General features: G+C 35.3%; 6 protein-coding genes, 5 long non-coding RNA genes and 1 pseudogene across 19 annotated transcripts; 5 read left to right on the top strand and 7 right to left on the bottom strand.

Moving 5' to 3' along the window:
* The first annotated feature begins 53436 nt into the window (after positions 1-53436).
* LOC113700733 (SAGA-associated factor 29 homolog A-like) lies at positions 53437-57024 on the top strand (annotated as a pseudogene).
* Positions 57025-58133: 1109 nt separating this feature from the next.
* On the bottom strand, positions 58134-60620 carry LOC140011017 (uncharacterized). Its single transcript, XR_011818239.1, has 2 exons — positions 60464-60620; positions 58134-58903 (listed from the first exon to the last, which is right to left on the bottom strand). It is a non-coding gene; the product is annotated as an uncharacterized lncRNA (long non-coding RNA).
* Positions 60621-62080: 1460 nt separating this feature from the next.
* On the top strand, positions 62081-63941 carry LOC140010930 (uncharacterized). Its single transcript, XR_011818124.1, has 2 exons — positions 62081-62359; positions 62494-63941. It is a non-coding gene; the product is annotated as an uncharacterized lncRNA (long non-coding RNA).
* A 791-nt stretch (positions 63942-64732) lies between these two features.
* LOC140011306 (RPW8-like protein 3) lies at positions 64733-65995 on the bottom strand. Its single transcript, XM_072060096.1, has 2 exons — positions 65531-65995; positions 64733-64927 (listed from the first exon to the last, which is right to left on the bottom strand). The coding sequence occupies exons 1-2, from the start codon at positions 65993-65995 to the stop codon at positions 64733-64735; spliced, it is 660 nt and encodes a 219-aa protein (XP_071916197.1).
* Positions 65996-71135: 5140 nt separating this feature from the next.
* LOC113701008 (uncharacterized) lies at positions 71136-76043 on the top strand. The gene is made up of 5 exons (XR_003450789.2): positions 71136-72414; positions 72578-72874; positions 73063-73105; positions 74059-74123; positions 74973-76043. It is a non-coding gene; the product is annotated as an uncharacterized lncRNA (long non-coding RNA).
* A 2269-nt stretch (positions 76044-78312) lies between these two features.
* Positions 78313-80089, bottom strand: LOC113700463 (auxin-induced protein PCNT115). The gene is made up of 5 exons (XM_027220929.2): positions 79874-80089; positions 79546-79752; positions 79223-79395; positions 79051-79153; positions 78313-78919 (listed from the first exon to the last, which is right to left on the bottom strand). The coding sequence occupies exons 1-5, from the start codon at positions 80087-80089 to the stop codon at positions 78587-78589; spliced, it is 1032 nt and encodes a 343-aa protein (XP_027076730.1). The 3' UTR covers positions 78313-78586.
* Positions 78826-80418, top strand: LOC140011445 (uncharacterized). Its single transcript, XR_011818601.1, has 4 exons — positions 78826-78939; positions 79075-79173; positions 79269-79328; positions 79532-80418. It is a non-coding gene; the product is annotated as an uncharacterized lncRNA (long non-coding RNA).
* A 703-nt stretch (positions 80419-81121) lies between these two features.
* LOC140010864 (uncharacterized) lies at positions 81122-82712 on the bottom strand. Its single transcript, XR_011818011.1, has 2 exons — positions 82588-82712; positions 81122-81281 (listed from the first exon to the last, which is right to left on the bottom strand). It is a non-coding gene; the product is annotated as an uncharacterized lncRNA (long non-coding RNA).
* Positions 82713-88163: 5451 nt separating this feature from the next.
* LOC113701808 (uncharacterized) lies at positions 88164-95210 on the top strand. Of its 6 annotated transcripts, none has more exons than XM_027222625.2 (8): positions 88164-88428; positions 88928-89690; positions 90862-92534; positions 93120-93308; positions 93449-93626; positions 93701-94315; positions 94481-94558; positions 94913-95210. In XM_027222625.2, exons 2-7 carry the CDS (start codon positions 88964-88966, stop codon positions 94519-94521), a joined length of 3423 nt encoding a protein of 1140 aa, XP_027078426.1. In that variant the 5' UTR covers positions 88164-88428; positions 88928-88963; the 3' UTR covers positions 94522-94558; positions 94913-95210. The 6 variants fall into 6 exon arrangements, with proteins under 6 accessions (XP_027078426.1, XP_027078422.1, XP_027078424.1 ...); XM_027222621.2 differs by having other exon boundaries at positions 94400-94558; XM_027222623.2 differs by having other exon boundaries at positions 93701-94371.
* Positions 95211-95593: 383 nt separating this feature from the next.
* LOC140011305 (uncharacterized) lies at positions 95594-96346 on the bottom strand. Its single transcript, XM_072060095.1, has one exon. The coding sequence runs from the start codon at positions 96344-96346 to the stop codon at positions 95594-95596; it is 753 nt and encodes a 250-aa protein (XP_071916196.1).
* A 4092-nt stretch (positions 96347-100438) lies between these two features.
* On the bottom strand, positions 100439-106925 carry LOC113701037 (uncharacterized). 4 transcript variants are annotated; one of them, XM_072059613.1, is made up of 9 exons: positions 106781-106925; positions 105840-105950; positions 105155-105646; positions 104948-105049; positions 104515-104726; positions 104314-104374; positions 101186-101265; positions 100913-101020; positions 100439-100802 (listed from the first exon to the last, which is right to left on the bottom strand). In XM_072059613.1, exons 3-5 carry the CDS (start codon positions 105614-105616, stop codon positions 104595-104597), a joined length of 696 nt encoding a protein of 231 aa, XP_071915714.1. In that variant the 5' UTR covers positions 105617-105646; positions 105840-105950; positions 106781-106925; the 3' UTR covers positions 100439-100802; positions 100913-101020; positions 101186-101265; positions 104314-104374; positions 104515-104594. The 4 variants fall into 4 exon arrangements, with proteins under 4 accessions (XP_071915714.1, XP_027077288.1, XP_071915713.1 ...); XM_027221487.2 differs by having other exon boundaries at positions 104515-104535; positions 104645-104726; positions 105840-106922; XM_072059612.1 differs by having other exon boundaries at positions 105840-105978; positions 106781-106915.
* Positions 106926-109856: 2931 nt separating this feature from the next.
* On the bottom strand, positions 109857-113642 carry LOC113700732 (putative late blight resistance protein homolog R1A-3). The gene has a single exon (XM_027221188.1). The coding sequence runs from the start codon at positions 113640-113642 to the stop codon at positions 109857-109859; it is 3786 nt and encodes a 1261-aa protein (XP_027076989.1).
* Positions 113643-122917: the final 9275 nt, after the last annotated feature.

Raw genomic sequence — 122917 nt, 5'->3', positions numbered from 1 at the left:
AATAACTTGCTCGGGCAACTTCTGTAAAAGAAAATAAACTTTTTTAATATAGTTAGTTCTTTCATGGAATACAAGAATAGGAATAACATCGCCTGATGCTTGGTCATTGCAAAATGAAATTGTTTTGGTTGCGTATTTTCGAATCCTATAACACAAATATGAACCAAATCAAGTAATATGTAGCATGAGCTATAATACGTCCTTAGATTCTAGACTTTTTACAGCAACCTTTGGCTCCTTGCTTTTTCAAGGCACCAATTCCCCGTACAAAATTCGAATCCATAAATGACTCCATTTGAACGAATACTTGCCCAATTTGTATTTATTTTCTTTTAATTCAAAAACCTATATAATTCTTGTACATCTTTGGAGCATATTTACGATATTTTAAATCAAGGTATACTTGCATCCCAAACATTAGTTGAGTGCAATCAAGGAATAAACTAATAATACTGGAAAGCAAATATCTGGTCAAATGAAACTGAAATTATTGCACTTTCTATCTAGTCTTTCATATAGCCCTAGTTCTTCTAACAACTCGCCCTCTTCTACCACATACTTTGTCAACTAACTTGAATGCTAATCTCCCTAATTTAATCAATTTAGGGAAAGTACATTACTCCCTCCATTCCATTGTTAACGTCATGTTTTCACTTTATTAATATCTCAAAATATGAATCAACATTTTTTGTCATTTGAAAAACGCAACTTTGTAAGATCCCAATGCACATTTTAATAAGGGAATAATTTGAATTCAAATGACATATATAAATTCACCAATGCACCAATGCCACTTCATCTAAACATAATGATTACTATATTTTCATAAAAAAATTGGGTTCCCAACAAACTACTCTAATATTTGAACGGAAGGAGTATTATTTATCAATGTTATCTTATCTGTTGAAAATCAATTTGAGTTGAATAATTTAGTCATCGGAGTTGTAGGCGGGCTTTGGCTAAACATTTTTAACTTTTGAAGCTGGTTGGAGAAATTATATTTTCAATCATTAGGTTAGCTAGAATGTTTGGTGCCCTATTTTTGCAAGTTCGAGTAGGTTTGAATCATATTAGAGGATTATAATTAGGACAAAAATCGCTGATGACCACCGAATAGAACATATTTTATTGTCCAGTTGAACCATTTATGTTTCATTGAGCAACGAAAAAGTTGCTCAAAGCTGCTGTTGAAGTCTATTCTGGCGGACGTATCTACATGCATGCTTGCATCTTTCAAGCCTCTGAGTTTAACGTATGTGCGTAAAAAGAAGCAAGCATTTTGCACACTTACCTTGATGCTATCATTGCTAGTAGCACTTGCAATTTTGCTTCTGGAAGCTAATATAAGTTAGGTCCCACTTTCATAGTTTGGGAGAGTTATACACTGAATTTTGGTCTCATGGTTTAGTGAATTCGTTGCGCCATAAATTATTGGGACCCTAAAATCATCATACTCCCTCAGCCTGATGGTCTTGATTCTTTTTTTTTTTTTTACACAATTTAATAAAAATTAGTTAATTTTGTTGGAAGAGTAAATCTAGCTTACTATTTTCCTAAAATATCCTTATATTGACATTAGGAGTATAACTAATCACTATACCTTTACATTAAGGGAAATGTTATTTGCACTCTCACTACTCGATTTTCATCTTGATGAGACCATATTATCCCTGTCCTAATTTCTTTTCATATCCTATCTTGTGTTCACATGCAAGAAAGTTGGGCACAATTGTCATACATGTCCAAAAGGTAAATATAATTAACTTTTGCTTCTCGTTTTCTAAATCTATATATCTATTTTTTAATTTACTTTTCATATTCTTATTTCAATTTCAATTTTATAAATTTTTGATAACTACAATTGAGGTTCTATTGCATCATTTGGATACTAGATGCTGTTATGTTTTTATTGAAATATACTACTCCTTCCGTCCCATATATTTAGTCATGTTTGAGGATACATATTTTTTATGCATAATATATTCCACCAAAAAGTTTTTCCTTTTGTTTCACTTTTGCCCTTAATTATGTGCTAGTCAAAGTAAAAGGTAGAAAAAATCCCATCACATTTGTCTCTATGAATCATTAATGAAGGGCATAAGGAAAATTTCAAGTATAAAGTAGTTAGAAATATCAAACATGACAAATATTTTAAGACAGTCAAAAAAGAAAAGTATGACACTTTCAATGGGACGAAAAAGTAAAAAGCTTCACTCCCTCTATTGTGACAGCCCCACCTTCCCCTAAGGCGAACCAAAGGGTTCGGCGGACCACCTGCCTAACTCTTGCCAGGACTCACTCACTCACTCACTCACTCATAGCTCAAGCAAAATAACGTACATCCATAGAAAATGAATAACACATCCACTTCAACTTAATATATACATTGATGCTCAAATCCAAATACAAAGTTTCTACACACCAAAAAAAAAAATTTCAAAGTGTTTACATTTCGAGTACAATCAATCCTAGTAGGGTACTAGCATGAGTACAAATGCAAAATTCAAAACAACTAGACTACGCTAATCTGTACATGTCTCATGCCTCGCTCGTACCCCCTGTAAGGAAAACAAATGGCGTGGAATGAGTTAAAATCCCAGTGAGATTCCAAATAACAAATTGATCATTTTTAAAAGTACGAATATCAACGTAGCGAATTAATGAGCATCAAAAGTTCAGAAAAGTGAATAATAATACTTCAAGTAGCAAATCTCAAAGTGAGCGAGTGTAAAAGTTTTTCAGAAGAAACAATAATCCAGTAAGCAATAATCATTCCAAAGTATAAGGATACGGAGGGCTCTCAGGAGCCAAATTCCCATTGCATCACCAGGAGCTTGATCACGTAATAGTTGACACTCCGTCAAGTTTCAAGTAAAGAAACCAATCCAGTAGAGCACCACTTACACTACTCTCCGTCCACCACTCAAACCCCCTATTGGGCCCAAAATCCTCAATAAACACCGGTGGTAATACTCGAGTATATCGATTAGTCGAGGAGATATCACTCCACTCGACAAAACAAAAGACCCAGGGTTCGTTACCCAATCGACCAAGCCCTTGCCGGCTCGACTCGAGTAACTCGCCACAGGATTTCTGGAATTCCAGGAAGTGCGCACCATATACACAAATATATCAAATCCATTGCAACAATAAACAAGTGTATCTCATATTAGGGCAAGTGCGATAAAGTACACTCTTGCCCGAACAAACAAATGATATATCATTAAATCACATTGGTCAAGTATTGAAAACAAGTATCTAGTTCAATCAAGTATTTGGAAGCACTCACCAAAAGTAGTGCCTCTAGTGATCGTGTCTGGGCTGTACTCCGGGTTTGGAATCCAAATCTGCGATAAAACTTTGTTTAAGGACTTTAAAAATCGACTAAGGTTCGAAACTTAGACGTTTCGTTCAATAAGAATCAAGAAATGGAAATTCACTTGGAGAATATTCGTGAAACACTCGCTCGCTTTTCAAACTATATGACTTTGTAACATTTATACTTGGAAATGCCATTTGAGTCAAAAGTAGAAGGAAAACGTATTCCTAGCAGTAATGATTGTATTTCTCAAGGGTACAAGTTCGACCAAATCCTCACTGATATACCTCGATAAAAGAAGACGCAAATATCCTAGATAGTTCAAGTGGTAATCGCTTTTAACCCTTACTCAAGTTGCAAGTATGTCTACCTAACCCTTGAGCGTAAATTTGGGCAGCACGCCCTTTGTATTTTCCTATTTTCCAGTCATTTATGGCTTCATTCTTTTCCTCAATCAAATCCAAAGTTACACACAAAATAATCCCATTTCATTAGCCGTTCAATAGACTCAAGGTCATACAAGTACAAAATCAAGTTAGGAACATGTGCGGAAATGAAGTTTGAGTCAAGAAACAAAAGACGGATTTGACGTTGTTTTATGTAACGGACACAAATGATGCTACGCTTATTGGATTGGGGTGAAATTTATACCATTTCGAAGCTAAGGTAGAGAGCTACAACTTTGATGAAGATCACCTAGTCCAGTTCGTAATGTATCTAGGTTAAAATTTCGAATTACTAAACCAGAAGCACACAAATAGGTCAGTTAACTGCGCTATGTTTAAACAACAATAACTCAGGCTAACGAAGTCCAAACAAGGTGATTCTAGAGGCGTTGGAAAGCTAAGACATAGCACTACAACTTCTATGTTTTGGCTAAATGCTAATTCAATACACATCAGGGTGAACAGACACGGTTAGGGTTGTGAAATATCAAAATTGTCCATTGGACTAAACCTATGAGAGTCAGGGGTATTTTTATCTTTTCACAGGCTACGTTGCTTCGATTGAACTGAAATTTTGCAGGAAACTATAAAACATCATTCTCTACAACTTTTATGTTTTGTGCTAAGCCTAATTCGGCTCTAACATAATGAACTGGAACCGGGCGGAACTGAAGCTATAATTTCCAGAAATCTGGAATTTCGTTATATTCAAGCTATAATTCACATTTTTACCTTAAAACTATCACAAGAAATATACCACTACTTTCTCCTTTACAAGATTATATACCATATATATACATCATATAACACCTAACCCACAAGAAATATAAGTGAATCAATCAAAACCCTAACTCAAAATCATCACTCCAATTATCAAAACCATTTGAAACAAGTATCACAAGCACAATTCTAACATTAATACCCAACTTAATCATGATTAATGGAGAAAGAAAGGTTGATCAGCCATTATACCTCAAGACAAGAGCTTGCAAGCAAGATCCTCCACTTTTCCTTGAAATTTTTGGTTCCTTAAGCTTCCCAAGCTCCCAAACTAGTGATTAATCGGTTTAAATTTCTTGTTTTTTTCACTTAAGTGGATTAAACTCAAGATGGATTGTGGTTTCTTTCTCTTGGCTTTTCTTCCTCTCTCTCTCGGCTGGTGTACTGAAAATGAGGGGTAAATTGAGTAGTTTTTAGTGATAAAGATGGTGGAAATTAATTAGTCAACAAACCAATAGATGGCCGCCACTTGTTGCTTTAAGATTAACCTTCAAATTTTGTCCTTTTTCCTTGTTTTTTGGTCAAATATTTCGGCCAAGCTTAGCTGAAAAATGGGGTGATATTTTGCACTCATATCAATGGTATTGTATGGTAGGAAAGTGATGGTCAAGTGGTGTGTTCAAACGGTAGTGATCGATACCCGTCGGTTTGAGCCGATTTTTCTTAAATCGCGTATACTAGGGTTTTTAACTTCTAATTACTAACTTATTATTATCACTTCTAATCATATAATATTTTCTCATCCAAAAGTCACTCTTACCTACCAAATTTGATCCTCACTCCGTAACGAATAGTCATACTACGAAAAAATGTGAAAACCCTAATTCGCTCTAACTTGAAAATGGACAACGAAAACCCTTAATTCAATGTCCTTTTACACTTATTGTGGGGTGATTAGGTAGTAGGGCTATTATAAAATAATAATTTCCAAATAAAAAAGGAATTTTTAAGAAAAATATAAGGAATTTGCAAGTCTTCACATCTATGGTACCTATATGAGCTATTTTTAGTAAACTTTTTGAAGTATTAGTGTTATATATATGAGACATTGTAGTTATACTCAGTTTTGATTATCTTTGATGCTTGGGATTTATTTATTTATTTATTTATTTTGGGCTTGATGTTTGGAATTTGCTCATATTAAATTGTTAGATGATCATGAATTTTTGTAGAAAAATACATAATACATATTAGTGACAATTTTAAATTAGTCATTTTAATGTGTAATGGAATGATTAATTCGTTTTAGAATATAAGGGAAAATCTAGTAAAGTTAACTGATAGGTAAGGAGATGAAATTAGGGAGGGGGTAATATGGTCTCATCAAAATAAAAATAGAATAGTGGGAGTGCAAATAACATATGGGGAGTGTAAATAACATTACCCTACATTAATTATAATAACAATAAAAGTTGCACGATTTAAAGTATCAATCCAAACAATTAATGAATAAGGTAGATTATACTCACCAACAACAAAGTACATTAAATAAAGGTATTTTAGAGAAATTACATGTTAATCATATTCTTCAATTGGAAAGTAAATTATAATATGGAATGAATGAAAAAAGAAAACAAGATTATCAAAATAGAAAAGTCTAGGATAGGGAAATTCCCTACCAAGGAAAAAGATGGCCAAAGCTTGACACTTAATGCGGTGTTGGACACGCGTACTTCGGTGAATTTGAAGCAAGTTGAGTGGAGTGTTGTCAGCAAGCAACTAGGTGAACTTGTAATTACATTGCTTGCTTTTCTAAATTTTAATTTTTTAACCTCAAACTTTAAACACATATATCTTTCACATTATTACATAATATAGTTTAAGTTGTACTGAAAACTAAAATAATCTCTTCCTACGTATGAATTTTTCAAGGTTTGAATTTTGCTTTTGTTCCAATATGACTAAAATAAATAGTTTAAGGCAAAATTTTACACCTTATAAAAATTTAATCTTATTTTATTTTTTGTTGTTATTATAAATTTCATAAGTAGAATAACATAAGGGTAGTATTGGAATAAAAGTTTTTATCTTTCTTGCATTTCCTCCGAAAGGGCTAAAATGTTATAAAAATGTCAATCTAGGGGAGGTAAATGAGATTTTAAAAATCTCAGAGGAGTTGAGTGATATTATAAGAAACCTTATGGATGGTTTCTAAAATTTTCCCTTGTACATAATTATGAAGTTGCCCTCATCAACTAAAATTATTTGAATTTACAAGCATGAGAAAAAGATGTATATCTATGCAATTGCAATCATATTTTAAGAATGGATTGATATATCTTGTAGAGTTAGAATTTCAAATTTAAACTTTTCCATTATTGTATGTTTTTTCCTCATTATTCAATTTTCATACTTTAGTTAAAAATGTGAGGACTCGAATTTTAATTTTTCTTACTTTTATTTTATTTTACTAGCTTATTTAATTATTTATTTACCCGTTTACTCCAAATAATTTATTTCATCCATTTTAAATCTATTTGTATAGAACAATGTCTCATTTATATTTTTAAAACGTTCTGTTAGCAAATTTAATTTTTCTGCGGCTCGTTTAGCGAGAAATAGTGAATGCACGTTTTTCGAGGTAAATTCGATCCGAGAGTACATTAATCTTGGAGAACTAAGGATGATTAATAGTAAATTAAGAAAAGTTAATTGAGAGATTAGAGATGAGTGAGTTAAGTTAAACTCAATTAGGAGTACTAATTGCTCACTAATCGGTTGTTGACTTTTGTGCACCAAGACACCTTTATGTAAATCCTTTTTGTCATTCCATCAACTCATCACCTACCACCCAAAACTCTTTCTTCTTCCTCTTGCCTTGGCCGAACCTCCCCTCCCTCATTTCCCCTCAAAAATTTTAGCTTTGTCTTCTATTCTTGCTCCAAGAAAGCTCCCCAAATTTGCTTTTCCTCTTGGTTCTTCGTACAAGCTTGGAAGGTGACTTAATCAAAGAATAAACTTGGTGATTTAAGAGCTCAAATCCTAATGTTTAGTCTTCTTATTGGCAGCAAGGTAACCATCCATAGAACCCTCAACTTTTTCTCTCAAATATTAGTAGTAAGTTAGTAGTTAGTTAGTTATAGCAAGATAGTTGTTGGGTTGTTGATGGGTTCGCAAGAACCTTGACATTAGGTAGTGGACTTGAGGTGGCTTAATAGGTAGAGGACTTGAGGATTTTGTATGTTTAATTGATTGTTCGTTACTTGCTTTGATGAGATATCGTTTAGTTCTAGTTGTAAAGTTGAAAAAGAAAGCTAGAAAATGAAAGTGCATGCTGTCCGAATTTTGTCCTGTTGAAACCTTCATGTTAGTTTCGAATTTTTGATGTTATTTTGGTGCAATAATATTTGATATATAATGGTGGTTAGGTGTGTTGAATATCTTCAAAAAAGCCTTCCAATTGGTTGTGTTAAAGTAGGGTTAAAGTGAGGATGAATTTTGAAAATTTTCTGAGCAGGAAACCCCAACCAGTGTTCACATTTTAGGTCATAACTTTTTGTCTGGGAGTTGAAATAGAGTGCCATTTGTGGCATCCGAAACTAGACTCCTAGAGCTTTCTGTCGGTATAAAATGCACCTCCTAACTCGTTTCCTATGAGCCGTAATGAACCGACAAAAATGACTGAATTTCCTTACTGCTTGCATCCGAGAAACAGTCCTAGCTACAGTCTGCAACTCAATTTCACCTATCTTGCAAAACGAATTTTATGACAGTTCCTTTAGCATTTCAAATCTAGTTTTCAATGCCACAAATCACACTAAATTTAGAGTTGTGTAGCTTTAGATATGATCAGATTTTGAAACTCCGTCAAGTATGTCAAAACTTGAATTTCGTAAAACAGGTCCTGAAAATCAGTTTTCTTAGAACTGTTGTATCTTGGTGGAAAAAGGTCCAAATTGAGTTCCATTTATTGCATTTGAAACTAAGTTTGGAGTTTTAATTGTGGTATAAATTTCAAGAGCTGATTCCATATCTACAAATTTTACCGAATTTTCAAAATTTACTGAATTTGCAAGCCTGTTTTGCTCTGTCCTGTTTGGAACAGTGACATTGAGCTAAAATTTGAATGACTTTGAATTGGAGTCTGAGAAAAGTGTCTTCTAGAGAGTTTTAGTGCATTGAGTCTAGTTTCTAACGGTATAAAGTTTTTAATTTTTAGACTTACAAAACTTGAGATACGATTTTTTCAAATAGTGTCGCACCAAACTGGAAATTTTTTGTTTTCAAACAAATACTCCTTTTAAGAACTCTCCACCTTCCTTTGTGATTGTTGGACTGTTTTAAGTTTAACTGCATGATTGGACACAAGGTTCCTTTAGAACTTTAAACTTTCATTTTAAATCTTGGTTTCCGAAGATTAAACCTCTCTTGATGCATTTTCTTGGTCATATAACGCCCTTGATTTATAGCACCTCTCTTCATACTTGAATTATAGACTTCAACCCCTATTCTTATGGTCTCGATTTTCATGAGTTTAAACTCTAAAAAGGGAGTGTTTTGACTAGAGTAATTCTTGGTGAATTTCACTAGTTTTATACTTGAATCTTGGAACCTTAGCCTTGATATTAACTATGAAAATGAGTGGAGTTTTGGATGAGCTTGACTCCATTAGTTTGAAAAATATGAATGCTCTTTATATTCTAAAGTTTGGATATGAGAGTTGAAGTTTTGGGAGACGAACCATCTACCCTTTTTCTCGATTTTCGTGTCGAAAGTGAAAATGATACTTTCTTTTGGAATTGATGTTACTTACTGTAAGCACAAATTTTGTTGCCTAAAATAAAAGACAAGAAAACTTGCACAAATATCAAATTTATTAAATCAAATAATAAGCGGGTTACAATCTCTGAAAATTCTTGAATCAAAGAAATTAATCCCCTGATTCTTTTCTTCGAATAGCATCAATTGAAGGGCCGAAAAGACTTGTTCTCCAATCGAAAGGGTGTTTCCTACAATTTCGGCGTAGAAAACGATTGATTTGATGATGGCGTCAAACACTTGGAACTTCGAGTCTTCAACACCGATAGCAGGAGGATTTGTTTGACTTGATTTGGACTTGGATTTGAGGAAGAAAGCTCTTGAGGGAATTTGACAGAGTTTCTCCGAATGTTAGGGATTTTTCTATCTCTTTGCCTTGAGAGAAGACCTCTATTTATAGCCAAAATATGTAGGCTAGGTCTTCAAGAAAACCCTCCAGATATCTTCCTGCATTTTGGGTAACTTATAACTCAAGAAACCCATTTAATTTGGGCTTAACTAGTGGGCCAACCCAAATGGTCCATGGTGAATTAATAAAGCAATCAATTCACTCTAACTTAAATGGACACTATGAATTTAATTTGATTTAATATCCCATATAATATTGGCCCAATTTGCCAGTCCAAAACATAATGGACTTGTATAATTTAATTTAATTTAATCAAGATCGATTTAATTTAAATAAATCTTGACTAAATAAATTAAATAAATTTTCTTTGTCTACAAATGCCCCCACTTCAAGACTCAATTGGGACTTGCTTGTCAAGGATGTAATTGAGACTTAAAGTACTTGATTTTTTTTTTTTCAAGAGAAGCCAATTCCTTTGCCGATTTGGTGGGCAAGCAACAAGAGCCTGGGTTAATACATGTGATCGAAGATCATAAAAAGTCTACACCATTCACGGATTACATGTGGTCTACGGCAAAGTGTGATGCATAGGATTATTCCCCATGTCATTACAATGTAATTGTTGCAATTAGTCTCGGAACTCAATGGCTTGGCAATTGCCAAAGCCAATTGTATTGCTCGAATTGCTGCTCTGTTGGTCTTTGGAATTCCATTGGAGACTAGTCCAAGTGACTGCCATTAACTTAAAGTTGCAATACATTAAAGACACCAGACATTAAAGCTCAAACGTATCGATATTATTCCGACAAGAATGGTCTCATGTCCCTTGAAGACTTTGCTCCATAGATATTCTTCACCTGGAAGTTCCAATAGGCGCCATTAATTGAATTTCACTTTCAGCAACTTCAATGTAGCCTTATTTGCATTAGGAATCCTTCTATGACCATTGCACCGCCTAAACATTTAATAATCAAAGCATGGCTACCAATTTGTTCTGTGGAAACTTCCCATTCAATACTTATCATGAAACTTCCACTTTAGACAGCCGAACATGTTAACTTTCACCACCTTGCATGAGGTTTCAAACCAGGAAGCAAAATCGATGGCTGCCGAATCCTATTCACAAGCAAATTGGAATTGATTTCTTAAACTTGACTTAAAAAAGTACCATTGCCGAAACTTGTAGCTTCCAAATTGGAATTGATTTCTCAAACTTAATTTAAAGAAGTACTACTGCCGAAACTTGTAGCTTCCAAATTGGAATTGATTTCTTAAGCTTGATTTAAAGAAGCACAATTGCCGAAACTTGTAGCTTCCAATTGATTCATGTATAGAATCATACTGCCGTGGCTTCAATGCTTTAAAGAGACAGCAGCCCATTTTCCCTTTTGACTTGCAATTGATTCCAAGAGAATTAGAAACATACCACCTTCGATTATTTCCAAATTGAGCATTGCCGAATTCATTGAGCACTTGCAATGAATTGGTAATTGGGCAAGTGCCTGCCGAATTGAGTACTGCCGAATTCATTTGGAATTGAGCAAAATTCGTTGAGCATTGCAAAATTCATTGAGCACTTGCAATGAATTGGTAATTGCCAAAACCAATTCTACCAAGTTGAGCACCTCGGAAATGGAGAGAAAACAAAGACAAAAAACAGAAGTAATGCTCCTCTTCTTAAGATTACTCAAATGTTTAAAGTAACCGGCAATGCTTTGAAATAAGGAATGGAAATGTCCAATTGGGTATCACTGCAACAAGTTGACTATTGCCAAAATAAACAACTGGACACTTCTAACTCTTGGAACCGAATTTGTCATGTCACAATGTCCGATCCTTGCAACTCCCAAATGAACTGTGACTTCCTTTTTTTTTTATTATTGCATGGCTTGAGTTCTATAAAAGAAACCAATGGGATCCCTTACGGCTTCAAGTACAGCTAAACAATAAGATCCCTTACAGTTTGAGTTCTTCAATTGCTCCTTGCGGCTTCGAACATAGCTAAACAAATCGCAGCATCGTGGGGAGAGAACAAACCAGAAAAATTCTTGACACCACCGAGGTAATCATTGAGCCTCCTTTTAGTCTTGATTTCCAGCTTTTTTTTTTCTTTTTTTTTTTATTAACACTCGCACAATGTTTGCCAAATGGGCTATATATATATTTTTTTTTACCACATAGTATCAAGGGATCCAAGATTTTCTTTTTAACTCGATAGACATATTGCATGTCACTGCTGCAAATTTGATTCTTGTGCACCTTTTATTGCTGAAAAATTGCATGTGTTCTTCAAGTAGCTCAATTACTTGCCAAATAACTCCAACAAAACTTAGCGAGCACAGATTAATTATTGAACCTAGGGCCAAGACCACTTTAAACTTCGGTTGTTACTTTGCAAAGTATACTCGTTTTCTTTCCATTGTTGCACACCATAGCCCTCTCGATCCACGCAAACTCCACAATGTTTTTCATTTAAATTGCAATTGAAGTTATTTCCATGTAATTTCCCACTGATGCTAATTGGTTAGGGCAACACACATGCCACATGCCGTGTCTTTCTCTTGAATGTCCCTTCTTAGGAAGCAAGGCAAAATTTTGCTCTTGATGGATTTTTTTTTGTTTTTTTTTTTCAAGTTGCAGCTGACATTGACACTTCTTACTGGAGCAAATTGACGTCCCAATTGTGTCCACAATTTTAGGACCGTAGCTCTTGGACTTCAAAACGCTAAGGTAATTCACATACTTTATGGCATTTATTTCTTGTCAATGCCATTTTTTCCTTTTTTTTTTTTCCACGAAGGGAGGATCCCTCGTTACAACATACACGGTGGACACTCAATTTGAAGAAGGTGCAACCGCCAATTCCCACGAGAGCCATATTATGGCTTGAAGAGTACATGAAGAAGGTGCAACCAAGAAATTTGAAGATAGCGCAACCGCAAACTCCCACGAGAGCCATGTTATGGCTTGAGGAGTACATGAAGAAGGTGAAACCAAGAAATTTGAAGATGGCGCAACCGCAAACTCCCACGAGAGCCATATTATGGCTTGAGGAGTACATGAAGAAGGTGCAACCAAGAAATTTGAAGAAGGTGCAACCGCAAACTCCCACGAGAGCCATATTATGGCTTGAGGAGTACCAAGGAGATGGCGCAACCAAAATTTGAAGATGGCGCAACCGCAAACTCCCACGAGAGCCATATTATGGCTTGAGGAGTACCAAGGAGATGCAATTACCCACTTCAATAAAACTCACCCAAAATTCAAGAAGTCTTTTACTACTTTCAATTCTGCTATTTTAACCAAACTTCCTTTTTCCTTCCTTTTGCTGCAGGTTAGTCTTGATGCAATGGTGGTGTTCAAGGAAGTCGCTTCTTCAAACGAAAAGTATCTCCTTATCACTGACAGCGATGGTGACTCTGGTGACAAAGGAACGAAATTATTGGTGCATCCCCCTATACAAGGAAGTTACTCGGGTAAGTGGCCTTCTCACCAGTACCCAGAGTTGAAGGATTGGTCATTCGAACTTCCTCAAGATGATGGCACGAAGGTTCACTCCTTGAAATCCCTTATTCACGATAAGGAGCCAAGGACAACTCCTTTTCAAACCCTTGGCAGGCGGATCATAGATGGAGATTCACACTGGGGTCCTTCCTTGAGACTCAGTGGTGCATTCAGTTACATCGAGAATTACTGGGAGTGGTTGGAGGATATCCTCGGCAGGAGCAAACAAGTGCTCCGTGAAAATTGCTTGTTTGATGCCTTATATGCTTCGTTTTTCACATATGATAGGAACCTCCATGTACTTAGAGCATTCTGCGAGGCGTGGTGTCCAGATACTAATACCTTGCATACATCTGTTGGAGAACTGTCTCTCTCACTTTGGGACTTGCACAAGTTAGGGGGACTTTCAATCATCGGGGGTATCTATGAAGAGGTAATCCCATGCGCGGAGGAGCTAACTGGGGTTAATGAAAAGAAATTAAGGCATATTCCACAAAGTTGTGAGTATCTGTTCGCAGCCTTACATCATCTCCAACGTGGGGAATCAAACAAAGCTGGAGTTTTTGCTGACCAATGGATTAATTTCTGGTTTAAAGGCAAAACCAGGTACTCAAAGCCAAAGCAGAGAAGGATAAAGAGGGCATCTCGTGCTCAAGCAACCCAAAATCCGGAAATTTTCAAGTCAAAATTGGACAACCGCGCAAATTTTCAAGTCAAGATAATGGTGTATTTAATACCATTGGAGTTAAACTTCACTTGCGGGAAGAGAGTTATCTTGCAGCATTTATATCTTGCTGGCTCTGTGTCTTTGTTTTACCAGATGAGGACTCCCATTATATTAGACCATCTACTTTCAAAATGGCTAGTATGATGGCTGTCGGTCGTAAGACTTGCCTTGCTGTTCCTGTCCTGCTAAACATATACCGTGGGCTTAATAAAATTTCAAACTCAGCTACTCCAGGGTGTGCACGTGCGGCTTTTCCGGTGCACTACGTATATGCTTGGTTAGCGAGTTATTTCTCTACCCATTATTCGACTCCAAATACCATGCCTGAACCCACCATGACCAACTATTCTGGAGAGGGTGGCGCACGATACTTTGATGAAAATAATGCTCGTGACCTCATTCATCAGGGAGATAAAGTAACTTGGGGAATCACTTCTCTTGTGAAGAATCGCAATGAACTCTTTATTGACGATGGCAAACTAGCAAATCTCGAACTAAGTTATTTTGTAAGCACCTGCTCAAATTACTTAGTTTTGCATGCTGAAGGGGATTTCCTTGTTGAGCCATATAGTCCATATAAATTCGCGCGGCAATTCGGGTTTTATCAAGTTCCTCCACAGGAACTCGGAGCAGATGTGCGTTCCACAAATTATGACTTGAGTCGAATACTCTGGCGCACTGCCATTCGTAGTAAAACAGAGTCAAAGATACTTTTTCCTAACTATCCCTTGAATGCTAGCAAGCACACATCTTCAGGCTTTCAAACATGGTGGTCCACCGTACATGATGATTACCTCCTCAAAGGGCGTGATACTTTGATTAAGAGTGTCCAATCAAGTGGGGAGCAGAGGAGGTCAAAAGAGAAGGAACTTGCAAACCTGAACAATCTCTCCAAAGTTGATAACAGTCTTGAGATGAAGCAAAAGACTGTGAGAAACGAGAAGGAAATTTTGAAGAGTTCAAACAACAAGGTTGCTACCCTTGAGGACCTTACCCCTAATGAACAATTTTCGAAGGGTACTTCATTTCGTCTTCCCTCAAAAATTGTGAAAGCCATTGATCATGATTCTTGCAATTCACATGAGAAGAAGAGGAGCGAGCCTTTTGATGAGGAGGATGAGCAATCCACTAGCACGGACCAGCATTGGAAGCACAAGAAGTCCAAGGTAATGACTTTCCCTTTGGATGATATTGGTTTAGATCCTAAGGAACTCTTTAAAGACATTCCGGATATATCTGTGCCTGGTATAAGCAGCGCCAATATTGTAAGGACCCCCCTTGCCTTCTTTAATTTAGCATTTGAAATCTACTTGTCAATTTCATATTCATGATTTGTCTCATAACGTTTTCCCTACAGTTGGATGATCAAGACTTGATCTTCATTGATGATGGAGAACCAAGTCAAGTATCAGTTGAAGGACCTACTGCATTTGAACTTTTGGCCAAACAAGTGGTCAGTTCTACCCAACAAATTGGTGTTAGTGAGAATTCCAAAAAGGCAGTAGAGGATGAAAATGTGATTCAGCAAATCACGCCACAGAAGGTGGAACATATGACTCCATCGGCCAAAAAGAAACTCAAAATTTTCGATCCACCATCGTGCCCAAGGGCACCTCAAGTGTCTGAATTTTGCCCCCAAAGTGTGATCTCAACATGCCGTCGAAACTATATCCAAATGTTGTTGAATAACTTGAAGGTGATGATATCTCAAACAGCCTTGGAGCGCATGCCTGCTCTTGAAATGAAAGCAAGCGAAATCATGGAGGAAATGCAAAGCTTCAATGCCACGGATATCTCAAATTTGCAAGGCCTTTTAAAGGCTTTCTTTACAAATGCAGCTCGTTACGTCGCAGTGAAATCTTCCCTCTCAAATAAAATTCCAGTTGAATCATATAATGAGTTGCTTTCTACTGCCACCCAACATCTTAGAGATGCTCAGAGTAAGGAAAAACAACAAGCGAAAAAGATCTCAACGCACATGCTGAAACTTAAGGAGATTGATAGCGAGGAAGTCGAGTTGAGGAAGCGGCTTGAGTTCTTGGATACTCACAGGAAGGAGACACTTTCACGGCTACGAGAAGAGCAAGATGAGCTTACCCGAGTGCAAGGCGTGATGGTCGACTTACAAAATGAAGTTCGAAAGATTGAGAGTTCCCCGCCCCTACTTGCTGAGGAGAGTCAAACTTTTGACAAGATGCAAGCATTACTTGAAAGCAACCGAAAGGAGCTGTCGTCATTTGAATTCTAGGAATAGTTGCAATCTTTTACTTTGTTTCAAATTTCATCTTTTGTTACCTGCTCAAAGCGTGTAGCTATGAGCACAAACATTTCATAATGAAGCTTGATCTCGTTTTTCACATCCTTGCAGACGTCCCTATTTTTCCTTATTCTTTCAATAGCCACAATTTTAAGCTATTAACTGCAATACAAACAATTTTATCTTTGCATAATTTTGATCACACTTGAAAAGGTAATTATCCAAATAATTTAGTAATCTGAATAATACACTTTCAAGTATATGTCACAAAATAATTCGAACTGTCTTAAAGACAACCGCTCTTTTTTTTTTCGTTGCAACCAAAGAATAATCTGGACAAAGGATTTAGTTTTATAAGGTTGTAACTGAACTTAGAAGTTGCCCTCTAAGCTGCCTACGTATCCCAACAGGGAATCAAGTCACACGTAATTCCTACCATTCACAGTTTAAACTCTTGCGGGTCAGGAGTATCCTTTTGTTTACCAGCTTAGATTTGGTGGAGTGTTTCAGCAGTTTAACTACGTGCTACACTATTGGTGGTTGTTGTCCACAGTTTTAGCTCATGCGGGTTTGGAGCAACATGCAGTTTAGACTCATGTGTCATGGAGTATTTTTTTTTTCTATGGCATGTATAACTTCATGAATTTTCCATTTATAGAACCAACTTTTACGCCATCTTTGTCCACCAGTTTGTACGCGCCATTCGTGTAGACTTCTCGAACAACGTATGGCCCATCCCATTTAGAGACGAATTTGTCTTTAATGCGATGAGTCATAACTATCGGCTTTCGAACGGCAAGTACCATGTCCCCGACTTGAAAGGAGCGACGCCGAACTTTCTTATTAAAAGCTCTAGAGAGACGGGCTTGATAGCATTCCAGATTTTTTTGGGTCTCCAATCTTTTTTCATCTAAAGCTTCTAATTCTTTAAGGCACAGGCGAACATTTTCTTCCTCCGTGAGCCCTTCTTGGATAGCAATTCTCAAAGAAGGAATTTGTTGCTCAAGGGGCAGGACAGCTTCTACACCATAGACTAAGGCATATGGTGTGGCTTGCGTTGGAGTTCGATATGTGGTGCGATAAGCCCAAAGAGTTTCGCCTATCCTTTCGTGCCAATCCTTCTTTGATTTAGCCATCACTTTCTTCAACAAGTTACATAAATTTTTGTTGAATGCCTCTGCAAGGCCATTGGCGGGGGCATTATACATGGAGGACTTGCGTTGCTTGAGATGAAATTTTTCACACATCTTATCCATCAAACTATTTGAGAAGGCTTTTCCATTATCAGTGATAATGTACCGGGGAACTCCATAACGGTAAATAATATTCACACGAATGAAGTTCACCACATCTTCCTTTCTAACTTGCTTGAGCGGTATGGCTTCAGCCCATTTGGAAAAGTAGTCGGTCGCAGCCAATATATATAAATGTTGACCGGACGACTTTGGTAATGGCCCCACCACATCAAGACCCCAAGCATCAAAAGGCCAAGAAGCAACGGTCGGGTGTAACGGCTCAGGTGGTTGATGAATGTAATTTGCATGAAACTGGCAAGCTTGACATTTTTGAGCATATTCTATACAATCTTTGACCATAGTAGGCCAATAGTAGTCCATCCTTTTAATCCAAAAATGTAACTTGGGACCGGATTGATGAGCTCCACATATTCCAGAATGTGCCTCGTGCATCGCTCGATATGCCTCGTCTTCGCTCAGACAGCGCAACAGTACACCTTCAAATGATTTTCGGTATAGCATATCTTTATATAAGATAAAACGAGGGGCACGGCGACGGATGTCAGTTCTCCTACGCTGCTCCTCAGGTAGTTTTTGATACTTGAGATAATCAACGAGGGGTTGTCTCCAATCTTCTTTGTCAATTTCATAGGTTGAGACCATATGCGCGTCGCCTCCTTCAATATCATCATCATCAATTAGTGATGGAACTACCCACTTTTGGCATACACGGACTTGTATCTCATGATTCGGCATGGTAAGTGAAGAGGCTAGCGCAGCTAATGCATCGACTTGCTTATTTTCCCTTCTAGGAACATGCTTAAAACTTGCACCTCCAAACAGCTTCATTAGTCGCGTTGCATATTTGTGATACGAAATTAATTCAGACTTTTTGACTTCATAACTTCCCAAGAGTTGGTTAACCACTAATTGAGAGCCACCATAGATTTGAATGTCCAACTGTTCCATGTCAACAGCCATTTCAAATTCGAGTTTGAGAGCTTGGTACTCAGCGACATTGTTTGAACAATGATGACTTAGAGTAAAAGAGTATAGCAATATCCCTCCATCAGGAGTCACGAATACAATCCCTGCTCCAGCTCCATGACGATGAACCGCACCATCAAAATACATCTTCCATGGTGGACGAATCTCGATAAGGAGTACATCCTCATCCGGTAGGTCATCACTTAGTTCCCATTCAGCAGGTATCGGGTGATCAGCCAGAAAATCTGCCAGAACTTGTCCCTTCACAGTTTTTTGAGGCACATAAATAATTTCAAACTGTTGTAGTTGAAGATACCATCTAGCTAGACGGTCGGACAGCACTGGTCTGCTCATCACATATTTTATGGGATTCGCCCTGGAAATGAGCCTCACACTATGCGCTTGAAAGTAGTGCTTTAACTTCTGTATTGCAAAAATAAGGGTTAAGCACAACTGTTCAATTGGCGAGTAATTTAGTTCGTTGGGGGTCATCATTCTGCTTAAATAATAAAGGGCAACCTCCTTTCCTTCATTATTTTCTTGAGCAAGCAATACCCCCACCGATCGTTCTTGGGCAGCAATATAAAGGAGTAATGGCTTTCCATGAATAGGTGCAGCCAACACAGGTGCTTTCATAAGATAAGATTTAATGCTATTGAATGCATTACTACATGCCTCATCCCATTGAAATGGCACATCTTTCTTCATCAAGCGACTAAATGGCTGACACCTTCCTGCTAAATTTGAGATAAATCTCCGCAGATAAGCTAATCGCCCTTGAAGACTTTTCAATTCATAAATGTCACGAGATTCAGGCATCCTCAATATAGCATCAATTTTGGCCTGATCAATTTCAATACCTCGATGGCGAACTACAAAACCAAGAAATTTCCCCGAAGTGACTCCAAATGCACACTTGAGAGGGTTCATTTTGAGTTGATACCTTTTCAACCGATCAAATACTTGTCTCAAGTCCTCCAAGTGATTACTTCTTTTCTTCGATTTAACAACTAAATCATCCATATAGCACTCGATATTTTTATGAAGCATGTCGTCAAAGATACTTTGCATTGCTCTTTGATATGTGGCTCCAGCATTTTTGAGACCAACGGGCATTACTTTATAACAATAAATACCTTTAGGAGTACGAAATGCCGTGAGCTCCTCATCCTCAGGTGCCAATCGTTGATTATATCCAGAAGAGCTATCCATAAACGACAGAATTTCATGCCCAGTAGTTACGTCAATCATGAGTTCAGTGATCGGTAAAGGAAAGTCATCTTTAGGACAAGTATTGTTAAGATCCCTGAAATCGACACAGATGCGGATTTATCCATTCTTCTTTCGCACGGGCACGATACTCGAAATCCATGTGGGATATTTAACTTCACGAATAAACCCGGGTTCAATAAGTTTATTGACTTCAATTTCAATCAACGGAATCAAATCGGGTCTAAATCGTCGTTGTGCTTGTTTCACTGGTTGAACTCCCTTTTTAACAGCCAAATGGTGGACGGCTACTTTTGGGTCTAAATCCGGCATTTCTTTATAAGTCCATGCAAAAACATCTTGATACTCCCGCAAGAGTTCAACATATGCCTTCTCTTCGTCAGGACTCAATGAAGCACTTACATATATTGGACGTGGGTCCTCTGAAGTACCAAGATTGATCTCCTTTAGATCATCCACAGTGGCCTTAACACCTTCCTCCAATTCAGGTGGAGCGTCTTCAGCATCTTCTTCTTCTTCAGGCGAGTCACCGTCAATTATGGTTATATAATTGCATGAAGCAACACTCTCTTCATCATCCACTTTTGGTCTTGTGTACACCACGGTATGCTCCCTGACCCTCAATTCAGTCCCACACTTTATTACAAGGTCTGTGCATCTTCTCATTCTCGAAGGAATAATACTACCAAATTTATGAGGACAATTGGAAGGTTCTTCAAGATTTTGCAATGACTTTGCCATTTTTTCTTTACTCTTATGAGAGTTTTGAGGCTTTTGTCTTCTTTGTGGTCCTAATCTCTTAAAAACAGATACCCGTGGAGTTTCATTCTCCTTTTCATGAAAAGCTTGAAATTTACCAACTATTTGGGAAGACTCATCCTCCACAGCAATATATTGGCTACTAACTCTATTGATCTTGATGCGGATTGGTGTAGGAGAGGAGTAGCCAAGGCCAAATTTGGGATTTTCAATGGCGTATCCCTTTTCCTTCAACATCTTTTGGGTAGAATTCAACCCATGAATCATGTCACTAGTAGATTGACGAGATAGAACATTTAACACCGCAGATTCTTTGAGATCGTATCCAGTCTTAGCGAGAAGCTTATAAGCGATAGGATCAAAACCTTCAACGGTTCTTGACTTTGGTATGGTGTCTTGTTTAACTTCAGATTCTTTGCTTAAAAGGTTAGACCTTTTAAGTTGAGAAGATGACGCCTTTTTTGTATCAAGATGAGCTACCGGAAGAGTCAAATCTTTTAGAGTTTCATGCTGAATTGCAGGTGACTGTCCCTGTTCCATTCTTGATTTGGGAGGGCAACGAAAGACAACTGATTCATTGTTTGGCAATGAAACATCAGTTTCTTCATGAACTTTCTCTTTTGATTTCGAAATCATCACTTTCTCCCCTTTTGCATTTGGAGATTCGGGGTTCTGAATTTTATCCCCAGATAGAGGTTGTTCAGATTTATCTTTCGCAATGTGTTTCTTGACGTAAAATTTGGCATCAGCGATATACGCTTCCGCCTCAGTGAAAGGATTGTCATCGACTTTCACACTTTTTGTCACTCCATTTCGGCAGTATTTGAAACATTGATGAAGGGTTGAAGGTACAACTCCATTTTCATGAATCCAGGGCCTTCCCAATAGTATATTGTATGTTGTTTTAGCATCTATCACATACAACAGTGCTCTGGACGTCATGTCATCAATGACTATCTCCAATTTTAGTGATCCAAGAGCTCTTTGCCCTCCTTGATTGAAGCCTTGAATCATCAGTCGGCTATTGGAAAGTTCATCAACCGGGATACCAAGCTCCTTCAGAGTTTTTAAAGGGAGAATATTGACTGCGGAACCTCCATCTATCAACATTCTATTCACTTTTTGCTCCTTTGCATAACCAGTCACAAACAAAGGACGGTTATGCGGTGTTGACCCAAGCAACAAGTCTTCACTAGTAAAAGTGATACTTGTGACGTTCACCTCTTCATTGCTGGTAGGCACATGACCTTCTTCATTGCCGGTGGACGCACGGTCTATCTCACAGAGAGATTCGCGAGTATTATTTTTTTGTTCCTCGATATGATCTACTCGCGTTGTGTGACTTGCGACCACATCAACATAAAAGAATTCTTTTGGCAAAAACTCTTTTAAAGTGATAGGAGTTCGCGACTTTTGCTTGAAAATTCGACCTTCTTGAAGATTACGACAGTCATTAGTTTTCTTTACGTCCTTCTCTTTTTCCTTCCAGATCACCATACTTCTTGTTAAGATCTTACTCGCCTTACTAGATGGACAAGATTTTCGCCTCCTTCTTCGCGTGACTAGAGTCCACCCTTCATCATCCACATCAGACTGTCGCGCCTTTTCATCTTCATATACATGTTCCTGAAGAGTTGAAGGGGCACCTTCTTGTTTGATTTCTATAGGGTCAAGTAATCCAAATTGAATTATTGGCAATACAGGTACCATGACCTTTTTATCCTCCATGGACTGCAGGGAACCAATGGACGTTTGATTTACACTCGCCTTGTCTTCTTCAAGGAGAATTTTTCCTTGTCTCGCCAACTCCATTACTTTGTCTTTGAAGACAAAGCATTTTTGAATGGGATGCCCAACCAATCGGTGATACTTACAGTAGTTTGGATCGTCAGTGTTCCTGACCTCATCAGGTCGCTTCATCTCAGGAATCGTGATCAAGTTTATATTTAACAGATCGTCAAACATACCAGGGACATCAGAATCAAGGAAAGGGTACTCTTTGTCTTGCATCTCCTTGAGAGTCGGCTTCCTCTTTCCTTGCTCTTGATGTGCATTGCTCTTCCTGTCTTCTCTCCTGGCCGTTTTGGAAACGACCTTAAAAGGTGTTATACTTGTAGCCATAGCCTCCTTCTTTTCATTTTTGAATGGTGGCTTACCCCCTTTCCTCGCTTCTTGTTTCTCTTTAGCCTTGTGAGGGTCAGGGACTGGCGGTTCTTGTCCATCAAGATTAATTTCCAATTTGTGGGCTTTTATGGACAATTCGTCAAATATTTCTGGTTGTACACCTTGTAAGATATATCTAAGTCCCCAGTGCATACCTTGAATACACATCTCGATCGCGGAAGATTCAGAAATTCGATCTTTGCAATTTAAGCTTAGATTCCTCCAACGGTCGATAAAATCAATGACAGGTTCATTCTTCCATTGACGTGTATTAGAGAGTTCAGTCATACTGACAGTTCTCTTTGTGCTATAGAAGCGACTAAGAAATTCATGCTCTAACTGCTCCCAACTGTCAATAGTTCCAAACTCTAGATCTGTATACCAATCAAAGGTATTTCCCTTCAACGAGCGAACAAACTGCTTAACGAGCAAGTCACCATCAGTGCCCGTATTGTTGCAAGTTTCCACGAAGTGTGCAATATGTTGCTTAGGGTTGCCCTTACCATCAAATTGTTGAAATTTTGGAGGTTGATATCCTACAGGCATCTTCAAACCTTCCACTCTAGCGGTGTAAGGTTTGGTATAACCGCTATATAACTTGGCACTTCCACCAATCTTGTCCTTGATTGTGCCTTCGATAAATTCCTTCAGATTATCAACATGAATGGTGCCATCAGGGGAAATTGAAAATTTCTTCGCGGCTTGTGACTTCGCATCCTCTTTCTCCTTCTCCCTTGATGATGAGTCTCCTTCATCTTGCACTTTGAATTTCTGTTTGGACATATTAAGGCTATTTTCGCCTATATTTTCCAGCATATCCATTAATTTGACTATCTTGGCATCTTGACTTTGCGCATGCACTACTAGCCCTTCGACAATTTTGGCTAGATTCGAGATTTGGTCTTCCACAGTTGTGGTATTGGTCATCATGACGGGCATCACCATAGAGGCAGCAGAATCACTTGGGTTATTAATGGATTCATCATGGGTTCCTTCCTTGTTGGGAAGCATCTTGAGATTTGTTTCTTCAGTCAAAACGTTCGCCTTAGCCCTTTCTGCTAACTTCTTGGCCTTACTCCTTGTCAGAGGTGCAGTATACTGCGTCCCTTGAGTGGTTGAGACATCAGCAACTAAGCCTTCAAGAGAAAAGTTCACCTTCTTGAACTCCATCGAATTTTGAAACTGGTAAGTTGTTGGAAGAAAAGAGATGAGAGGCAGAGATGGTCCCACTGGACGTGCCAGAAATTTGTGAGCACAAATTTTGTTGCCTAAAATAAAAGACAAGAAAACTTGCACAAATATCAAATTTATTAAATCAAATAATAAGCGGGTTACAATCTCTGAAAATTCTTGAATCAAAGAAATTAATCCTCTGATTCTTTTCTTCGAATAGCTTCAATTGAAGGGCCAAAAAGACTTGTTCTCCAATCGAAAGGGTGTTTCCTACAATTTCGGCGTAGAAAACGATTGATTTGATGATGGCGTCAAACACTCGGAACTTCGAGTCTTCAACACCGATAGCAGGAGGATTTGTTTGACTTGATTTGGATTTGGATTTGAGGAAGAAAGCTCTTGAGGGAATTTGACAGAGTTTCTCCGAATGTTAGGGATTTTTCTATATCTCTTTGCCTTGAGAGAAGACCTCTATTTATAGCCAAAATATGTATGCTAGGTCTTCAAGAAAACCCTCCAGATATCTTCCTGCATTTTGGATAACTTATAACTCAAGAAACCCATTTAATTTGGGCTTAACTAGTGGGCCAACCCAAATGGTCCATGGTGAATTAATAAAGCAATCAATTCACTCTAACTTAAATGGACACTATGAATTTAATTTGATTTAATAGCCCATATAATATTGGCCCAATTTGCCAGTCCAAAACATAATGGACTTGTATAATTTAATTTAATTTAATCAAGATCGATTTAATTTAAATAAATCTTGACTAAATAAATTAATAAATTTTCTTTGTCTACACTTACCACGACTTGAATCAAAAACGACTTTCGACTTCTCTTTGAGCATTATTCCAACATATTAACGAGAAAAGTTCTTTTAACTCGACTTGACTTGTGACCTTGAGAGTGGGTAGTAAGAAAATATTTTTCTTTATAATCTTGGTTGAGCACCTAGATAATCATGATTGTGCATGTCTCTGGTAGTCGCGAGGACGCCGAATAGCTCATCTTACTCTCGCTTTGCTCTTGTTTTGCCTTGACTTTTGGTGAGTGTCAAGTGCATGTTCGATGTTAATATGTTTAAATTGACATTTGTATAAGTGATATATGATACATGAATTTGCCGAGGCGAGAGTGTACTTTATCGCTCTCGTCCTCTCTCTCTTAATTACATGATACTTGTTAAATGAATATATGTGACTTGCATTTATACATGAACATGTTTTAAGTCGTGAGCACTGGGCGATTAGAAATATCACGCCTTATATAGGTGGAAGGTACCGTTCACCCCGATTTAGTGCTATGATCGATTCAAAGTTGATTGGAGCGTTGCCTCGTCGACCAAATACACGTGTGGGGATACCTCAACCCATCGGCTAACTTTATAAATCGAGCCGGTAAAGGCTTGGTCGAGAAGCTTGTTGAACCTTGGAAAATAATAGTTTGATCTTTTGAGATCTCGCTTACCATACTCGAATAGTATCGCCACCTCTTATATGTTTGGTTTCAAATCCGAGTGTGTGTAAGTTAGATAGAGGAAATAAGTGGAGCACTACGGTCGTGTTACTATTTGAGTTGACGAAGGGTCAACCCTAGATAGCTCAAATTGATCGAGACGTGAAAATATCTCCTGAGAGATCCTGTATCCTCCTTGTGTGTTAAATTCCTACTTGTGCACTTGAATGAAATGTCATGTTTAAAGTTGCTATTAAACACGCTATTTGATTTATTGGTGTTACGTGTTTGCTTGTCTGTTTTCTTGGCCTCACTGAGCATTCGTTCATCCCATTAAATTTATTTTTCTTAACAAGCTATGGAGGTGGATTGGAGAAGCTAGACTAGTGATTCGGTGGAAACTAGTATTTTTGGTAGTAGCCCTTAAAGTGCAATTTTGTTACTGTTGGTTGGTGGATTGTAATTATAATTGTTAACTTTAGAAGTTGTGACTTGTATTTTCGAAATACTTTTATTTAAGTCATTGGATGTTTTTGGCTCTATATTAAACTTGGACGAGTGCATGAGTCCTGACGAGAGTTTGGCAGGCTTTCCGCTGATACCCTAAGCTTTTCCCTAGGGAGAGGTGGAGGCGTCACAAAAAAAGTAATAGTTATTCTCAAATTTTGTGAAAGAATGAGTAAATACATGACAAATAGGTTTAACATTGTAAATCACTATCAAAATGAGTAAAAAGTTAGTCTTCTATGACGAAACACAATTGCTTGGTTTCTTCTCGGGTGGCATATGAGTTTCAGAAATGCTATAGATGTTTGCCATGGAGATTGTGTACCCAATACCCTTATTACAAAAAATTAACTTTTTGTGCAACGAAAGAGATTTGGAAACACCTCAAGAAATTGGATAAACAACATAAGTAAGGGACCGAACCCCATAAGATCCCTCTTGAAAAGTCAAAAGTCAAACTTACCTAGATAGAGAGTCATTTCAACCTACATTTAGTTTTCTGTTAAAGGTAAATGTAGACATTTAGAAAGATTTGGTATAATTTAGTATATGGTATCTTGGAATAAGAAGATTGATATATTTTTCCTAGAAAATGAATGTCAAACAACTTTAGAAAAGCATTTATATAGAGTAGACTAGGAACTAATCTCCTAAGATTCCTATAAGATAGAAGAAAGTTCAAATTACACAGTTGGACAATCTCACTTGCTTTGATTCTATCTTGGTTCATGGCTTACGAGTTTAAATAATATGATGTATATTATTGAAACACATTTACCCATATACAGGTAAATGTGATATTGTCAGGATCAAGCACTTACCATTGCACCAAAAGCTATAGCTGTTAGCGAAGGCGCAATTTTATTTCATTAACCACAATGGCAGCGCAAAGTACCGTACCACGCTCGGCCAGCATGAGGGATTGCACCCCTGGATTCCACGGTTGGGCGGTTAGTCCCTTCGAGTCGGGATCTGAAAGATGTTGCTGATTAGGCCAACAATCCCTCCCCTAACAACAGTTAGGGAGATTTGAACCCGCGACCTCATTCTGATACCAATTGTAAGGCCCGAAAACAATCTAAGAAGGAAAAAATTAGATTGATTATAAAGCTAATCAAATTATGGGCACTTTTTGTTCAATATGAAATTTATCCTCTTTTATAAATGATCACACAATGAACCAATCAATGAATAAACAAAATCACTTGAGAGAAATAGAAGATATAAGCAATTTAAAGATCACAAGATAACAATAAGTAAATAAGAAGAAAGTGATTGCAAATCAATTGACTACCAAGCTCCTCTTAAACTTGTAGATTAATTCAAACAAGTTTTTTTAAATTGATGAAATACAATTAATCTTATGTATAAAGGAATGCTCACTTTCTCCTTACCCCAAACTCCACTCAATCAAATTAGGAAGTTTTACTATCCCTCAGGACAACCTTTACAGAGCTACACTATTGACGTAGTCACTCACAAATGAAAAGTTTACAATGAATTTCACACCACCAAGACTACAAATCTTCTTTAGAGAGTATTTTTTCACTAAAACTACTCTATATCTTTTGTATTTTCAATGTGCAAAAATTGTTTGAAGTTTTTGATCATACTCTATTTATATGAGATCAAGAAAGTGATTCATTAATGCTTCCAAAGGATAGAAAATAGCTAAAAAGTTAACTAGTCGTTAGGAGTATTGGACATCCGGTACTACCATTGCTTGCATCCGATAGCAGATAGAGAATTTGAAGGATTCTATCAGACGTCCGGTACTTGCGTCCGATAGCAGATAAAGAGTTTGAATGATTTTATTGGACGTCCAGTACTTCCGATGCTTGCATCCGATAGCAGACAGAGATTTTGAAAAATTATCTCAATTCTATCGAACGTTCGGTACTTCCAATGCTTGCGTCCGATAGCAGACAAAGAGTTTCTATCGGACGTCCGGTATTGTCTTTATGAATGTCCGACAGTTTCGTCTTTCTTTTTCTTCTTTCAAATGCTCTTGTTCTTTAAATTAAATTGCTTCAAGGCTGAAAGGATTTTTTAGAAAAGATATTAGTACTATCCATTTGTTTTGTAAATATCAAAAGACAGGAATCAAGATCAACATTACGTGAGTTGGAAGGAAAGAATGATTATCATCTTGCAATCGATTGATATTGAATTGTGGTTTATTATTAGTAAAGGTACATATGATGCCTCTATAGTAGATGAAAACACTCATAAATCTATACCAAAAATAAGAAATAAATTGACTGTAGAGAATAGAAAGCATCTCACCTTAAATGCAAAAGTTATGAATGTGTTATATAGTACTTTAGACTCAAATGAATATATTAGAGTCAAGGGTTGTAAGTCAACTAAAGAAATTTGGGACAAACTGAGAGAAATTCATAAAGGTAGTGAGAATATTAGAGAACAAAAGAAATCTATCTTAGTTACTAAATATGAATCGTTTAAGATGGAATCTCAAGAAAATATTGATAAAAAGTATTGTAGATTTAATGATTTTATTAAGAATTTAGAGATTCTAAAAAAGGAATACTGCTTAGGAGAGAAAAATAGAAAAATCTTGAATGCTTTATTCAAGGATTGAGAGAGTAAGGTGACTACTATTGAAGAGGCTAAAAATTTAAATTTTATGCCTTTTGAATCTCTTATAAACTCTCTAACATCTTATGAGTTGAAACTTAAGACCAGGTACAGGAAGAAAAAGACACAAAGGTAAAAAGGAGTATTGCTCTAAAAACATCTCAAGATGAAGATGACTAGACTTCCTTGGGCGGAGAAGATTTGGATGTTGATGACAATGATCTTGCTCTCATTACAAAAAATTTCAAGAGAATTCTCAATAAAAGGAGATTCAGAAGAGGACTAACAATTCAGATTCCAATAAATTCAATAATGCAAGAAACAAAGGAAAGCATGAGGCCAACAAAAAATAAGATGACAAATGCTATGAATGCGGTCAATTTGGACACTACATGAGTGAGTGTCCAATGAAGAAGAAGAAAGAAGGAAGAAAATCAAGATTCAACAACTTTCAATTCACATGGAATGAGTGCAACTCCGATGGTGAAATTGAAGAGAAAGAAGAATCTGCTCAATTGATTTTTATGGCCATTAGAGATAATGAGGTAACAACTTCTAACCCTCAATTTGAAAGTGATGATGAAACTGATGATGATTTTGAATTGTTCATTAAAAAATTGCATGATAGTTTGAAAGAATCTTATGCTAGAAACAAGGAATTAAAACACAAAATTAGTTTTTTTCTTCAAAATAATGCACGTCTTTTTCAAGAAAATAAAAAACTGAATACTAAAAATGATTGCTTGAAAAAGGGTGAGATTGATCTACAAAATGAGTTTGATAGAAAAATAAGACTTTGTGAAATGTTCAAAAAGGAGCAAGGGGATTTGAAAAGAAAAATGGATAATTTAAATGAGTTGCTCCAACATAAAAAATAAGATTGTTTTCAAGAGAATGAATCAAAAACTCATCTTGGCACTCATGAGAAGAAATTAAATTCTGGTGCAAATGATTTTGTTGTCTATAGGAGAAGACAAGTAAGATTTATTAAACCTGTTTATGCAAATAACTTTTTAGTTATGTGTAATTTTTATTGTCAAAAAGGTCATATGAAAAGTGATTGTTATGTGAGAAAAAACATGAAAAGATACATAAAATACATGTGTATAGTTAGATATGATACTAACTCTCAAAAAGTTAAATCTCTTGATTGAGAATGGTTTTAAAAAGTGGATAGTTTTTTAATTGAGAATGATTTTAAAAGGGGCATTGTGGATATCACTCTTTTCACTAAACAACGTTCAAATGATCTTCTATTTGTACAAATATATGTGGATGATATTATCTTTGATGCTACTAATGAGTGTTTGTGCAAAGATTTTTTCACTTAATGATAAATGAGTTTGAGATGAGTATGATGGGAGAGTTCAATTTCTTTCTTGGATTTCAAGTGGTTCAAATCCAAGAAGGTACAAAAATTGATGAGAAAATATATAGAGGTATGATTGCTACAAGTATTTTGTAATGCTTTTCATATTTCTGATGTTCTGAACTAAGTTTCTTTTGATGGTTTTTGAATGATTAATGAATGTTGGTCTCATTGATGTTCATTGTTATTTTTAGTATCTTTTGATGTTATTCTTCTGTTATTGGCTGATGATGGTTGCCACTACTGTTATTTTTTTTTTGGCAATTACTCTGTACTTTTATGATGACAAAAAGAGAGAGAAATTACAAAATAGATACTGGTTTGGGATACGATGAGTAAGGGGGAGTTTATTTGATGCTGGTTTGGGATGCTATAAGGAAGGGGGAGTTCATTTGATGATATTATATGATGGTACTTAATGGTTTTGGATGCTATGAGTAAAGGGGGTTCTGCTCATTTTCTTTCTTTCCATCCATTGTTTTGTCATGATCAAAAAGGGAAAAAATGTTGATCTTGATCCCTGTCTTTTGATGTTTACAAAACAAATGGATAGTACTTATATATTTTCTAAGAAATCCTTTCAGTCTTGAAGCAATTTGATTCAAAGAATAAGAGCATTTGAAAGAAGGAAAAGAAAGACGAAACTGTCGGACGCTCACAAAGACAATACCGGACGTCTGATAGAAACTCTCTGTATGGTATCGGATGCAAGCATCGGAAGTACCGGACGTCTGATAGAATCATTCAAACTCTTTGTCTACTATCGGACGGAAGTACCGAACGTCCGATAGAATCCTTCAAACTCTCTATCTATTATCGGATGCAAGCAACGGTAGTACCGGACGTCCGATACTCCCAATGGCTAGTTGACTTTTCAACTATTTTCTATCCGTTGAAAATATCAATGAAACACTTTTTTGGTCTCATATAAATAGAGTATGGTCAGAAATTTCAAACAACTTTTGCACACTAAAGATATAAAAGATATAGAGTAGCTTCAGAAAGAAAATACTTTCCAAAGAAAATTTGTAGTTTTGGTGGTGTGAAATTCATTGTAAATTTTTTATTTGTGAGTGAATACTTCAATAGTGTAACTCTATGAGGGTTGTCCTGAGGGATAGTAAAACTTCCTAATTTGACCGAATGGAGTTTGGGGCAAGTAGGAAGTGAATCTTCCTTTGTACACAAGATTGGTTGTATTTCATCAACTTGAAAAAACTTGTTTGAATTGATCTACAAGCTCAAGAGGAGCTTGGTAGTCAATTGGTTTGTAATCCCTTTCTTCTTCTTTACTTATTGTTATCTTGTGATCTTTAAATTGCTTATATCTTCTACTTCTCTCAAGTGATTTTGTTCATTCATTGATTGGTTCATTGTGTGATCACTTAGAAAAGAGGAAAAATTTCATATTGAACAAAAAGTGCCCATAACTTGATTAGTTTTATAATCAATCTAATTTCCCCTTCTTAGGTTGTCTTCGGGCCTTACAGATATTTCTAAAAATACAAATTATGATAGCCAAATGTACTTTCAATTCCTAAAATTTTCATTTAAACTTTATTTTAAATGATTGAAGTAGAAAGTAAAGATTACCATAAGCAGTTGAGAGTACATAACTATATAAATAAGTATGTTTCTACTATTTTTCATTGGAAAAATGGAGACGATTATTTAAATAAGTTCATTTAAAGCCATAAACACTTTGCTAGTTTCTTCTCCCTTTATCGTGTATAGTAACTTCCAGCAGTACAAATAGATCTTTCTTAGAGCCATGCAAATATTAAAATTTAGTTATGTAAAAATGAAAAAAAAAAGGCACAACATTCTTGATAAAATAGAAGAAAGCCATAAACAATTGGTTGTTTCTTCTTCCTTTATCTTATACAGCAACTATGAAGAAGTAGGCAAGATAAAAGAAAAGCTATAAAGAGTTAGTAGTTTCTCTACAAATTAAAAAAAAACACACACATACATACACACACAAAACTACCAACTGTTTATGACTTTCCTCTATTTTATCCGAAACCAACCAGCTATTGGAATTGCTAATATAACTTGCATTTTCTTGATACTTTTTTTGGAACCATATATCACAATTAGAGGTGATGAATTGTCAATAATACCCATATATTTTGTATCCATTTTTTAGATGCTAAAAATTAAAAAATATATATAGAATGATGTTGGCTTATAATAGAAAAAGGCTGGGAAAGAAATAGAGATTAATGCCATTTTGCAAGCCTATACATAGCAAAGGCACCAAAGTTTCTAATAAGAGTAGCAAAGAAGCGAAGTTCTTGATAAAATAGAGAAAAGCCATAAACAACTGGTAATTTCTTCTTCTTTTATCTTATATAGTAACTAGTTGTTTATAGTGTTTCTTTATAGGCAAAACTGATATGTTTGAATGGGTTGAATGGGCAAGACCCATTTATTACCCATTTAGAATTTAAGTTATCCATTTATATCCCATAAACTATCAATTGTTTATGGCTTTCATACATTATATCAAAAAACTACCAGCCATAAATGGGCATGATTTTCGATTCCAACCTACAATAGACTTTTTATTATTTAATTTATGTTAAATATATAAATTACCTATTCCTAGTTTCCCAATGTAACAGCTTCACATTTTATAACAATTCCATGTAATAGATATAAGTGGTCAATCTGCAACTAGAAAAAGTAAAAATTCAAGTTGGCAAATGGATTATATTGAAGTAATTAAGTATAATTGCTCATAATTTAGACTTGTACAAAATCATGTTGTTACTCCTTAACCACAAATTTAGTCTCTACATGAGAAACAAGTACATGGTAAAGCTAACTGAACCCATGAACTAAAGAACTTTCGTCCAAAACTAAGTTCTTTAAATAGCAAAACAAAAACCAAAACAGGCTACACTTCTTTTCACCACCTCCACTAGACTTACAAAAATATCTAACAAAAAAAAAAGAATTTTAGGTAATAGGAGAAATATTCTATTAAAAGAAAGTAAGTTTTTGTGCTACAAAAGGGTTTGAAAACACATCAAGAGATTTCATAAATAATATGAATAGAGAACTAAGCCCAATAAAGTCTCTCTTGGAAAGTCGAGGCCAAATTTTCCTTAGGTATGGAGTCATTCCAACTTACTTTTAGTTTTCCCTTAGGCATAGATATATACATTTAAGAAATTTAGTACAATGTAGCACATATATGATACCTTTGTATAAGAAGAGCAACATATTTTCCCAAAAAAAAGAATGTCAAATAACTTTAAGATAGTAGATATGTAAAGAAAGGAGGGACTAGTCTCCTAAACTTCCTCTACGAAATAGGAAAGTTCAAATTATACTATTGGACAACCTCCCTAACTTTGTTTTGCTTCCTTTTTGGGCCATGACTTAAGAGTTTAAGAAATATAGTGTCCATTGCCCTACAGAAGGTATACAAGAGTCTATTGTAACAAAATAACCTTTTCGTGCTACAAAAGATATTTAAAAATATTTCAAGAAAGTTGACACATAGTGTAAGTAGAGAACCAACTCCATTAAGGTCCTCTCAAAAAATCAACCTAGACTAGGAGTCGTTGTAACTTACTTTTAGTTTTCTTTTATTCCTATACATATGCAATCTAGAGATTTGGAATATTTTGACACATATAGAGGATACACTAAACCTTGGTATAAGAAGAGTCGTGTTTTTTTCTCTTAAAAATGAATGTCAAAATATTTCGAAAGAGTAGATATAAAGAGTATGTAAGAGACTAATCTTCTAGGGTCCCTCTAAGAAAGACAAATGTCCAAATTTTATAGTAGGACAATCACTCTAATTTACTTTGTTTCCATCTCGGGTAGCATATGTGCTGTGCATTTGCTATGTAGATGGTATATCCAATACCTTATTACAACAAAGGAACCTTTTGTGCTACGAAAGAGATTTGGAAACACCTCAAGAAGTTGGATAAATAATATGAGTAAGGGTCCAAACCCAATAAGGTCCCTTTGGGAATGTCGAATGTCAAACTTACCTCAATAGCGAGTCATTCCAAATTACTTTTAGTTCTCTCTTAGGATTAGATGTATATATTTAAAAAGATTTGGTATAATTTAGCATACGGTGCCTTGGTATAAGAAGATTGACATCTTTTTCCTAGAAAATAAATGTCAAACAACTTTAGGATAGCATATATGTAGTATAGATTAGTGACTAATCTCCTAAGCCTCCTCTAAGATGGAGGAAAGATTAAATTACATAGTTGGACAATCTCACTCACTTACTTTGGTTCCATATTGTGTCATGACTTACAGGTTTAAATAATATGGTGTATATTACCATACAATGAATATACTTAGAACCTATTGTAAGAGAATAACTTTTTATACTACAAAAGAGATTCGAAAACACTTCTATAGATTTGATATATAGTGTAAGTAGAGAGCTAATCTTACTACAGCCCTCTCGAAAAATTAAAAGTCAAACTTATGTAGATAAGGAGTCATTATAACTTATTTTTAGTTTCTTCCTAAGCATGCAAGCACACAATTGATAGATTTGGTATACTTTGGCTCACATGGGGTGTAACATCAAACATTGGTGTAAGAAAATGACATTTTTTTCTCTTAAATATGAATGCCAAAAGTCTTCAAAAGAGTAGATATGAGGAGTAGGTAAGGGAGTAATTTCCTAAGATATTTCTATGAAAGACAAATGTCCAAATTTCACAATTTGAAAATTGCCATAACTTATTTTGGTTCCTTCTTGGGACATGGTATATAAGTTTCAGAAATATGGTGTACATTTCTATATATATAGTGTACCTAATACTCCGTTATAAGAAAAAAAAATTTTGTGCTACAAAAAAGATTTAAAAACACCTCAAGAGATTTCATAAATAATTTGAACTTTCCTATTTTGTAGAGGAACCTTACGAGATTAGGCCCTATACTCTACTCTAGATATCTACTATTTTAAATTTATTTGGCATTCATTTTTTTTTAGAAAATATATAACTCTTCTTATACAAAGATACCTTATGTGTGCAAAATTGTACCAAATTTCTAAAATATATACATCTATGCCTAAGAGAAAACTAAAAGTATGTTAGAATAACTCCCTACCTAAGGTAAGTTTGACCTTCTGCTTTTTTAGAGGGACCTTATTGGACTCGGTTCTCTATTCATATTATTTCTTGAGATGTTTTCAAATTTCTTTTGTAGTAGAAAAAGTTATTTTCTTATAATAGGATATTGGATACAACATCTCTATGGAAATGTACACCACGTTTCTAAAATTCGTATGCCATGACCCAAAAAGGAACCAAAATAAGTTAGGACAATTGTCCAACTATAAAATTTGGACATTTGTCTTTCTCCGATGGATCTTAGGATATTAATCCTTTACCTACTCCTCATATCTACTCTTTTGAAATCTTTCAATATTCAGTTTTAGGTGGAAAAAAGTCACTCTATGTTTTGAGGCACACCCTATGTGTTCTAAAGTATATTAAATATCTTAAATGTGTACATCTATGACTAAGAGGAAATTATAATAAGTTAAAACAATTCTCTATCATATCAACTTGGTGCTCTTTTTTAACATAGTGGTGTACTTTATAGATTGTATGGCATGCTAATATTCATATCTACTAAAGGAAACTAAATGGTACAACTGAAAGAAAGAAGCTAAGATAATTGTGAATTACAACAAGGTACTCTTTTACATGAGTAATTAACTTAACTCACAAGATGCTCTTTTACATGAGTAATTAATTTAACTTCATAATATATTTGTAGTGAAAAGGTCAATTGTCAATTACATGTATAAACAAGGGTGTAATGCCCCAGGTTTACAGACTGGCCTAAGTAAATTTTGAGGTGCAACCATAGGTTCAAAATAGATAACCCAAATTATATAAGGGAAAATGGCCAATTTAGTCTCTATACTTTTTTTTACTGTCAATTTAGTCCTTACATAATTTTTTTGGCCAATTTAATCCCTATACTTATTTATCGGTTCCAATTGAGGATCTCCGCGGTGGTGCTACCTTGTAATTACGATCAAACGTCTAATTGAGCACTTAAGCGTGGGCATTTCTGGTACTTCACTGTTGGGGCTTCTTTTCAGAAGTAAAAATCATACATACATACAAATTGATTTGTAATCCTACGGTTATTGGAGATCTGATCTGCTCGGTAGCTCTGGACGAAATCACTGCAGCGAAATGCATCCAAGTAGGAATTGGGACAAAGCTTCCTCAAGCTCAAGCTCACGAAGTAGTGATGGAGTCCTAAAGAGCTTCGGTGTCGGGTTTCCTGGAGCAGACCATGAAAGCCCGATTTATGAAGGAAATGATGAATATTACAATGGAGACAAAATCGTGCAATGCCACTGCCGTGAACAATGCAGAATTGTGACAGCATGGACGGAGGCAAACCCAGCAAGAAGATTTCATGGTTGCAGAAATTATGGGGTAATTTTGTGCATGTGCTAAATGTTAGGTTCTGTTGAATTATTGCTTGAATTTTGAATATGAAATGTTGTGAATGCAGAAACGTGGTGCTTGCAATTTTTTTTTTGTGGTATGATCCACCCATACCCCAAAAAATGAAGAATACCCTGGCTGCAATTTTGAGGGAACTGAGAAGTACCGAGAGGGAGAATGTTTCACTGAAGATTGAAATCAGCAAATTGAAGGCAAAAGTGAAAATATTGTTCTTGGCTTGTACTTGTTGCTGCGTTTTAGTTGTTGCTATACTCGGGGGCACTCAAAGGCAAAATGGTAGCTTCAGTGAATTGAAGATGTTGCAGTAGTTCTGGACATCATATGAAAGTTCAAGCTTCAGTTGTTTTTGACCATGTAATGCTGCCCTCTTTGAATGAAGTAATTGCAGAGGTTTCATGTAATAGTTTTGGATATGGATTGTTATGGATTTGTAATAGTTTTGAGTTCCCGGTTGTATGTTTACAAATTCAATGTTGAATATCAAGGAAAGCAACTTTCTTCAGTCTTCAGTGAGTTTTTGGTGATGTATATATGTTATTATTTGGTCATTGTTGGTTGGAGTGGAAGAATTGCTCATTAGATTGTTGGTAAAATCCCCTAACTTCTTTTTAAGCCATGTTTACCATGTCCAATCGAGTCTTTTACTCCAGCCCAAGTTAAATACGCAAACACACATCTGAAATTTTCAATTTAGAGCTCTCAACTAAAAGTTTCTGGTCAATTCAAAGCTCTCAACTAAAAGTTTCCCCCAGCAACTATATGATGCCATCTCCAAGTAGCATCCAGTTCCTAGGAAATCTACCATATTGATCCAGAACTCAATCACAGCACGTAGGAAAACTTCCATAATCCAGAATTCATTAGATTAGAAGTCTTAGCAGCAAAAAACAATAAGTGACAGGATTCATTACAAAAGCAAGTGAAGCCCATGATATAAAGGTCTGGACATCAAATTGCAGTTGTTACTACCAAAAAGGACAAGAAAAAAAACAACAAACTTAATCTAGCAACTTCATCAGCTTCATATGTAGCTGCATTCATCTAGCAACTTCATCAGCCAGCTTTATCAGCCCAAAAACAGTCAATTCAAAAACAACTTTATCAGCAACGTCATCATCTAGTTGCATTCATTTTCACTAATCATCCAGCTCATCGAGTATCCTATGAGATTGCAAATTTATACGTAGTGAGAACCTCTAAGAGTAAATTAAAATCAATAATTTATATACGATTTTGTGGCCCCAAAAAAGTTACCCTTTGTTTTCTCCTTTTCACAGTAGCCATCTTGTTTCTCCATGCTTGTGCTTGGCAGCAAGTGCAAGTTCTTTTGGTCTAGCCCGAGGCATGACAAAAAAAAAACACATGGTCCTTTTGAGCCTCTGAGAGCTTTCAGTTGGAGCAGTAGGTTGAACATCAATTTCTTCAGGCACTTGATCAACTTGCATTATAAAAACATGACAAATTTCAGATGTGTTCATCAAACAGTAAACAGCCAACAACAATTACAGTAGTTGTTAAAAAACTTAAAAGCACAATATATGTTTTAGCTCTTTGCAATGTAAGAGAGTCTTGAAATGTCTCATTATCACGTGGTAAGCTAGTATTCCCATCCATAGAAGAAGCAGCAACAACTAAAACAGATTAGTAGCTGCTAACTAAAATAGTGCAACATGAAAGAAAATAGGAGTTTAGTCATACCAGTTTCATCATGAGTTCCGTCTTTTCCCTTGGCATCCAATGGACAAGTTCTTGCATTGTGTCTAAGTTCCTTGCATTTTCCACACCTATTACTATTCACAGGTGGTATTCTTTGATTGTTGTCCACTCCTTCCATGCTAAGGTGACATCTTCTTTTAGTGTGGCCCTTTTGATGACAAAGAGAGCAAGTCATACGTGTAATACCCTTTCTAGACAGTCTTGTGCACCCTTTGGAATCACTTCGTGGCTCATCCGGCTCTCTCCTCCTTGCCTTCTTAGGCCTACCGAGAAGTTTTAGTTTCTTAGGTGCATACATAGGGGCCCTCTTACACCTTTTCTAGTTATTAGGTCCATTAATTGGACCAATAGCTGGCTCGTAAGCCTTTAGATATGCATACCTTGAGTAATATGGATGCACTACTAGACTTTTAGGCTCGACTCCGGTCAAAGCAATGCAGCCTATAGCATGAGAGTACGGTAAACCAGTGAGTTCCCATTTTCTACATGTATATGTCTTCGCCTTTAAGTCAACAACAAACTTGGCCCCATACATATGTGTCACCTCAAATCTGTCATCATCAGACCATCTGGCAATATTTGATCTAGCATCATCCTTTGCCTTTTCAATTTTTTTTTTTTAACTTTTGGACAAATAATATCACTTCTTTTTCTCATCCATTCCCTTTTTTTCCTAAGTCTTTTCATTAGGTATATCCTAATGTTTTCAAGCATACTAAGGATGGGCTTTTCTCTTGCATCTAATATAACAGAATTAAAGCTCTTACACAGATTATTGAGAAAAATATCACATTTCACCGTGATCCTAAAATGTGATCTGGACCAATGGTATGGTGATGTGTTATCCACTAGCCATTTGTGTGCTTTCTCATCATACTGCCTTAACATATCCATTTCAGCTTCAAATTTATTCACATATGAGGATCTTGCACAAGCCCAAAACATACACTTGAGTGTTTCTCCGGGATGGACCTTTTTGAAATTGTTGTGTAAATGCCTAACACAGTGTCATGCTCCACTCCAGGAAGAATATCTTGGATGGGGGAATCCAAAGCCTGTTAGATAAAATTACAAAAAAATTCACTAATTAGTCATTATAAAGTAGTTTTCCAACAAAAAAATTTCTTAATTACTTAGCCATACATTTTGCCTATCACTGATAAATGTACATTGTTTTTGGTCCTGGATTGTGAGATCAAACTTTAAGAATTCAATGAACCATGTCCAAGAACTCTTGTTCTCGGTCTCAACCACTACATATGCAACAGGATAGATGCAATCATTAGCATCTATCCCTACAGCTGTCAAAAGCACTCCAGGATGTGGTCCTCTTAGATGGCACCCATCCACACCAAGTATAGGCCGACAACCTTCTTTAAAACCTTTTTTCAAGGCTGCAAAACAAATGTATAGTCTTCTGAATCTCTCTTTTCCACTAAATTCATTAGCCTCCGTCACTACATGCACTGTGGAACCAGGATTTGAGCTCAACAATTCCTCACAATAGTCCCAAATTCTTGTGTATTTTTGCTTATATTTTCCTTGGATCAGAATTTTGGCTTTCCCAAAGGTCGTATAAGCCTAATCTTTTTGTGATGTTCACATTCAGTTCTTCATGCACCTTGTCCTTAAATGCACCAATCGTAACCTTTCTATTCATCCGCAGGAACTCCATGTAATGCCTAGCCAAAAAACCAAAATTTGCATGTTTGTGATAGAAAGTTCTACCACATTGATTTTGTTGCCCCATCGCTCTTATCACGAATGCATCGCAATCTGGTTCTTTTGTAGCATAAACAAACCAGTTGCATTTCTCTTTCTTGCATTTTGCTCTGATCTTGTTCTTATCATTCTTTTGCCAGCCATGCCCTTTGCCCCACTGCACAGAATAATATTCAATAGCTCTTTTAAACATCTTCTTAGTGTCAAATAGTAAACCAACATATAATTTGGGGTCCTTCATATCAATATCTGGCTTGAACCTTGCATATTTCGGCTTCTTTCTTGAGGTATTTTCATCCGAGCTACTAGAGCAACTATTAAACTTCTCCGTGTTGATGGAATCAGATTCCTCTTGGACAGGAATTTGGTCACCATTATAAATATCACAGTCATGGTCAGCAACAAGACTTCCTTTTCCTTTTGCTTTTGCTTTGGCTTTTTGTGGCTGCTCTGATCCTTTCTTCTCTTCACCAGTGGCTTTTTCCCCTCCATAACTAGCATCATCTACACTCCTCTGACCATCAATTTTGATATCAGCAGTAGTTGCACAATTCTTGTATATTATGTCATCTTCGTCTTCCTTAAAATCATAGTCACTATCATGAAAGCTTTCACCACCATCCGTTTCCTCTAATTCTGGTTCAATTTTATTATCTGCACCTTCATATTTTTCAATCACATTAGCACCTCTCTGTTTACCCTTTTTTATTTCCCCCCAATCTACTTTAGTCACATCAACTGTAAGTTCTGTAAGTTCTTCATTCCCAAAGAATTCATCATATGTGATGTCCACATACAGTAGATCTTTTTTTTCATTCTCACTGTCTCTCTGGAAAACTGCCCTGTTCTTGCTAGGTTCCATGGATCTAATATGAAACTCTTGGACAATGTAAAGTTCAACTTTTCCAATTTGTTTACCTATAGCAGCCATGTCCATGACGTCCTGTTCACTGTCTATTTGTCTAACTCTCAGTCTCCCATCTATGGTAAGGATTCTATATCTGTAGCTGGCCTTTTCATCACATCCAAGTAAATGACCAAAGCTTAACACAGAAGCTACGTTAATCTTGGGGGCTTAAACCCTATCAAAATGCTCCATGGTACCCCCCACATATTTTGGTTCTGGTTCTTCAATGTATGCCCCACCAGAGTAGATATACAGAGTGAATATATCCGAGTCATCACCTATTTTTTTTCCAAACAAATAAAAAAATTACTACCATAATTTGTAATTTACAGTCATTGTCTGCCTTTTGAGAGACATGAAAGCAACATGACAAATTAAATTTATAGGCATGGACCACATGAACCCCTTTTCAAAAAAAAAAAAGGAAAAACTAAAAACAGAGCCCTTTTTCCAACCACATTTCAATCGATCTTGCTATTAAAGTACAATACTTGCTATACACAACAACACAAACCCACACCGAACTTCATTAAGCTATTAACATAATGAATTAAATTTACAGCCATGGACCACATGAACCCATTTTCAGAAAAAAAAAAAAGGAAAAACAAAAAATAGAGCCCTTTTTCCAACCACATTTCAATTGATCTTGCTATTAAACTACAATACTTGCTGTTTAGGGCAAGACAAACCCACACCGAACTTCATTAAGCTATTAACATAACAAATCAAACAAATTTAAGTGGCTCAACTTACCCATTTTTGTTGACCCCTCTTTCTCAAAATTTCTTCTTTCGCGCCTTTCGTCACTTGCTACCTCCATCCTTCGACTTCCTATGCCACTACATTTCCTTATTCATCACCATTTCAGTCGATTTCAGTCAGTTTTTGCAAGAAAGAGTTGAGGTTTCAGGTTTGGGTTTTTCTCAATGGTGATAAAAAGTGTGCTGGTAAATTTTTGGTTTTGATTTTTACTTCTGAAAAAGAGCCCCAACAGTGAAGTACCAGAAATGCCCATGCTTAAGTGCTCAATTAGACGTTTGATTGCAATTACAAGGTGGCGCTGCCGCGGAGATCCTCAATTGGAACCAATAAATAAGTATAGGGATTAAATTGGCCAAAAAAATTATGTAAGGGCTAAATTGACAGTAAAAAAAAGTATAGGGACTAAATTGGCCATTTTTCCATTATATAATAATCCATAGGTCCAATGTTATACTTATATCATTTCTGCTCTTGGCTTCTGATATGGGACATTATAAAGAGGGTGTCAAACATTTTGAACTTGTACTAAATGGCTACTTTAGGTGAAGTCAATATTCTCCTCCAATGTAGTGGTGCAGTTTACTAAATTATATGGTGTATACTTATTTATATCCACCTAAAAATGCTTAATTGTACAAAATATAAATGAAAGAAGATAAGAAAAGTGGAACATCTCCCTCCTATATCAAGAGGTTCCTAAAGGCAATTGTTAGTTTCCATCACTTCGTTGACTTTCCTCGTCTTAGGTGGGATTGTGAGTGATTTTCAAGCGTAACATCCCTAGTAACCCTAGTAACTGGTTCTTTGACTTGTCTACCAACTCTGCGGCCATTCTACCACAAAATATTTAATTTTGTCACATTTTTACTCATTTTGATAGTGATTTACAATGTTTAATTTTGATGTGATCTGCACTTGGACACGATCTAGACAACAAACACCGACGGTCTAGCAGTGGAAATTTGACCCAATCTAATCCCCAAAGTAGCGAACAATATTGATACTATCTCAACCCACTATTTAATGAATTAGTGAACCAAATTATAGGTAGAGGAACGCCACGACCAAGGAGTTACTTGATTGATAAGTTTACTTGAATAACTTGAGAAAGATTCTCAAATATTCAAAGAAGCTCTCTTGGAAAGAGAAAAGTAAAAACTCACAATTTTATTGAATCAAAAACTGCTTTTGAAGGTCTCAGATTCTCAAATATTCAAAGAAGCTCTCTTGGAAAGAGAAAAGTAAAAACTCACAATTTTATTGAATCAAAAACTGATTTTGAAGGTCTCTTACTTGGGCTATATATAGCCATACAAAATTAGAAGAACTAAAGTGAATTAGATTCACTGAAACTAGAATCCTAAAGTGAATTGGATTCAATCTAAACCCTAAATTTAAGGACTAATAATTCGGCTAGACTAGGACAACTTGGCCGAATTTATTAAGTAAAAAATACTATCTAATGTTCGGTCAAAATAAGGGTAGTTTGGCCGAATTTATTAAACTAAAATAAATAACCAAAATAGCAAATAAATAACAAATTAGCCCTTGCTCAACAAGACCAAATGAACGACACAACTTAAAACTTGAATAACTTTCGCATGTGAGATCTTCGTAGGGGGGAGGGGCTCCATATCATATCAAATTTTTACTCATTGTCACAAATTTTAAGAATAATTATTACTTTTTTAAGTAAAGTATGAAAATTACATAGCGAGAAAAAAACATACAACAATAGAAAGGCCTAAATTTGAAATTCTAACTCTATAAAGTATATCAATCAGTTCTTAAAATATGCCTATAGTTGCATAGATATACATCTTTTTCTCATGTTTGCAAATTCAATTTTTTCAATTGATGAGCACAACTTCTTAATTATGTGTAAGGGATAATATTAGAAACCTTCCATAAGATTTCTTGTAATATCACTCAGCTTCCTTGAGATTTCTAAAATCTAACTTACTTCTCCTAAATTGACATTATTTGTAACATTTTAACCCCTTTGGAGGAAATGTAAGAAAGATAGAACTTTTGTTCCAATACTACCCTTATGTTATCATACTTATGAAGTTTACAGCAATAATAAAAAATAAAATAAGGTTAAATTTTTATAAGGTGTAAATTTATTGACTAAAACAATTTATTTTAGTTGTATTGGAACAAAAGTAAAATTCACACCTTAAAAATTCACATGTAGAAAGAGATTATTTTAGTTTTTAGTATAACTTAAACTACATCGTGGATTAAAATCTATTTCCTAAAAAAATTTCTTGGTTTTTTAATAACTGTCTATGAAATTTTTCAAGTCGTTAATTATTCACCAAAAGCCTTCTAAATGGTTGATTTTGACTAGATTTAATTTACCCATGTTCTTTGCCATCCTACCACGATCTTGAAATAGAGAAATATAAAATATTATTAGATAGCAATTTATATTTTTAATCTATATTTTTTTGTTTAAAAATTTTATTCTATTTTGACTTTTTGGATAAATAGTTATTAAGAGCAAAGGTAATGTTGTCAATTTATGACTTTTAATAGGAATATTTAGTTTTGTGATGCGAGATATAGGCTACATATGGGTTGCTTATGGGCCGTGTTTCAAGCTTCAAGTAGTTCGAGTTTTTATTAGTAGTTTAGTAGTTTATTTTCAATATTTCTAATTAATTTGCTAGGAATAAACTTGGTCCAAGATCTCATGTTGAGTTGAATCGAATTAGTTGTCAAGTCCATTGGTTAATTAGGTCATTTTGTTAATTATTTCCTTGTAATTGGCCAGCAATAAGCTTCTTAATTGGACTGTGAGTTATTTAGTTTAGATTTTGTCTTGTAAGGCTATAAATATAGCCCCTTGCAACGTTTTTAGGGCTAAGTAATAAAATTTCGAGTGAATTGTTCTAGTTTATGGAGTTCCTTGATGGAACTTGAGTTTCTTTTTGAATTGTATCAAGTATTTAACTTTGATACTTATGATGTTCAAGGCAAGACGATCACATCATCATGCTCTTTCAAACCAATAATCAATCCATTAGGTTTCTAGAGATGGGTTCTCTTTAGATCTAATATGATAGTTATTGTTCCATAACCTAGTCAAAATAGATCTTTCCACTGCCTGATCAACTTGGTTTTTTAAGACAGATTCTTACTAGGTCGAGTTTGTATCATTTTGTCAAGCTGACACAAGAGATAAGTAAGATTCAAAAATCTCAAAAAAGTTGAATGATATCACGAGAAACCTCGGAGGAAGTTTTTGAAATTATCCACATGTACAATAAATAATGTATAATATGTATACACTTCAACCAAATAAGAAGAAAAAAATAATTATTTTAACAATTTTTTTTCAAATTACAAGTTAAATTCACTTCTTTAAACCAAATTTTTGCATTGATATGTCATCCAAAAATACGTCAATATCAATCTCATTTGAAATTACGTTTAATAAGCTTTTCAACGACATATTATATGCCTAATTTGGATGTATAATATAAAAGATATGTGTGTCTAAAATTTGAGGTTAAAAATAATAAAAAATATATAGCAAAGCGTGCAAGGGTCATGTTACCACTCTCACTTCTGGCATGCAACCAGTTACTTCTTCTCACAATCAAATCTCGGGCCCACCAGACAGCCTCAAAATTGGATATAGGGCACAAACGGTCATCAGAGGAACCATTCAGGAGCGGTCCTCTCACATTTTGAAACAAGAGGTCCAGCAATAGCCACGTCGCCAAGGAATAAGCAAAGCAAAAATGACCTCGTTTCGGTTAGTTAGGCTAATGAAAAAAAAATAAAAGGGATTGCTTACCCTAACAGACTCTGTTAGAGCCAAACTGGCTTTTCAAAATTTCAAAATTTGAAATGAATTTGTGATTTGGTTTGTGACTTTGAAATGAAACCCGGCAAAAATCACCTACCATAATATTGAACAAAACACCATTCTCTATCTAGCTAGGAAAGGAAAAAATCAGTAGAAAGATAAACTTGCATACATTAAGTTTTGGGGAGGAGGGCAGAATCTTATTATTGTGGAAACTCATGGCTTCTGTTTATCCTCTACTAGCAATTCCTACCAATAATTGGTTGGACAGTTGTCCTTTACTTTTTCACAAACACTTGTTGTGCAAAATTTTCTTCCACTTTCCTCTTTTATATGGTCCATCAACATATTTAACTCCTAGTGTTCATATAGTTTCCCGAACAAACTTTGTATTTTATTTTTTTTATAGTGTTTCAGTCAAGTTGTGTGCTTAAAACAAGTACAAGTAAAATTGTTCCGCATCATTGTCAAAATATGCAAATTATGTGATAAGCTTGTAGTATTATTACCTGGGTATGTCTCTGCTTAGTCTTTGCTTCGGATCCCCCATCTTCTATTTTACAATTCGGGTTCATCTTCCCTAAACGTTTTTAGATTTCACACTTCCGAGATTATCCCTTTTGCCACTATTTCTTCCTTCTCCTCATTGTAATTTCTATTAGGTGACAGTGCATTTCCACCATTTTTCTTCTTTGCCCTTGGTCAGCCACTTTCCTATTCTACGATGTTATTTTGCCATATGCTATCTTGCCCAATTTTCTAGAGCTGTGGATGAATGAATATTGGCAATTATTTTGGAGGGAATGCAAGGGACTTTTTTTTTTTTTGTTTCAATGACTACTTCCTATTCATTTAAGCGGGATTCTATGGAACGGAGTCCTAATGCTTTGTGACGGAAACCGTTAAAGTAACACACGTTTAATTTTTTTTTTGAGCCTTACTAATTGAAACGAGGTCATTTTGTCTTCTACGTATTCCCTTGTGACGTGGCTCTTGCTGAGCCTCTTGTTGGAGCATGTGAGAGGACCGCTCCTGAACAGTCCATCTGTTGATCGTTTGTGCCCCATATCCAAATGTGGTCATCAGAGGAACCGTTCAGGAGCGATCCTCTCACATTACGAAACAAGAGGTCCAGCAATAGCCACGTCGCCAAGGAATAAGCAAAGTCAAAATGACCTCGTTTCAGTTAGTTAGGCTAATGAAAAAAAAATAAAAGGGATTGCTTACCCTAACAGACTCTGTTAAAGCCAAACTGGCTTTTCAAAATTTCAAAATTTCAAATGAATTTGTGATTTCGTTGGAAAAATCACCTACCATAATATTGAACAAAACACCATTCTCTGTCTAGCTAGGAAAGGAAAAAATCAGTAGAAAGATAAACTTGCATACATTAAGTTTTGGGGAGGAGGGCAGAATCTATTGGAAGGAGATGTGTGGGGTAATTTGAACTGAAGAAGGAAGGTGCACTTTGTCTTTCTTATGTTAGTGGTGGATTTCAACTATGGAATCATCGAGAAGAAAGGTACAGTAACTTTGTACCACACAATATTTCGACCACCAAGCATAATGAGGGTGATATGAAATAGGGAAGAGACCAAATACAGCTATATCCATCTTCGGTAAATTCGGTAAAGTGCACAACGATTTGAAACAAACCATACACAACATCGTGGTCAAACACAATGTCGGAGTCCGACGAAGGTAATGGCACTGACCCATTTATTGAATTGTGGTTACTTGTAGGCTCAAAAATATATAATCGTAATCGGTGAAAGAAATCATTTGTAAAGTTTGTTTATGAGGACTATATGATAAAATGATGAGCAATTACGTGATAGCCAATCATTGTGTTTATGCGCTTGTACAAAAAGCGATGCAATAGTTACACTAGTTTGGTATGAGTGCACATGTGCAAATTTCGTCACTTTGCCATCAAGCTTTAGAGAGTATGCATTGTTAGAGAGTATGCATTGCCCAAATATGATTTATGAGTAAATCATAAGTTATTAAGTGGATGGCACGACATATATAAAGAACTAAGTGATGTACTTGGTGTCTGTTAGAGTGTGTAATTTGTTGCTCATCGATAAAGAACTAAGTGTACGCATGGTGTGTGGTTGTGTACAATATGTTTCCCATAGTGTATATCTTGTTAGGTGAAAATTACGGTATGTATATTGTAAAATGGAGGGCAATGATATGAACACCTTTTTACTAGTTGTAGAAGTCTCAAACTCGTGCAACATCTTGGATTGGATTTGCTTTTGTATAATTTAGTGCTAATTTACATGATATACCTTATGAACATGGTGTTTTTTAGAAGTATAGACCTTGTGAGTTGCAATTTGTTAATTTGTCAGTATGAATATAATTAAGCCTTCACCTTTCTCTTCCTTACATAGTTTGTATAGCGCAAAGAATGTAGCTATGTGAGCTAGATTGCATTTTAGAAACTTTGGTATAGTTCATATTTGCATATTTTTGTAAAGTGTGCATATTGTTAGTGGTTATGGTGTAGTGTTGTATGTTTTGTATGCTGGCGTAGTCATAAATTCAACTAACATACATGCGTGATTTTTAGGAATTGGCATTGTGGAAAGCAACAAGTGGACAAAAAGTGGAACTCCGCAATTAGGAATGGAGTTTGACACAGAAGATAATGCCTATAAATTTTACAACAAATATAGTCTTGTCAAGGGTACTATATAGCTTTCTTTGCAATCATTCAAGGTACTTGTTATAGCTAATAAGTTGTTGTAAATGAACCTTTCTCACTCACAATATTTTTGTTGCATTTTGTGAAAAGTTTAGACCTCTTTGGCAATTTCACCAAATTTACACGAAAAAGCAAGCAATGCAGTCCTCTTATTTGTCCAAGTAATCTATAATTGTATTTGTTGAAGAAGATTTGAGTACCATTGCTATGCTTGTACAACCCTCCTCCTTTGTTATGTTTAATTGACAGTGATCCATTTAATGTGTAGGTTGGTTTATTACTATCACCACAGCCAAGAGACAATAGAAATCACATCCAACTAGCCATAAGAACAATGTTAACATTGTAACATCGACCAATAAATTTTTATGTATCTTTGTTTGTGGCACCAACAAATCAGTTGTGTAAATTTTTAGAGTTTAAAGTGAATTACAAAACATGAAATTATTTATATTCATCTTAATCAGATTTGCAAATTGTTCATAGAGGGCAAGGAATGGATGTAATGTTCTTGAAATGACTTGTAATATAGTTTTTACTATTTGTATAACTTCATAATAGAAACACAATTATTATGATTAGAGCCTACCTGAGCAGCTGCTAAATTTATCACACTTGTAGTTTGAGGTTGTACAAGCAATTATTAAGGAGGTACAACTTGTGTAGACAATGTTATATTGATCACGAACAAATTATTTCATGTTACATTAAGAATCCTAAATTGCTAGAACTTAGGTTGTCCTAAATTTATCACACTTATGTTATGAGATTGTACAAGCAGTTAATAAGGAGTTACAAATTGTGCAAATGATGTTACACCGATTAGAAACTGTTTATTTTCATGTTATGTTAGGAATCCTAAATTGCTAGAACTCAGGTAGTGCTAAATTTATGGCGCTTATATTGTAAAGTTGTACATATAATTAATAAGGATGTACAACTTGTGTAAAAGTATTATACTGATCAAGAAAGGTGCATTTTGTGTTATTTTAGGAATCCTAAATTGCTAGAATTTAGGTAGTTCTAAATTTATTACACTTGTGTTGTGAGGTTGTACAAGCTATTAATAAGAACTTACAAATTGTGTAGACAATGTTACACTGGTTAGGTATTGTGTCAGGAATTCTAAATTGCTAGAATTTAGGTAGTGCTAAATTTATGATGCTTGTCTTGTGAAGTTGTACGAGCAATTAGTGAAGATGTACAACTTGTGTAGATAGTGTTTATACTAATTAGGAATCGTTTATTTTGTGTTACATTAGAAGCCCAAAATTGCTAAAATTTAGGTAGTCCTAAATTTATTACACTTGTATTGTAAGGTTACACAAGCAATTAATAAGGAGTTGCAAACTGTGTAGACACTGTTACACTAATCAGGAACGATTTATTTTCATATTGTGCTAGGAATCCAAAATTGCTAGAATTCAGGTAGTGCTAAATTTGATGCTTGTGTTGTAAGGTTGTAAAAGCAATTAATAAGGATGTATAACTTGTGTAGATGGTGTTATACTGATTGAAAATAGATTATTTTGTGTTACATTAGGAATCCCGAATTCCTAAACTTAGGTAATTCTAAATTTATCACACTTGTATTGTGAAATTGTATAAATAATTAATAAGGAGTTACAAATTGTATAGATGGTATTATGCCGATCAAGAATGGTTTGTTTTCATGGTATGTTAGGAATCCTAAATTGCTAAAATTCAAGTAGTACTAAATTTATGACACTTGTGTTGTGAGATTGTACAAGTGATTAATAAGAATGTACAACTTGTGTAAACGGCATTATACTGATCAGGAACACTTTATTTCCTATTATGTAAGCACACAAGCACTAAATTTGACATGATCAATTTGTTTTCATATAAAAGTACTACACAGTGCTCAAATATCACCAATTAATTTAGTGTATTAGAAGAACTTTTATTTTGTTTAATGGAATCAATTGAAATCCAATAATTAGTCAAACATATGTGCTGGACAATAACTCCAATAATTGCCACAAAGAGGTACACAACTACAACACTATTCATTTTCATTGCATTCACAAATTTACAAAAAAAAATGCTATTATTTTTCAAATATGGATAAACTTTTTCCATCTATTGACCTTAACAAAAACAAAAACTATCTGAATATAGTCATTTGTTTATTAACTTGCAAGCAGTCATTTCAATGTACATTCGACTTCAAGCATCGGTAAGAGTTAGCCTCGTTCTATTAGGAATCTGCAAGGTCATTATGATTTCCTTGAAGTTAGCATTGTACTCTGAAGTACATAGCTAAGCTGTGTATAGCAACCAATACTTGGTATCGTTTTCCTGCAAAATTTTTTAACTCCAGTCATTCATTTTTCCACAAAAGGTATTCAATATATAAACAACTAGCTTTGCAGGTTATGAGATATGAGCAATTTCAATAAATCTAAATGATGCACAGCCAACCTTTCGCTCCAGTGATTTGGGTACTTCATCATGAATATTAAAGTCGCCAGAAAATTACACGTTATCGGGTGATAGGTGAGGAATATCGACAACATTGAAGGTGAAACTACTAAAGTCAATTTCCTTTCGAAACTTTGTCGCCATGACCAACCCAAGTGCAAAGTTCTATTTATCACATTGGTAAGCAAAATAGACAAAACATTGAATTGTTTAGGAGATCACAGGTAAACCAAAGCAGTAAATGCTAGTACTTAATATAGTGAGCGATAGTTTAAGCCAAATTGATTACAAATGGAAAATAGAAAGTAATTGCAATTAATTATCACATAGAATATTTAAATTCTCAACTTACACTAACCTTTCTTTTTCATGCTTCGCAAAGCCAACTGTGCTAGTGTTTATGCCATCTGACCACTATAAGCATGACCACCAGAATGTGGGGCTAGTTATAATGGTAGTGGGATCTCTGAAATGCTTTTCGGTGCCTTTAATTCAGCTGCATAAATATCTATCACATTGCCATCAATAGTACTTGATCAGACTAGCTTGCTAAGGTTAATTGTGAATCAAATCACCTATGGTGGACTTTGTTAGGGGTGCTTCACCAACCACATCTCCCTCAATTGCTATGGGATGCTGCTGCTTATGCTGTTATAGTCAAATACATTCTAAATGCACTACTAAGTATGATATAGCATATTCAGAACACTCAACGTCAAGAATATTCAGTCTAACACATACATACTATAACCCATACTCATTCTAATCAAATTTAATTTCATGAAATTCAAATACTGGGTTGCTACTATACAAATAAGTATCAAGTGACAAATATTAACTAACAACTATTAATGATTCATAGTGTTGCACTTCCCTTCCCTCTCCTTGCTTTTATTTTTTCTCTTCTATTGTCAATCTTCTTGATTTTGCTTAAATATAATTATGCTAATGGATTACTAATTTACAACTATATGAGAGTATTGCTACACTGTCACTCTTTGTTCACATAAAAACAATAGGTATTCAACATGATATAAAGGCACGCTACTAAAATACATTGTAACCATTCTTTTTCACTATGTCAGGTATACTGAACAATGTGTACATTCGGACTAATAAACATGACCTAGAATCTACATTCATTGCAATCAATTTTGAAGCAATCCATTTCAACTAGATTGCTACTATACGAATAGGTACCAACTCGTAAACATGAGGTAAGTTAATGCTAGTATATTGTGTGCACTTCCCTATCTCCTTCCCCCTTTCTTTGTAAATTTTTCTCCTGTTGTCAATCTTCCATACCTTGTTTTAATATTGTTATGGTAATGGATTATTGATTTTCAATTGCATCAAAGCATTGCTCCAATGTCACTAATTAGTCACATGACGTAATACGTAACCAACAAAATGTATAGGCATGCGTAATAATCTTGTAACCAATTTTTAACAATAGGTGAGACACATTGAACACTGTGTAAATTTAGCATAACACATACAAATCCCAATCAATTGTAAAGCAATTAGTTCCAATTACTGATTTACATTGCATCCCACTATTTCTCCACTATCATTAGTTCATCTAAAAAAATATTTGCTATCCAACATGATATTAGGACATACTCATCTAAACATCTTCACCTATATATATCTACTTTTGACGAGCCATTTTACTTTTTCTCTTCCTATGTGTCTTAGTTTATCTTAAATTGATCACCCATAAACACCTAGTAATAGTATACACACCATAAGATTTGCTTGCTTACCCAAAAAAATACAACTTTTAAATTTCCCTATTCTTTTACTTGCCCAAAACCTCCTCACTTATTGTGGAAAGTTCATATAGTTCGTATAATGAATATACCATTCTTATTGTTGTGGAAACTCATGGCTTCTGTTTATTCTCTTCTAGCAATTCCTACCAATAATTGGTTGGACAGTTGTCCTTTACTTTTTCACAAACACTTGTTGTGCAAAATTTTCTTCCAGTTTCCTCTTTTATATGGTCCATCAACATATTTAACTCCTAGTATTCATATAGTTTTCCGAACAAACTTTCTATTTTATTTTTTTATAGTGTTTCAATCAAATTGTGTGCTTAAAATAAGTACAAGTAAAATTGTTCCACATCATTGTCAAAATATGCAAATTATATGACAAGCCTGCAGTATTATTACCTGGGTATGTCTCTGCTTAGTCTTTGCTTCGGATCCCCCATCTCCCATTTTACAATTTCAGTTCATCTTTCCTAAACTTTTTTTAGATTTCACACTTCCGAGACTATCCCTTTTTGCCACTATTTCTTCCTTCTCCTCATTGTATTTTTTATTAAGTGACAGTGCATTTCCACCATTTTTCTTCTTTGCCCTTGGTCTACCACTTTCCTATTCTACGATGTTATTTTGCCATATGCTATCTTGCCCTATTTTCTAGAGTTGTGGATGAATGAATATTGGCAATTATTTTGGAGGGTATGCAAGGGACTTTTTTTTTTACTGCTTCCTGTTCATTTGGGCGGGATTCTATGGAACGGAGTCCTAACACTTTGTGACGGAATCTGTTAAAGTAACACATCATTTATTATTTTTTTTTTTAGCCTTACTAATTCAAACAAGGTCATTTTGTCTCCTACTTATTCCCTTGCGATGTGACTTTTGCTGAGTCTCTTGTTGGAGCATGTGAGAGGACCGCTCCTGAACAGTCATATGATGACCGTTTGTGCCCCATATCCAATTTGATATCCCTCAAAATTTTGGGAGACATATGTCATGCATTGCATTGGGTGTCAAACACGTGTCAGCCTTGCACTAACTTCTCCCTTAGTGGGAAATTTATCTACACTAGAAAATGCAATGGAGGAAGGGAGCTTACCAAATCATTCAGTGTCTTGTCCCATTTTAGAGTGTCAAACTCACTAATTAGTTAATTTACATATGACAACCAATGCCAGACGATGTACACTTATTATGTCATGATGCTACACTTGGCTCATGGCTCGAATAGATTTTGAATGCACTTCAAAGAGCAATCAGCTATCTACAAATTATAAGCTCTATATTTTTTGGGCCAGATGAGCCAGTTTTACACAAGAGCCAATTATTTTACACATCTCTTCTGTTCAATTGGAATTTGTTTCTTTAGGGAGTAATGCCGTTTTAAATGTTATGGAAGTTTGACAAAAAATGGTTTGGCATACTTCAATGATTGACTCAATTCAAGGTTGGCTTAAAGTATGTTACAGAAGCTGCTTCAATGGCAACTTAGTTACATAGTCCAAAGAAGAAAGCTGAATAAAAAGATGCAAAGTCGCATCTTTTTCCCATGTCAAGGGCTCCCATGGCTTCTTAAAGCTTTTCACAGATTCATTATGCTGATTCTTGGAAGAAAGAGTCAAAATGAGATTGCTTTAACCAGTCTATATTAATAAGATTGCAGATATTTGTTGAGTTGTTGAACTCAAATTCGTTGAAGTTGACAAGCACGACATTAGTTCCCGGTAGTTGAAGTACATAACTTGTGGTTATTTTCGCTATTATACAATCTATGGGAACAACTAACAACCTATGTTCTTGCAAAGGCAGATTATTTGCAAATTCTCTATTTGTTCGCCTGTTATTAATGATTCTGCACAAGCATATACAAAAAGTGTCTTAAATTTTTGGCTTGCACATGCAGCTCCAGGGGTGGTTGAGAAGCCTGGTGATAATTCACTCTCAAGGCTGAAGATGCTATATACTCAAGCCAAAGAGCTTTCAGAGAGTGAAATGAAGTATGTCCATCATTTCCACTTCTTGCTCTTTTTCTTCCTTGTGCGTCTGCAAATTACCCTCAAACATAAATCACTGTTGATAGGCAGACATTTCCAAAAGCTTTGGTTCCATTCATATGTTAACGATTTCGGTGGTGGAGGAAGTAGTATGCCCTGGATTATTCTATGAAAATACTTCATAATAACTGTTGAATTCTTCTGGAATTGTTTATTCTAGATCTGCAAAAGTAAGCACCTAGATCATTGTCTGTTTGGTTGCAGTTTCTCCAATCAGTTGTTACTTGTTAGGGCAACTTGATGCTTTGATACCTACTGGACCTTCAGGGCAACAGCGAAACCCAGAAGTGACAAAGGATATGTATTTTTGTCTGATACTGCTGATAAATGACTGTAAATAAGTAATCTAAGAACTTACTCTGGCTTTATGCTGCCTTAAGTTTTTACTGTTGCATTCACCAATAAAAATTTCATTTTTGGGTCGTTTGGTATACAGAGGGGGAAATTAACCTTCTTTGGAGCTTACAAAATGGTGATTGAAACTGAAAAGAAGATTAATAGGAAAAGAGAGAGACTTGAAATTAACGGTGTCAATGGAGAAGCCTGCAACTGGGACCTGTGCTGCCCTTTGATTTTGGTTAAGCTCAAAGTTTCCAAAAACACTGCATCAAACATATTTTCTCCCCAGGTCAATAACTTTGCAAAGTTATAGCTAGGAAATATGAAAGAAAAAATATCTTCCCCTTAGTAAAGACCTATTGAAGGGTGTAATTGCAAGTGAAAATGATTTCCCAAATGAGTGAATTATGAGCATTAAATATCAAGTAATGCTTCTTATGGTGTTTCTAGTACATGGAACCTAGTAAGAGAGAAAATCGATCATTTATTTCTGACAGAGTCAATTTGGTCATCTTATCTTTTGTAGTATTTTGTTTTTGAGATGATGTAGTTTTTCTTGGCTTTGATTGCATTCGAAGTAACCTTTTTTGATATCCATGCAGGTTCATTCTTTCTCAGTAAACTTTTGTTTGATGTTACCTACAGACGGCAGTGAGCAGCAGAAAAAATAAAGGTATGAAGGCTGATTCTGATGTCTCAATATTGACACCTTCTGCGCATAACCACCTTGATGCTCTTGCTACTTGCTAGTTTGAAGGGTGAACGAGTATGAACTGATTATTATTTTCATTGACATGATAACCTCTTTTGTTTTTGTCCTAGTGTAACTTAGGGCAGCAGCCTAACACGTTATTTGTTCTTGCTTGCAATAACTTTTCAATAGTTCTTTGAAACTTGTATGTTTTCCGGGTAGCAGCTAGGGTTACCCAAGAGGATGCTGATAAAGATGAGTAGTTTATAGTTAGAGTAACACAGTTCGACAGAGCAAGTAGAGTGTAAGTCAATTTCTGAGACTAGCTTGGAACTATCTTATCTCATCATCACAGGGGCCTACAAAACACATCATTAAGGAGAAAGATCATCTACTTAACCCCCATCCTCTCTTGAAATGTCACAGTTTTCATTTCTTGTGTTGTTCAAAAGTTCAAAATTAAGTGCAAAGATCATCTAATTAACTTCCTCCATCTCATTTGCATTTTTTCTTACTTCTGATGACTACGTGCAGATTTGAAGTCCTAGACGAAGAACCTGGTGATGATGAGGAGGTTGGCGGGCAGAGATAGAAAACCTGGTTCCTTTTATTTCTATCCATCTGAGGATATCTAATCCAAATTTCTCTTGTGCCTTTTAGTTTACTAAGCTTTTGCATGCACTTATTTAATTACGAGTTATTTTGTATCCTTTTTTTCTACAGTCAAGGACTATCAATTTTCTTTTTCTTTTTATTATCTTAAACCATAGTCTAGTATGATCTTTCTTCATGAACAATTATGCCTTTTTCTTTTAACTAATGTACCAGTTGTAGTTGTACGATAGACAAAAGAAAAACAAGAAGAATGTAGGATGTTTCGCGATAGAATTCGATACATAATTCGCTGGATACCACAGTATCTGCACAGGCATGTATCTTGAATAATGATTTTTGAAACATTTCTTCTTGATAAAATAACATTCAGAAACCTCAGTATTGTCATTTTGTTAAATTCAATTTGAAACTAAGCATCAAATGACAAATGCTACTTGCTTTTTTTGGTTTAAACCTATAAAACAATGATCAAACATTTGCCTATGTGGATTATTCTGAAGCTTCAAATATAGTTTATGCAAGTCTTATCTCCTTTTAAAATACTTTTATTTGGTCATATATACTTCGAGTTACTCGTCGGTCTCCTTGTTTCAAGCCCTGATTGTGGTTGTTTATTCAACTGATTGGGAGCTGAATTTTACTTCTTTCAGGAAGTACAAGCTCCCCAAGCAGAATGATCCCTCTAGCGCTCAAGATTTCCCACCAGGAAAACATGTTCTAGCTGTCTACCCAAACACCACTGCCCTCTATAAAGTAACTGTAGTTCAAGCTCGTAAGGTACATTCTGCCTATATGTAGTTTCAATTGTTCCGGTACATTACGTGCATTTTACAATAGCAGCATGACTGTCCATTAATCTTGTGTTGACATCCCTTTCTACAACTTGTATGGCATTTGATGGCTTCCGCTGTTGGTTTTCAGAGAAAAACTGACGAGTAAGAAGCTATCTCAATCAAACTTTGGTATTCATCTAGTATTTTGAAGAATTAACAACTCGACATGTTTTTCTTTTGACTAGTTTAGATGATTCCTTAGTAGTTATTCAAGCTTGTTTGTAAATTCAGTTCAGACTGTTTTCCCTTTGCCTGTATTGCTTGGCAGTAATACTCTGTAGGAAGGCCTGGTTCGATTTGTTCCAAGGAAATGATTATAGTAATATGCTCGAATGATTGTTTGGCAAGTACATACTAGAATTTGACGATGATGAGGAAGACGGATCTTTGCCTCAGCGGTCGGTTCCCTTCCATAGTGTGGTTGCTCTTCCAGAGGGATCTTTGCTTCTGCAGTGAACATAAGTTGGTTCACACTTGTTTATATTTTTCATTGCAGTACAGGGAACAGGGGAAATCTGCTTGGTGTATTTATTGGGCATCCTACCGCTACTCGAGCTGAGTTATTTAAGCTAGTCAATTGTTGTATATTAGTGTATTGGCAGTCGTGGTCTTTACTACTGGAAGCGATTGGTCTCCTGGAAGCTCACGAAATTCGTCTTGGATCTCAAATCCTCTGAAGCTTGGGCATGGCTCTTCACTCAGCTCAGAGACCAAAACCCCCAGAGCCACAGATACCTCCATGGTTGTCCTGGACATGCTACCCAAAACATCACAGATTACAAGGCAGTTTTTCAATTTTCCCTTATTGGCCAAATCCTCCACCATTCTCTGCCGCTGCAAACTCAGCAACTTCACCACCATCGCCATCATTTAAAGCCGCAATAATCTAATATGGCAGCTATGCACCAGCAGCAATTTTGTCCTTGCCAATTGCCATCCTTCACCTTGAACAGATACTCCTCAAACCTTTCTTTGTTGTGTTTCAGAAACTTCTCCTTGTAAGTTGTAATTCTTCATAGCCACAGATGCAACCCTGTTATAAGGGATGGAGCCCCAGTTGCAAGCCCCAATGCAGACCTCGGGCAATTCCAAGGCCTTGTGCAGAAGAACCAGAACCTGCTTCCTCAGTTGATCTCTCACGCTAAAAGCATAATGTACATCCTCAATCCCATCGTATTCGGGATAGGACTCCCAGGGGAATACCTTTCTCGCAATGCTTTTGCATAAGAGGGTCAATTTATCAAAGGAAGAATCCAGTGAGGGACAACACTTGGCAGCAAGGCTGATCTTGCTCAACTCCCAAAAATTCAATGGCGGTATCGTTCAACTGCCCTTTTGGCCTGCTTAATCTTCTTCTCCACTCTTTGTTTCCTGGCCATCTGTTTCTCCATCTCAACTTGCTGCAGATAATTCAACACGTTCTTCTTGCTGTAGATGGCCTTCTGCTACGAGCTCTGCTCCCTCTGGTGCTCAACAAGACAACAAAGCCCTGAAGGGGTATCCGTGTGCTAAAAATCCTTAACTGATCTCCACTTGAATCGATTTTTGTAAGAATTTCCCTACACTTGACGCAATTGAGGATTAATTCGACATTTTAGAAACAAGGTTGTAGACCAAGACCGATGTTGATCACTACAATTAATTTGGAGGAAAAGAATTGGTACAATTTATCTACATGAACGATGAACAATATTCTTTACAATGTACAGCCTAACAGACTAGAAGATATCATACATCTACACTATACACATTCCACAAAAAGAATTAAAAAAAAAAGTGAACAGAATCAAGCAACATCGCTTTGTTTAGGGCATTGATTCTCTGAATTTTGGCACCCCAGGACAGTGCAACAACGATCTTGAAAGTAGGGTTCTTGAACAACGTTCTTGACAACAGAAAGTAGTCGATCAAGTCTGTGGTTGACAGCATTCAATTGCTCGTGTAGATCAGCCTCCCCGACCAAGAGCATCTTATGGTCCCTGACCATCTCCGCTTGCACATCCAGTTGAAAGAATCGAATGAGGGAACGTTCCAAATCAGCGATTTTCTTGGAATAGGAGTACTTCTTGTACAAATTCCACCACTTGATTCTTGTGCATTTGCGCACGAGACTCTCCCCTTCTGCTAAACGAAGGATGAACATGTCTGTTTCTCTCTGAGGGCTGTGCAGCTTCCCATTCAGCGTCTCCACTTGATCGAAGTAACACTTGAGCGGAGCAAGAGTTGTCTTCAAACTGTTGAGGCTGGAACTGAACGTTGTCACTCTGGTGGTTGCTTCTAAAACTGCTTCCACCAGTCCATTAAAAACCATCCCAAAAGCAGTGTCTCCAATCAGATTTACAGCCATCTTTTAACTTCTTTTCCTGACGAACTGCTTAAATTGTAGCAGAAGAAGCTACACAGAAGGAAGGAAAAATTGATTGATACTCTTACTGCTAGTCTTTCAAACAAACACACAGAAATACTTGTGAAAGCTGAAGAACAGAATAACGAACAGATTAGAAATAGAAACTGGTAGTGGTAGCAAGAAATTAATTCACTATGATCGAAAGAGAGAGAGAAGACGTTAATGGGATTGCCGGGCATTGGAAGAGCAGGGATATATAGGAGTAAGACGGGAGTGATTTTGGAAACAGAATCAAATTTAGAAACTTACCAAAAAACAATTGCTTATTGGGTAGCTAACTACTCAGGTTTTGGAAACAAGATCTTGCGGATCGGATGATCTTGTTTCCAAAACAGAGCACCTACTCTAAGCAATCAAGGAACTTTCCATCTTTTGATCAATGAAACAAATAGTTTCCATATTTGGTAACTTCCTATTTTGCAGTCATATTTGGTAAAGTTTAGTCGTTAGCTTTCGCGCTGCCGTTGAGAAAGTAAAAAGCGTCTATTTTGAATTTTGATAAAGTTATTTCCGAATAGTGTAGGGTAAATTACATACAATCCCCCATAGTTTTGCATAATGCCAGATGACCATTCTAAACTTTTAAAAGAATCCCTTTGTAGTTTTATGTAAAGTGAAAAATTTATGGAATGCATAATCATTTACTACAATTATACCACATGAGCTCAAAAAATGCATGTGAATAAATTATAATACCAATTTAATCTCCCAATGATGTGCATAAATATTCACTTTATCCTTTGTGATTTTTTTAACCACATAATCTCCCTATGAGTAAGAACACTACTAGTATTTACGACATTACATACGCTATTTTCCATTAAATTGCTAGTTTACATAAAACTATAGGGGGTCAAATGGACATTTGTGAAATATTAGGAAGATTATATAACAATAGATGAAACTATAGGAGGTCATTAGCAATTTACCCTATTTTGTATTATAAATCTTTTTACGTCTGCTATCAAAATAAATGAGTGTAGATGAACAAAGAGTCATAATCGTTGTTTTACAATTAAACTACGTTCAAAATCTAAATAAAAATGCAAAAAACAGCCCAGCCTATAATTTTGTGCTAAATATCAGCTATAACTGCCTACTAGATTTTTTTGCAAAAAAAAAAAAAAAAAAAAAAACACTTCCCCCTAGATTTCATCCCATGGTCAAAATCTTCAATAAGTACAGGAAAACGAAGAGGGACAAACCCGTATTATTTGTACCTCTTGTGAAAATATTATTTTACAATTCTAAAAGTAGTTTAAAAAACGTTAAATGAGAAAAATAGTAGTCAAAAAGAAAAAGCAAAATGGATTGGTCTGAAAAGTAGAACCAAGATACTTAACACTTTACCATATTAGAAATTTTCATCAATCAAGTCAAACATTGTAAATTTCCCGTTCCACTTCTTGTTTCGTAAATTCCAACTCGCACAGATTTTAAAAAATAAAAAAACCCATTTTTGGTTGCTAAAATGAAAAGAGGCAAAATGAAACTAATACATTTAAGTATTAGTTAATTGCTAAAATGAAAAGAGGCAAAAGGTTTTACCGCACTGAATCGACCTTGTTTGCACACTTTTCCTTTCATTATGCCCATTTTTTTGGTTGAGTGCAAGTAGGAGTGGGAGAGGTTGAATTCGAGAACTCTTACTTATATTCTCATCCCTGAATCACAAAACCCATCCTCCCCCATTCCTCGCATTTTGCTTGACACTTCTGAGCCCTAATTAGAGAAGATAGAGATTTTACTGGTTAAAAGACGGATCCACTTCTTATTTTATTCTCTGTTTTACTTTTTAGGATTAATCACAAAAACTCCCCCTAAGGTATAACCATTTTGCACTATGTCCCCTGACGTTATTTATTCTCATTTTATTCCCTAAATCGTTAGTCAATTCTAACATTGTGTAATAGTGATGTCGAAAAGACATTTATACCCCTAAGAGTTAACTACAAAAAATCTCCTTAAAATATAGTTTATTTTGCGCTTTATCCCTTAACATAATTTTTTATTAATTTTTTTATTTATTATTAAAATTATTAGTGAACTCCAATATTTGATAACACCCAAAACAATTTATATCTAAAAAATCAATATTCCTAAAATAATAGTAATGAACAATAATTTTTATATATGTGTTCCTAGTTAAATTCGTTCCACAATTGAACCTTTGTTTTAGATGGAGGAGAATATCTTGCTAATTTGATTCAATAGTGGGAAAAAACAAACAAAAATTATTATTAAAAAATTAAAATATGAAAATATTTTTAAAAGTTTTAAAAAGATTGGGATATTGTTAGTTTTTCTTTAGGAATGTGCATTCGGCTAAGCTTTTCTTTTAATAGTTAGATTTTTTATATGGAAGTATACATTTTTTGTTGATAATACTAAAAAATAGAAATATGGTTGGTTTGGAGTTCAAAATTTTCAAAGTTGCTTTTTTTAATATACCATGCTTAGATGCTATTAAAATTTATTTACCTTGCTAAACTTATTTAAAATTTTTATTGCATCTAAAAAATTTGTTGAGTGGTGCAATATATTAGAGTTAACTAATGATTTTATGGACAAATAGACAAATGAAGAGAAAAATGATATTAGTGGATAAAGTATCAAATAACTATACTTAGGGGATTTACTATAATTAGTCTTTAGGGATATCAAATGTCTTTTGATATTTGCGTTTCGCGATGTCAAAGTTGACTAACGGTTTAGGGGGTGAAGTGAGAAAAAAATAATGTTAGATGGCAAAGTGCATAATTGTTAAACCTTAGGAGGAGTTTTTATAACTAATCCTACTTTTTATTATATTGATGTTTTTTTTTATAAATATTATATTTTAATTCTTTTTTATTTTTTTACTATCAAATAATTATTAACACAGTAAAAACAAATACAACAGTCTCACAAAAGCAATATTGAAAAATCAAAATATACAGTAGAAAATTCATAGAAAGACTCATTTTTTGTGTAATTTGATGTTTTGAGTTTGTTATTAAATTTTGTGTAATACTAAAATCTAATAGTTACTAGATTTAAAAAAAATTAAAATATGATATTTATGAATATTAAGAAAATAAAAATATTAAAATATAATATTTACGATGGAAAAAGGGTAATATAATAAAAACTACGAAAGATGGAATAGAAAATGGGACAGAGTACCGTTATGTGCGACGCCCATGGGTGACAGCAACAATGGGGAAGAAGGGAGGGGACGTAATCAAAGAGGAAGGGAAGAAGGAATCAAGCAAAGAAGGGCAAAATCTTTGGGGCCACCGAGGTTCAAGGAGGCGAATTGGCGGTTCAAGTGCATGGAGACGGATCACAAGCTGCCGGCCCATGCCAGAGACAGCAAGCACTGCCGCCGCTTGGGCTCATCGACGCCGCTCTGTCGAACAACGAACGCCCTCTCAATGCGTTCCGTCAAGATCCTTAGTCCGGGTATTTATTCATTTAACCACGGGCTCTTATGTTTCTGGCTTTCCCTTCTTCTTGGTCTCTCAATCGTTTTTTCTTTGGCGTTGATTGTGCTAGTAGAATCGCCATGCGTATGTAAACTGCGTCCAAATTTGCAGGATTGGTTTTTGTGATTGCTTGTGCTTTCTTAGTTCAGTTTTGTGGAGATTGTGTTTTAGCTGATTAAGTGTGTGTATAGAAGGAACATGTTTTGAATCAACAGAACAGAGCTGACCTGAGTGAAAGAGGAATCAGCAGAAGCTCCAACAGCTGTTCAATCAAAAAGAAGCAGAGCTAATAGCTAGTATCCCCTGAGCCTGTGTAGGAGGAGAGACAGGATTTTCTGGAAATACTCCAAATTAGGTTCATATACAGTAAAATCTGGGTATACCATTGCTAAGCAGGATAAACACAGCGGATAAGGAGGGAGGAAGAGAGAGCTGAGACCAGCTGCGAGATAAGAAAGCACACTGTCTGGAAAAAGCTGTGGAATCTGAACTTGAAGGCGAAGCTGAAACACTTCATGTGGAATTGTCCACAAAATTGCTTGCCAGTGAAGGAGGTCATCTATAAAAGAACTGGTAAAGGGGATAAAATATGTGAGTGCTGTGGGGAGGCAACTGAGACAGTAGAGCACCTGTTTTTCCATTGTCCAATGGCAGAAATGACATGGAAAATGGCACCAGTTAGAGATAAGAGATAATTTATGGATGTGGTGGGAAACAGTAGTACAGTCAGAGGAAAAAGCTCAAGGAAGAGATCAAATTAACTTCACAATCAATATTTTGTGGCAGTTATGGAAGGCAATAAACAAGAGAATCTTTGAGCACAGAGTGACAGAAGCAAGAGACATAGTGCAAATGGAACAACAGGAATGGATGGTGTTCAAAATGGCTAATGCAACTGATGAGGAAAAGGTCAAAACAACAACAACAGGAGAGATGGGAACCACCAAAGCTGGGAGTTGTTAAGATTAACACAGATGCAGCCATATCAACTCAAATGGTAAGAATAGGGAAGGGAATTATAGCGAGGAACTGGACTGGAAAAATAATGAAAGCAAGGGGTATAGTGGAATGGAAGAGTGGAAAAGCCGTTGAGGAAGAAGCTCTGGCAGTAAGAGTTGCGCTTAGGATGGCAAAAGATGCAAGATGGACTAAGATAAAGTCCAATCAGATTGCAAATCCGTGGTGGACCAAATCAATGCAAGCAATGTTCAAGACATTAGTATTGCAACAGTCCTGGAGGATATTAAGGAGATGAAGAAAGAATTTGAACAGTGCAACTTTTCTTTTGTGTATAGAGCAGGGAATGTGTGTAACCATACACTAGCTCAATATGCAATCAGGCTAGTAAATGATATAGAATGGGACACTGAGTTCCCGGTATGGTTAATGGATATAGCAAAGAAAGATATGAGGGCAGTCGCCCCTTTTTGTAACTAAATCTTGTATTATCAAGTGTTAATATATGAAAGTACTGTTACCGTTTGTGGAAAACAAAAAGAACAGAGCTGATCTGTGCAGCAAAGTGAATTGGATGAATTGTAGTTTTGTTACTTTTAACACTCATTTTGTTTCCAAGGTAGAATTTTTAGTCTGTCTCGTCTCAACTCGTCTCGTTCGGTCTATTTCCTCTGAGGTTAACTTAACAGATAAAGCCTTGATATTACTTTCAAGGTTCTGTTTCTTGGTGGTTCCTGGAATGAGATAGACATCATCTCCTTGGCAATGAACCCGTGCCAATGCTAACTGTGATGGCGTACAACCCTTCCTCGAAGCTATTTTGATAACCTGCTCAAACATTTTGAGATTGTGTTCAACATTTTCTGGCTAAAATCTTTGCCTTATCTGCACATTTTTAACCAGAACAGTAACAAGAATTGTTGGTTGAATTTTGACACTAGAAAAACTAATGTACCAGTTGTAGTTGTACGAAAAACAAGAAGTATGTAGATAAAAGAAAAATAAGAAGAAAAACAAATGTACCAGTTGTGGATAAAAGAAAAACAAGAAGAATGTCGGATGTTTCGTGATAGAATTTGATACATAATTCACTGGATACCACAGTATCTGCACAGGCATGTATCTTGAATAATGATTCTTGAAACATTTCTTCTCGATAAAATAACATTCAGAAACCTCTTTATTGCCATTTTGTTAAATTCAATTTGAAACTAAGCATCAAATGCTACTTGCCCTTTTTTCCATGTAGGTTGTCCCCGACATGCTACCCAAAACATCACAGATTACAAGGCAGTTTGTCAATTTTCCCTTATTGGCCAAATCCTCCACCATTCTCTGCCGCTGGAAACTCAGCAACTTCACCACCGTCACCATCATTTAAAGCCGCAATAATCTAATATGGAAGCAATGCACCAGCAGCAATTTTGTCCTTGCCTTCCTTCACCTTGGACAGATACTCCTCAAACGTTTCTTCTCCACTCTTTGTTTTCTTGGCCATCTGTTTCTCCATCCCAACTTGCTGCAGATAATTCGACACGTTCTTCCTGCTGTAGATGGCCTTCTGCTTCGAGTGTCTGCTCCTCTGGTGCTTAACAAGACAACAAAGCCGTGAAGGGATATATGAGTTCTAAAAAGCTTGTTTGGTATTTGATTGCCTCTGGAGTTCGGTAAATTGATTCTTAGGCAATGGGTGAAGAGAACTGCCGCAACTTGCATTCTTATTATGAATAGATTTTTCTTGTTCTTGATAATGCATAATCCTAAACTGATCTATACTTGAATCGATTTTTGTAAGAATTTCCCTGCACTTGATGCTATAACGCTGTAAGAGTGAACAAATATGCAATGAAAATTGAACATTGATTTGAGCCAATCATCAAGCAGTTGAGGATTAATTCAACATTTTAGAAACAAGGTTGCAGACCAAGACCGATATTGATCACTACAATTAATTTGGAGGAAAAGAATTGGTACAATTTATCTACATGAACGATGAACAATATTCTTTACAATGTACAGCCTAACAGACTAGAAGATATCATACATCTACACTATACACATTCCACAAAAAGAATTAAAAAAAAAGTGAACAGAATCAAGCAACATCGCTTTGTTTAGGGCATTGATTCTCTGAATTTTGGCACCCCAGGACAGTGCAACAACGATCTTGAAAGTAGGGTTCTTGAACAACGTTCTTGACAACAGAAAGTAGTCGATCAAGTCTGTGGTTGACAGCATTCAATTGCTCGTGTAGATCAGCCTCCCCGACCAAGAGCATCTTATGGTCCCTGACCATCTCCGCTTGCACATCCAGTTGAAAGAATCGAATGAGGGAACGTTCCAAATCAGCGATTTTCTTGGAATAGGAGTACTTCTTGTACAAATTCCACCACTTGATTCTTGTGCATTTGCGCACGAGACTCTCCCCTTCTGCTAAACGAAGGATGAACATGTCTGTTTCTCTCTGAGGGCTGTGCAGCTTCCCATTCAGCGTCTCCACTTGATCGAAGTAACACTTGAGCGGAGCAAGAGTTGTCTTCAAACTGTTGAGGCTGGAACTGAACGTAGTCACTCTGGTGGTTGCTTCTAAAACTGCTTCCACCAGTCCATTAAAAACCATCCCAAAAGCAGTGTCTCCAATCAGATTTACAGCCATCTTTTAACTTCTTTTCCTGACGAACTGCTTAAATTGTAGCAGAAGAAGCTACACAGCAGGAAGGAAAAATTGATTGATACTCTTACTGCTAGTCTTTCAAACAAACACACAGAAATACTTGTGAAAGCTGAAGAACAGAATAACAAACAGATTAGAAATAGAAACTCGTAGTGGTAGCAAGAAATTAATTCACTATGATCGAAAGAGAGAGAGAGAGAGAGAAGACGTTAATGGGATTGCCGGGCATTGGAAGAGCAGGGATATATAGGAGTAAGACGGGAGTGATTTTGGAAACAGAATCAAATTTAGAAACTTTCCAAAAAAATTGCTTATTTGGTAGCTAACTAGTCAGGTTTTGGAAACAAGATCTTGGGGGATCGGATGATCATGTTTCCAAAACAGAGCACCTATTCTAAGCAATCAAGGAACTTTCCATCTTTAGCGCATTGTCGGATAAACATAAACTACTCCATAAAGAAAGAGGGTTTAATCGATCGATGTAACAAATTGTTTCCAAATTTGGTAACTTCCTATTTTGCAGTCAATTTCCTTTTTATCTTTCCTATTGATAAAGTTAGCCGTTAGCTTTCGCGCTGCCGTTGAGGAAGTAAAAAGCGTTTATTTTGAATTTTGATAAAGTTATTTCCGAATTGTGTTAGGTAAATTACATATAATCTCCCTATAGTTTAGCATAATGCCCGATGATTCATTTAAGGTTTTAAAATAATTACATAATTCTTTCATAATTTTATGTAAATTGAAAAATAAATGGAATGCATAATCATTTATGGCAATTAAACCACACGCGCTCTAAAAGTACATGTGATGAAATTATAACATATATTTAACCCTTCTATAGTTTGCATAAATATCCATTTTACTCTTTGTAATTTTGAGGTTTTAAAATAGTCACATAGTCCCTCTGCAGTTTTACGTAAAGTGGAAAATAAATCGAATGTATAATCAGTTATCGTGATTAGACCACACAAGCTCTAAAAATACTTATGATGAAATTATAATATCCATTTAACCCTTTTATAAATTATATAATTCTACTTTATACTCAGTGGTTGGTACATTCATCCACATGATTCCTCTATGACTTTGTATAAGGTGGTTTAGTCGTCATTTGATTTAACACACTACGGGTATTTCAACTAACAACATTACATATGTTATTTTAATTCAATTTTCAATTTATATGAAACCATAGGGGGTGAAATGGACATTTTTAAAACATTAGGAGGATTATATGGCAATAGATAAAACTAGTAATTTAGCCTATTTTATATTATAAATCTTGTTACGTCTGCAATCAAAATAAATGAGTGTAGATGAACAAAGAGTTTTACTCGTTGTTTTACATTTAAATTACGTTCAAAATCTAAATAAACATGCGAAAATGTTCCCAACCAATAATTTTGTGCTTAACATTAGTAATAACTCCCCACTAGATTTTGTTGCCCAAAAAACATTTCCCCCTAGATTTCATCCATGGTCAAAATCTTGAATAATTACAAGAAAACGAAGAGGGACAAACCCATATTATTTGTACCTCTTGTAAAAATGTTATTTTACAATTTTAAAAGTAGTTGAAAAAGGTTAAATGAGAAAAATAGCAGTAAAAAAAGAAAAAATGGATTGGTTTAAAAGGTAGAAATAAGATTCTTAACACTTCACCATATTAGAAATTTTCATCAATCAAGTCAAACTTTGTAAATTTTCAGTTCCACTTCTTGTTCCGTAAATTCCAACTTGCACAGATTAAAATAAAAATAAAAAACAAAAAAATTTGTACATTTAATTGATTCCAAAAAGAAAAAAGCTTTTACCACACTGAAACGACCTGGTTTGCACACTTTTCCTTGCATTATGCCTTTTCTTCTTTTAGTTTAAGTGAGAGTGGAATGGTTTGAATTCGAGTATTCGTATTTACACTCTCACACGGAGCCACAAAATCCATCCCTCCCCTAGTTCCTTGCATTATGCTTGACACTTCTGAACTCTAATTAGAAAAGACAAAGATTCTATTGTGTAAAAGACATTGTTGTCTTCTATTCTACTTCTTACTTCACTTCCTGTCTTATTTTTTATATGTTGCTGTCAAATAATTACTAACATAATAAAAAATAAATACAACAATTTCAAAAAATTATGTATGACAGGGGTCGAGCTTGTGCAATAATAATTACCTACTCAAGAAAAATACAAATTTTATATATAGCGGTAAGCAGGGTCGAATCCACAGGGACTGGGGATAATTCGTTTCTTCTAGAGTTCAACGCATCATGCGATGAACAACCAGCCTTTCCTTAATTTCTCGATAGTTAAGGTACGACCGTTAACTATTTCTCTAACCAAGAAATAACCCTAAGTATGACCATAGGATTTAATTACTCGATTGCATTAATAATTAGAAAAGCCCAACCCTAACCAACAAACACGCTACGAGGGTTTGTTTAAATTATGTAAGCCCCGATGCAACCAAATACAACCAAAATACTCAACCAGACAAGTAGTCAAGTAAATACAATGACAAAGAATATAAGCAATTTTAAAGCACAAAAATAGAGTAACAATAAAGTAAAAGAAATTCAAACCAATCAAACTCCCAAGCTTCTTCCAAATTTGGAGTTGAATCCACCAAATAGTTTCTTCAATTGATGGTAGTGCTAACCAACTTGTACAAGTGAAGGCTCACTCCTTCCTCACCCCAAACATACTTTGGTTGAGCAAAGAAATTTTACTACTCTCCAAGTAAACCCTCAACTAACTACAATTGAAAGCTTACCCATTCAATTAAGAACTACTTTATACAAGTGAGGCAACCTTTATCAAGGTTTTACCACTCCAAGTGATAGGTTCACCTTCACCAAGGTTTTACTCCTCCTAGAGAGTAATCTTCACTTGAGCAACCTCACAACCCAACTTTCCCAACCCCTTACACAACCAACAAAGAATATTTCTACTCAAAGATCTCACTTGTAAGCTTGTATTTAGTGTTGGCCAAAAGTCTGTGTTTTCTTGTGCTTTGGGGTATTTATAGAAGGTGAGAAATGACTCCAAAAGGCTCTCCAACGGTCAAATATTAAATGCTGTCGAAACTAGCCGTTGGCTTGTCGGACGTCCGAACCATTTGCTCTGCGTCCGAACCATGCGTCCGAACCACCTATCGGATGTCCGAACCATTTGTTCTGCGTCCGAACCCTGCGTCCGATAGAAGTCAGAATGTTCAACGTTCATTCTTTTTGTGTCGGACGGCCGAAGCAATGAATGAGCGTCCGAAGAGTATCGTCGTCAGTCGGACGACCGATCCTCTATCGAGCGTCCGATCCTCTACGTCCGAACCTTCATATTTCTTAACTTCTCTTTGATTCAAATCTTTTCGATTCTCTTTTTGATCAATGACCTGTTCTAACAAATTTCTCACATAAAAACATTAGTCCAAATCTACATTTTGGTTTGTTAATCATCAAAACCAAGGACTGATCAACCAAGGTCAATAAATTAGATCATACGTTTCCCTAATATGAAACAAAACACGCTAGTCGCCACTGGTATTAATCGATTGAACAATTACGGATTCAATCAATTAATTTGGCATTAGATCATTAGGTTAATTCGAATATCGGACCATTGACATTCAAATAACATAACAAGCATAAGCAATTAAATCAGGAGACGTACAAAAAATTAATGAATAAAAGAAATAAATAAAATAATTCGATCTCACAGATATTTGGAACTAGAGCTGGAGCTGAACCAAGTAGCTCGGCTCGAGCTCGCGAGCTACTTGGTCAACAGCTCGAGCTCGAGCTCGGTTGACCAAGCTCGAGCTCGAGCTCGAGCTGCTCGTTAGAGCTATCGAGTCGAGCTCGAGCTTGGTAATATAATACTCGAGAGCTCGACGAGCTCTATCGAGCTTTCTATAATATATATTTTTATTTTTATTATTGTGAAATGTCAATAATATCCTTTATTTAAAATTATATATAAAATATTAATTTTTATTACTTGAGCTTGATTGAGCTCGAATAAGCTCGATTGAGCTTGATTTGAATTAATTACATTTAATTAAACTCGAGCTCGAGTTCGAGCTCGAGCTCCATAAATTGATGTCGAGCTCGAGCTCGAGCTCGAATTTTAAAAGCTTGACGAGCTCGAGCTCGAGCTCGAGCCTAGTTATTTTGCCTCGAGTCGAGCTCGAGTAGTGCACTACTCGAGCTCGACTCGACTCGATATCACCCCTATTTGGAACCACACCTTCAAGTTGGTTTTCGACTAGATGAAAGGCTTAGCCACGCTGCTTAAATAAATCTTCACGCAAATTAATTGAGTGCAAAGGCATCCCATTTTTCACTAGAAAGCAAGAGTAAAAGATTTTTTTTCTGTTAAAAAATATTATCGAACAGTTGGCGTGCGCCTGACAAAAGGAAAAAGAAGGAAAAACTAAAACTAAACTAAACTATCCTAAAACTATCGATAACCAGCCTCTGTACGCTTGTCCTTGTTTTTAAAAGCCAAAAATGACTAATGCTATCTCCAGTGGTCCCGCGAGCAAATTGGGAGTCCAAGTACAAGAGGAACGCCCCTGCCAATTCCACTTTTCTTGTTTCCTCTTGGTAGGAGGACTCCTACACGTACAAGTCAACTACCAATAAATAAGAGCTCTCCATCAGCACCCGAAAATGGAGTTTTTGTAGCACCATGCGGGCCCAACTTGTATATCCACCGGAGGCTCTAGTGTGTGCAGGATTTTTCTCAATAAAATATCTTTTTTAGCATTTGTCAGTTCCACTTCCTTTAGATAGGTCCAAATACCAAATATAAGTATATATTAATAATTTAAAATAATATTTAATAAGGACAAAGGGGAAAATTAACAGTAAAATTACTAATAATTAACACCCTATCAATATAATTGAAAATAAAAAATACAGTAGCAAATTCATAGAAAAAATTCTCATTTTTTATGTACTTTAATGTTTTGAGTTCGTTAAATTTAGTATATTTTCAGTTAATAATTATTAGATATTAAAGAAATAGTCATCGGATGTTTCGAAGCAAACAAAAATAAAATATGATATTTATAAATAAAAAATAGCAACCTAATAAACACGGGATAAAGAGTGAAATATGAAGTGAGACAGAGCATCTACTGTGTGCAAGGCCCTTGGGTGACAGCAGCAATGGAAAAGAAAGGCGGGGAAGTAGTTAAAGAAGGAAAGAAGGAATCAGGCAAAGAAGGGGAATATCTTTTGGGGCCACCGAGGTTGAAGGAGGAGAGTGGGCGGTTCAAGTGCGTGGAGACGGGTCACAAGCTGCCGGCCCATGCCAGAGACAGCAAGCAATGCCGCCGCTTGGGCCTCATCGACGCCGCTCTTTCCAACAGCAAACCTCCCCTCAATATGTTCCGTCAAGATCCTCAGCCCGGCATTTATTCATTTAACCACGGGCTCTTATGTTTCTGGCTTTCCCTTCTTCTTGGTCTCTCAATCGTTTTTTCTTTGGCGTTGATTGCGCTAGTAGAATCTCCATGCGTATGTAAACTGCGTCCAAATTTGCAAGATTGGTTTTTGTGATTGCTTGTGTTTTCTTAGTTCAGTTTTGTGGAGATTGTGTTTTAGCTGATTAAGTGTGTGTATGAAACGAACATATTTGGAATCAACAGAACAGAGCTGGCCTGTGCAGCGAAGTGAATTGGATGAGTTGTAGTTTTGTTACTTTAACGCTCATTTCGTTTCCATGGAAGAATTTTTAGGCTGTCTCGTCTCGACTAGTCTCCTTTCGTCTATAATGCAATTAGTAGTAGATGAAATAAAGGATTCCATTCTCGTTTGTAATTTTAGTTAACTTCTGGGTTCTCTTGTATAGCAGAAGAAAGTAGCAGTTCCCTAGCGAGAAACTCGATTGTTTGGATTCTCCGCAGAACTTGCAGTGTCAAAGCACTCAGTTTTATCTATTTATTTATTTTGTTGAGTACTTTTTTTTTTGGGGTTCCATTTATGTATGCTCAAATTCAATGTTTGTTGCGACTCTGACTCTTATCTTAGGCGAGTGTATTTGCACTCCAAGATTAGCTTCTGGCGCTTCACTCAAATATTTTCTTACATGAAGGAAGGTGGACACCCAAGGGACTATTTTTGGGGTGCAAATATGGTTTGCCTTGTCTTATAATGATTTAATCTCTAATTCCCTACAACCTTGCTCTGCATAGGTTGCCCTGGGTAGTCTAAGCCTGAAAGTATGTATTTTTTATGCTTGGTTTATTCTGGTACATATGGAAACATTTTTGGTAAGTTTTGGGTTCCCTCTTGCAGTTCGAAGCTAAATCTGCATTCTAACGGGATTTACTGTCAACAAATCAGGAGAGCATATCTGGAAGCATATTAACGGCAAACGTTTCCACAATGTGCTAGGTTTGTCCTGTTTTAGTTTCCGTTTTTGTTACATGAGAGAGCTGTTCATAATTGGAATGCCTGGGGATTTACCTGTGCAAAATGTGGAGTCATTGTGTATTACACTCATTTTGAGCTTCCATTTTGGACATCAACCTTATCTTTTTCATTTGGTATTGTGAAGGGAGAAAGTGGAAACTGGACACAGTATAACAAATGGAGCAATGGAGAAACAGGATGATGGTCAAAAGGCAGAGAAGAAATCAAAGGTTAAGGATGATGGATTGAAGAAAGAGAAGAAGATTCGGGAAGAGACTGTTGTTGAAGTTGTCTCAGAAGCAAGAATTGTTTCTGAGAAGGACAGTGAGTCAGAGGAAGAAGACGATTTCTGGATGCCACCAGTGGGACAATGATGATGGAGGTGATAGGCAGGGCTCTGATCCAGAGCTGGGGCCAGAAAATGATGATGCTGAGGGGGAAGGTACTTATCCATATCTTGTTCTACACTAAGAGCCTGCTAAGTAATTCCTGAGGAGTGTATAAATTGTTCATGATTGTTACATTGATAGACAACTTATCTTTTCCTGGCTGAGATTGATATAATTCATTCTGCTTTTTGAAAGTGGTTGAGGATTATAAACTTGCATTGGTTTCTTTCACCGGATGCAGGAACTGAAGATGATAAGCAGGAAGCGGTGGAGCTTACTAAATGGTCGGTCTGTGTTCCTTACACTACTCTATGCATATTCTCTCTCCCTTATGTGGCAGAGTCTGTATATTGGAGAAAGGTCCACAATCTCCAATATACAGAGATTGGTGACACGAAAGCTGAAATTGCTAAGAGAATTATGTTTTCTGTATCCACCTTTTCTTTTACTAAACACGGTCATGAAAACCAACTGCACTGACAATTTGACTAAGCAGTACCTAGTTCATTTTTCATCATTATTTTGCCTCTTTTGACTTCATTGACGTGCATTCTTTATTTTCCATGGATTATTATAAATTTCTTTCATCGTACTCAACTATAGACATTAGTCCACTTCACCATTTGTTATTAATTATTAAAACTAGAGAGTTAAGGCCATAAGATCTTCAATCTCTCTTGTTTATGATGACAAACCAGTGATAATATGCTGGTAGAAATGAACCATTGAAACACATTCACTCGTTCAACAATAAACTACCATTCGATACAAGGACATTTAGACTTAAATCAAGAATAAATAGTACATATTCTTTGTTTAAATTTTTTTTAGCAGGGAAAGGGTGGGATTCGTAGTTGCCATTACTTCTCTTTATACTTGGTACATGTTCTCCTTACTTAATAATTGCCAACACGAAGAGATAGAGATTGCATTGGTTTAAAACTCTATTACTTTTTTCGTTTTTTCTATTTGGTGTCCTAAACATACTCAAAAGGAAAGTAAATCCACTCAAAAGGAAAGTAAGTGCATTATTAATGCTCTAAATTACTATTGATCCCCTGAATTGCAACACTTTAGCGGATTAAATTGTCTTTTCGGAGAAAGGATAATATTGGACTCACTTCTTATTTGGTGCCTAATGGCAGTAAATAGACAGACCCTTACTTTTGGTACTTAGTTTAATCATGATTTGGTTCCAAGTGATTATTTTTGATGATTTTACAACTTGTTTGTACAGTTTTATGACTTGGAGTTTTCTGATAAGTTGAAGTCCCCATTCATTGACAAAATATGGTGGCTCAGGTATGTAATTGACTATTATTGTGTATTCTTGAAAGTTGAATACTTAGTTGCCCAAGTATTTGCTTTTGAATGTTCTGGGAATTGAAGGCTCATTTAATTTCTTAACAATTGTTAATCCCAGCAGATTTTGGAAACAAGTTGGGAGGTTCTAACTTCTAACTTAGGGTCTGTTTGATAACATAAAAAAGTACTAAATCTGAACCTTTGCAGACATTCAGATGTTTTGAGTGTTTAATAAATGAAAATCCATTTGCTGAACTTGTTAAGTAGTGTTGAACTTGTGTGTATTTTTTTCAGCACAAGAATCCTAACTGAATGCTTAATTCTGATAAGAATCAATAGAATTACTTCAACTACCTTATCTTATCTATCAAATCTACCCTTGTTTATTAATTATGTTCAAAATTCTTATATAATCAAACAATCTAATATTCTCTATCTAATGATTTTCTATTTCTCTTTTCTCCTTTTTGAATGACTTTTACTTATTCTCCATACTCCTCATATAATATAATTCATCTTTTATATTAATTTGATTTAAAAATAAATATTGTCATTTTTATACCTAACATTTTTAGCTAATTAAATCATAGGTTCTATTTCTTTTTTGGATGAAAAGATATAAGGCCAAATTTGTCAAATTTAACTTATTAGGCATTCGGTTATAAATGTTTATCAAACAGTATAAATATGTTTAGTATTAAAATTCAGACATTCATAATTTTTTTTCAGTGTTTAAAATTCAGCAAATTAATTGTTTCAGTATTCAGATTTCAGAATTCAGACTTCAGAATTCAGATTCAGTTTATCAAACGAAACCTTATTTTATATAAACTTTCCTTGGTTCAGGTTTCCCTGACAAGATGATCAAAGGATAATGACATTAAAAACTCTAATTTTGGTGGTTAGGAACCAATACTTTATGGCATGAGAAGTGGAGAAGATGATTTTCATGCCATTGAATGCTCACCAGTTTTAGGCCCAGAAAGCTGTGTTTTCAAACTCGGACCGGACCGGCCGGTCCGACCGGTTGAACCGAGAACCGGCCAAGTGTTCGGTCCGAGTTGGTCATCAGAACCGGGAGATTTAAAACTCGGTCAACTCTGGTCAAAAACCGGGTTTGACCGGTACAGAACCGGAAAAACCGGTCCAACAGGAGATTTTGTTAAAAAAGTTCAAACTTTTTTAATATTATGTTTTGACCTCCTAAATTGTGAAAACTTATTAATATACCTAAAATATTTCATACTTTATAAATATTGTCCTAAAATTTGATGTTATTTTTCAATTAAATCCATAATTTTAATTCTAAACTTGTTAATGTTTATTAAATAATATAAATTGTTACTTGATTGTTCTAATTTCTTTGTATTTTCTTGTTAAATATATTTGAAACATCAAATATATATAAATATACCTTTATTAATATCAATATGTTATTGGATATTTTATATACAATAATTTAATTTTTAAATAATTTTTATTTATGACGTCATCCGGTTCAACCCCTATCGACCCCCGGTCGAACCCATTGACCCCTGACCCCTGACCTCGGCCGAGTCGATATCCGGTCCGGTTCTGAAAACATAGCCAGAAAGGACTTTTGCTCCTTGCAGCATGCACATATCCTTTGAGATCACATCTGATCCTCCCCTGTGAATTGGGATGTTGATTCATTTCATTTTTCTTTTTGTAACATCCAGATAGTATAATTGTTTTATTGAATTTAATCATTAATTATGTCACCATTGCAAAAGTAATCCTAACTCGTGCAAGTGGGACTAGTTCAGCTTCCATATTCATTTGTTGCTAGATTTGTTTCCTTCTTCTTTTATTGCAATACATCTTGATGTAAATCTGATTTCAATATCTGTCAAATTCATTTGAGTACATTGCCCAAAAGTTTTGAGTTTTTGCTAACACGTATGTTGTTCTCGATATCCCACATAGCTTAATAATCAACACACGTTGGGTCCACTGGTGGCGTATGCCTCTACAATTTATTAAAGGGATAATTTCAGAAACCTCCCCTGAGGTTTCTAGCATTCTCACTCACCTCCCTGAATTTTGCAAAAGATCATATACCTCCCTTGTCAGGTTATTGGGCCCAATTTGTGATTAGGGGTGGCAATGGGGCGGGGGTAGGGCGGGAGACACCTCCCCCAACCTCTGCCCCGTTGCATTTTAATCCCCTCCCCGCCACCGCTCCGTCCCGCACCCCTGGCTTCCCCCGCCCCGCCCCGCTTCCCCCGCGGGGACACTCGTGGGGTTAAAAAAATTTTATTATATAATTTTATTATAATTAAATTTGAGCAAATAATCAAGTATAAAAATATCAACGCATCACCAAATTATTATTCATTATAACTTCACAATTGAAACTCATAAAAATAATTAAACAAAGGCTATTTGAATACAATCTAATATGATGAAACAAATATAACCAAAGTAATCAAGTTTTTACTTTTTATACAAATACAATCACTAAATTATTATTGTGTTTTTTTTAGAAAAAAAGTGTTATTGTATTAAGTGTAGTTAGGAATTTAACATAAATGTATTCATAAATTTAGTATAATTAATTAATAATTTTTATTAATAGACATGTATAATTAGTAGTATATTTGATAATATCATTATATATATAATTATGTACATATATATATATATTTTTTCAAACGGGTGGCAAGGTGGGGGGTGGGGCAGGGGAGTATACCCCCGCCCCGTTTCTAAATGAGGGGAAAAAATTCCCCCGCCCCCGCCCCAATGACCCCCTGCGGCGCCCCCGTTGCTATCCCTATTTATAATATCATTGATGATGAATTGGCAGATATACCCTCAGATACCTCCCTTGCAAAATACTACTCGCATTAGCTCACTTTTCTACTCCCTTATCCAGTGTCTGTTAACGTTTGAACTATGACTTGCACTCTTGTGGTTAGGATTTACTTATTTTACCTAAATGAAACTCGAAAATTAAGCTTGTTTTTACCTGGCTTGTATATCAATTGATGCTTGTATGTAGCCTTGTAGTGTAAACCATCATAGAGATTCATGAGAAAATTGTAATAGTTGCAATCTTGGGCCAAATCTAAGGAAATATGTGTTCATAGTTCCAGAACACGATCAAGGTGATAAGGATCCGCATGATGATTGCTTCAACCCTTGCAATCATTCTTTGTATGGTTCAATTACCATGATAGATATGGTCATCTTATCTAACATTAATGGAATTAAAGAAAGCTTGCCTAACGAATCTGATGTGATGAATTCTATGAACCAATTGAAGCTTGAGAGTGACTGTTTATATGTGTTTAATAGTGAATGCATGTCTACTATGAAACTGGCTTTGGATTTACTTTCAGAGCAATTTTGGTTTGAAATGTGATGGATGTAATATTGCTTTATATTCTTAGATTTGTTGAATGTTGGTATCCTAATAGATTTGAGAAATGTAAATGATTTCTTCAAGTAAATTGGCCCGTATGAGATTGCATCGAACCCAAGGAATAAAGATATAAGAAGAAAACTCAAGCAAATTGTTGATAAGTACTGCAAAGTTTGCTGCATCACTATCGACTCCATACGTGAATTTTTGCAGTTCATGCTCACACTTGAAACCAGAGGTAGAATGTAATCTCATTCCTTGTGGGTTCACTGCTAAAAAGCTCCACTACGATAGTTAAACAGGTTCTATAAGGAGTAAGGAATTTTGGGTTTAGTAAATAGATCATAGGCTGTAAAATTTGGGAAGAGTTTTCTTCTTGTATTTCGCTAATTATGATATATATATATATATGGATTATTACATCATTTTTTTGATATAATAGGATATCAAAATATTACATACGTAATGAAATGTTTCAAACATATTTTAATTTATATTGGTATACAGTGAAAAAATAATCGACAAAAATTATGAGAATTGAATTTATTGCTAAAAACATGTATTTTGGGCTCAAATTTATAGCCTGCTACTTACCCACCTAAACATTGCAAAAGTAATTAATTCATCTCTAAAGAATCTTAACCATGTTAATTTACCTCAATAAAGACCCCAAACGTTAGCCTTAAGTGGTAACCTATAGTGAAGATCACCTTCTCACTCTAGTAGATTTGAGTTTCCAAACGCAACAAACCACACCCAAATTTATGATGTTATTAACACCCTCATTGTCAAAACCAAAGATTGGGAGAACAAGGGAGAACAACATTTTCATTATGAGAGACGAATAGAATACAATTTTTCTATTCTCCTGTGTGAGAATCTATAAATTTTCTCATATACTCACCAGGTCCATTATTTTGTCAAACAAGAACAACAGAAAACTCATTTCATACAATAAACCCCTCAAACATAAAAATCCAGAACCAGAGCCAAACACAGGACACTCCACAGTAGTACCAATTCAACTACTCATCTCAGGTTAATACTGCTAGAAGTAAAAGGGCTGGAAATCCACTCATATAGGTTTCCAGGAGGACAGGGGTGGAGTATCGGCGTGTCTCCATGTAAGGACCATGTACTTGTTCCTTTCGCCCTTAATTGCATTAGAAATGGACTCAAGCGCAGCCATTTCCTCTGGTGTTAGCTTCACGCTTAAAGCTTTGATATTGTTGTTGAGGTTTTCCAACTTGGTTGTTCCTGGAATCGGACAAACATCATCTCCTTGATGATGAACCCATGCCAATGCTAGCTGAGATGGTGTACACCCCTTCCTCAAGGCCATTTCATTGACCTGCTCAAAGGTTTCCAGATTGTTCTCAACATTCTCTGGCTGAAATCTGGGGAGGCTCTGTTTATCAATGTAGAACAGTGAGTCCAGACATTTCCATTTGAAAAATGAAAAAGCTACCTGTTCTGATTAAGTTTCTGGTTATGCTTTTAGTATGGAAGTCAAAGTCATGCTCTATCATAAGCACTAACCTTTCGGTAGTCATTATCCACCAGGTTCTGCACCAAATTTCGACCAGACGCCAAGAATCCTCTTCCTAAGGGACTAAAAGCAACAATACCAATTCCAAGCTCCCTGCAAGAAACAGTAATATGGTGAGAACACTCTGCTAATTATGATTGCCAAAAGAAATCAACGTCTTACCTGCAAGTGGGAATAACACTGTCTTCTGCATCTCGTGTCCACAAAGACCACTCCAGTTGAACTGCTGTTATTGGATGAACTGCATGAGCCCTTCTAATGGTATCAGGTGAGGCCTCTGAGAGCCCTATGTATCTTATTTTCCCCTCTTCAACCAGCTTCTTCAGTTCTCCCATCTAACAAATATTGGAGACTTGAGTAAAAGATATCAATTGCTTAAAGCAGGAAGAAAATGGTATTGTCTATGCTATCCATTTTATCAACCGATGAATGAACCAGTTTAACTAGAAATGAAACATCTTGGAATTTCAGGGAAGAAGACTAACCGTGACTTCTATAGGCACACGAGTGTCAATACGATGAACGTAATAGAGATCAATGTAATCAACATCCAGACGCCTCAGACTAGCTTCACATGCTGCTCTAACATATGCTGGTTCACCACAGATACCACCCATGCTTCCATCTTCTAGTACTCTTATCGCGAACTTGGTAGCTAACTGCACTTTCTCCCTATATCCTCCCTTCAAAGCCTTCAAAGAAACGCCTCAAAACCATTACATGCCGCCTAAGAAGCATCTCCCCCATAGATAAAAGCTCTTAGAGTTTCATTTGGTTCGCTACTAAAGTAAAAAATAAGGATTTATTATGTACCTTGCCTATGAGAACTTCGTTGGTGTGAGGACCATAGAAGTCGGAAGTGTCAAGATGGGTGACACCACTATCTATGGCATGATGTATGAGTGGGATCATTTCAGCCTCTGGCTTAGGACTGCCATAGAGAGCAGACATGCCCATGCATCCAAGTCCTTGTGCAGAGACTTCAAAGCCTTGGGAGCCCAGTTTGATCCTCCTCACTGCAGTTGCCATTTCTGCAATTTACTCGGCTTCCTTCCTTAAGCAAGTCACAGCTATTTATGGCAGTATTTGGTTCCCCTCCGATGCATGAATTTATGGCAGTATTTGGTTCTTAGTCTATGCAATGCATGCAGACACAGAAGAGAATTTGTACAAGTTTCTGATTTTTTTTTCATTTTTCATTTTTATTTTTGGTCAGACTTCTTTTCCTTTTTAACCAGAGAAGGTAATAGGAGTTGAAATAAACAGGTAAGCTGGTCAAAGTTGTATTCCTACTAATGCATAACAAAGCTTTTGAACTCAAGAAGTGCAAAGCAAAATATACACGTCTTTGAATTTCACGGCCGCTGTCCACTGTAACTACGTTGGTTTATCTCTGACAGTCAATTGCCCCTTGTTTGGAATTTTAGGAGATTAAGAACAGAATGAAAAACTTTAATTCCGACTGAACAAGGTACAAACACTGTCTCGCACCTCTTCATCTAGAAATTTAGGGGAAATGGGGCCTCTCCAGTTCTACATATTGATAGAATTTCGGGTTTACAACGTGAATTATAATTGAATTGGTATAAAATTCACAATTACACTAAAAATATATTAGTTTATAGACGCCTCTTCATCTAGAAATTTAGGGGAAATGGGGTCTCTCCAGTTCTGTAAACTGATAGAATTTCAGTGTAAACATAAATTATAACTGAATTGGTATAAAATTCACAATTACACTAAAAATATATTAGTTTATACTGAAATTGTGCCAGTTTACACAACTGAGCGCAATAGGATGGAACTTCAACTAGAGAGGCCTCGGATCCGAGTTTAGGCGGTCTTTGATATCTCATGCACTCCAGGAATCTCTCAAACACAGACGTCCAAAGACTAAAATCTCCACACTAAACCAACTCGAGCCAAGTACTACTGGTAACCTGCTAGAACATCACTCGAGTTCAGCTATTTCCTTTGAGGTTAACTTAACAGATAAAGCCTTGATATTACTTTCAAGGTTCTGTTTCTTGGTGGTTCCCGGAATTGGATAGACATCATCTCTTTGGCGATGAGCCCGTGCCAATGCTAACTGTGATGGCGTACGACCCTTCCTCGAAGCTATTTCGATAACCTGCTCAAACATTTTGAGATTGTGTTCAACATTTTCTGACTGAAATCTTTGGCTTATCCGCACATTTTTGCCCAGAACGGGAAGAAGCAACTGCACCAGATGTGAAAACGTTAACAAGACTTGTTGGTTGAATTTTGGTCAAACAGGACATAAAATCTAAATGAAAAGAGAAGGGAATAAGCACCTCTTTTACATAGATATGTACAACTAATGATGACATATAAACCAAAACCAATAGAGAAGGAAACAAGTATTCCTCCGGATAGGCACCTATTTCTGTGTACATTCCCATTCACCGGAAGAGAAATAAATATGTACAAGTGATGTGTGTGCATTTATCACTTCTAATAGTAATGGGAAAATCGCCATTTTAGTCATTAAACTATTTCACTTATGTCAATTTCATCCCTCAATGTCTTTTTAGCTTAATTTAGTCCTTTAACTTAAATTTCTTGTCCAATTAAATCCTTTCCACGCACCACCAATTAAAATCTTTCAGGCACAAATTCACCACCCAATTAAGGGCAATCTAGGAATTACAAAGTTAGGGCCAAAGTTAGAACCCAACAAAACTATTTCCATTAAACGATTTCCACAAAATTGGGAAAGAAAATAGAGATCGTCAAAAGAGAATCTGAATTATCCTTCTACGTCAAAGCATTTTGCCCCAACCCAAATCATACCTAGTCTCCTAACAAAAATTTTCACTATTACTACCATCTACTAATAATTATCAATCACAACCTTTCCTTAAGCATCACCATCTTCTCTCATTCTATATTTCATTTCTTGGATTCCATCGCCTCCTCATTCTTTTCTTTTTTATTTGGGTTCTTTTTCTCACAAAGATGTCAAAAAATTCGGAAAGTTTCAAGGCACAGAACTTATGGAATTAAATTGTCAATGCTTTCCAAACCTATCGAGTCTCAAATAGAGAGGAGCTAAGGCTTTTCCCTCTTCTCTCCAGGGCCATCACCAGTATCATCATAAAAAGCTCTAAGAAATTCGTTCAAGTCCTCTATCTACCTTCCATCAAATAGAGGTTGAAAAAGTTTACATGCCTCCATAGCAAGTCTAGGGGTTGCATACCTAGCAAACCATGGTGGTTCATGAAACTATAATTCTCTTAAACATTTCATCAAACACTTTTCGGGCCTCTTCAACAAAATGCAATCTAGAATACATATTGAGCAAAGAACTATCACAATGTAGAGTACATATTGAGCCAAAAAACTGCTCACAAAAATATCCTACAAATGAGTTGCTTTTACGACAATCACACAGGCTTTTTTCCCAATTAATGAATCCTCTGGAATTAATAATGCAGCAATACTGGCAGAAAATATGTGAGAGTTAAAACAAAAAGTTACAGTGCCTCATTTGTAGAAATATTTACAAATTTAGAGAGGAGTCTCAGATTGTCCAGTTAAGAATGGCCATTGATTTAAGAGTTCAAAAAGACGACGTCCTTGTTTCGGAAGTTTGCCAAAGAAGATTGGTGACATAGTTGGTGATGACTTGTTGACTAGTGATAAATGGAGATGAAAATTGGGATCTTCTTTTACAGATATTTTATTTTTCTCCCCAATTTAGTGTAAAATTTTTGTTTTACCCCATTAGATGAAAAGTTTTCAGATTTCTTTATTTTAATGTAGGACAAGACTTCTACTTCCATTCTTGCCCTTTGTTTCAGTAGTGCTTTTTGTGTCGGAAAAAGTTTATTGGGCGGTGCAGCCGTAAAAGGATCTAATTGGACAAGAAATTTAAGTTGAAGGACTAAATTAGGCTAAAATAACATTGAGGGATGAAATTGGCATAAGTAAAATAGTTTAAGGACTAAAGTGACGATTTTTCCAATAGCAATTCTTTATGTGCAAAACTGGATAATATAGGAAAGGTAACCACTGGCCATTGGCTCAGTGGCCACCACCTATCCCACCAAAATCCCACATTTAGGTGGCTTGTTTCCAAAAAAATCCAGGCAGGTGTGATGTGCACCCGTCTGATTCGGTGGTGGTTCAGTCTCCTCCGAGTTATTCCTGGGCCTCCTTAGGTCCGTCCCCTTCTCCTTAGTGTAGGATAGATTAGATTTATCGTCTCCGAAAAAAAAAAGATAATATAAGAAAGGTACTGCTCAACAGTAGCAATTAATAGTTCTGAAGGCCATGCATCAGCAAGAATAGGGACTTCAAATTGGTCAAGTTGCCATTAATACGTGTAAAATAGATTTGAACAAGTACAATATTTACTAGTCTAGAGTCTGGACAAGGCAGACCCTCTACTTTTTCTCCTCTTCTCAAAAAGCCTTCTTCTTCGGGAGAGAGATCACCATGGTCTCCCACCCATAGATTTCGCTTTATTTTGTTTTTCAATAAAGCCTTTCTTAAATTTTTTTAGGAAGATTTCTCTATTTTTTCTAAGAATTTCTAACGAGAATTTTCTGTTTCTTCTACAAGTTCCTAGTGAGAATTTTTTGTTTTTCTCTTTTGTTATTGGATTCGAATTTATTTCAGATCCAGTTGTCAGATTTAAAATTTTTTTAGGTTTTGGGTTTTTTTGGATAAATCTCATCATTGTCATGGAGTTTAAAACCATTGATTAACAGATTTGGCGATTGCAACATGCACAGAAGGGAGTTACAACGATTTACCTTGTTAAAAGATAACTTGAAAATTTCTTATATATTTCAAATTTGTTAAAAATATTTCAGATTTGCTAAATTTAACCGATCTAATACGTTATTTTTAATGCATGTTTAACTTGCCATTAGTACAATGATGTAAATCAATTCATACCGGACAATTTTCAACAATTGATTAATAGAACTTGCTTTTTGTCAAAAAAAAAAAAAAACAAAGACTAGACAAGGCAGAAAAAGGCTGCCAAAGTTATATAGGAGTACAATATAAGTCAGATATTTTCAGATAAATTAGGAGGGTAAAAATACGAGAGTAATAATCCAGAGTTCCCTGTCTCAACAATGTGTCAATCTCGAATGACATAAATCTAAAACAAAATATACATGCACTTGGGTATAACTCTTTTCAAAACATAAAGTTCCGTACATTTACATTTTTCATGTGCTTATTACATATTCATACTAAGACAACAGTGTAATATTTGTGAAACCAATTAAATATTTACAAAACGCCAATAGTTCCAAATTCAACTTGCATTAAGTTATCATCATTTTTCTGTATTAGCTACTTAAAGTTCTACAAACTACAATGTCATTGTCAACAACTCTTTCTACCAGTGACAGATGCAGGATTTTGTTTTTTTTTTTTTTTTTGTTTCGGGGGGGGTGGGGGGGTGTGGGGGAAGGGGAGGGGAGGAAGAGAACGATTACAAAAAAAAAAATTATGAAAACAAATGATACACACTAACTTGAAATCAAAGTTGAATAGGCGATAACTAAACATTAAACATTTGTAATAATAAGAGACAAAACAAATATAAAGCAAAAGATGAAAATTTACTCATGGGCCAAAATCATATAAACATTAACTAAATTCAATAAATAGACATTAACCCTATACAAATTAATACAAAAATTCTAAGATACAAGTTTAGAATAAGAGGAATTAGCAAATTAATAATCATAAAAAAAATCTAAATAAAAAATTTAAAATAAGTGTATGTATCTAAATAATGAATGAAGATGGATCAAAATATAAAAGAATTGTAAAAAAAAAAATTAGACTTGGCTTGGGAAAACGGAGTTTTGCGAAGGGTGGATGTTTGAGATAAGTTGAACGAATTTAGGAAAAGATGCTTATTTGTTTAGCTGTTAGCTTTTGACTAATACTTCAAGTCAATCATAAATAAATATAATTTTTAACATGATTAAATTTTCTTTTATTTGTCAATTATTTGTTTCCTTACCTTATCTAATGTAAGGATACACTAAATATATTAAAATTATAACAATGATATTTAAAATTATAACAATGATATTTAATATATATATATATATATATAAGGAAACTAGAATGAGTTATTATAAAACACATTTTTAAAGAGAAATTAAGGAGATAAACATGTTAACTGGTCAAAAGCAACTTGTTGAGAGGGCAAAATGGTAGAGTTCAAACCTTCTATAAGATTAGCAAGCCAAAACTTCTATACTGTTACATAATTGAAATACAGTCTTGGGTGAATAACATATACACCAATTGATTTTCTTTTTTTTGGTACCTTCCACTCCTATAGGACCACAATTCATTGATTTTTTTACGCCCCCCTCCCCAAACTCCTTCCCAGTTCAAGGATCAACACGGACCATTTTCTCAAATAAAAAAAAATAGGTCGAATATGGAATACTGACTTCTGATCCATATTCTATGTGAACCTGTTTACATGAATTAATAGTTATAATATATATATACATATTTATAATTATAAAAAATATATATTAATATATAATTTCGAGTAAGAGTATACTCCATCTGTACGGGTCTAGGTTCGAAATATTACTCGATTCATTGACAGGTATAAACCACTCTAGGGGGGTGGCCCAATAGGGTCACGGGAAATCGACGGGAACTAAATCACCATCGTACCATACTGGTGCACAGCATCCACATGGATCTTCGGACCATACTGGTGCACAGCACCCACATGGATCTTAAGCAAAGCCACGTTAAATGACCACTTTTGATGGGAGACAAGGATTGAACCCCACACTAAAGGTGGTGGGCAACTCCACTAAAGGAGTTGGTTTACCTGATGCATATCATCATAAACTAGTACAAGATATAATTATACAAATCAAATAATCCTATTTACACCCTCAAATATGTTGCACTATCAAATCAAATACTTATAGACGACAACTCAATTTAGTAAATTACAAATAAAAGAGAAAAGAGCTTTATCAATTTCATGAAGCAACCAAGTAAAAAGCAATCAACTAAATTTTAAAAAAATTTAAATTTGAAACTACCCAAAACATCTTCACTTCATCATATCAATCACTCACAAAAAAAAAAAAAATTGTCCAACAAAAAATGCCCACATTGCCTGGGACATAAAAGCACCCAAAGCAAGAAAATTTTGAAGATACATATTAGTCAATCTCAAATTTTATTTGAGCAATAATCATTAAAGCCAAAAATTAAGATAATTTACAAAAACTAGAACAGTCACTTTCTTATAAAACCCAGCAAAAGAAATAAAAAACAGTTGAAAAAGTCTAGCCTTTCCACTGATGTCAGCTTTGCAAATTCTCACTTATGTGTTGTATGCACATTAATCCTTTCGAAGGTTGCCACCACATGATTAGAAACTTAGCTATAGAGCTCCATTTCTAAGACAGGAATACAAAAGAAACAAACTCTATTGAATAAAATTAAAGAAATGTAGTTAAATTAACTATTTCATATAAGAAAATTATAATTATTGAGAATCACCGATTTCACCATAGAATTTTTTTTTTTTGATAAATATTGGTTGAAAACTACATCCATGTATAAAGAGGTTGTATGTCTAAATCTCGCGAGGTTTATGTATTTTATTTTTGTGTTTACTTTTTCCATTAGGTTTATTTCATTGGTTATATCGAACAATATGTGAATGTGGCTGTTTGGATTGTTGGTCTTCGTAGAAGAATTTTTGGAATATTCTCTAGATACATTTTTTAGTTTTTTTATTTCATATATTGTACATTGTTATAGTATATATATTTTTTGTCAATATTTTAAAAAAAAATTGCAATTTAAATGAACTCTAAATGTCCAACATTGATATTGTAATAATTTTTAGAAATCTATTGGATTGTGATTTTCCATAGAAAATTTTTTATGTTTTTTGTGAACATATTTTCAATTACATTTCTCACATACGTTAAATCGTTACAATATATATATATATTACAAAAATTTCTAAAAATAGCAATCCAAACGGCCTAAAAATTCTATGCACAGTCTATAACTTTATCTCTGAGCTTGTTTGGCAAATAAGTTTTTTGCCAAGTTTGTTTTCTACAAGTTTTTTAACAACTTTAGTTACAGTAATTTTAAAAAATTTCTCAAAATTTTTAAACTATACATTTTAAAATACCCAAAAATGTACACAATTTAAAATTTTTTCATATAATTTTTACAATAAATTATAATAAAACTTTAGATAAACACTTAAAAAAACCCATTTATCAAACGGGCCTAACGGGACATGCCATAGTTTGCCATGGCTTTGCCCAAAAGCAACCTCACGTCAACAAGCAACTTGCTCGAAAAACGTGACATGCAATTTGTTTATTCCAAGTTTCCCCCTTCAATTCCATTCTAGGACGGAACCAGGGGACAGGGAGGGGCGAGGTCCCCCTCGCCACCCCAAAGTTTTAAAAATTTAATTTTTTTTGCCTTACAAAATTAAAAATTTTCAAAATATACTTCATAAATTTAGACTTCGTTTAGATTGGCTATTTTTTCAAAAAATAAGTTTTTCAAATACAATGTTACAGTAATATACAAGAATTCAAAAAACATCCCACCATATTATTATATCAAATATTTCAAAAAAATTGTATATTAAACATATACACTGCTAGAATAAAATATTTCAAAAATACCCCTAAAAACAGCTAATATTTATGAAGTATATTTATTTTAGTATATTATACATATAAGTTTAAGTATATTCAAGTTTGCCTCCTCAAGATCAATTTTTTGGTTCTGTCTATGATTCCTTTACTCTTCTGTCATGCTAAAACTATTGGAGGATGCTAAATAAAATCACAAAACCATAAAAAAAAAAAAAAAAGCGTTGAAGGATCTTGAATTTTTTGGTTTTGTCTACGATATCTTTACTCGTCTGCAATGCTAAAAATGTTGGCTAAATAAAATCACAAAATCATAAATAAAAAAATGTTGGAGGTTGAATAGTAAAAAATTTGAAGTTAGTTTGAGACACTAGAAATTAAAAGTTCCGGAGTCGAGCCTCCCAACTTCTTCGCCGCTTCTTTAAATCCTATCCTTCTCTGCTGGAAAAAAAACAAAAAAAAAAAAAACTTGGGTTAACTATTGGTCAAAAGCGCAATTACAGAAAAAAATACTTAGGGCGCTTCTTAAATAAAGAGAAATACCTGAAAGAATACTAGTGCTAGTAGAATAGCAAAGCCATAAAAGCAAAGCAAAGCAATAAAAGCAGTAGGGGTATTGATTAGGAGTACTTTTTGGAGATTGAGAATACAACGGAAAAGACAGAGGGTCTATTCTCTTCTCATCCTCTCTAACTGGTATGATTTTCCCCTATTTGTTCAATTCCAGGACTCAGTCATAATCTTTTGATTCTCTACTGCTGCAATTGCATGCGTCATTATTTTAATTGATTACAGTAATTTCAAGAATTCTTCAGTTTTTAGTTAAGTTTCGTACTGTATTTGTTTATTTAGATGTCTATATGTTAAGCAAGTACTGGTTTTCGGATGTATTATTCCCTCATGTTTAACAAATTTCATCATTCAACTTTGTTTAATTTATGTCTGAATTGGGAATTTGTTTCTGGGTTATGTTCATTTGATTGATTGATAGTAACTTTAGCCTTTTAATTTGTGTCTGACTTGGGAATTTGTTTCTGGGTTTTGATCAGTTGATTGATTCATTGTAACTTTAGCCATTTAATTTATGTCTGACTTGGGAATTTGTTTCTGGGTTTTGATCAGTTGGTTGATTCATAGTAACTTTAGCCTTTTAATTTATGTCTGACTTGGGAATTTGTTTCTGCTTCTTGATCAGTTGGTTGATTCATAGTAACTTTTAGGCTTTGGTAAGATGATGGGTTTTGGGTATTGGGGTGGTGGAGGACCCTCTCCATCATCATCATCAGCAGCAGCATCTTCATCGGCCTCCTCCAATTTATCACCTTTAGCCCCACCTTTTAATGTTGAGCGATTTAGTTTAAGACCACCCACTTCGAACCCTTCTGTGCAATTATCTGATTCGCAGCCTTATGCTGCTGCTCATGTAACCTGGCAATATTCAAACCCTTCAGCTCCTACTTGTAGGCCCCATGTGTATCAGAAATGTGATTTGAACCTTGACTCTACTAGGACCACTTCTGTACCTATAGGAAATGACTACCATTTTGGGTATTCAGTTCCCCAGTCTAATAGTGATCCTCAAACCACTCATTGGTCCAGTGTGAATCCTTGTGCTAAATCTTCCTCCTCTGCTACTTTCTCTTACGATGCTAAGGTGAATTCGTATTACTCCCCTTATGTTTCCCCAGTGGTCGACCATGATTCTCCCCTGCTTGCCCTTACTGAACCCAGTTATGACACTTTGCCCTCTTCTGGCTTGTTATCTTCGCCAAATGTGCCTTCTCAAGTTGATTATACTCAGAGCTTATCTGGTTTGGAGTACCCGCCACACTGGCATACTGGCTGGAGTGGATTAATTGATTCAAAGCGGGGTAAACGAGCAGAACTTGATATGGGTTTCTCCTTGGATATCACAAATGCTGGTGATTCACGTGCTTATGGCAACCATATGAATCAAGGTACCTCTCCTGTCTGAGATATTAATGCTCAATATGATAGTATTTGGGTGTACTTTGTCCAATAAACCACCTCAGAATGTTTTGTATCATTAGATTACCACTAGCCTTTTATTCTCTGTAAATGATTTCTTCCTGTGTCCAACTCATCTTATTGTTTTTGATCTCTCCATCTGTCATCGAAATTCTTGCTTCAAATTACTGCATGACTATCGGTGGCTGGTTGGAAAAGCAAAAGGTAGAAATAACTTTGACTTGCATTAACGGCACAGTTAGAGAATATGCTTTTGCTGGATCTTTGATTCTTGAGATTTGAATGTACAATAATTATATAGCGTATGGTAAACTGCCAAGAATTTAATGGAATTTTACCTGCTTCTTCCCCAGCATGCTTCACTGGTGCTTCTCCTACTACTGCCGCCTCATTCTTTTTTCTGTTAATTCATGTCTTTACTGCTCTGAAATTGATGCATAATCATGTTTCTCCCAGCATATTAGCCAATCCTTTGCATTCCATTATTATTTGTTAGCCAATCTATTTGTCCTTAATGATAGTATTTCTTTTTTGGTTCACTATGTGCGAATCTCGTTTCTGGAGTTTCATTTTGGTTTACTAAACGACATTAGCTTCAACAGATTTGAAATTTGTTAGCTAATATTATTGAACTGAAATTGCAATATTCCAAGGGATCAAAGATGTGTCTTACATGTTCTTGCTGGTTTTCTTGAAGAATGAATCTGTGGTGCTGTATGACATGAAACGTGAGTTCATACTCAAAGTAGATTGTTTATAGTCTTAAAATTGAATTTTTGAATATTGATTTTTGGTTTTGTATACAAAATGTTTTCACAAAATTTTATAATTTTTCAACACATATAATGGCCCTTAGTTTTGCAAGCCAGTTATTTGCTAGGTATTGTCAATATTGCTACTATGGACTAAGTCAAAACATCTTCACTAAAGTTTGTTATGTTTTAAAAAGGCATTTCTAAAGGATGACAATAAAATCTAAGTTCATGACTTTAAGTAATTAGAATTAGATTTTTGCTTCAGAGCTATAATTTGGATTGTGTGCTCAATAGATGACAAATATTTTCTTTTAGTATTTCCAGACTTTGTCATTGGATTCTGTGCTGGATTTTCTATTTTATAAGTATATCTGTCGACTTGCAGGTTATCATACTGTTGAATACGGGGACATACTTGAAAAGGATTCTAGCATTTCTTTTGGGCAATTTTCTGATGCCAATGGAAGAGAATACGCTAATGGTTTGATAAGGATGGAACCTGTGGATAATACATCACTTTTGGCTCAAAAAATTCTCTCCCCTCCTTTTGATTACTCAAGGACAAATATTTCAAGTACCAGTTTTCAAATTTCAGCATCTGACTCTCCATGTTCATCTTTGGAGTTGCCTAAGAATTTATTTGACTTTCAGAATTCTCAGAATGCCTATGAGAAATGCATCCTGCCACATGATTCTAGCGTTAATGGTTCTTTATCTGTAACAAAATCTCCGGCTTTGGTGATTAGACCACCAGTAACCCGAAAAGCAGGCAAAACTGTTGATACTGGTAATGGTTCTTCAGGCAAAACTGTTGATACTAGTAATGGTTCTTTAGGCAAGACTGTTGATACTGGTAATCTTGCAGCCATTCATCTGAAAGGAGGACTGGGTAGCAGTTGTCCTGCTAAAGGAAAAGAACATCAGATTTTGTTTGATCATGAAGTTGAAGAAGGTTCCTTAATCTCAAGTCAGCTCAAGTATCAGAAAGAAGGTAATGGCCAGCTATTTTTTGTACCATCTGCTGTGACGGAGGAACTATCATGCAATCCCCAGATTTGGGATGGCATAAATAGTATTTCGAAATCAAAATCTGGATCACAAGTCCCAAGTATTAATGTCTCAGATGGCTCTTCACTGTCAGGAGACTGCTTTCAAGCTATCAAGTCTTCTGACAATGTACCAGATTCTTTAGATCATCATAATTTTGCTGTGGATTCTCCCTGCTGGAAAGGAGCCCCAGCTTCTCACTTCTCTCCATTGGATGTGGAAACCGAAAAAACACATCCATTTGAAAAGAAAGTGGATAGATATTGTCAGTTGGATCTTCAAGTTGATGAGAGTTTTTCTCTGCCAAATGATTCTATAAGATGCTCCTCTGCAAAAGAAGGTGAAGACAAAGTGCACGAATGTAACAGTGCAGGGAGAGGCATATCACATATTTCAGAGAATATTTCAGAAGCTGATTGCACTGCCAGACAAGTAAAGTCAATTGATGCTGTAAAAGCCAGATTTAAAGGCCCAAGTGAAGGAGTTCAACCTTGTGAGGCTTACAATAAGCCTAGAGAAGATTGCAACCTGCAGACACAATCAAAGAATGATTCTGATTTGAAATCTTCAGGCATCAAACAAGTTGGAGTCGAAGATTTTATCCCTTCAGTTCTGAATTTTCACTCTTCAGTTATGGACTCTGTGTTGAACACCAGTGTCACTGCAGAAGGTTCTGTTGCTGTTCGTGCAGCTGAAAATGTTCTTCGTTCTCCTTCCTCTGAAGAAGGTGCTGCTGAGCAAGCAACACAGCATGGATGTGAATCGGCTCCCAAAATAGATGTTCAATCATTAGTTAAAGCATTGCAGAACCTTTCGGAGTTGCTTGTCTTCAACTGTATAACTGATTCATCTGCACTAAAAGATGAAGACTTAGAGGCCCTTAAGCATGTAATGAGCAATCTGGATGTGCTTGCTTCAAGGAAAATGGAGTATTTCATTCAACCACAAGAGCGAATATTTCGGCAGCAAGTTACTTGTCATAAAATTCAAAACTCCGTTGATCCTCATGTGGTATGTTTGAATAGTGTATCATGTCGAAATCTTAGATTTGCATTATGAGATAAAGCTATGTTTATTAAAAGAAGTGTCTGCTGTGAGTTGTTCGAAGTTTTAAGTTTAATTATTTAAATATCATGGTGCATATGACTTCTGTATAAGTAACGTTGAGATTGTTATAGCAGTAGAGGAAATTATTCTGGTTATTCATGCCCAGTTAGAGGTTCGTCAGCATTGTTAATCTGCAGCTTATATAGTTTGAATTCTGTTCTTTTCATTGTGTCAATAATGTTAATTTGGTACATCTGAGGCTGCAGAAGAGAAAAAAAATAATTGGGTGATAATTTGGAGTTGCAGTTATATCTGCTTATAACAATTGCATCCTTTATCCCAGGAATTTGTGGAGGCCAAACTCAATTCACAACATACTTTGAATATTTTGTTTCCATTTGTTTGTCCATTAAGCATTTTTTCTTTGTGGTAGAGATTTTTTTGTTTACCACGTGTAAACATAAAGACATAATACGCGAGATAAAGATAATCTTTTGGGTATATAAGCAGCATCTGATTATGTGTAAAACCAAATGGTATCTTTTACAGAGCAATGCTGCAGGCAGACATCAGTTTGAAAATGAAGTGGGTACAAATTCTCATTGCCATCTTGATTTTCAAAATACCGATGATGAGATGGGGAATCACAATGTTACCCAGGAAAAAAATGAGAAGCTTCAGCCCCTTTCTCCTGTAACAGATGGTTTAGAAGTATTGAAAGATGATAATATGGCCCAGGTAGGGTTATGTTCCTCCTAAGAAACAGTTTTGTGTTTGCATGTGGTTAACTTGAATGATCTATGTATCTCTGCTAAGTTGTTCTGGAATTTTTTTAAAATAGAATTCTCAATACATTTGTTCGGATTATTGTATTTCAGGCAATAAAGAAGGTCCTCGAGGAAAATTTTCATTCTGGGGAAGAAATGGATTCACAAGCTCTCCTTTTTAAGAACTCGTGGCTTGAGGCTGAAGCTAAATTGTGTTCCATTAGTTACAGAGCTCGCTTTGATAGGATGAAGATTGAGATAGAGAAATTGAAATCCAACCAGAAAAAAGGTAGGGATTTCTTATTGCAATTCTCTATGTATGATTGATTGCTTACCTGATTTTCTATGCTTTAAATTTTTCAGAAAATGCAGCTGCTTTGGAGAATATGTCAACTTCTAGTTCACATGACTTGAGAATATCTGATGTGCCACCACCTAAGGTTGATGGCTCGCTGCAAAAGACTACAATCTGCAGCTCAAGTTTGAGCTCAACCAGTAATCCTAATGATGTTGAGGCCTCTGTTATGACCAGATTCCATATCTTAAAATGCCATGATGACTCAAGAAGTCCGAATGTGGTAAGAGAAGATGCAGTTATGGCTGATGATCTCTGTTCGGATGAGATGCCATTTGTTAAAGACCAATTCCTGGATGGAAGACTCAATGTAGCTGTGGCACCTAATTCTCAAAAAAAATATGATATTAATCAAGGGCAGGCTGACTTGAATATAGGTTGTTCCCAAAATGAAGCAGTCAAAGATGATTTGAGCTCAAATAGGAATATCGATAATGTTGATGCAGCCATTATGACCAGATTCAATATCTTAAAATGCCGCGATGACCTGAAAGGGACAAATTTGGTATGGGAACATGCAGGTTTAGTTGATGCTGTCTATTCTGATACCATGCGGTTTAGTAAAGATCAATCGGAGGATGGTGGATTAAATTTAGCTGTGGAACCTGATTCTCTCAAAACAGGTGATGTTAACCAAGGCCATGTTAGCTTTCATGTTGGTGGTTCTGGATATGAATTGGTAAGAGACTTTTTCCCCTCTATCCCAGATGTTGCAGTAAACCAATCTAGTGCAATGCATGGACGGGGAAACCATTTTTCTCTGGGGTTTAATGATAATTGCTCATCAGATTGGGAACATGTGCTAAAGGACGACGTGTCATGGCATTAACAGAAGAAACATCTAAAAGGGTTTGGAGGGCTTCAAGGTGAGTGATTTCTCCTTATGTGCTGTTTCTCTTGTGAAGCTTTTGAAAGTAACTGATGTATATTTGTAGAAAGAGGGGATAATTGATGAACTTCTTTTGTCTTTGCTTTTCACTTGTAAAAAATGTGCTTCTGATTTCTTTGGCATTTTATGTCCTATGTCATACTGATTTATATGACACGTCCTTTGGCTTCGGGGTAAAAGCGGCTTGTGATGGTGAACTTCTTATGTTTTAATTGCCCCATCTTTGCCCAAACAATCGATTTGGTCACTAGGTGCTTCCTGTATTAGATCTGTCTGCTTAGCAGAACTTGTGTTTTCAATGAAGTGTAACTGTAGTGTTCATTCATTGCAGGTGCTTCCTGTATTAGATCAGCTATTGAAACTCCTCCTCTCTCTTGGATCGTATGATGTCATTGGGATCGAATTAGGAACCTTTAGCTGTCTTGCCGTCTTTTGAGATGGGGTGGTTGAAATTAATAGCAAATGTATTGTGAGAGTCCTATGTGATTTTGTGGTATGCAAATTGAAAAAGAATTCTAATGTCCGACATGGACAGGAGTAGAATGGCTGCTTTTTACGACAGTAAGGTCACTGATCCTACCTCTGTGGTTTTAATCTTCATTTTCTATTTATACAACTAGTTCAAACTATGGATAGAGAAGGCATCACTCCAATAAAGGTTGAGTGCTTCGCGAATGTACACACCAAATAAGGACCTAACTTAAGACGGTGAAGTAGAGCAAAGTATCTGGGTAGTTACTAAGAGTTTTAGCCGCTCAACCATTAATAGAATGCTTTTACCCATTGAACTATTAAATGTATAAATTTTGGATCATTCTGCTCGATTTTACCGTTAACTATGTCAAATTTAACTATTAATAGTATATCTCACAAATTATGTGATTTTTTAGGTCTGTTAAAGTTAACGGTGAAATTAGATGGAATGGTTAAAATTTACATATTTAATAGTTCAATGGATAAAAATATTTTATTAATTATTTTTTTTTTAACAAACGATAACATTTTATAGATATTAACACTTGAAAAAACAAGAGTTAATTACAAAAAGGGTAACTACTCCCATATCTTTCCTAGCTAAGTCTGCTAGCCACGTTGGGAATGAGGTTTCCCAATCAATGTTTCTAATTGACTTGGCTGCAAATTGAGCCATTGCATGACTACAGCCATTCGCAATTCTGGGGCCAAAAGAGACTAGGCAGCTGTCAAAGCTATTCTTTAGGGTCTCAATGTCTTCTAGGATTGTTTGTATCTTACAATACTGAACATTACCCGCATTAATAGAGCTCACTACATTTTTGCAGTTAGACTGGACTTCTATATTTGTCCAACCTGCAACTTGAACCATTTCCAGCGCACTTTTGATCGCTAATGATTCCTCTGTGGCGGCTTCCCCTCTTCTCCTTCCACCGATTCCTCGAGCTTTCACTAGTTCCCCACGCCAGTTCCTTGCAACTACCCCTAGTCCGGTCCTGACCATTTTAGCTGAGATTGCTGCATCCGTATTAATCCTCATGACTCCCTCCTTGGGTGGCTCCCAAGCATGCTGAACCAGTCTTTCCCTCTCTGATGATGCAGTTGGTCGGGAGTCTGTGTCATTTGTCGCGTCATATTCGATCCACTCCTGCTGAGCTTTGTCGATTATCATTTTTGCATCCACACTCTCCATCTGGAATACCATCTTGTTCCTCGCTTTCCAGAGCTGCCAAAGAATATTCGCTGTGAGCTTGACACGATCCACTCCTTGCACCACCTTTGCTGATTCCATCACAGCATCCCATCATCTCCATATGTTGCCTTGCAGCTCAACTATCCCTTCCCATCTCACAGGAGCTAGCCTCCAAACCACTCGAGCTTTTGGGCAAAAAATGAACATGTGTTCAATGGTTTCAGTAGCCTCTCCACAGCAATGACAAAGATTGCTTCCCTTTCCAACTCTCTGATAGAGTTCTTCACTAGTAGCCAGCCCATTTTGCAAACACCTCCATAAAAAGTGCTTCAGTTTCATCTTAATATTTAAACTCCACAATCTTTTCCACACCGTATGCTTCCTAATTTCCCAGCTAGTCTCAGAGTCAGGTGTTGACCTGCGGTTCATGGTGTCCCATCCCCCCTTTGCAACCACATAACCTGTTTTAACTGTATAAACCCCAGACTTGCTATGCTTCCAATATAATCTGTCTTTCCTGTCATAAAGGCTAAGAGGAATGCTAGTTATGTGCTCCACATCATCTGCATTAAACCAGAGCTGCAAGTGATCTGTCTTGCACCCCCCCTCCCTCTATTAGCTCATGAACGAACTCTAGCTGACAACCCGCTGGTTTTGCCTGGCTACTTTCCCATTGATAGATCCAGGTAATTGGGTAGCCAAATTTTAATTATTTAAAAAGTACTATGCGGATAATTTGTTCGGTGAAATATGATTGCTTTTGAAGCAGTAAGTGGCATTGCCACGGGTCCGCCTTGGCCATTTAAAATTCTTGCAGATAGAAGTGGATCGTGGATCTTGAGAAGGTATTGCATGCTTTATGAGTGCCACAAGGTGTATGCAGAGCACCTTACATTTTTGCTGCTAAAGCCATTGTTCATCATTATATGATTGCTAAATGGTATAGGTGGCAAACAAATCTATTTAGTTAAATTTATCTATGTCCGTTCATGAGTAGAGATGGGTATGTGTATCTTAAGTTTTTGCATATGGGTATTATTGGGTAACCTATCAAATCTAATTAATCCATTTAGAATAGTCTTCTCCCACTCTTATTGAGCATTATAAGTAAATATTTAAAACTAATTATAGGTGTAAAGGTTGATATAAATTGATAAAATATTTAAAACTAATGACGGGTGTAAAGGGTGATATAAATTGATAACTTAGCTTGCAAAAATGAATTCAAATGAGTTTATAAAAAAATTAAAATAAATGGTTATAAATGGGTAATTGGGTTACCCAATTCATTTTTTAACATACACATTTATACTCATATAATTAAATGGGCATAAATGGATTCTCACTTATATCCATTACTTATTTTAACCAATCCAAATCCATCCAAGTTACCGATTTTGACACATCTAGTTTCAATTGATCAAAACTCATCAATTGTCATGCAGGAAAGTCATTCAAATAAGATAAAAATGGATTTTGTAATTTTGGTTTTGTTTCATTTACAAAATTCAGATGGTCTTTACCCCCTTATTCGTCTCCTTTAAAATTTTGTTTCTTATCTTTAGATCCTAAGTGGGGCTTAGTTATTGAGACAATTAAGATGGTGCTTTTCTGGGATCCTTACCCATCATTGGGTTTAGACTTTATACATTTCTTCAGTCCTTAATCCTTTCAAAATGGCAACAACATACCAGTTACTGGAATTTCCTCCTGGCGTCCTGTGGACAAAAACACATTGGGCCAAAAAAGTTTGATTTAGCCCCAACAAAATTTCATTCTATTTCTATATCGAATGTATAGTCACGAAGTTATTCCAATTTATTAATTTGTATTAACCCAATTCTTGCTTCAAGAAATCAATTAATACTTTCTACATGAGCTCTATCCTGTCATAAAATAAAATATAAAAGGAAGAAACTAATGAATAAATAGAAATAAAAAAAGAAAAAAGTCTTAAATGGGACTTTTGATGCAATATTTAAGATACCATAGGAAAAAGCCTATCAAAAACCTCAAAATGTCCCCTCAACTTTGCATTCTAGGTGTATAGAGTCACCAAAACAATTTCGTGCTTAAACACTAATAATCTTTTGATTTTTTTTTTTCAAGTCATTTTACTAACCTAGAGCTGTTAATAAGGTGAATCTTGATCTTGTTGGAAGCAAGAAACTTTGGCTCGGGAGATTAATAGAGACAAAGAATGGTTAAGTTATTAATCTCGATATTTTCCTTTTTAGTAAATTGATTGCCTGGTTAAGCTATTAATCTCGATATTTTCCTACTCATTTATAATAAAACACAAATTACATATCACAAAATTTGAAATAAATGAAAATAAAACATGCACAATTCATAGAAAGTAGTAAAGGAAGTTATCCAATCACGAGCCCTTATGAAATAATGCAAATAACATTTCTCTATTTAAAACACAGTTTGCTTCTCAAATTTCGAGTGCCTCTTCAAGCTTAATACTTTCATTTCATTATGATTTCATATGTTCTTATTGCATTGGGTTCAAGTGAGTGAAGCTTAGAGTTTTGGTACCACCTACTTTTCTTTAATTCTTACATATTTAAACAAATATGAAATCCACTTTCAGTATCTAATATCAATGGATTGAGGTTAGAAGTAGATATTGCATGCATGCAAACATATCATAAATTTGAGAATTGGCGAGCATGGGTACCCCACCCATATAAATATACCAATTAAACTTTTAGAGATAAGGATAGCTTTTTTTTATACATTGTTAGTATACAAATTTTATTTTTACACTAATAGGTTAAAATCATGCCATATAATATGAATTTAAATTTAAAATTCAAATCATGCACGTGTGACATATATAAAAATTTGCAAATATAAAAAAAATACTACACTATTAGTTCATAAAAAGTTAATTCTAGAAATAATTCCTTCAATTTGATTGAGTACTTGCAATCAAATTCTCAATCAAATAGTCAAAAGCTGCACCTTTGACACAAGATTGGCTTTGTAAAACACGTTAATTTAAAAGAAATTTAGCTGATCTAGAAAACAAAAAAATTGGCAATACTTATCACGCTACATTTTCCGTGTAAAAAAAATCCTAATACAAACTACAATTAAAATTGATTTCTTTTGGTCTTGTGCTTTTGTAGAAATTTCATGCTTAATCATGGAGCAATTTCTCTGATATTTTGTAAAATGACTTTTTTGTACCTTATTTTTAAAAGTATAATTTTATGTCTCTTATAAATTCACATTGATAAAATTTGGTTCCTGTTTAGATTTTTTATTTTTAAAAGTATAATTTTATGTCTCTTATAAATTCACATTGATAAAATTTGGTTCCTGTTTAGATTTTTGACTAGTTCTTGACTGGAATTCACCACGAGCCTTGCACGTGATCATATTTTAGGGCCAAAATTGTCAGATCACATTTCACATAATCCGATTCATAGTCCCTCACAATTTATAAGATGAATTTTTTCGTCCCTCAAATTTCACAAAATAATTTTTTTTTATCTCTCATTGATCATGTGTACAAATAATTTTTTCTTATTTTTCAAAATTTATGCGTATATCTATTTGATTTCACCTGAACGGTGTGAATAGCATGTAATATATCTCTATTCAATGTTATCTGAACAAGCTAATTGTAGTTGTAGGTGAAATCAGATAGACATATACATGAGTTTTAAAAAAAAAAAAAATTATTCGTACATATGATCAATGAGAGATGAAAAAATTCATTTCATGAAATGTAAAGAATGGAAAAATTCATTTTTATGAAATGTGAAGGATGAAAAAATTCATTTTGCAAAATATTAGAGACTATGGATTAGATTACATAAAATATGATTTGACAAATTTATCCCTAAAAAATAATCACGAGCAAGATACAGAGTAAATTCCACCCAAAACCTACTTAGAAATCTAGATAGGAATCAAATTTGATCAATATGAATTCATAGGAGACGTAAAATTACATCTTTAAAAGTGAGAGACGAAAAAAATTATTTTATAAAATATATAGGACATTTTAAACGATTTTTCCTTTTCCTTTTAATTGATTGTACATTGGACAATGAAGTCCTATGTAATGATGATATTTGTTTCTTACATGATGTTTGTGGGCGATGAGACTATTCACAGGTACAATGTTGATCCTAACATAATCATGTGAGATAGATGGGGATTCTGATGACATGGTTCTTTAACACTGCCTTTTCTTTTTCTTTTCTTTTCTTTTTTTTTTTTTGGTGAAAATTGAATTATGAATGAGCTGGTACTCTTTAAACCCAACACTGTCCGAGTCTTGAAAATGGAGTATGAAATCAAGGTTAGAATCTCTCTATGATGTCTCATCTCTAATTATAAGAATAGGCAATGGCTTTTGGAATGAAGAGGACAGGTCTCAACTTCTTGCTTCTGTTTAGATCATCTCCAGCTCCATCCAGTTGGCTGCATCCAAGCATTGCAAGTCGACTGTAATTTATCCTGACATTTACTAATCATCAGATGAACTATCTGCATCTGGTCGCAACCCAAAGTCATCTACAACAGCTGTGTCCTGCATCGGCAAGAAAGGCAGAATTTCGACAAGCAAATGAGATGGGATGTTGCGTTACAGAATGGCTATCTAACACTCCAGAAAAAGGAATGATTTCGAGGGATTCTCACTGGCATCTTATCCCAGTCCTTCAACTTAGAGTTTGTTAACATGTAATTATCACGCAATGGCGCCCATGCAGGAGCATCAACAGAACCAGTGCCAGCAGATGCACCAATCTACACATAGTATAGCAAATTAATTGACTGCCTTATTAAGAATTTAAAAGGGCAAAAAAATTGATGAAATCCAAAATATGTCATGCACAAAGGAAAAAAAAAGGTAGAAACAGAAAGCAATTTAGTTCAAACACCACGACTAGGAACAAACATGTAGAGATTGACCTTTTCTATGCTCCCGGTTTTTTGGGAAGGGGTCCGGCCCAAGACTGAGAAAAAAGCCTCTTTCCTCCGCTTCTTAATTACTGCAGGTTTAAGATAACAGCAAAAATATCCATATCACTCGATGTTAAAAAAAATGAGAAATTGTATAAAGTTGCTCTTAAACGTTGGTGCAGAGATTAAAAAGAAAGACAAATTAAACCTAATAAAACTGATTATAACCTCAGGGAAAATAGATGCAACTATGTACTTTACCAGCCAAGAAAGACAAATTAAAACTGATCAAACTGATTATAACCTCAGCTCCCAAAGGGATACTCAATAGATGCAACTTGTACTTTACCAGCTAAATTCATGTATGCTTGGAGGGCCATAAGCAGTGAGATGTACTTTATGATTACTATTTTAAGTGCACAAATGAGATGGAGATCACCACCTCCCAGCTGAAATGAAATTTTCATTTCCTAACTTTCATGCTAAAACAATTCCTAATAAAGGTTGACATGAGGTCACCATTTCATAATCACAGCATAAAGGACATGTATTAGCTTAAATTTGAGTTGAAATATCATGTCAATGTACTTTTGCAGCTCAGGGAGAATTACAAATAAATCCCCTTAACTAGACAATCAAAAACCTACTTGTTTCTTTCTAAAACTGATTGAAAAATGACTAATCAGAAGACCACACTTTTCAGTTGCAATACAACCACTTGAAGTAGCTCTGCCTAATATTACAGAGGAGGCAGTGTGAGAGCAAGTTTCGGCAGAGTGAACATTTGTAATTTTGAAGGTCGATAAATATACTCTCTCTCTCACACTCACACACACACACACACACACACAGTTCTCTGGTTATCCCATGCACTACAAGCTAGATAAAAAGAGACCAACATCATATTTAAACTACAAAGTATCTTCATATGACATCTCAAGTTCCAACTATGGAAATTTGCTGCTTTCCAATTTAGGCACAATGATCTGCAACTAATACTAGTTCAGAAGACTTGTATTATAAGGCAAGTAGAAGTGGGCAAGTACATAGTCTTCATGATCACACACAGGTTTAGGAAAACCAGGAGAAAACCTTGAATTGGGCTGTTCTTTGCAAATCATCAAGTTCTTAGACAAAAACAAGTTATAGTATTTAAAACTGATTAGTGTTAACTACATCTGAAGGCTCTAAGAAATTAAATAGGTAAGTTATATCTCTAGAGAAGAACTTAAAAAAAGTAATCTGTATCTTCTAATCCTAATGGCTAACATCCTCATGTAATTCAATTCCTTCCTTCCGGTCCAGATCTCAGTAAACTTCCATCCACTCCCTTGGCTCGTATGACACTTGTCCATGCAATTCGAGTTTTACGTAGACTTTGTACCATCAGAAGAATCTCCGCCATCAAAAATATTTCCACCAAAGAAGATGTTGTCAAAGAAGATGCAATTTATGATAAAGAACAAAATTAAACTGATTTACGTAGCTCAACAAGAAAACTTTTAAGCCTGACCACTAAATGGAATTTTAATCTAAATAGCTTATTATTTCTTTTTATTTTAAATTACTAAAGTCCTAAAGCATTTGACTAATTATCGTTTTTCTTCACATGCTTTCTACTTATCTAAAACTCTCTCATCTGTAATCTAATCTAATAGAAAACCTGTATCAGTTCTCAATGATTTGAAGCTTCATCCTCTTGAGGATTCCCAATTACAACAGCTGGCTAAGAATCTGCATATACGTCTTAAGTCTTAACTATGGACTGGAATCTGATCAAAACCAAATCTTTCATCCTAATTTCATGTAATTCCTTACCTTTTGACTGCAACCTGTTGTTATCCAACTTATCTAATGGGATTTAACCAGCATCATCTTAATAATGGTTTCTTATATTTGCAGACATCAATGGTCAATATGTAAACCAGGATAACACTGATCACCAAAAATGAAAAAAAAGAATAGACAACCAGTTATAGCCTAAATTAACTACTCAGAAAAGCATCAAATGCTGAGATTCGTCACCTATAGCTTTCTCCAGTAAAAGTCTCAATTTCTTTTTATTTGATTGGAGATAAATTTGACACACAATCTCACACTCCTATATTTAGTTCTTAGCATAGCATAAAACTTTAACACAAACAACCCTTTGCTACTACTGTCAATATCCAACCCAAGATAAAGTTTCATAGCAACACATTCTGTAATAACTACTACATTGTGAAATGAAAAAACAAGGTACATTATTTCACTGGCAATAGAAGGTTAACTATCAATTATCCTTGTTAATTGTGGTTTTATATCTTAAACGAAATTCTTTTATACAATGATGACGCTTTGCACAAATTCCATCCACATCCCAAGATGAAACTCCAAAAAACTCATGCAGAAAGAAATTCATGAAGTAACATGTCATCAGACAAGTTCATGACTACTGCTTAACAATTCAGGGATCATGGCATGATCCAGAGCAATTCGCCATTAAAATTTCGAGGTGAAAACATTCTAAAATTAAACCAGCTTGAAATTGCACCCCATACAACTTAAGGATAAAAAACAGAGTAAGGATTGAAGGCGTGAATTAGTAATGAAGCACCATAATACTCCTGGGAAGGAAGTTTTGCTCCCTAATATTGTTAGCACTCTTCTAACCACACACTGAAAGGGACAGAGGAATTCATCTTAAAGAGAGCAACTGACTAACACGAACCTGTGTACAAAATTAATTATAATTGATTACCTCAGGTTGTCTACTGTGATACAAGCAGCAGTAATACTAGAAAATCTCAAACCCAGCACATATACGTTCTAGTGACTGTAAATAAGGAAGTTATGTTAATTTCTTGGTTGAGGATCCCCATTATAATGCATTTTTTGGAGCAAGAGAAAGCTTTTGATAGACATTTCGAACCAAGTAACTAAAGCCTCAAAGTCTGAATACAAATTCAAAAAGTAAAAGAGAAGGTATTGATGAATATCAAGTCAAAGAAAAATATTTGGCTTCAAAATTAGATTGTTGTGAGAACAGAAGCTAAGGGAAAAGATAATAGGAATAAATACCATGTACTTGAAGCAAGAACCTTGTTGTTAAAAAATAATACATCAAAGTTTGAAATGTTGAATTGATTCAGTCCTACCATTTTCATCTTTCAACCTTGAGGGATTCAGTCCTCTCTGTGAGTGTTGTGCCTTATTGACCTGTATGCCATATAAATAATCATTTTAAGTACCACAAAGTTCATCTACATAAACCACAAAAACTAGAATAAAAAGAAACTACCAGTCATATTTAGTTGGAAACAAAATCTGAAAATAATAGGTTTGGAGAAGCCACTTACAGCATTAAATAATTATGACCACTGGAAAGCACAGCAAGACACGTGAAACACAGAAGCTTCATCAGTTAAAAAATAGACCTTTATTTTCCTTGCAGAACAATTATTCCATTATCAATAAAGTCAGGAATACCTCCTCTAGTAGCAACTCCAATGAGATGCTTTTCATGTGAATCCAAATAATTAGCAGCCTTCACATGCCCCTTCTCTCCAACCTTTTGATGCAAAGAAAACCAAATCACGTGAGAACTAATTATAATGGAAAAGGCAAAATTTGCACTAATTTGACCGTTAAGGCTAAACTTCACTCATGTAAAACTCAATGAAATTACATTTTCTAAATTCCGCTACTTGAACCTAAACATGAAAATAAAATTTTTTATCAAAACGGCAACAATGAAAATAACAAAATAACTAAACAAATTCATCAATATACCAGGTGTTTTTCCTTCTTTGCCTCACCCTTAACCTTTCTCTCTGCTTCTTCTTCAGCTAGCTTCTCGGCAACAAGTTTTTTATGTGCTGATAACACAGGACCCTACCAAAAAGAAGAAGCGCCCCTAATCAAATTCAATCACAGTTACAAAAATAATCTCCAAACATGATCAATAGCAGAAGTCAAGAATTTGTTAAGCATACTCACCAGTACATCATGATCGGTTGAAGCAGTTTTCTTGGTAATCTTCTTGAATGCCAACCTAAAAGCCTTACAACCCTCTGAAAATCTCATTACTCCTGGCTGAATTTCACCATCTTCATCCTCCGAAACCTCAATTTTCTCTTCACCATTCTCTTCTCCTTCTTCCTCACTATCCGAAAATTTCGACTCAAACCCACCTTTTACCTCATTTTTCACTACTCCTGACTGCTCTTCTCCCCCCTTCAAATTCCAGTCTTCTTCTTCCACCTCATCATCATCTGAATTATAGCTTCTAGCCTTTTTCTGAAGAAACTTTTTCATCTTTTTATCCATTTTCTTAACCCTCCCATCTTCTGAACCAGGCCCTAAAGTTCTCACATTTTTCTTGTTTTTGGATTTTTTAGAACTCCTTTTCTTCCATTCCTTCCTCCTTTTGACACCCCTCTGCTGCAGTTCTTCCATCATAGATTGCCAAATATAACAATCTTCGTTCCCCTAAGCATATAAAGAAAAAAAGCAAATAAATTTCTCACAAACAACACGGAAGGAACTAAGAATAAATTAAAGAAAATTATCTCAGTAAACTTACTAGCGACTCCATCAAAATTTTGAATTTAGGCCACAATTAAGAACTGACTGGGTTAAAAATTAAGCTGGGGCAGAATTTGGGACATGAATTTAATCTTACCTACTGTCCGCAGGGGTGCTACTGCCGCGTGCAAGATACCGGCTGATGGGACTGTAATCTCGGTAGCTGTCAGTCTGCTAAAAACTATTGACAAGCAAGAGCCGAGAGAAACTGTGGCCCGAGAGGAAACACAAGTCATCTGAAGATCAGGCCAGGAAAAAACAGGCCAAAAAAAAAAGGAAAATCGCTAATTTAGTCCCTAACCTTTTTTGCTAGTGTCCATTTGGTCCCTATCTTTTAATTTTGTCCAATTTAATACCTAAACCTATTTTTCACTTTCAATTAAGGAGCGCCGCTGCGGCGCCACCAAGAAAATCGAACATGATTCCTAATTGACCGACAAAAGAGGGTATTTTGAAACATCCTTAACGGGTCGTTAATTAAATTGGGTAATCTGATAAATTACACACCAAAATCCTTCAGAACAAAAAAAGATAAAAAAAAATAAAACCTGTAGAAATAAAAAAACCAATTCCCACAAGCATAATTCCGAAAGCATCATTTACTAAATACTGCACGGAAGTCAGAACTTCACATAGGTGAATTTTGTTTCCTTTCCCATCTTAGTTATCTCACATAATCAAATCCAAATTATTCAGCGAGAAAAGAAATGAATTTACACCTTTAATTTTCCCAAAACAAAAGAACCTTAAAATCGAAAAAAACACATCCCAAGAAAAGAGCCAACAAAATTGATAAATTTCCCACCATAAGCAATGCTAAGGTTTTGTTCAGCTAAAGGCAAATCCTAGACAAACCAACTTTTGTCATCAATTTTAGCAAACAAATTCAAAATTTCTCCCTCCAATTCTATTATACCCACAACAAGATTTTAAATTTCTGCCTAAAAAACCAGAAAGACAAAAGAAAAAAAATTGACAAAGATGAGCCACAAATATGCATAAAAAGTAAGTAAACCAAGATATAGAAAGGCAACTTACCAGAAATTAGGCAATGGAGTTTGAGAAGAGAGGTTTAAGGTTAGAGTTGTTAAACGAACCAACTGTTCGGTAACTCAAGTTCATTTCGGTACGTCCGTGTTCGTGAAAGACTCGTTCGAAACTTAAAACGAACCGAGTTCGAACGAATTTTTTTGTTCGATTAATAATCAAATGAACACGAGCATCTTTGCGAGTTTTAACGAACATTCGCGAACACGAATATGTTTGCGAGTTTTAATGAACGTTCGCGAATATAGACATAATTATCATTTGATAAATTTTAGGGTTAATTTTATGACTACATTTTTATATTTGGAGGGTTTTATTTGTTATTTTTATGTTAATGTTAGTTATATAGTTAATGAATAATAGAATTTAATCACTTAGTGCTTTAATTATTTTTTAGAATGATTAATGATTTGTATGGCATATTTAAGGTTTAAAATAATTTGGATTCGGCATTTCGAGCATGTTCACAAATAGCTTGTTTATGTTAAACGAGCCGAACTCGAACATGAATTTTGCTTAACTAGCCGAACACGAACACAAGTTTGAAATTCGAAAATTAACGAACGAACACGAACGTTGTTTGAATCGCTTAACGAACAGAGCTCAAATATAAAATACTTGATTCAATTTGACTCGTTTACAGCTCTATTTAAGGTTAAGGGCTTTAGTTTATAAGAGTTGAACAAAAAGGTAAATGGTAAAGTGAACAGTAAAAATATGTTTTACTATTTACATTCTCTCTCTGGGTTAATTTCTTGGGGGTAAAAGTACAATTGCTAATTTGATCCCTCGAGTTGTCTTGTTCTAACTTCTAACGTTTGCCTGTTTCTTTAGTTTTCATTTGCACCTCGTATAACAGTAGTGTAGTGTAGGAGTTTGTGTAAAATGACTTTTTTAACCTTTATTGTGAATTTACTATATTAACCTTAAATTATAGTCTTAATTCAAGGTTGGCTTTTTAAGAATATCATGCTAACCAATCAATTAGAAGTTGTTAAGATAGTTTTAATTGAATATATCATCAGTGGATTTTTTTTTTTTTGGTAAGTGAGAGGTCTCGAACCCAAGACCTATGACTTACATTACTTTCCCCTGTACCACCCAACCAATCCCACCCTCCAGTGGATCAATTTGTTTTCTGTCATTACAACCACAACTATTTTGAATTCTTTTTATTTTTTCTGAAGAGATTTTAAAAGTTCTCCCTGACTACTAGACCAACCAAGTGGTTAACTCTTTTTAAGTTATTGAATTTGTATTAATTACTATCCTTAATATATCTTACTAACCAAGTGACCCCTTCTCCCTTAAAATTCCATTCGTTTCCAATTTCTTTCCATATAATGCTTTCAGTTTAGCAATCAAGACACATCGACAAATAAAAAAAATTAATCAATACCATTTTTCATCTTTTCTATCTTTATTTTTTCTTTAATCCAAAAGTTTTTGATTGCATTATATGGTTTTACCAATCTGTAGAAATAGGCCTAAAAACAGTCAGTAGGAATTAGATTCAAGCATTCAGTTGTAGTTTTCATCCCCCTTCTATGGTTTTATTGATTCTCCCTGTTTTCCGTATTTGCTTAATTCTCCAGAAACCCCCTCCAGCAAAGGAAGTGCACAAAGAAGATCAAGTCGCCAAAGTTAATATCAGATGTGGAAGCCTCATCACAAGTGAAATTCATGCACATGGATCCCAAAATGCTCATGGTTCTACTGAACTTCAGAGATTGAATTAAGTGGTAATGATGCATTCAGGATGTAAAGTGATTTTTTTTGTTTATTCTTTGTATGAATTTTGAAAAAGTTGCACCTGTTTTTTTCTTTAATATCACTCGTTCTTTTTACCCTTTTTCAAATATCACCTTAGAAAATTATATCCGAGAAACAACAATAATTACATTACTGAATGTCCCTATTTTATGTAATCTTCTAAAAGTTGCTTCTGTAATATCTTCTTTTTCCAATGCACGTGCTCAAATTTTTCTCTGTTGTTATGTGATAAAAAATTTCAGTAAAATGGAGTATAAAAATGTGTTAATTATTTTCACCAAAACGTAGATGAAAAAAATCATGAACGAAAAAAGATAAGTTGGAATGCACAAAGTAGTTTTGCCTAAAAATATACTTTGATTAGTAAAGATGTTGGCTTTAGAAAAGGTAAATGGGAAAAAAAAAGGCTCCGCTATTTGAATATATTAATGAGTGTGTTTGGATAAGAGATCATTTGGAGAAAAAATTATTTCAAATATTATATAACATTTTTTGTGATGTGATATATATAAGATTAAAAAAAAAGTTGTTGAAAATTGTGTTTATGATGTAAATAGGATGATATTTGCAAATTTTTTTCGCCAAATTAGACTATCCAAACGGATCAATTGTCTTCTTGTGCCAACAACGAACTTAAAAATAATGAAAAGATGTATGTCTTTTCACCCTAGGGACCAAGGTGCAACAAATATAATATTACACAACAAGAATAATAAAAAGAAGAAAACAGAAAGAACTAATTTAAGGGACTTGACTTGAGCATGCAGGAAGACGACCACCTACTAATTTAAGGGATTTGGACATCATCTTTTTAGGTTGAATTAATCCACCAGATGTACATTGTAGAAAATGGAGAGGAGCTCAAGTCCCTAATTTAAGCACTCCTTCCCACTTAATATGTAACTTCTTTTATATACAATAGTTCCAAAGGTAAAAAGCAACATAACCAAGTTTCTTTTCCCTTTTTTTCTTGTGTCTTCTTAATATTTGTTGCAATAAAAAAAAAGGGATGCTTCAACATATTAATTAATTGAGTGTATGGTTCTTTGTTGAGGAAAAAGAGAAGCAATTAAAAAGTTTCTGTACTACTCTGACCGAAATACAAAGAAGGAAAAGTGTATCTTGCGTGCGTATAAACTTGTGCTTAGCTAACTATAAGCATCATATCAATCTGTAGCAGAATTGAAAAAAAGAATTGACATTTTATGGCTAGCTGCATCTAGTCAACAACAAAAAAGGGGGATTCTCCAGAAATTGCTTTCAAGAAACTTGAATTAGACTTCTTGTGAGGGATTTACCATCCTTCTTCGTCTTCGCTGGAACTCCATGTATCAATGCAATCTTCAATTAAGATCTTTAGAATCTCATTTCCCATATCTATCTGTTCTTGTTGAATTTGCTTCACTGAATTTACAACAGACTCGCGACACCCACTCACCTCAATCATTTCAAGAGTCGGACATTGCCCTAAACAAGAAGGCACCTCTTCCAACATCCAACAATTGTGCACAATCAATTTCTCAAGACGGGGAAAATTATCAGAAGATGAAGTCCAGCTGCAAAAGCCGCACAACCTTGACAATTTCAAGACTCGGAGCTTAGGGAACTCCTCTTCTTTCATTTCCCATGCTTCCCCAACGAAGGAGTTATGGCATAATTTAAGCACTTCAAGTTTGAGCAACTTTCCAATTGTTGAGATTTCACTCCATGGCTGTTTAGTTATTCGGAGTGTCAACTTCTTCAAATTCAAAGGGAATTTAAATCTGTACCTATCAAAGTAACGCAGAGTAAGTGATTCTAGTTGATTCAAACAGTCAAACATGAGAATCCCGTCGCCAACTCTGGTAGGTTCTTCTCTTGATGCCGTCTTCTTACATCTTAGCCTGCGGATGTTTGGTAACTTTGTCAGTATCTTTTGCAAGCTTTGAGAGGAGGGGTCAATGGCAAGGCTTAAACTGTCTAAACGATCCAAACCTGAGGATACTTCAAGATTTTCAACAGGAAAAATAAAACCAACTTCGGGATTTGTAGTCCATAGATGCCTCAATGTCTTCATGTTCCAGATAGTCTTGGGTAACAATAAATCAGAGACATTTTCTCCTCGTACCAGAAAAGTTTGTAACCTTGAGAGGTCTGCTATTGCAGCTGGGATAGAATCTATCAAGTAAAGACGAAGAGCCAAGTATCTCAAGTGAGCAAACAGAAGTACTTCCATCGGAAAACATTCAACAAACACCAATTTCCCCAAATCCAACACTCTTAGAAGTTTAGGTAACCAAAACCCCAAATCATCCTCCTTAAACCATAACAAACTGCGGGCATTGGGAAATTCTAGCATTGACTCCCGAATCATCAAATTCCTAGCACTTCGATCACAAACTCGAAGGGGGTTGCTTGGGCTAGTAAGAATAAAACAATCATTCTGACTATGCAAAATATGTAGAAAGTTTTCTTCTTGGGCTTTTTTCACACAAAACTCATGTACCAAATCATGAACTCGGCAGGCTTTGGCACCACCCTTAATTCTTTGTTCGGAAACTATAACTAAACTTCTATCAACCAGATCCTTCAAGTAGTCATCTGCCACATCCTCTAATCTCATTCCTTCGGTCTTTCGTACAAATCCTTCAGAGATCCAGAGCCAAAACAACCTTCGGACGGGAACATTTTTGTCTTCTTGAAATGCACCAAAGTAAAGAATGCACGGCTTCAAATCATCCGGTAAATGAGTGTAACTCAGCTCAAGTGTCTTCATGCAGTATTCATCATCAAGAACAATACTAGAAGTTAGACTCTTTGTAACTTCTTTCCAGCAGTCTTCTGCAGTATTAGCAAGAATTCCAGCAACAAGGACAACTGTGAGAGGTAAGCCCCTACAAGATTTTGCTATTTGAGAAGCAACTCCACTTAATCTTGGAGGACAACCTTTTTTGCCAAATAGCTTTTTCTGTAGCAAATTCCAACTCTCTTCGTCGGTAAGGCGGCGGAGATGGTGAACCTTGCTATCAGGTTTGAATTGCAGAGACAAATTCTGCAATCTGCTCGTGATGAGAATCCTGCTTCCATTGGCGTCATCGGGCAATGATCTCTCCAACAAATTCCAAGCCTTAGCGTCCCATAAATCATCCAAAACCAAGAGATACTTATTTCTCAACAAAACTTGTTTTAGCTTTACAGCCAAATCATGTTCATCCATCTTTTGATATTGTTCAAGTTTCCCAGATTCAATACCACCCAATATCTGAACTAACATGTTGTGCATGCTATATGATTGAGAAACAGTGCACCAAGCACGAATATTGAAATGCAACATTACTGATGGAGAATTGTAAACTATATTGGCTAATGTGGTCTTACCAAGACCAGGCATACCCACGATGGGAACCACATCCAACTGCCTTGATCCTTCTCTTGTAAGACCATCAGTGATAGTTTTCACCTCGTCGTCGAGAGGCACCAGCTCTTCATTGTACGCGGCGACAGCAACTTGTGATGGAACGCGAGTGAAAGTCTTGGTAACTCCCTTGATGGTTTCACCAACATAGCTTATGCTGTCATAGATCTCTTGAGCCTCAATCTTCATAACATTGATTTCTCTAGCAACATCATCCAAAAAATATTCACATCCATCACCAACAAGTGTCCAGTCAATCACTAACTCTGCTTTATATGCAATCTCCATAACATGACTCCAGAAAGCTTGAAGTTTTTCGTTCTGATTGCGTTGCTCCTTAATTTTCTCCAGAAAAGATCTTAAAAATTCAAAATCTTCTTGGATAGTCTGGATTTTATCCACTGGAAAAGCATTCGAACCATTAATTTCATCAGACTTTGCTAGTTCCTGTAGATTTCTTAGGAGAAAATCCATAGAGCCCAACTCACAGATCCTAGGAAAACCAAATCCCGATACTGATGTTAGTGGATGGACCTGTGTAAATTCTGCCCTCATAAGCTTGAGCACTTTGAGCAAATGAAAAAGAGCAAGATCGGTTTCCTTGGCCAAGCCTTCTTCGATTGGATTCACAAAAAGAGAGAAAATTACAACCGCTGCATCACAGGCCACAACTCCAATAAGATTCTTCATTTCATGGCATAGCTCTTTGAACTTCTCCTGATGCCTGAGAAGGATTGTCAGGAGTCTTAGCCCCTCAACAATTTCGAGCATTTGATCCATAATCGGGACTGGAGTACTAGTACAAGGTTGCAGTAGCTCCATAGTAGTCTGAACGAGACGATCCATAAAGTCAGCTACTGTTTGCTTACTCTTCTCCAGAGCTGAAGTGTCTGATGATATTGATAACTTTGAAGCAGTCAAGACATGGATGTAAGTTTCTAGCACTTGGGGCTCAGTGGGATTAATCTTCTCACTTATTAGCCGTGAAATTTGAGGTTTTACTTCAGGAGGAGGATTATGTCCGGAACAGTCACGCCGCACTATATATCTGAAACAGTCAGACCACGATATAGAAGCCAGGCGAAATGCCTTCATAGACACCTCTTCAGTATGAATCAAGAGACCTATCAATTGCTGACCCTCGACACCGCGAAGCATAGCAAAGCGAATGAAACTCTTCAAGAACATTAGCCGCTCGTCAAGGCGTTTGAAATGGGATTCTTTAATTTCCTCCAGAATCTCGGAAACAGAATCGATGAAATCAATAACGAGCTCTGGATCTGGCAGCCAGTAACAGTCCAGCAGATAGTTGATGCACGATTCGTTGATAACTGTTTCGAAAAACAACTTGATTGCCTTCAGGAATATGATGAGCTCACTTCCAACACGAGTCGAATGATCCGAGCATTCGCTGCAAACAAATTCAAGATCTTGCATTCTCTTGATAATCAGATCTTGAATTCTGGAAGACGTAACATCCTTCTCCTCCTCATCTTGTTCCAAACAGGTTTCATGGTTCCCCCTCCTCCACAGTGTCAGATACCGATCAAAGCTTTGTAATAGTCTCAGTCCGATCTTCAGATTCCAGACAAGATAAATGTACCCTGTGCCGGTATCATCCAAGCGGCGAAGATATTCTAGAGCGAACTCGAAGCAATTAGTGCTGCTGCTGCAGGATATCTCCATTATTGTAGTATGTTCTATTCACTCTGAGATCAAATTTGTATAAACATTAGTTCAAGGTTTACAACTTTCTCATGATATGAAAATGGTCAAATGTCGTCGGCAAGACACTTAATTTTCCTGGCCTGGCCTGTGGATACATTAGGGGCCCTTTCCTGGGGCCTAAAGGGGTCAGCTTTTGTCTACTTTCGGCCGAAGTGCGTTTCCAAGTAAACGATGCCAAGTCTAGATGCTAAAGCAGTAAATGTTTCATAATACTTGCTGTTCATATTATATTAATATCACGAACTATTTTTTTCATCAATACCATCATTATCCTTGCCAATGCCAACTCAATTAGAAGTTTGCGGGCACCCAAAGCCCCAGACAATAATAAGGTAACAATTCTTCGTAAAACTCCAGGTCACATTTGCTAAAGGTCCATGCACAAACTCACCAGACAAATTATCCTACCAATTGAGAAATATGGTGGACTTTTAACTGTGATTCTCTTGTCAAAACGAATTGTTTGTACGATGGACTACTGTCTAGGAGGACAGCAATTAGCTAACATAAACCTCAAAGGTATATAATAATGGGTCTAAACCAAACCCTACCTCTCCCCATTCCTCTTTGGGGCCGGGCACGCTTATTTGGTGGTCTCAGGCTACAAAAATAGGAAAATCATAATTTTGAAGAATATATAATATCGTTCAGTAGAAACGTATATGGTTCTCAGTAGAAACTATTTTTTATAAAATATATACGGTATCCTGTTAAAAAATGTATCAAGAAATATTTTATCTTCATGATTGTTGTATCTTCCATTCCGTCTGAGACCCGATTGGAGCAATTATTGAATAGGATAGGTTAGGCTCACTGATAACAAAATAAGTTGAATAAGAGTATTTAAAGAAATTAAAAATTAATTATATTTTTCAATTAGAAAGTGAATTATAATTTGGGATAGATAAAAATGAAAAACAAGACTATTAAAATGGAACTGAGGGAATTATTATAATACTAAAGCAGTAAATAGTTATTCCTTCTATCCTAAAATAATGTTCATTTTTCTTCTGTGATTGTCCTACATTGCCGTGCTCACATTTAATGTACATCTTTGTCAATAAATATACTACTAATTATTTTCAGAGTAATAAAAACAACACTAAAACTAGTATTAGGGAAAGGACATATGAGGGAATTACTAAGCAAAAATGATTGCACTAAGGGTCTGTTTGGTTGAAAGTAAAATGTTTTTCTTGGGAAAATATTTTCCGTGGAAGTAATTTTTCATGAAAATCATTTCCCTTTCATCATTTTCAGGTGTTTGGTTAGCTTATTGAAAATATTTTCTTACTTCATTTTTCTGGTGTTTGTTTAACTTTTGAAATATTTTCACTTCTATCTCTATCTTTACTTTCTACACATTATAACTACATACTTCTTCCCATGCAAAATAAGAAAATTTATCTCATTGTTTAACTTTAAAAAATCTTGGGGAAATGTATATATGAATAAAAAATATCTCCTTAAGCAATAAACAAATTGTTGGCCATTTAGTGTCAAATATCAATCACATGCAATGCTTATTGTGACATATATCTTGCACTTTCACTGCTGAAAGTTTCTCTAGAAAAGAATGTCCCTATTATACATAATTAATTACTAGCATAGGATGAGCAGGATGAGGTTTTTTTTTATTTTGAATATACTAGGGGGAGGGTTGGGTGGTACGGGGGAGGGAGTGTAAGAAAGAGGTCTTGGGTTCGAGTCCTCCTGTTTACACTAAAAAAAAAAAAAAAGAACATACTACAAGATGTTTTCAATAAGTTTGGAACATACTACAAGCGGGATGTATGCATTTCGGAAAACAACTTCAGTAAGTTTGGAAGGGAAGTTGTTTTCCATAAGATGAGTGAAAATATTTTACATAGGAAAATGTTTTCAGTAACTTTTGTGCAACCAAACACGAGAAATTAGGAAAATATTTTCCTGAAAAACATTTTCACCCGAAACAAACGGACCCTAAGTATACATTAATTTATGTATTTTAATCTATATATATAATTATATAATTATATATATATATATATATATATATATATATATATATATATATATATATATATATATATATATATATATATATATATATATATATATATAAGTAGAAGTTAGCCTACACTTACGAGAGGTATATTTTTTTGGTATACATACATATGGATGTTCAGTGCATCCTGCGTGTATAACCAACTGGAACATGCGGCATGTAAGATTTTTTTTTTAATAATAAAAAATTTGAATGGTGAACATGGCCATGGATAGGGGTAAGTCTACCAGATTATAAGTCATTTATAGGAGTTCTTACACATTGCTCACCAATACGATCATCATATAGATAGCAGAATTCAAACATACGATTTTTTATAAGGAGGTGGCACGATATTACTAACTGATCCAACTTGTACTGGTAAGGGACATGTAGGAGTGGATGCTAAAGTACAAACACTAGCATAGTTGAATGATTTTGCGATTGTGGATGAAAAAGGAAAGAGATAGACTGGTGTATGCTTTTATCACATTTTATCATTTTTCCAAGGATGTACCCATGATGGCTCCAGTTGGGCAATTTACCTGACTTATGATTGCAAGCAAGAGAGAGTTTCCATGGACAATTTGTTGTGCATTACCAATTAGCAGTTCCATACACGTTCAAACAAAGTCTTGCTTAATGTATTCAACCCGAACCTGTGTCCTTCAAGAACTTTACATTAAAAAAAAAAAAGGAAAAAAATCCCCAGCCTGCCTTGAAAATGCATTCCTAGTGAAAAAATGCATTCCCACAAAATTGATTCTCTCCCAAGTACAACATACAAATACACATAAGGAAGAATCACTATCTTTGCACAAAATCAGTGTATAGGCTCAGTGTGTATAGCACTTCATCATGAAATTTGTCTTTCATCATCTATAAACTACAAAGGGTAATTCTCTACATTTTATTCAGTGAACTGCAATTGAAGATTGACTTACATCCAATCAATTGTAATGGTATTGCTCAATATCGCGACTGAAGATAACTAGGAGCAAACAATGTAGAAGATTAGTTTATTAATCCAGTTGCTTCCAAGAAGAAGAGAAAAGACTATAAGATTATTAAAATGATGCAAACACTGGCAAGATACCAACCCAAATACTATAATGCCTTAGGCCATTTGCCCAGTCCACAGGCTAATGATAACATTTTTTTTTCTTAATCTTCTATCATTAACACACGTCATTTCAAATTAAAGAATAGCTATTGACTAAATAATTCCGTTTACTTTTTTTTTGTCTTCCCATTTGATACAACATTCACGAATCTAGAAATAACTAAGAGATGGCTGAGAAGGAAGAGAATTGACATTGCTCCCTTCATTTTGGGTTGACAAAATTTGTGGATAAACAACTATAAGGAAGGCAGCAGGCGCCACAAGCCAGATATTAAGCAATAACCCATTAGAAAAATGCATTATTTGTTTTGCTATTTACCCAAATGAAATTCTAACCACGTATTTCCTTTGAGGACAACAGGATGGAATTAATTTAGGTACAAAAGAAAGAGTACAAGGCACATGGATGTTAGGTTGGACGTTGTACTTTTTTTTTTTTTTTGATTTATAAAATCAAAGAACACACAACCTAGAAAAGAATTTCAAGCCTTTCTCCGTTTCTTTTTTTTTTTTTTTTGAAGAGGCACTAGCTATTGTAGTATTTACAGAAACAAAAATTTGTACATGTGTCCATGTTGAACATTGACAATGCGTAAAAAATATCGTATGAGTATACATTGACAGTACATAAAAACAATACCCTAAAGCATTCCACACTTTTTTGTGTGAATTTATTCACACTTTATTTGTATAGAATAGAATTAATGATTTCTCTAGTTGCAATACAGCAACTCTACTGTAGATTGTTTCAAAGCCACTTCTAAACATTTTTAAAAAAAAAAATAGACACGTAGCATAGGTCTTCAAGGGATCCATTATTGAGGCCTCAATCATCCGTAAAATTTAACATGTAAATACCATATTCAAAATTGCTCGCACTAATATCTTAAAATATTTTTTCATGAATACCATCATTATCCTTGTGAACACTGATAGGGAATCATCTGTTAGTAATTTTAGTATTAATTTCCCTTTTTATCCCTGCCAAATATTATATTAATTGTTGATATCTACTTATATTTGGTATTTGGACTTAATTTCAGGGATGAAACAGAAAACTACCAAAAAGGAGAGACTTTATGGAGAAAATGGAGACTTCTAAGGGCTTCAACCCTTGGCCCTTGAATTAGTGGGGACCACAAGCTAGTGAAAGGCATTTAGTCATTTGGACTCTTCAAAGTAAGCAACGTAAAGAGACTTGGAACAAGAAGTACTTTGGAGGCTTTGTCCACATGTGTGGGGACCATCTAGATAGCTTTTAGTCTTCTTTCTTTTGTTTCTTTAAAAGGGGACAACGTACAGAAGCAAAGGACGGGCTTTAGTTTTAGCTTTTTAGTTTAGTTCTAGTTTTCTTTCTTTTGACTGGCCTCTGACACACGCCAGGTGTTCGACAATATTCCCCAATGGGAAAAAATCTTTTTTTCCTTGCTTTCTAGTAAAAAGCCGCAATGCCTTTGCAACCCATTAATTCGTGTGGTGATTTAATTATCCTTGTGAACACCAACTTAATTAGGAGTTTAAGAACACCAAAAAATCAAGGCATATAACTCCGATAAACTATACCTATTGCGACTACGAATATTCACGTAACATTTCTTAAAAAATTCAAACACGAACTCACCAGACAAATCTTGCCAATTGAGCAATAAAATGAACTTTTAACTGTAATTCCCTTGTCAAAAGGAATTGATTGCCCCTTAGACTACTAGCGGAGGGCAGAAAAAAACTAGAGCAATTAGATAGCATAAAAGCCATCATCAGGGCTGAATTGCTAAAGTCATCCCTGCAACAAGAGCTTGCCTAGTAAACTAACAATTATCTACCGGAAAATTATGAAAATACACCTTGATAAATGCGAGATATTATCCCGACATTGAATTTTCCAGCTGAAAAAATATAACTGAAGAAATAAAATACCCCTTAAAAGAAGTATTGCCCATCATCTTAAATATTTGGGAGAATTTAGGAGATGGAAACCGGAAGAACCAATATTCAAAAATGGTGGGGGACTTTTCAAAAGTTCATAAAGTGGGAGTAAGATTCAAAATGCTGTGCAACTATTCAATCAATATTAAATGTAATAGGGATAATTTCAGAAACCTCCCTTGAGGTTTCATGAAATATCATTTAGCTCCCCTAAACTTTTTAAAATCTCACTTAGCACCCTTGAAGTGATAGTAGGGCCATATACTAATATCAAACGTGATGAATTGTCAATAATACCCTCATATTTAAATTTTCTAAACTTGTTTTTCTTTCTCTAAATTTGCTATTTTTCTTTAACAATGTCTATACATACATACATACATACATACATATACATACATATATATATATATATATGTATAATTGAATTGCAAATGTCAATGAAATATTCAATGCATACATATACATACATACATACATACATATACATACATATATATATATATATATATGTATAATTGAATTGCAAATGTCAATGAAATATTCAATGCAATTGAAGAAGAATAGCTGCAAAGCTACTCCCGAATTCAAGTCAAATAACTTGGCTAAATTACATTCTTAAACTTGTCTTTAATAAGAGCACCGTTTGGTAAATGAGTTTTTTGGGTATTTACCTAAAATTTCACTGTAACTTACTGTAGAATTTGTAGAAAAAATTTTTAAGATGGAAAACTTTTGTTTCTTTTCTTTTTCCCTTTCCTTTTCTTTTTCCTTTTCTTTTTCTTTCTTTTGCTTTCCTTTTCTTTGCTCTTTTCTTCTTCTCCCTCACCTCACGATTGCCTCAAGTTGCTGCCGCCTATCAGCATCGACACCGACAACGGTAGCAAGTTTTTTTTTTTGCTTTTTTTTCTCTCTCTCTCTCTCTCCTCTTCTCCCTCTCCCTATTCCTCTCCCTTGCACGATCTGGTCATGAGACCACATCGAGTAAAGAGGGAAGGAGAGGGGAGAGAAAGGTGGCTGGAGAGAGGAGGACAAGGGAGGAGAGGAGAGAAGGACGGAGAAGAGGGAGGAGGAGAAGAGGAAAAAAAAAAAGAGATGACTAGCGTCAACCGGTTTTGTCGGCGGCGGAGGTAATGGTAGGTCGAGGTGGGGGAGGAAAAAGAAGGAAATAGGAAGGAAAAATTTTTTTTTTTGTGTTTTTGGGTATTTTGAAAGGTAATTTAAAAATTTTGAAGAGTTTTTTGAGATTACTATAATTAAAATTATTAAAAAACTTGTAAGAGAAAAACTAGGCAAAATATCCAATGTGTCAACCAGGGTCAAGATTTGCTACATGGCTCAAAACTTTTCCTTATTAGGATAGTATTTAATTGCACCAAATTCTATGTTCAAGTATGTTGTGTTTGGATTGTAAATTATTATACATTATTTATACCTTATTTACAAATACTAACTTGCTTACATCATCAACACATTTTTCAATCATTTTTTTATCTCGCATACATCATATCAAAAAAGTGTTACAGTACTTTTTTTACAAAATTATCTCAAATAATTTACAATCCAAACTACTATCAAATTTACCTTAAGTGTTGCAATTGATAAGAGTTTATTTTACGTATTTTTAAGTGCATTTTATTAGTTAATTTTGAGTTGATTATTTAGTTTTATAAATAAAATAAAGAGGTTTTTGGTAAAATTATATATTTTTGGTAAAAGTGGATAATATTGCATTTCTATTGATTTTAATGGTAAAAACTTCATTTTTATGCAGGAATGATGATTCAATCACCAAAGGATGTCAAATGAGGTAAAAAATAGAGATTTGGTGATGAATTCAAGTGGCAACAAGAAGAATGAAGTGAAAAACGTTCAAGTGAGGAAATGCAATACAAGTCAGTTTTGACACTCTTCAGTATTTTGATCATATCTGGAGCTACACTTATCGGATTGAGGTGATCTGTATACCATTTTAAAGCTAAGAAAGAGACCTACAATTCGTATGAAGACATCGAAATCCATTTTTGCCATCTTCATGGGCAAAACGTTGGAATACAGAAGCTGCATTCTGTGGTCGGAAGTTAAAACAGAGGTTTGAACAGGTGACAGTATTTCGATCATATCTCAGGCTACAAAGCTCAGATTTGGATGATTCTTGAAGAATTGGAAAGCTAACTCAAAGGGCTACAACTTTTATGTTTTGTACAAAAGCTAGTTTGGCCTTTATCAATGAGAAAATCGCAGTTGAAATAAGGCCAGAGTGAAAACGCGAGTAGATAAAACGCGAGTTTTTGACGCATTTTGTGTAGGCGCGTTTTATAGCCGAAATTCTGCAATTTGACTCAGCCAATTCTCTTGTGTTCATACCACTTTCCAGCTATAAGATGCAAGGGAATTCGGTGCACATGCTTCAGAAGACAAAAGGGCAAGAAAGGTGGCTTATTTTCAAGTCAAAAACATTGGTTATTGACAATTATAACAAAGTTAGATTTGGGGAATCAAAAGTTGGAATTTGACTTGGAAAAATAAGCCTTTGAGTGTTTTTTTATGCAGAGATATAGGGAGAGGTCTGGACATCCATTCGTAGCTTAGCTTCTTACAGAAGAACATATTCTCTCTACCTAGGACTTGCAAGGGGCAATTGGGATTTCATCTTGTAATCATCTAAGTTCAAGACAAAGGAGATTTTTGGAAGGTTTCACCATATCTTGGCTAAGACTTTCTTTACTCTGTTTGTATTTGTAATTCATGATGATTTACATTAATGAAGTTATGAGTGTTTTATCATTCATGAGTAGCTAATTTTCTTTATCTAGGGAGTAGATGAAACTTATGGCCAAATGATATGAATTGATTGTTATTCATTCTTATTATATGTTGTATTAACTTGTCTACTTGTGTATGCTTGATTACTTGTTGTTGCTTGATCACCAATAGCAGGTTTATAGTTGTTTTTATTCATTAAGAAATGGTAAAAATAATGGAATGACACAAGTAGAACTTGAGTTGTATATTCATGAGAATAGAAATACATTCAAGTGGATGAAATCTGCATTTCATGTGTGAATAAGAACAGATTTAGTATTTACCAAGAGATTAGGACAAACTAATCTGTTTTAACCCATTATTATCATGAGAATGTGATTTTGGTATTTCTGGAAATGAATCCTTGGTTAAACAAGAGCAGTAACAAGTGTTGAATTAATTCATTTTAGATCTTTTGTGTCATAAGTGGAATCTACATCCGTAGATCTTAATATTTAGTGAATTCTACTCCTATTGTGAAATTGCATTTATCTATTTAAGAATTTTTGTAGTTGAATTAAAATCTGAAGTTTCTGCTCAAATTAATTGTGAGTCTAAATAATAGAGTAAATTAGCATCTAATAATTGTTTTAAATTGCTCCTCGTGGGATCGACCCGATACACATCTCGTACTACAATTGCGACCTGTATACTTGCAGTCCAACGGGTGTAAATTCGGAATTAAATTTGCACTTAAAGTAAAAACCCGTCAAGTTTTTGGCGCCGTTGCCGGGGACGGCAATATTAGAGCCTAATCATCTTTATTAATTTAGACAGCTTTATTTTTTAGATTATATTTAATCTTATATTGTAATCAGTTTTTTACCATTGAAGTTGCATAATATCCCTTATTTCTGTTTGTAGTGTATGCACCGGGAGTCTCGAGAAGTCGCACCTTTCAATCCAGAAATTGAGAGGACACTACGTAGACAAAGGAGGCACACACAACAGCAAGAGGAACAAGAGATTTGGCAACCGATAGAGGAAATTTTGATAGAAGTACTATTTGAAGAAGAAATGGCTGAAAATGAAGCAAATAGGCGAGTTCTACGAGATTTTGCTCTACCGGGAACACAAGGATCTCAAACAAGCATAGTAAGGCCTACGGTAAATGCTAACAACTTTGAGATTAAGCCATCACTTATCCAAATGGTTCAACAATCTCAATTTGGAGGTAATGCTGTAGAAGATCCTAACTCACACTTAGCTACATTCTTAGAAATATGTGATACAATTAAAATGAATGGAGTTAGTGATGATGCTATAAGGCTAAGATTGTTCCCATTTTCATTGAGAGATAAGGCCAAACTTTGGCTACACTCTCATGCTCCTAATACTTTCACCGGATGGGAT

Source organism: Coffea arabica, chromosome 7e (assembly GCF_036785885.1).
Source record: "Coffea arabica cultivar ET-39 chromosome 7e, Coffea Arabica ET-39 HiFi, whole genome shotgun sequence".
In the NCBI taxonomy this organism is placed as follows: domain Eukaryota; kingdom Viridiplantae; phylum Streptophyta; class Magnoliopsida; order Gentianales; family Rubiaceae; genus Coffea; species Coffea arabica.
This window is presented reverse-complemented; position numbering and strand designations above follow the sequence as displayed.

Excerpts from the sequence above, each read along its gene's own strand:
- LOC140011306 (XM_072060096.1), bottom strand. The coding sequence starts at position 65,995 with ATGGCTGTAAATCTGATTGGAGACACTGCTTTTGGGATGGTTTTTAAT. Across the intron at positions 64,928-65,530 it reads TACTTTCTGTTGTCAAGAAC|CACCAGAGGAGCAGACACTC; the intron begins GTTGTTCAAGAA and ends TGTCTTGTTAAG.
- LOC113700463 (XM_027220929.2), bottom strand. The coding sequence starts at position 80,089 with ATGGCAACTGCAGTGAGGAGGATCAAACTGGGCTCCCAAGGCTTTGAA. Across the intron at positions 79,753-79,873 it reads ACGAAGTTCTCATAGGCAAG|GCTTTGAAGGGAGGATATAG; the intron begins GTACATAATAAA and ends GTTTCTTTGAAG. Across the intron at positions 78,920-79,050 it reads TGGATAATGACTACCGAAAG|AGCCTCCCCAGATTTCAGCC; the intron begins GTTAGTGCTTAT and ends ATTGATAAACAG.
- LOC113701808 (XM_027222619.2), top strand. The coding sequence starts at position 88,964 with ATGATGGGTTTTGGGTATTGGGGTGGTGGAGGACCCTCTCCATCATCA. Across the intron at positions 93,309-93,448 it reads AAGATGATAATATGGCCCAG|GCAATAAAGAAGGTCCTCGA; the intron begins GTAGGGTTATGT and ends ATTGTATTTCAG. Across the intron at positions 93,627-93,700 it reads GAAATCCAACCAGAAAAAAG|AAAATGCAGCTGCTTTGGAG; the intron begins GTAGGGATTTCT and ends TAAATTTTTCAG.
- LOC140011305 (XM_072060095.1), bottom strand. The coding sequence starts at position 96,346 with ATGGAATCAGCAAAGGTGGTGCAAGGAGTGGATCGTGTCAAGCTCACA.
- LOC113701037 (XM_072059613.1), bottom strand. The coding sequence starts at position 105,616 with ATGATGGAAGAACTGCAGCAGAGGGGTGTCAAAAGGAGGAAGGAATGG. Across the intron at positions 105,050-105,154 it reads CAACCGATCATGATGTACTG|GGTCCTGTGTTATCAGCACA; the intron begins GTGAGTATGCTT and ends TCTTTTTGGTAG. Across the intron at positions 104,727-104,947 it reads CAAAGAAGGAAAAACACCTG|GTTGGAGAGAAGGGGCATGT; the intron begins GTATATTGATGA and ends TTGCATCAAAAG.
- LOC113700732 (XM_027221188.1), bottom strand. The coding sequence starts at position 113,642 with ATGGAGATATCCTGCAGCAGCAGCACTAATTGCTTCGAGTTCGCTCTA.